We start from the raw sequence: 108,502 nt of genomic DNA on the forward strand, positions 1-108,502 counted from the left end.
GTCTTCTCATCCCAGCAGTGTCCAAGTTTCACAGAACAACTCCCTTTTTGCACAGCCGTTTCAGACCTCATGCCTTGTCTTGAGCCAGCACTTATTTTGACCTGGGTTCTTAGTCTACAGCAGTAAATAGGATGTCTCGTGTCAGCATCACTCCTTTTCTTTACTCGTTGGGCCACATGCTTATGTTGCATTTCATAATGAACTTCATTCCTTATGCCTGCTTCTACAGGCAAGAAGTCCATGTGCACCAGCTAATTCTGCTGACTTTCTCCAGATGCCCAGCTCTATTTGGTAACTTTTCACTTTTGCTGTGCTAAGTACGTGTCTCGTTTCCTTTCAGCATTCCTGCAAGTTGTGGCCATTTGGGGCAGCCAGGCCTCCTCCAGAAACATTCCTCTCAGTCACTTTGCAGGGCTCTTCTGGTTGATGTGCTGGCAGCCGGGAAGGGGTTGATCTTCTAAGCCTCCCTCCATTGTTTCCACCTCTGTTTGAAAGGTCTGCTCTTTCTCAGTGCAGCTATCTATTCATCATTGGTTGTTTAGCCCATTCTCCCTACAGTGGTTTAGCCCCAGAGTAGACAGAATAATCTCATTTGGGTTTGAGCCTGTCTTCCGTAAAGAAAATGTTACAGACATCGCTGTTTTGCACTGGGATTCCTGCCAGTTAGCTGCATCGATAATAAGGATTGATTCTTTGGAAGATCTTTTGCTGAAGCTAAGGAAACACTTCTGGGGAGAAAAGGTTTTAAAGGACACTTCAAAAAGAGGCCAATTGCATTTTAAATTAAAAATCTTTCTTGGCTTGCCCACTGGAAGCTCAGCTATCCTTGGAGCTCTCGGCTGCTGGATAAAGCACCACTGTTTGTAACACTTTCCCCCAATACTGAACTGGCCACTGGTAAATGCACACTACCCTGTCCTGCGGCGTTTGAGCTGGCATTCGTCAGTGGTGGCCCATCGCTGTCTGGAACAGCGGGACAGCGCGAGTGGCCCCGGCTCTTCGCAGGTAGCCCTACATAGTCAAGGAGGTGACGTGCAGGCTGGAGCCCGGGCCGGGCTCCTCGCTCCATCACCTCGAGGTGCTGCACCGCTTCCAGGCCTCCACGCACGTTGCACCCAGGTCATCCATACTGTGCCAGAACCGCGCCAGGCAGGTCGTTGTTTTCTAATGGAGCGTTGTGCATATTTTGTCAAAAAACATCCCCTGGCGCCAAGACATTTTTTTCCGTGGCAGATTGTGGCTTTCCCTTTCCTTGCCACAAGGCAACATGGTGTATAGTCGGGCAAGCCGGTGTCTCTGTGGTGGCGGCGTACACCTGCACGAGGCAGGTGGCTGTCGGGCAGGGCCCCCGGACGCAGCCCACTCCCGTAGCATCCCGCTCCCGCCAGCGTCGCCTTCCCGCGCAACGCGCATCCCTCCGCGCGTGCTCCCTGGGAAGCAGCGGCTGGCCGAGGATGGGCGGGGGGAGAGGGAGCCTCCCCACGCCCCTGGTGCCGAAGGCGCTCGGATGTTTCCGTCGCTTTCCGGCGGCGCCGCCACCGCCTTTCCCCGCCCTCTCGCCGCTTGCCTGGGCGCCCGCACGCCCGGCGGCGCGGCGGGAGGAGGAGGCGGCAGCGGCAGCGGCGGCGGCGGAGGAGGAGGAGGAGGAGGAGGAGGAGGAGGAGGAGGAGGAGGAGGAGGAGGAGGAGGAGGAGGAGGAGGAGGAGGAGGAAGAGGAAGATGGCGGTGGGGATTGGCAGGGAGGCGGCGGCGGCGGCAGCGGTTCTGCGAAGGAGCCCATCGGCAGCCAGCGCCGGCGCGGACCGCGGCTGAGCAAGGAGGCGGCTGGGGCTGCGCCACCACCGCCCTCCCCGGCGCCGGACCCTCCTCCTCCTCCTCCTCTCCTTCCCTCCCTCCCTCCCTCCCTCCCTCTGTCGCCTTCCCCGCCTGCCCCGGCCCTCCGCCCTCGCTCCCGGCCCGGCATGGACGCTGGTGCTCCGCCGTGTCGCTGCCGCCGCCGGCGCTGAGCGGGGCCGCCCGCCCGCCGCTCCCGGGAGCGGGGAAGATGTCGGACACCAAGGTGAAAGTTGCCGTCAGGGTCCGGCCCATGAGCAGGAGAGGTAACCGGGGTCTGGGGGCACCTCGGGGCGGGGGGGGCACCGGGGCGCGGCGTCCCCCCGCGTTCTGCCCGGGCTGGCGGGAGGACGAGCCCCCTCGCCTGTCCCCTCGCTCCTGGGGGAGCCGGGGGGGGCCGAGCTGCCCCGGCGGGCCGGGAGAAGGGGGGTGCGCTCGTTCGCCTTGGCTACAGCCCCCCGCCGTGTCGCCTTGCAGAGCTGGACCTGAATACCAAGTGCATCGTGGAGATGGAAGGGAACCAGACTGTGCTTCACCCGCCGCCTTCCAACGCCAAGCAGGGAGAAAGGTAAAACCCCGAGTCGCCGTGCCCCGAGTGAAAGCCCAGCCCCGGCTCCTCCGCCTCGCTCTCGCAGACGCCTCGCCTGCCTTTGTCAGGGCAGCGATGGGGTCCCCAGGGTGTCGCTCGGTGCTTTTTGGGGCTGCGGTGGGAGGGAGAGGGCGAGAGGCGAGCGCTGAGCGGGGCTGCTGCGTTGGGCTTGCATCCATGGGAAGTAAGGATCGGTTCTTTACCTGGCTTCCTGGGGGAGTCGGAGGTACCCAATGTGGAGACAGAAGATCTCTGTTAGTCTCCCAGGTTCAGAAGTTGATTCTTGATTGACTGCTCAAAAAATAAAGTGTGGAGTAGGTAATGACTTAGACCGTGTGTGCTGTTTTCAGAAATTTCCCTTGAGTGTAGGCTGTTAACAACTTGGTGTAACCTGTGGGGGAAAAAGAAACGGAATCTGATTTTTATGCTAGTGATGGATGGGTTTTTTTATATAACTTTGTTTACTAGTTTTTAACCTATTTGCATTTGAAAAGGCTGTAATTGCTAGATCCTTTATTAATTCAGTGTTGTTCTGTGAAGTAGCCTATGAGAATATGCTAAAATAATTTTGAAATCTGGCATTTAGTTGTGATGCCCCAGTAAAGAATACCCTTGGAAATAATCCAAAATACCAATGCACTAGACTGTAAAAATAGATCAGAACAGGAAAAGATTTCTTTCCTTTGAGGGAGTGTGGGGAAAGATGGGGAGGTGCAAGGGGAATAGTTATGTTGTATTCTTATCTGCTCGGTTACCTGTTGACTGCTCAAGTTCAGTTGACCTATTAAATGCATTTAATGCCAAGGATTGAGAAATCATTTGAATGGGTATGGAGATTTTCAGCCTAGCACCTCTCTAGTACTTAAGTCTTTTTAAAAAATATTTTTGATTCAGTTCGTTAATAATTATGAAAAAAACTTCAGTGTGAGAATATTCTTTTTTTTTTTGCAAAGGCGGAGTGTCATACTTTTATTGCTTTCCAGCAAAAAAAGTTGAGACCTTTTCTATTTTTGCATGTCTAAGGTGTGAAGGTGCTTCCCACGTTAACCCACATACTAGAATATAGGTGTAATCACACCAGTTTATTTTAAATCTAGCTGGCATTGTTTTCAGAACCATTGTTGTGGCTAAAGTGCTGGCCTGCATCTTGAAAGATCTGTGCTTGTTTCCTGCTTCTTTCGTAGATCTTTGTGTGATCTTCTGTAAGTTGTGCTGCATCTCTGTGTCTTAGCATCTCATCTGTGAAATGGAAATTTTGGGGGTTTTAAAAAACTATTCTGTTTTAGAATGTATGGGGGTTTTTATCAATAAACAGGAGTTTATTGAAATGTATATATAGCTTCTATCACAACAGTGCTATAAAAAGAATAACGAACTCTTCAGAGTGAGTGGAATTGACAGGCATGAAACATAAAATACACATAGAGTTTATAAAGCAAAACCAGAATTAAGATTTAAAAATCACTATTTCAATACACTTGAGAGACTAAGGGCCAGGTAGTTTAATGAGGAGCCCGTAATGTGGGAATTTTGCTTATGCACATTTGCCCACAGGTATTCAGTGAGACTGTGCAGTGACTGTCTTTTGAGAGCTTATGTGTCTTGTGTTTATCAGGCTTTAATATCTATAAAATATATAAATTCTCTTGGTGGTAACTGGCTTCTGTTTCTACGTCAAGAGCCTTATGGGTGAGCTGTGACACTTGTGTGCGACCACACCGTCGGCAGCTGTGTTGGCAAGGGATAGCTGTCTTGCTTGCAGCACAGTGTGAGGCTGGAATTTGGCTGGCTGCTAACTTGTGTGTTTGAAACAACTGCCAGATGTGTTATTGGAAAGAACTGTCAGAAATACTGATCAGAAGTAGCTCTCATTAGTGCAAACAGATAGTTGGGGTGCCTGCTTAATGGCAGACCTTGCATGTAATCTGTCAAGATGCCTAATGGGCTTTCTAGCGCCTCATGAACATCCTTACATTTCCTTCAGTGCTAAACTGCTGGTTTATATATTTTACTCAATATAAATAGTTTAATTTCTCATGATGAGAAATGGATTCTGTTCTTCTATGTGTACCCACCATAAAATGTCTGTATAAACTGGCTCTGAACTGCTGAGTAGCTGCTGCTTGTACTTGGATTGATGCCTTGGCAGGGTTAGAGATGTCAAACGGATTTTTGGTTTTCTTTGTGTAGCTTGTTTTTACATAGCTTAACTGGATTTTTCCTTCAGAGCAACCATGTCATTGCAAAAATGATTTAATTTGGTAGGGTGATTAATTGGTCTTTCTCTAGTCTATGCATTATTTTAATACTTTGTTTAATCTTACCTTTCCCTTTTTACATTTTATCTTTTTATATGGAAATTTCCCTTTTTCTGGCTGAATGGAAGTACAAGTTTGTGCTGCATTTTGGAATAAGTAGCCTTCTAAAGCAAATTTGGTTTCCAGGGCTGCTTTTTTAAATTCAGCTGAAGCCAAGAGACTATAGGGTGTAGGGAGTAGAATTCAGGACCATGCTCTTTATTTGCTTTGTTCTCTCAGTTATAGTTTAAAAGGTACTGACAGAATTTTCTGAAGTAAAATTAGGTAACTCTTTAATAATTATAAAATTATAAAATTTGCTCTCGGAATAACATCCAAGGTTAGGAAAATCAGATTTTACTAGCTTTGCCTATGCTGTAAGGAGTTTTTGAATTAAATTTAAATTCAGTTGCATTATTTTAATTAGTCTCTAGGCATTATTAAGTATAGTTCTGAAGGATTTTAGATGGGCAAGTAATGCTAGTTTTACAAGTGATGTAAAAGGCCTAAAATCCCAGACAGTGCTGTCATTTGTCCAACTTTCATTGTTGTATTAGAGGTAAAGTTACAACCATAAATTAGAGCAGGATTCTGACTGCACCTCCTAACTGCTTAGACCACACAGCACTCGCACTGTAACAAACACAGCTACAAAATAGTAATTGTTATTAAATGCAAGTGTTCTGTCTTTTTATAAGCAGCAGGCCTGCTGTTGCCCACAGGCACATGACTTCCAGTGTTCTAAACTAATGAAGGAAGAAAACCAGAACATAGTAAAACTGAACAGTCTGAGTCTGAAAGGCACAGAAAAATCTTTATCAACTGAAATAGTAGGAGACAGTGTTCAAAAAGGAACGGTTTTCATTAGCTGCTATCAGGTATAATCTCTGATGCTGGCAAAGTTTCTGGAAGTTCATTGTTGGACTTCATACCTTTAACCCTTGTTTTGCTTATACTGGTAGCAGTAGTTTCCTTTATATCTGCTGAAGTGTGCTTGTGTGTTCTTTTAGTTACCTCTCCTGTCTCTCAGCCATTTCCTTCCCAAACCAATATAGATTTCCATTTTTTCCCAAGGAGAAAGTTTGTGGGAACTCTGATTTTTTTTTTTTTGTCTTCAACCTGAATTTCCTTTCTCAAAGTACTCTCTCTCTTCGCAGAAAAAAACCCCCGTATTCTAACTTACAGTCTTTCAGAAATAGTTATTGTGTTTCAAAGTCAATTGAATCCTTCTATCCTGCTATAAATGTTTGTATTTGGTTGTTGGCAACAAGGTGCCATATTAAAATGTAACTATAAGATAATTAGAGTATAGAGTCACAGACAATCTTGCAAAATGAATAATTTTTTACAATGGAGATTTCACATCTCTATGTCTACTAAAGACCTGACTTTACATTATGGACGTTATTTTTCAGTAGGACAAATGAGGTCTTGCTGCGTTGGTTCCTCCTCTGTTTCTGATTGTTAAAATATGCTTTCCTTCTTTCCTTCCTTTCCTTTCAGCTACCCTTTTTAACACATAGGATCTGACAAGTTTTATTTTGGCTCCCTGATAACAGTTCTTCATGACATGATTTTTCCTTTAGTAAGCAAAATATTTGTCTTGACAGAAATAAACAAGGAACCATGGATACACTAGAAGTGAAATGCTATTTCATCTGTAGTTTTAACTGAAACACAAATTCATTTATTGGGCAATTCATTCCATTAGAGCATGGTAGCCTGTTGCAAACTTTGCCTTAATAAAAATCTCAGAGCAGAAAATAAGAAAGAAGTCTTCAGATTGTAGCGCTGAACTCAAAATCTCACTTTTTTCTGAAAGTGTCTGTCTTGCCTGTCTTAACTCTTTAAAAAAACCCCAGCATGTTATGACTTGTTTGTTCTGTCCTCTTCCATCCTCATTTTGATAAGACAAGTAGCACCAAATCCCAATTCTACTTAAAAAAACCCTCTTCTTATAGTGCTAAATTATTAAAGATTCCAGAATATACGGGGGCTTTTTTTGTTTTTTGTTTTTTGTTTTTTTGCATAGGTTTAAGCTCTTTAATAAAATAAATAGCTGGGAACAGATGTGTGTGCCTGTCTAGTTTTTGTAGGTCATAATAGTTTCAAAGATTAATATCTGAAGCACAGATTTCATCCCTAGGCAGCTTGTCCTAAAACTCTTGTTTCCAGAAAACAGCTGTTGCTCCTTCTGCTTTGGAGAAAACATAGTTTTGGATGGTCTTTAGTACACGGTCCTTCCCTTGGTGGTTGCGGTACTTCATCAGTTTTGGTACATTGCTTTGAGTAGCATCAGAGATGAGAGAAGAGCACTGTTGGAGGCCTTCGTGATAATGGTAATTTTTTCAAACTGAAACTTCTGGAAGCTGAAACAGGACAGCTGCTAATTAGTTCAGTATCTGAAGGAATGACCGACAAGATCACGTCTTTGATGTGTGAACTTCAAATTATCACCTGTCAGAGGTGGATCATAAAATAGTAGAATGCGGCAACTTTTATCTTTGCAGGAAGTTGTAAAAGTAATCTGACTTTGACCTGTCTAACTTTCCTGTTAGACATCAGTGTTCAGGATGTGAACTGTTAGCTTTGAACCTTGGCAGAGGAGATGGATTTGAATTATGAAATGTGTAATTGGAAAATGTAATTTTGGGAGCTACTTTTGCATTGCTCTAATCCATTCATGCCTCAGATGTGACACTAGATGCAGTTCCTTGAAACTGTTGTTCTAAAATTCCATGTAATTTGGAACACGAGACACGAACTTGTAGTCCAAAATACTGTGTGATAAGGTTCTTGGTTCTTCATGAGGTGACCTGAACTGTGAGTAAATGCAACATCCATTATTTTACCATGCTTACAAAATCCAGACTGCTGTTAGGACCTTGTGATTCGGTCTTTAAATGTGATTGCTAGAGGAAACTACTGTTGGAGGCCGTTGGGATTCTGGGTAAGCAGCCTGTAGTACTTAGCTGGCAAAATTTCAGAACAAAAATAGATAAAATGTTTGAGGAGAAGGAAAACTGTTCTTAGAATGACCATGTTTAGGCAATCATTGCTTTGTAGCCATTCTCTGCTTTTGGACTACTGAGTGTTATGTTCAAATATTTCTGAGTTGAACACAGTCAAATGAGATTTAGCTTCAAACCTGTCCAATTTTTCTGTTTTGCCATGTTGGAAGTACCTAAGTTGTGGGATATGAAAATATGTGTAAAAAGATCAGTAGACCTTTAGATATGCTTAGTTTCTGTGTTTAGAAGGTACAGATACATATGCACATGTTTATTTCTGCAGCCAGGGGTGTTTTTGAGCTCTGGATTACTAGTCAATACACCTTGAATGTGTTGTATATTGAAATGAATTACGAATTTTAAAAAATTGTAGCTCTCTTAAAATGGAGATTGATTTTTTTTTTTTGCTTTTTTTGGGGGATGTCAGGACTAAAGGAAAAGTTTTATTCGCACCTCCTTATCACCTTAGTGTAGAGACAGCTGTCTTGTTTTGAAAACAAGATTCTCTGCTCTGTTGTGCATCTAGTAGGTTTATTAAATGTGCACGTGGTAAGACTTTTAATTTGCTGTTACTTTAATAGTTAAAAAAAGTAGAGTTAAATGATTCTTGTAAACATATTGTGACCCAGGTGTGGGTTAGATTGAAGATACTTCAGGAAGTGCTTTAGAAGTCCTGGTGCTGCAGAACCTGAGCTCAGGGAGCAGCAGTGCACATCAGCTGCCCTTCTGTGCAGGTCTGTGTGCCGAGCAGAGCTGGGGTGTGAATCTTGGCACAAAATTTCAGGGACCAAGCGAATCCATTCTTGGTCTGATCAGGCCTGCAGGGCAGCATGTGCAGGCAGGCAGCTGCTGTTCAGGCATTCAACATGGTGGTACTTCTACTAATAAGATTACAGCTAAATCTTTAAATTGACGAATGCACTTGTTGCTATTGTTTGAGACTTTATCAGATTTGAGCTCCTCTGTTCCTCTGGTGCAGACTGAGTAGTGGTGGCTGCCTCTGGTTGCACTGCCAGTGTTCCCTGCATGGACAGACTGTCCTTAATGATGGGAAAGTAGTGCAGTGCCTTTGCTTATTTGGTCCGCCCTGGGCATGGTTTGAATCTATTAATGGAAACAATTACTGCCCACTGTAGCGAGATGCCAGCTGCTGCAGCAGTGCTGTGCAGATGCTGTTGCTTAACTGAGTAATTTCTCTGGTTGTTTGGTATTTTGGGAGAATGTCTGTTACTGATGGTAGAGTGGAGAAGGCTCTTTAAGGAAGTGTGAAAGTGTTGGCTGGAGACAGTGAGTACAGCCGACAACAAAAAGGCCCATGCTGTGCAATGATGTGCACCACACAGGACTCAACTCTTGAGTTAACTTATGACCCAAAGCACCAAATTAACTAAAACAGTTGTGTCCTTGCCTGGAAGTAGTATTGCTGTGTGTTACCAGAGACAGTACAAGGTCCATAGGCTCGTCTAGCTAGTACCTGACTTTGTAGGTTGATCCAAAATTGGTCATCAGAGTTCAAGGTTGGAGGGAGCTTGGGGTGATTGTATGTGTCTTTGTGGTTCTTATGTGTGAAGCTTGAGATGGGTGTTTGCTGGGGCATGATGGAGGAGCTCAGTTAGTTATCTTAGAATATGAAGGTCAAACAGAAAAATGCCTTGCTGATGGGAGTTGAAAATCAATGACTTGAGCTGAATATATCCATGTTGGTGAAGAGCAGGAGTTACACAAGCTGTTTTCAATGCCAGAGGAGAGTGTCCCTTTCTGTAATTTCTCATTTTGGGTGAAAAGTGAGTAAGTGGCTTTCTAATGCTGTTGTGCTTGGTTAGTGTTATTGTCTGTAATTCTGGCCTTTATTTTTGATAGTTGCCTTCTAATATAAAAATAATGGTTTAAAAACCCAACTGCCAGCCATCAAAACGTTTATAAATTCATAACCATATCCTAAGCTAGTATATTCTTTAGTAATCAGCCATACCCTTAATTTGGCATTCTGTTACATCCTAAATAGAGACATTCTCAAGCACATACATGCTTACCAAATATTCCTACATCACCTTTGGATGATCTGAAGCTAGTGGCTTGTAAGGTGAAACTTTTTCAAGAGGAGGTAATTTGAATGTTCTGTCTCATTTCACTTGGATCACTGTAGGGAAATCTGTGTAGTCCCCTCATGAAGCCCCTCATGAAGTCCCTAATGGCTTATCATCCTGTAGTGACATATTTGTTATTTAAGTGTTATAACTCATGGCAGAAATTTATACTGCAACTACTGTTTTGACAGATTAAGCCATGAATTTGTTTTGGTGCTTATTAATGATACAGTGCTTATTTTGAGGTACATCAGTCAGCACAGCAGAAGAAAGGTGTGCCTGAAACATTTCTGGGTGCTTGTTTTAGTGCATGGTAACTAGCATGGTTAATGATGATGCTGCATATGGGTGCAGAGAGGCTCACTGTGGACTAGCAACAGGTCCTGCACTTACCTGTTTCTCAAAAACTAGTCTCTACTAAGCCTATGCTGCTGCCTCTTCATGTTCAGTAACAGCATAGACAGCAGGCTAGTACTGACTGTCTTGGAGATTCACGGTGTCACTGCATCTTCTTTTTGCACTGTGTATGTATATTCCAAGAATTTTAAGCATTTCATAAACATGAATCAAAGCAGCTGCTGTGTCTGGAATGGCATGCTTATCTCTGCATGTACTTAGGAAGTACAGTTCCATATGTTTAAAAAAGTGCCAGGGTGCATTGTGAACTGTAAACTTTCTATAAAGTAACTTGATGCTTTGTTTTAAAAACACTTTGCTGAAAATGTCAACACTTGAATATTTTCCTCTGAAATTTTTTTGTATTAGAGAATATTTTAGGCTTACAAATGCAATGAAAAAAATACACATCATATTTTATTTATTGAGCTTACATTTTCTTAATTTATTCCACAGTCTCTTTTTAAACATGTGTCAATCCCAAGTAAATAGTGTACAAAAGCCTCTAGTCAAGAATAAATTTTCTTCTAGTGTAAGGCTTCAAAATTCTGAATCTGTCTGTTGAGCTTCTGCAATAATTTTTCTAGTGTTAAATGCTAGTATGTGGAGCTGTCTGTTTTGCTTAATAATTCTTAAGTGATGACAAGGAACAGCAGATCTTAGATAATAAACTGGAGGATTTGATACTTCTTCTCATGTGGTTTCCACTTTCTGCCTGACTTAATGATTAAAATCATGTCCAGTGTAGCTGAGGTGTCCTTTCACAAACTTGATTCTTTCAGAGTTGAAGCAAAAAGGATCATGTGAGGTGGAAGGGGTAATTTATCTGCCAAACAAATTGACTTGTATGGTTACTGGCACTTCAGAGTTCTTATTCTTGTTGAATATTTACTTTAAGTTCAGTTTTACTTTTTGATTCAAAAGCCCAGGCTTGTTTTACAGTTGATAAGCTTTAGCAAAAGGTAAATCAACAGAGCATTCCCATGGAGGCACAGAGCTGGTGGAAGTATTCTTGTGGTGAAGCTGCTTTATAGCCCTGAATGAGAGGCATGTCCTGGTCTGGTTTGGAAAGTTTCTTTGTCAGCATCTGTCAGTGTGAGTTTTTTAGATATGCAGTGGGATGTGAGTGCAGTGCTCCAGACTTGTTTTGGCTCAGTAGTGCCACCTCCCTGAATGATGCAAGTTCTAAACATTTTGATGAGTTTTGGTGTTTTTTTCCTTCCTGTCATACTGTGTTGTCATTCCCTATTTTGAGATACTTCTCAGTTTCTTTTAGACTTCAAATATGTTCTCAGAGAATTTTATCTAGCGAAACCAGACTGAAATAAAATTGGCCATTTGGTAAAACAGACAAATGTTCATTTTTTCACTGTATGTAGCTGAAGACATTAATACATTACTTACGTATCCTCTGAATGCTCAGCAACAAGTAGTTGACTTTGAATATATTTTCTTCAAAGAGAACCGTGCAGCTATGTGAGGGAGTAAGAGCAGAATGTATTTGCAGACCTCCTGCACTTTGCTGTTTTGTTACATTGAGACAAAAATGGGGTTCTGGAAGTTTTGTTCTAAGTGTGTAATGGAACAGCATCCCAGCAGTCATGTTTTGCTGTTTTGGAGCTTCTTCCTGGGTCACGGCAGATATGCTATTCTGAAACAAGCTCTCTGGAAGGCAAGCTAATACTTTCCATAGTGGCCGTTACATTTAAAAAGAAGGAACTTTTGAATAGTTCTAATTCTTCCTTAGTTCTCTAATAGTTCTAAATCTAATCCTTGTACCTGCATTTTTGATAGGAGTGCCCTTGAGAAATGCTGCTTCAGTGTCTGCAGAGAAACTGACACATAAGGTAACCCAAGAGATGGCTTGTTAATGGATTTGCTGCTGATGTGGTAGAATATAGGGAAAGGATACTTGGGAACCAGGGCAGTGAAAGGCAAAAGAGAGGTGAAGAAATGTTCACCCAACAACGTGATGACTCTCCTTAAAGTATATGTTGGAGAAAATCAACCTCTCCCACATCCCCCCCCTCCCCCTCCCCAAAAAAAGCTTCTTTTCATCCTCCTGAAAAACTGGCATTCTCTGGGATGCTACTAGTCTTCATGGGTGTTCTGGTTGAGATCCAAGTTGAAAACAAAAAGGAAAATCAGTTACTGTAAACAGACCATTGAACACTGGACAGCTTGCTCTGTAGCTTCCTTCTCGAGAGCTTCCAAGTCCTTAGAATGTTTATTGTTTGAGGTGTTTATAACATTGTAGCTAAGTTCATGGCATGTTTTATAGCATGGTGGTAACCCATATTTTAACACTGAATTTTTACTGTTTATTACATTAAATGTCATGAATGAGAACCTTTGTAAATTGACTGTGAAATAATCTAGTGGGAAACAACTTGTGTGTCCATCAAAAGGATGATGAAAGTGTGTTTGAAGATGGAGCATTTAAGTGTTCTCCTAAGGTCCCTTTCAGTGGAACAGTAACTTGAATCTTTTACTAAATCTAGTAGATGTTCTGTGTCTCTTAGCATTGCAGTTCCATGATTGAACTCTTCTTCGCTGTCAGAATTGCTGGGTACTGAAGGAGGGAGATGTTTGTCTTCCCCATGGTGAAGGTTAGAAGTTAGCTCTTGTCAGTTCTATTTAAAAGTTCTCAGCAGGGTGTGGTGGACGAGTACTGAACCTGGATAGACATCAGTCTAATCTCTCCTCCCTTATTTACTCCTTGGGGCCAGCTGCATCCTCTCAAGTAGTTTTTGAAGTTTCAGCTTTGCAGACGTGAATGTGACAGCAGCACTCTTTTTGTCAGAAATGCTAATGATGTGCAAGCTTTCTGTCATTGTTACCATCTACCCTCACAGATAAAAGTTTTGTGTGTACTCCAAGGAATGCATTGTACCTCTGTTCGGACTTTCAGGGTGTCCTCTTGCAACTTTGGGCTAGTTTAAACCCAGAAATGCAGCTTGGCAATGTTGAGTGGGCTGAATGCCCTTAGTGTTTTGCAACACGTGTGTTTTCTGAGTTATGGTTCTTCTGGTGTGCGGTCTGACCTGTACTGTTGGTTACTATTTCCGAATTTCTTACCTAAATGAGGAACAAATCCATGGCTCCTGTGCAAGATAGATCAAACAGACTTTGAAAACATTCTTGTACACGCATGACCAAGGTGTAAAACTAGTTTTATTAAAATCTTGCCAAGCCAAATTGATCTTAATTTGTCATCCTTTGTCAAGAAGGTTGTTGCAGAATGACTTCTGAAGGATCTCATGGTTCAAATGTTTTTCTCAAGGTATTGGCATCTTCATCATGGTTCAAAAAAGAGAGACAAGTGAGCTTGCCTTTGCTCAGATGGAAAAGGGAAAGTAAATGCTGGGTCTTTGTGGACTTTGAAATGGGATGTTATAAAATGGAATTGCAGAACTGAATTTTGAGTGAGGAATTTTTCATTAGCAGTGTGTACCAAGGGATGGAAATAGAAATACTGACAACAAGCAGTTGTTGTGTAGGAAAAGAAAACTAAAACCAGCTAACTTCATTAATTTCAAGAAACATTTGGATGTGGTAAGAGTCTGACAGTCTGTTGACTAGTAGACGTAAGGAACAATGTCAGAGTTCAGCGAGCTCAAAGTGTTTGATTTGACTAGGAAACTTGCATTTTTTTCCAAGTCATGGTGGAAATACTTTGTATTTGAAATACTTTTGCAATTATTGTTCTACTTTGCGTTCAAAATAGAAGAAAAGTTATAGATTCCCTGCAGAACTTTTCCTCTTAACAGAAGAAGCAAAGGCTGCTTTGTGTTGGTGTCCCGTGGCATTTTTGGTTGGGATGGGTTTTTTTGTAGTTTTTTCTCCTAAAGTACTGTTAATCTAATAGTATTTGAAATGGGATATCTGCCCTAGCTGCAGCTTCTCTTGTAGCATGCTCTTTTAGTTTCATGTCTCAGTTTGCAGGTGTAGTAGATGACAATAAATTAAGCTGGTGTGGAATTAATAATCAAACAACATGTCTTAGCCTTTTTTTTTGAGTAGAATGGCTATTTAGGCAAAAAAAGGAAACAGCTGACTCCTTATTACATTGAAAATTGAGAACTGAGGGTTGCTCTGACTTAAAATATTAGTGATGATGGTCGAAATGGGAAAGCTACACTGAAGAATCAGTGTGATAAACTTTTAAAATAATTTTAGAATTAATGCTGTATTTGTCAAACCTGAGTTTTGTTTGCAGTATTGCTCCTCACCTACTTTGCTCCTTCACATTCTTATCTTAGTGTTACTAACCCAGAACTGTTGACCTCATTAATGCTGCTCCCTAATTAATGTAATGCTTATCAGTTCAGAACCTGTGTGCCTTTTCATATGACTTTTCAGGGTGTTTCAGACCAACCTACTTGCTCAGAGTCTTTCTTGTTCCTTAATATATGGCTTCTCATTCTCTTCTAAGGATTTTTGTCAACTTTTTGAGAGACCATATGTAATTCTGCTTTAGTTCTTCTTGTTTTGTGTAATGCTATTCACTATGCAGGCAGATCCCTGGGGAGATCATTTAGGCCGTGGGTTATTTATGGCAGAGATAATTAGCTGAGTTGCAGCTCCTGAAACAGAAGAATTGCAGCTTGGTGTCATGGAAGCTGATAAGCTTTGTGAGGCCTCACGTCCTCCCGTGCAGAGTCAGATCGAGAGACTGAGTGCTGGACTCCCACAGTCTGTGTGTCTAGCAAAGCTTCATTAGCCTGTGCTGCCCATGCTGTTCTGGTGTTTGTGGCAGTGTTGGAGTCAAGAGCAGTGCCAGGGACAGGAAAGGGCAACAGGTAGGTGGGTGTAGGCCTCCACTACTGCTCTTCTAGTTCACATGCAGTGCAGGATGAGCATGTGTTCAGGTAATGAGGCAAAGCTGATGGGGGTCCCTAAAACTCAGGTGTGAGGACTGGCTATATAGAGATAACTAATGGACACCATGGTGTTGATTCGGTGTTTGGGAATACCTGCCACATGTTTCTGAGGGTACACTCTGTTATCTGAGATTTTTCTGTTGTCCATAGTGGTTCAGCCTACTCCCATCTTGAGTAATAGAACTGATTGTCATTGCAACACAGATGGTACTAAGTGGAACTATAAAGCTGTGTCTTAAGTAATATTTAAAGTATTCTGTTGAATACTAGAATCTGAGTAGTTGAAATACTTTGCCAAAAAGTGGGGTAACACTCATAGATTGATTTAAATATACCCGTTGACCTTACTGATTGATATGAATGTTAAGTTTAAAGCGCAGTTATTTGCAGGACCAGGAAAAAAATAATCATCAGGAAGGAATACATTTTTCACTGTTCTCTCTTTCTATGAAAGAGACTTTCCATTGTGTAACTGTGGTACAGCATCACTTGTGAACACTCCATATCCCAGTGCAGAATCCCAGAGCTCCCTTCTTAACTGCCTCTGAGTGGATGCCAGCACAGGCCACAGACTCTCTGCAGTCTTTGGGTCAGCATGCAGGGGGCTGGGCCCAGGAGCCAGGCCTGACTTATCATCCTACAGGCTCTTTAAATATGCATTGCTAATCTGAGTACTAAACCTCATAATTTCTGTGCAAGCAGATCCATAGATAAGGTTTATGCCTTTCTCTGTTCTTCTTAAGTTTAACTTCCTTCTTCTTCTACCCCTTATTCTCCTGACCTTCTACCTGCATTCTTCCATGCTCTTTAAAGATACCATGTAAAGTGTTATCTCCAGAAATGATGGTGCTTCAGAAGAGAGTTTGAATGCTGTTAGCAACTCCCAGAAGCAGTCTGCGGCCTGCTCTAAGTTGGAAGCTTTGATTACATTTAGTAGTCTGCAGTTGTTATGGTTGTGTGTGTGTGTGTGTTCATGCCTCAGCTTTTTTGTCTGCTTTCTGGCTCCCAGTCCTCTCAGTAACTTCCCTTATAGTAAGTACTCGCTGACAGGGATTGGGATCTTTTTATCCTATTATTAACTGCTTTGTATTTATGTTTTTTGTGTGCTAATTGGTAAATATCGTTCTCCTGTTCTGAAACATGTCAGGGCTGACAGCTTGATTTGATTTTAAGACGTCTAATTTAGAGTTTGGTTGTTTTTTGTTTTGTTTGGGTTTTTTTCTGCTGCAGTAAGGCAAATCTTATAATGGAATAACTTTTTTCATAATGCAGCTGTGCTTAGTATGCTGCTGCTGAATGGAAAGGCCTCAGTGAATTTCTGCAGGGTGGTACAGACTCTCATGTTCTCAAACTCTCCTTCTCTTAACCCAGAGTGCTTCTTTGCTCATGGTATCCATGCTGGGGCTGTGCTCTTTTTTGGTACCTAATCAGGTGTTCTCCGCTGCATGAAAGTGTCCATGCACCTTCTCTATTTTTAGGCATTGACTTGTCTCTTTGCCACTTTTTTGCTTTGTTTTATGCCCTGAGTTAAAAAAACCTGGCTGGACTCAGTGTTTGGGGTTTTTTTTCTGCACAATAAATCTTCAACATGGATAAAATTCTCACAGGTAATGGCAGTGGGAAGACATTTCAAAAAACTTCTACCTTTCAGTATGATAATACAGTAGTGTTCCACTCTTTGTAAACAAATGTTCATAAAAAGATAAACCTGTCTCTGCAGTCTGAGATCGCAGCTCGAAAAACATTTTGATGGGATATTGTTAGCTGCAAGCTGATGAGTAGGAGTTAAAGAAGAATGAGCAAGTTTTTAAGAAAGAAGGATTATCATATCTTTAAAATATTTGAGCTGTATATAGACTTTGGGCTGTTTGAGTAAAATTCCATTGAAAATACTGCATGTTGTTTAAATATGTGTTTTTAAATGTCAAAGTGTGTGTAGAGAGAAACAAATTGTTTAAGGAAAAAAGTATTTTCTGCCAGCAGCACACTGTGCAGACTGCCAGTCAGAGTTCCTGTGATGATGTCTGTTATCAATGAATGTGAGAGTTGCATAGTGTAGGAAATCAGTTTGGGAAGGTGATTATGATGACTGTCAATCTTTGAGTAAACCATGTCAAGAACTAGGTAGCAAAGTTGTTGACTTTATCAATATGGTCTTTATTATAGGACCTGAAAAGATGCAAAATTAAATTTTTGTTAATGATTATAGCCCTGTGGAATTTTAGAGGCTAGATTCTTTACCATCCTATTTCCTGTTGTCAGTTGATTGTGTCTGTACTGTCCATCGCTGTATCTCTTGGAGGTTAACACCAGTTGCTGTGTTGGAAAGGAGTAGATGTATCCATCTTTCTTGTAGTGGCTTTGAATATGAGAAGAGTAATTTTGCCACCCAAGTCAGTGTGCCACTGCAAATTCACTGGGCAAGTTCTGTGGAGAGAGAAGTTGTTGATCCCAGGTAGACATTTTTCAGAGCAAAACCCGCTAGGACTTGTTTCAAGAACATTGCAGTGTTTATGTGGAGAGCAACATGTGGAATAAATTCATGATCAGAAGTTTGGTGAAGCATGTGATAGGAGTTACAGAAGTAGTTGGCCTGGGCGTGCTTGTATGAAATGCTGGGGTTTTGGGGAATGGGACAGGCTTGAATTCAAAATTAAAATAGATTTTTAATAGTTACATTTGAACTGGGTTTTGTTTTGTTTGGGGTTTTTTTTGTAACAAGGGCTGCAAAAACTTGAATACTTCTTTTCAGAGTTTTAAAGTTTACAAGTGAAAAACCAGAAGAAGAATACAGATACTTTAGTAAGTAAATCTCTGCAGGTTGTATACAAGTTTTGGTTTTAAAAGATTGTAAAACAGTATATTACTGGTTTTAGTTTGGTTTTAGGGTTTTTTTACATGATATTTGGTATAATGATACAATGTTTTTAAAGTAGACATCAGATAGCTCCTATTTTCCATCCCTTTGCCAGAATTGCCTTTTCTGAGCACTTAATTCTCTGGGAGCTCAAAGACAGGTGAGGATTAATCAGTTCTGAGCATGTTCTTGCTGTCAGAAGGTTATTTTTCATCATGTTCCAAATTTTCCTGAACAAAGTGTTCCAGCTGTCTTCATTCAGTAGAGATACCATCAATTACAAGTAATTAACAGGTCAAATCAGATTATGATCTGTGGGTTTTCTTTTTGAGAGGTAAAATGATTAAAATGTCTGTTGTAATCTAATAATTCTGCATATGGCAGATCCAACCTGAAGTAGTTTCCGAAGAAGAAAAATGTATTGTGGATGGTTTTTCATATTGAGCACTAAGAGTTTAAAAGGTCAAGATATGAATGAGTGCTGAAATTCAACAAGTTTATGAGAGGCCAGATTACTTTGGCTTAGTAGTTAAATCTCTCCCATGCACCTTCTTACTTGTGGCTTTCTGAAATGAAGTGCTGCATAACTTACTGCTGAAAGTTCCAGGGCTTTTCCACAGAAAAGTGAGTGGAACTGTAGACCATTAACTTGGACTGGATGAACAACTGACCTTGAACTCAAGAGTGTGATCAGGTAGTGCCTTGCACATAAGGTGAGGTGACGTCCAAAGTTACTACCCTTCAGCTGTTTAATACTGTGCCCTGAGAAGTAATGTTAGTGTTACACAGTTCTCTTGACAATAAGGTTCTTTGTATTTCTGTTGATATCAGTTAATTTTTTTCAGCTGTGATCCTTAGGTTTTAAATATTAAAAAATAGCTATTTTGCTATTGCTAATGTTAGATGGATAACTTCATAGATACATCATACGAGGAGCAGAAGGTTTCTTAATGAACTAAAGATTAATAGCTGAAAGCTCAAGTCCAGTGAAGGGTTTGGGGTGGGGGAGGGCAGGCCGGAATTGCAGAGTTACTTAATTATTGGAAGAAGCTGCTAAAGGAAAGAAGGAATATATCTGCTAACTTGAGGAAACAAGATAGGTCTTTCCTTTTGCATTTGATCACCTAGTGCTTCTCCTGTTTCTGGATTGTGTGGTGGGTGAGACAAGTCAGCCTCCTTTCTGAAATGTGGAATACCTTGACCTCCTGCTGCTTGGACAAAGCTGGGATGGTGGCTACCATCTTCTGAGTTTCTGGTATCACAGAAAACAATCTTCAGTCTTCAAGGCCGTCACTAAGAACTACACCTGCAAATTTTTCTTTCTTTAGTGCTGTGTCTCAGGTTGCGGGTGGTGTGGGATATTGGTCAATCATGAGAATTATAGTAAGAAAATCTTTAAAAAGTGAACAGTTTCATCTGAGTCACAGTATGGGATTTCCTAGGTTTGAGAAAAATTATGTGATAATATATTTTGCTAACTATCAAAGGTGGTAATTAACTTCTTTTCATTGCCCATGTCTATCAGCTAGGACCACCTTCTTTTAAAAATAGCTTTTCCTTTGGTATTTGTCTGCCCTGTGTGTTTGGGCTCAGCAGTTTAATGAAGGATACGAATCAGAGATGACTTCTAAGTATGAAAAATTGGAGTCACCTGCAGGCAGAAGGTTGACCACTGAGACAAGTACAGCTTTGGACAGAAGCTGTAGGAGGACAAAGGATAAAAGAATGTTATGCATTATGAGCTGTGTCAAGAGGTTTTCTTAAAAAATGTGTAGATGAGAAAGAAAAGTTTGGGATGAGCATGGTAGAGTCAAAAGATGGTAACAGTTCACAAGAGAATTTCTACTGCATTTGTACATTTAATAAGATAAATTAAACTGTTCAAGTTGTGTTTCATTGGTGTTGGTGCTTACGGATGCCTACAGTAACATTGCTGTGAATTCAAAGAGAAGGGAGAATGAAAAGCCCACTAAAATCGTTGTTAAATTTCATCCTTACTGTCTGCCAGATTGTAGTTCCAAAATTCTGCAATTTGCAAGCAGAGGAGCGTAAAATTCTCCGGTGTGTATTTGAGATGACAGATTGCTTGAGCAATCCAGTAGTTTGTCTCGTCTGTTTAAATTATAAAATGACATGTAAAGTCTGAATCAGTGTGCAATTAAGTGATGGTTGAGTGATAAAAAAACTGTTTCCTGAACACTTGCTTCAGAGATGCTCATTCTTCAACAGCCTCTGATAGCATTAGAGAAGTCTCTGATTTTAGAAATTTATTTCAGATTGTATACAGGAAACAGCATATTGCCTTGATGGAGCAGCTTTTCTTTTTTTTAAAGTAATTTTGGCTCAGTTGATAGACATATTTAAAAAAACACTCCAGCATGTAATTGTGAGGCTTTTTGTGATTGTGATTAAAAACAGGTGCCAAGTAAATAGAGTAATCTTCTTTTTTTAATGGTGAAAAGGTTCATGGAGATGCCTAGTCGTCTCTCTGAGGTAAACAGAAACTTTGCTACGCAAGACTGCTATTAATGGGCTTGACTTTTATTATTGCCAGCTGAACAAGCAGCTCAAAGCAACTAACAGAATTTTATATTAGTCCTATACCAGCTGGAGTCAGCACAGATGGCAGTAAAGTTTCCATCACAGTGCAAAGATAAATGGCTGCTCTGTTGTAAACATGGAGTGTTAAATAGAGATCCCAAGTAATGTATTTGCTAGTATTTATTAAGATGTATTGAGTATCTGTAAGACCAAGTCTTGAGGTGATGTTAAATTTCTCTGAACTTCATTATTATGAACTGCTGTGAAGAAAAGCACCTTTTTAAATAATAATAAACTTACTTCAAAAAGGAAGGGAGGTAACGTATTTGTAAAGAAACAAGGTTTATGGATCAGATAGTGAGTATGTGCAGTTACAGTAAATTAGAATCGTCGATGTCTTGGATTTGGAGGAAAAGGTGGAGACAGAATTGCTGGGAAATGTTTTCTTTTTCCTCAGCTTGTGGCAGAGGTGCAGAACAGAAGCAAGGTTTCACATAGGGGCTGCGGGAGGTTGTAAATAGAATGGTCAGTGTTTAGCACTGGAAGAAAAATCCTGTGATACAAATTGAAGCTTAGATGAGTGATTTAGTTGGAATTGGGTCAGAAGGCACTGCTTGCTATTGGAAAGGGAAAATTGCTGTAAATCCCTTATCACAATTTTCTGAGATTATGGAAGTAATTTACAGTAATGAAGAATAGATGACTTCTAAAAGCTCTTCAGGAATTAGTTTGAAAAAAAAAAAGTTCACAAAAGTAACTTGTCTGTTTTGACTTCCTGTGAATGCAAAAACAGTTGAAACTTGTTCTCTGAAGAAATACATCTGCTTGTATGTTGTTTGGGGTTTTTTTAAAGTTTTTTCCAGACTTAGCTATTCTCTAAGTTATGGCATGAAGGAGAAGAAACCATTAAATAATTGCTTTGACTGTGGAGCTCTTTGCAGGATGTGGGTAAAGCAAACAAATGAGCAAACCTGGAGGGCAGAGGAGGGCTTTTTCATTGTTCCCTGCCAGGATCACCAAGCCTCCCCTTACTGTAGGCAGCAGGCAGAATCTCTAGCATCTCACACAATCCTACAGGTAAAATGAAGTGAGCGTGTCTTTCGGACAGCTTTGAATTACAGTTGTTCACGTAAGTTGGTTAATGGTGTGATATACTGGAAGAATATTTCTAAGGCTGAGGTATTTGAGAATTCTTAGCACTTCTTCCACTGTTAATCTAGTGTTGCTGTTGCCAATGAAAAAAGAGTAAAGGTAGGCTGGGTGTAGGTGTGTCTGCTGCTGTTGGGCACCAGAGAGACATTCAATTGAATTTTGCCATGATGTGCCTCCCTTCCGGAGAAGAGTTACTATCAAGGAATAGAATTTTAACTTTGGTTTTGTGTTTGTGTGCCAGACTGCCAGGTTTTGATATCAAATTAAGATGCGTAAGAACAATAATCTTTCATTCAAGAAAATCTGGGGTATATTTTACTGTGGCGGACAGCTCAGGTCTGACTATGAAAGTACGATCGGCGCGCACGGATTGCTGGAGTATAGTCAGTATATAGTGCGTAGGGTATACTTTTTTTTTTTCCTTTTTCCCCTTTTTCTTCATTTGTGAGGTGTGTTTTTGGACGAGTTGCTATTGAGTGACGAGTTTTTCTGAAGAAAAACTTTTTTGAGACAATCCTTAAAACGGTCCAAGACAAGCTTATTGAGATTTTTACATTTCCAAAATCTAGCTTTAAGCTGCTGAGTTTGTTGGAAACAACCACTTCACCCAGATTTTCCTGTATTATTTTTCCTGCTACTGCCTCCCCCAGTTAAAAAACATGTTTCCAAAATCTCTCTTGGAGTTACTTGCTTATGTGTCCCTCTGAAAGCTTAACTAGGAGATAGCTACTCATACTGCAGTAGCAACAGGTTTACATTGGATGGATTTTTTCCTTTGGAAAACTAGTAGCCAGTTTACCAGGGGTGCTGTTTGTCCATTGCTGTTGTTTGTCCCAAAGCATGAAATAGATAAAATGCAACTTTCAATTAAAGTTCTTGCTGTTTTGGGATCTGATGCAGACACATTTGTGGTCCTGTGGTTTATAGATAGGTGTCTGTGTTGGAAGTACCTTTAGAAGCAGAAATAATGCTGTGTACCTGTACTCATTGTACTATTCAGAACTTAGACCTTTTCCTGAAATTCTCTGTTGTTTGTTTCTCTACCTTTTAAACAGAGAAATTAACAGTCTCTGGGCTTGTTTTTTTCCAGGCCTCTGATTAGCATAGTAAATATTCTTGAGCTGTATCACTTGTTTGTACAGGTTTGCTGCATTTCCACAGAGCTTCCCTTTTACTGTAATTTAGTGTTATGTTTGACTTGAAGTGTCAAACTTATGGGAACAAAAGGTCTGGAAGGATAGTTCAAGGACTGGGTTGCTTTTGAGGCAAGATTCCTGGTTAATTTTCATGCCAATAGTTAGAAAATACCAGTAAGGAAACAATTGCTTTTGTTGGTAATTGTCCCTTCAAATGCTTCTTTAAGGCTGTTCCTTCAGGAGAAAGGCATGCGCTTTGATATTACAACATTTTTACCACTGATTTTCTGAGGAGAATCTTTTGGAAAAATATTAATTATCTACGAAGTATTAATACAGTGTAAGGAGGAAGAGCTCGTCTCCGGTGCCTCACATATTTAAATGATGCTGAGTGTGCAGTTTTGGTGTTGTTTGTGCTGTGGGTTGAGCATTAATATGCAGTATATACACATAACATGCCCCAGGACACAGACACATGAGTTGGTTAATCCATGGCATTTCAAGCACTCTGTTTTGAAAGATTGCAGACACTTCATGAAACCCCTAAAGGTAATTTGTCTATAGAAATATGACTAAGTGTATCTCTGGATGAATTCATGCTGCATTTCTCATGCTGAAGTTCCTGCCTTTCAAGGCACAATCCTCTGTTTCTCATGTTTCTGACAGCGTCTCGTTGGCATATACACCTGACTTGATCTAAGGTTATTACTTGCACCTTACCCTTTCTGCTCTGGATTCATAAAGCATTATTTCTTTAAGTTCTTGGGAAATCTTGTAGCCAAATACTGAAGGGTGATGAGTCTAGCTTGCCATTGGATTATCATTGGCATTATTGCAACAGTAAGTGCCAGGCTACTGCTTTTTTCTGCTTGGTTTTTATATATAATGTATTTTCCCCATGGAACAGATCAGCTGATTTACACATTCTTTTCAGGTATTTAGGGAAAAAAACCCATTCTCTCACCTTGTATTTCTTTAGTGTTGATCCTGTTATATGAAGATATTCTTGCAGAATAGGAATTTCAGAGTGAATTTTGCAGAATGCTGGGTTTCCCACCAAGATCACCGGTGGGTTACAGAGCTCTCCCCACACACCCTTATCTTCTGTTCATCACATCTGACTGGACTGTTGCTTTGGAAACCGTTGTAATGTCGCAAGTGATTTCATTATGATTAAATGAGGGGAAAAAAAATAGAACAAAAGAGCACATTCCTGTTTCAACATGCAACTTGGAAACTGAAACTGTCTCACATACATTCTCTGTATTTCAGAGCACTTTTTGGTAATGGCACAGATCTGTCCTGCTAGTCAGGAATAAAATCTCTACTTTGAAATTCCTATTATTTATTTCCTTTAATTAGAGTCAGTAATCAGCTGATGTAGTTACAAGGATAACTGGCTTATACTCTGTTAAAAGCTGTGCATAGTTCTGTCACAAAAGAAGCATTTAGTGTTTACATTTCTTTGTCCATCACAGAGACTTAATTAGTTTTCTTTAACACTGAGAATGCTGTAGTTTCCTATTCTATCTGGGAGTATTTTCTATTTATTCCTAGTATCTGTATAAATATTCGGGGTTCCGAAGCAGGTCTGTAACTGCATCTAAACAGAAGATTATAAAAATGTGCCAGGATGCTGCAAAATTTTTTGGCACTGTCTCAGCATTGTTACTGATCTAAAGAGATTTCCATGTTTTTTGTGGTTATGTTGGAGTTTTTTTCTCAGTTTACACTTAATAACTTGTCTAGTAAATTTAAATTTTCAATGTTATGTGGTAAATAAATGAAACTTACTTCTGACTGAAGAATGGGAAACCAGTGTTATGGTTTCTTACACCTGCCCCCCCGTCTTTTTTTCTCCTTAATGCTCTAGAAGCTGTTTGCTGAGGGTTGCGTCTAGTTTTCTAAACAGTAAACTCTTCTGCCTGTGCAGCTTGCATTCAAAACCATAGAATGGTCAGGAGCCAGATCAGTGATTGCTGCTTGGAGGTGAGAGAGATACGAACAGGAGGAGACTCTGTAGGAGTTCCCACACTCCTTGGCACTGTGGCACATGTGCAGTGCTGGTTGGATGTCTCGCTGGTTAACTCTGGTCCTCAGCTCTGGGTCTGGGTCACTCCCTGGAGTCTGTAGCAGCTCAGTGTGTTGCTGCTCAGGTGATGGTGTTTTGCTGGGAATCTCTCCAGAGCAGGTTTCTGAGCCACCAGCCAGGCCTTGCTCTGGGCCTTACAGGGAAGGGGGCTGGCAGTCAGAGCACTCCTTGCTATGCCTGCTTCTGTGCCAAGCCCAGATCACTAACAGGTCTGCGGAAGTTTAAAGTGCTTGGCGTGGACAGCTTGATAAGTGCCGCAACAAGCGAAGATAGTTTGGGATGTGTTTAAATCCAATTTTTTTTTCATTCTTCTTCATTCGACTTTATTGTCACTGGTTTGTTACAGTGAATGAAGTGTTTGATGTGTGAGCTAATGTTACAAAAGCTGGTGAGGTATAGAGAATAAGGGGGGTGTGAGACATGCTGCAGAGACGCTAGACCAGTATTTTTTCTTCAACTATATCCATATGAACTCTTAAAATTGACATTTACAGCCATTGATAAACTTTTAAGTCATTATTGCTTTCAGGTAAATTGTCATTTTCTTCCCTAAGTGTCCAACACCTTCCTTTTTTGGCAAAGCAAAATGAATAAGCCTATCCTGAGTAATACATGAATTATCTTTTCCATTATCTCTCAGGAAGTTCTGATTGTTTCTGAAACGCTGCGTACTACTGATCTGCTACCTGAGGAATGTGTCCACTCCCTCTATTGTATAAGTGCGTGGTGTAACCATTAATATGAATCTGTTGTGCTCTTGTTCTTTCTGGAAAAATAATTAACGATATTAAAATAGTATGTTTTTTGTACAAAAAAATAATTTTTTCTGGATGTATATTTGTGTAATCTGTTTAGGTTAGATGCAGATGAGCATCTTATCCCTAAGAATCTCTGCATAATACCATGTCTTTTTGCTTTGTGGCTGGAATGCTAAATTAATTACTGAATCATAAACTCTAATCTTGTTGTTGCTCAAGACAGCCTCTTAGTCATGGTATTTCTGTACTATCAAGGAAAGTATTGATTTATCCAAAAATACATGCATATTCCTGGATAAATCAAATGCTGATAACACTCACATACAAAGTGTACACTTGTTCAGTCAGAAGTCTATCAGAGTAGTCGATCATGAATTATCATCAGTTAAATAAAAGAGATAGGATGTGTAAATAGGTATTTAATTCACAAAATTCAGACGGACTTGTGTTACTGAACATATTTGGTATTTTTAGCAGATACACATTGAACTGAGGCACTATATTTGTGGGAGGCAGTTCTTTCTGAATTCTATTTATAGGCTGGCCTGGAATGCTCACATGATTATATTGTTTGTAATCTTGGGTATTTTTATTCCCAGTGATGCTATGGCAAAGAGCTTCTCAGTATTTCCATTATACAATTTTATTTCCAAGCTGTATACCTAGTGCCTAACATAAAGTTTGGCTTGGAGGTTGAGGATGTGACTCCTCTGCAACGGAATAAATCCTGTCTTTGTATTTTTGGAAGAGTTATGTGATTACAGTGACTTGTATACATTTCATTATCATGTTGCTACAACAAGTATTAAAACACGTGGGAGTTAAAACAAGATCTGAAAAGTATCCATGGAAAAATGGCCAAAGAATAGACAGAAAACTGAAACTGTGAGGCTGCAGTTTGTGAGTTTGCTCTGGTACAGTGGAGTTTAATCCAAAATGTCCAAGGCATTAATGATTTTTAGCTCAGTTAGTGAGATTCTGTTGAGAATATGGGCCAGAATTAATGTTGGCAGTATTTCAGATTTTTTGTTTCAGTCTTCTTCGGTTTTATTAGGTTTACTCCAGTTCATTAGCACAGTGTTTAAAAAAAACCAACCAACCAAAAAAACCCAAAAAAACAACCACCCCAAAACAACCAAACAATTTCATTTGAGGAGAGTAGAAAAGGAGGAGCAGAAAATAATCGAAAATAATCAAACTGTCAGGTAAATAATACCACTTATCTGTAGTTGTAATAAAATAAGTCAAGGTGAAAAGGAGAAAAACAATTTTTTTGTTTTAATTGTTTGGGGGTTTTTTGTCAGCTGCCTAAAGGAATATTTCTTTCTTCTACCTGACGAAAACTGATCATAATTTTCTTCTATAAGGGGAAAAGAATCTTTCTTTTCCATTTGCCTGCCTTCACTCCCTCTTTCCTTCCCTCCTTTCCTCCTGGGTAGAACTTGATAATGTTGCCTTTTCTTGACAAGCTGGGTTGCATTTGATTTAATGTATACAATGTTATTTTCCTGAGGATTTTTTTTTTTCAGTGAGACAGGATTTAGAAAACTCGTGATACTTTCTGCAGCACTGCACAGAAATTGTATCTATTTGTAACTGCCCAAGAGTCAAGAGTTAGATTCTCAGAGTAACTAATTACCTTAAATATCTTTTGCAGATTAGTCTAAAAAAGTGCCATTTGGAAAAGCTAGGCTTCTATTAAAAGGTTACCAATTTTATATATCATTATGTTGTGCAGTTAACTTTTTTGTCTGAGCTTGACAGTAATTTTTATACAACTGATGCATAACTAAAGAAAATGTTGTATTGAGCCTTTGAGGTTTGGTTCTGTTTGTTCAGGGTCGGTTTCATTGCCTACAAAGAGGTTGTTTAGACACACTAAATATGAAATAATTGCATTTCTGCGTTTCTGTTGACTAGTTAGCTACAGGTGTTGCACAGAGAAGAAGATACACGCGTGTTCAGTAGGGCAAGCAAAGAACATCCATTTTTGTCAGAGATAGCACAACGTACATTAAATAAAAACCAATTGCAATCCCAGAATGTAGCCACTCAGTTTATACTATAATAACAGATGTGGAAAGCTGTATGTGAAGGAAGCTTTTGTGTGTTTCGCTTATCTTGATCCTCAGTATTTGGAAGGTGAGGGGTAGAAAAGCTGAGATGTTTGTATGATTTTCCATTGCAACCTGTTGAGAAGAAAATTGCAAACAAAGCTAATATTTTTAGTCCCTTAAATGTGCTGTCTCTAACCTTGCTTTTTTTTTCTGGAGTACTGTTTCTTGGATGCAGCTTTTGAATTGGATGATGCCACATAATTTATTTGTAATATTTTTGAAGTAAAAAAAAAAGAGTACTGAATATTGCTTCATGTCCCAAGCTTTAGATTTGGTTGTGCATACAGGACCTAAGGTAGAAGGATAATTTGCTTTTGAAGGATATGTCAAACCTCAGTACTGTCATTTTGATTCTGGACTTTTGTGTCATTTTCTTTTATAATTGCTGCATTCTTTTAATCTGTATCTTTTTCTTCTGAAACAACAGTAAATGGTATGCTAGTAATGGCATCATCATTTCAGATAATTGGGAGAAGCTAACCAAGAATAGTTAACTTATCAACACTTAGTTCAAAAAACTAGTGTCTAGCAAAAATATTTATAACATTTTTAAGACTCAGACTTATTTTGTACATTTCATTTCAGCAATTCCTATATGAATGGTATTGGGTGTATAGTTTAGCCAAGGTTTTGCACACGATTTTGTTCCCTTTGGAAGGGACATGCTCTTCCTGCAAGTTTCCTTAGCCTGTTTTTATAAAGACTTCTGGAAGTTTCAATACTGAAAATAATTTTACAGTTCCAGTGAGTTATTTTATGCTATCAAGGCACCTGATATTCGTGCTTCAAGTGTTTTGGAGGAAAAGAAGCCAGCCACAACACATGGACTTGTGAGTTTTAGCTTCTCCCACTTAATAGAAGTAACAGACTCAGTAGGCATGAGCCACTTGTCCAGCCAAAATCCTTTCTTTCACCCCCAAACATCTTGTGTGGAGTCCTGAAGTGGTCTCTGCTTGCTCTGGTATTTCTTCTTTTGTAAATGAACGGGAGAAGGCATGAATATGGCTGTGATGGAATATATTGGCAAGACGGTGTTGCTGCGGCTGCTGCTGGAGTGTGGCAGCCACAGAAAGCTGTGGGAGGACCTTCAGGTGGGTTGTGGCTGAATGATAAAAGGGTACATGAAACTCATTGTGAAACACAAAGCTCTTCTGACCTTATGTACTCAGCCATGGTTTCTGGGCTCCCTGTTGCCAGGTGAATCACTTTGGAGTTGTGCATATTCAAGGGAAACCTCAGCTCAGTGCTCAGCAAGTGGGTGAAAAACGGCAAGAGACTGTCGTGACCTACGGGGAAAGCATGTCAGGAAAGAGCAGGGAATGAGGGAGGAAGTTTCATGTCTCTGTACAGCTGCAAAGTGCTCTTGACTGTTATGTTTTATTCTGGCCCTCCTGTCTCAAAAAGGTCTGCTGGAACTAGGAAGAGATAAAGGCAGTAAGGGTGGTGAGCTTACAGACCACTTCTACATGAGGAACTAGTAATAAAGCAAGAAGTCTTTAGTCTAGAAGAAGACAGCTGGGGAGGGAAAAGGGATATGTTTTGAGATCTGTACATCCATGAACAGCAGGAGGAAGGATTTACTGCCCATTGCCTTACAAGAACTATGAGATTTAAATTATCAGGAGGTGGATTCAGAGCAAGTACAAAGATAAGTCTGTAATTAAAGTGAGACTTTGCCACAGGATGTCAGCTTTTAAAATTCTGATTAAAATTTTGTCAGGTAAATTAATATATAAAAACCCAGCCACTGAAGGCCATTAAGGTTAAACCAGTCAATTCCATCTGTAGCTTCTCACCGTCCATGGCTGGTTAGAACACCTGTCTTCTGCGGCTGCACTAGGCTGCTGCTGAGTTTTTTCTGCTGTGTTCATCAGGTGGCTTGATTGAAGGACCTGATGGCTGTCCAAGGCAGGATCTGCCCCTTCTGAGATATGGCAGTGGTCTAGCAGTCAGTACAGCTTCACCCTTCTTTCCCCAGGTTCATGTTCCCAATTACGCATTGATGTTTGCTGCATACATTCCCTGCATTGGGACAGCTGGTTTCTGGTTCTGTAAAACTAAGATAGTTTTTCAAATAAAGAATGATCAAAGCAAAGTAATGTTCCCCCCAACCCTCCCATTGCCTTGCATTTTTCTGGCAGAAGCATAGCTGAATGTGAGAGGCTGTGGCATGGAGCTAGGAACAAGGAGTCCAAGAAGAGCAGAAACTTCTTAAACTGGCTTTGCCTCTTACAATTACAGGGAGGTATTCTTAGAGCAGCTGTTGCCAGTGTCTTAGTCTGAAGCTTACTCATTCTGCCTCAGACCTGAAACAGCATACGCACTTAAAACATTACCTGTTTTTTCTCCTCCCCCATCTCCTGCAGAGATAAAACTATCTCACCTGCAGCCTAATTAAAGACACAATCTCTGCTTTCAAAGTTTTCCTTTATCTGAGATATTCTCAGAAAGAATTTGCTAGCTAAAGTAGTTCTTCAGGTTTTGAAAATAAAGCAATTTCTATGGTTCTCTGTTGGGGTCCCTCCCCTGCCATGGGGCCCTGGGGAGGGAGACACGGGGTCTCCCTGCCCCGGTCAGCTTCATTCCCCATTGGTTGGTTTGGGTTCCCTGATAACGCCAAGGACCCTGGGGTCCCGTGACTGCGGACAATTCCTGAGCTGAGCCCCGGCCATGCGGCTGGAGAAATAAAGACCTCTGAAACATCTACCACGAATCTGTCCATATGTACTTCGGTTTCCACGGGACTCCTGGTTTGAAATATGCTTGTTGCAGTAATCCCTGCTGCAACAGTTCTCACCTCCTTTCTGGTCTCTAATGTGTCATGATTCTTCCTTTGCAATTCACAGGAGAGTTAGGCAATAGTTCTTCAAGAGTACTGAAGGAATATAGCAGGGGCTGGAAAGAGTTAAGCTTTCTGTGCAGAAAGATTTTTTCTTTCCATATTTTCCAAATTTTTAAAATGCAGCTGTTCCTTCATAAACAGCTCAGTATGAATGCAGCATAGGAACTATGCCCTTCTAAGAGACTCTTGGTAGTATTGGACTTGGTAATGTCTCGGACTTTTGTTGTATTCTCTATATTTCAGATTCACTATGCTTAAGAAATATGAATTCAAACTGATTTGAAGAGGACAAGAACTGCAAAACCTCCCTATGTTGACGTGTGTTTAGAGCTGCAAGGGAAGTGCAACGTATGAGAGCACATGTAGAAAGCCAAGTTCGACTGAAGGGTTAAATTACAGGACAGTGTTGGTACAAGAACAAAATTAATGAGATTAAATTTATTCACTATCAAAATATGGGAAAGCTTTCTGGACAGCAGGAGAATGAGTCAGAATAATTCAAAGTCAATGCTGTTCTGCCTCATGAGAGGCAACTCAATCTCAAAAGACTTTACAGCATTGCTGCCTGTGACAATTACAGACCGTATGACCTGGAGATTCTTGCTCTCTGTTTTATTGCTTTGTTCAACCAGCTAATGTGTATCGGCAGATGTAAACTCACTCTTTAACTGTAAGAATAGACATAAATAATTTTTTGGTTTCTGTCTTTTCAGGAAATACTGAAAATCCATTTTTGTTCTTAATTAACTGGTCACATTAATGACTTGTGTACCATTATATTGTGACCTCTTTCTAGACTTTCTAAAAGCCATCAATGTCTGTAAGGTCTGAGATGGCTTCTGTTTCTCTTCCACTATCTTGTAAACTGCATTCTTGCTGTGCTTGTGGTCCTGTGAGTTCACATTTACTCTTTGAAATCACTATTTTTTTATATTGAAAACTGCTTGTAATACTTAATCAGGAATTTTACTCTTGACCTATGCTGTAGTAGTGCTGTTTGTTTTCAAATGATTTGAAATTTTTATGGGACAAAGGCCAACTCTTTTGCGTGTTGTAAAAATGAAGTCTATTGTAACAAAACAAATTATGCTGCTCTTCTGTTTTTGAATTAAGCACTACAAATGCTTGCATAGAGCTATGGACTCATTCTCCGCTGAGGCACTTCAAAGCTATAACTGTCTTCCCTCTATAGTAGAGTCTCTATGTGAAGTCAGCAGTAAATCAGCTTTGACTGTTTTACCCGTTTACATTGCTGACTTGCACATGCAAATCTTCTTAAGTTTTATTCAAATTTGTACCTCATCCCTTCTCAGTCTTGTTGAGTATTTTTTCAGAGTTTGTCTTTAGGCATTTCGTTTCCACTGCAGCTGCCACCATCACTTTCTTAGAAATGACTGTGACCATCTGCTTGGAACTAGAGAATTTGCTACAGTGATGTTGAGTAGTACTGTCCCAGCTTGTTCCCTGAAAATCAAGAGGTGAAACCTGAATGCCCAGCCTTGCCTGGCATCATTCAGTTGATGAGCACAGTGAATAATAGTCTTCACTGAAGACTGCCTGTATTTTTTGGAGATGTGGAAAATATTTGGTCATAAAAGCCAGCTATGAAACCCCAGTGAAGGTTGCTGAGCTGCCGCAAATTTTATATTATACTGGATTTATTTTATCTGTGAAGCTACTGTATATGGGTTGGTGTGGGAGCACATGATCTAAGGATTTTTAGAGGTGTTTTTTTTTTTTAATTGACTTTTTAAAAATTGACACAAGTCTGGGATTATAGTAATTGTTAAAAGTTCCTGAGTCTCAAGCCTTGCAGATCATATTTTATACATTTTTATGTTAATATATTTTTTATATTTATATTTGTAATGTTCATGCCACTGCTGTGTACCACAACGTCTTTAAAAAGTGATTTTAGCTTTTTCCGCAAGAGTGTTGAGGTTGGAGGCCATCTGGTTCAACCCCCCTGCTCAAGCAGGGCCACCTAGAGCAATATGAGCAGGACTGTGTCCAGACAACTTTTGAGTATTTCTAAGAAGGGGAGTCTACAACCTCCGTGGTCAACCTGTGCCAGCACTCAGTCACATTCACTGTGAAAAAATGGAATCTCCTTTGTTTCAGTGTGTGCTCATTGCCTCTGGTCCTGTCACTGGGCACCACTGAAAAGAGCCTGGCTCCCTCCTCTTTGCACCCTCCCTCAGGTATTTATATACCTTGATGAGATTCCCCTCGAGCCTTCTCTTCTCCAGCCTGAACAGTGCCAGCTTTCTCAACCTCTCCTCACAGGAAAAATACTTCAGTTCCTAGTATTTAAATCTTTTTTTCTTGTGATTTGATTATTCTCCAACATATCAAGCCAGACTTCTTAAAGAACATGAATTCAACCATTTAGAATTCAATTAGATCTAGCAAAAGAATTTGCTTAATATTGGATTCAAATATCATTTGGGTCTTCTAATTTGTTATCTGTTAATATATTTCAGTCATAAGACGATCCTTGTTTTCTTAGCCCTTCAAGGATATTAGACTTGTATTGTTGCTACAAGTTGAAATATTTCCTTTTTTTGTTGTATAAAAGCAGTGTGTACTTCATTTTTCAGTCTAGGAAGACTTAGGGGTCTTGGCTTTTTTTTCCACAGTGCTCGTTGTAGTGGTGTGTCTGTCACTCCTGTAATTTGTGATTTGCCATGTGGCACCTGGCAAGGAGGTGGTTGTCATTTCCACCAAGTACATGTTACATACATCACATAATGCCTGGTAGAGGGGTCTGGCCTGCAAGCTTTGCTGTAAAAAAAGGAAATGCTTGTGGCTCAAAGTAACATAGTATTTATACGAATTGTCACAAATTCACGGCTCACTGGAGAAGGGGAGCCTGTTAAATACTTTTTTTCTCACATCTCTTGTCGTGTAGAATGTTCTCTTTTACCTTTCTGGTATATACTAGAAAGACATCTAATCTCTGTCAGAGGTCCTCAGATGAAAAAAAAAAAACCTTTGAGTGCCATAGCAATTGCCACCCATCTCTGCTGGGAATGATCTATTCTCAGATTGTAGAAATGCATTCAGGTTCTACCTTTCCTTGATAGATTCAGTAACTTAGTGCTTGATGTCACCTCTCTGTGGAGGTGGTTACCTGCCTGTTTTGTTAACTGATAAACTTGGAGCACACACCATCAAGAATTTTTCTAGCCTTTGGATGACTTGTGGGGTTCATTTCATGGCACATGCTGGGTTGATTCCTAAGCTTTGCAGAGCTCTGTGGAGGGATTTCTAGAGATGTCACTTGCATGAGTGCTATATAAGAATAAAATCTCCTCAGTACTTTAGATGTCGGTCCTGCAACAGCTCAGGAGATCTTATTCACTATTTATGTAGAGTTGATTTGAGTTCACATTCTTGGTATATTGTTCCACACAATAAACTTTATTTATCCCGTGAATCACCATCATCATCTTTCTCTGCATTATGTCCGCTTTCTGATAAATGGTAGCAGTTGTTAATGCTGTCTGTTAAAGCAAATAATTTCATCTCAAAGTTACCAAAACAGCTGGTGTTGCAGCCAGCTGAGATAGACTTTTTTTGTAAAATGGCTTTGGTGAATTTGCTATGCTAAAGTGTATCATCAAGCCTAAGTTTTAATTTTGATTACAAATTAATGAATGGCATTTTCCGTCTGATAAGTTCATTTAATAGTCATGTCAATAAAAACACATGGTAGGATGAAACAAAAACCAGTAATTTGTGAGTTTTGCTGAATCTCAGACAACTTTTTCATACTGCAGTTGTTTGAAGAGTGCTAACATAGGTTTGCAGAGCTGTGTGAAAGGATGAAGTGTCAAACCCAGTTAGCATCTCTCTTGAAATCTCATTAGTAAAATAAAGTAGATGACAATTGAATGATAGTTTTCCCTGTTATGATAAAGGAATGTGACAGTGAAACCTGGCAGTTATTGTCTGTAGTCCAGTCAGAATACATGGTCAGGACTGGTGCACATGCAGTAACTTTTGAAAAATATCCTTGTCCTGATTGAGTATGAAAAATATGCTTATCTTGCAGCAAAAATAGTGGGGTTTTTTTCCTTTTTTTCCATTTGTTGAGGAAAGTAAGGTGTTACAACCAAAGTTCAGATCCAGTTACTTGATTTACACCTATGCTTTAGTTCTTTCTGGTACACAGTCTTTCCACTGACAAGAGATCTTCTGTCTTCAGCCTTGTCAGTGAAGCTGTTAATGGCTCTGTTTATGTCCTTTCAGCAAATTGTAATGCCTGAGTTTTGAACCAGCAAACTAACAAAGTTAAATTTAATTTATGAAATGCTGTGTTGCTTATCAAATTTCCTTCACATGCCCTTGGAAGTGATCTATCTTGGATTAAATACTGTATATAGTGATAAAATAGCAGTATATTTTTCCAAAGCTTGGAGCACTACCTCTACAAGGGGTGTGTATCTTCCCTGGTGTTTTGATGGTTCTTACAAGCAGCATTTCTGAAGTAATGTTAAAGGAGTAGTAGTGTTGAAAGGGAACATTTTCCATTGACGTGGGAAACTTAGGATGTAGTTAATAGCTGTGAGTAGCTAACTCCAGTGATGGGCTGGGTGTTAGAGTCCCCATAGAGTTTGTGCAGAGTTGAAATGCCGGTTAATACTTGGGGTGTTTTCTCCTCAAGGGCACTGATAATAAATGCAACAGGATAAGAATAATAGATGCCTAATAAATGCCACTGCAATTTTATTAACACTCCTAGAATGTTTTTCCACATACTTTCCAGAACTATAACATGTTTGCTCTGACAGCAGTTTCATCACATTCAGGCTGAGAATCATTCACTGGAGACTACCCTTAAGGGCTAATAGATCTTGGGTTCTGAGATCAGATCTTTTTCCCCCTCCCTCATTTCCTTGATTACTTAAAGCTGATTAGGTGGTAAAAATCTACTCGTTTAGATTCTTGCACATTCCATTTTTTGAAAAGGAGGGGAAAAGAATTGGTTTTAAAAGGTACAGGACTACTTGCTAATGCACCTGGGAATATTAGGTAGACTTTCATTCCTTTGCATTTTTGTCATGAGGCTATAGCTGGATGTTAGAAAGAGCAAGCTTGATATCCTTGTGATTGTAGTTATGCTATACTTGTAATTGGTGTAGCAGGTTTTCATTACGATAACTAGAGTCTTGGATAAGTTTTGAATTAGTATGATTAAAGACTTGGGGAAAACAGATCATTTAACTTGGGGTCTAGATGGGGTCTCAGCAGGATTGCATTAAAGCTCTTGACTCTCAGAGCAGAGTGAAATTTTAGATAGTGTTTGCCTTTTCAGTAAAGCTAAAATTAACTGAAATGGGTTTTAAAAACCCCGGTTTACTTTATGTGGAAGAGTATTCAGGTTTTAGTTTTTTAGTGAGTTTTCTAGCAGAGTAATAAATTAATCTTTCTGCTGATGGATGGTGACTGCTCTCCTAAGCCAGTTGCTGTGTGTGAAGTGCTGTTGCATGTAGGGCAGGTATCAGTCCTCTTTCGGGCTGTCAGCAGAAGTTGTTTTTACATGACATCAAGGCTTCTGTGTAAAAATTAGAAACACTTGAACTTCACATCAACAAATTGTTGGCATTGGAATAATAATGCCTTGGGCAGTAAAAATACTCAGAATTTGGGAGTGAAGGTAAATTAGCAACATGATGTTCCTGGACAGCTGTCACTTTGTCTTCCATCTTGTAAATGTCAGAATAGGATGCCTTTCACTTACTTTAATGAGCTTGGGTTGGTTTCATAACCTGGTTGATTTCATTGCTGTAGTGACTGAACTTCAGTGGACCCCTGTTATGGTGAAATAGCCAGGCGTCTTTGTTTCTTTAGTGCCATGGAAGTCACTGCTACTGTAATGTCTGTTTTGTTTAACTTGCACTGCAGTATTTGTCATTCTGATTTCAGTGTCTGACTTTTCTCTCTTTGCATGTGGTAGGTTTCCGTAAAGTGTGTGAGAACAACTTATTACTAGAGTATGCATCTGTTTCTCATGGTGCTTCTGATTATGATCAGCTACCACCTTATTATGCAGGCACTTGCTCAAATTGCTTTACTTGTTAAAATGTTTGGGGTTTTTTGCTGTTCTTCAAAGGATTATTTTGTCTATAGAACAGGCTTTTGCTGGGTAGGAGGATTAATCAGGGCATGTGCTGCTCACCTTATGCAAGAATATAAAATAACTAATTATTTCTATTTGGGTATGTATGTGTGCTCACACAGTATGTAAAGTAACTCTTCCAAGAATCCCAGTATTGAATCATGATGCCAGCTTCATTAATCAGCTGTACAGGAGATACCCCAGACAAGCACAGAGGTGGAATGTTATTCCCTTTAAGGGCATTGTCCCTGCCATTTACTCTATTCTGTGTTTAGAAAATTCATGGGAGAAATGGGCAAATAAATGTCCTTTTTCTGTGTTCTTTCTAGAGAAAGTGGTCTACTACCAGCAGCTTGCAGTGTATAATCACCTGAAACTGCTGCTGTGGCAGACTGTGATCTTTATCTAGGTAGTTTAGTACAGTGTCCATCAGTAATATAAAGCCAGGCTTTTTAAGGTGCTTGGTATCAAGCCTGCAGGTAACAGCCTGCAGTGATAAACCAGGAGCCAAGGAAGGGTCTTAGAGCTGCATGACCTTACTGTGAAAGATAGGAGAAACACCATCTCTCTGCTTCTACATAATTTACGCTGTTTGCAGTTAGGAGTGCTGAGTGCTTGCTGTCTCTGCTGTTGCCACTCTGGAAGCTGCACACACGTGGATAAACAAACAGTGCAGTTACTTCTGTCCTGGATAGCGAGGCACGCTCCGTATGATGGTCCTTCCACAGGTCTGCTCCCTTGTGCTCTGCCTTTGAGTGAGGCAAGTGCATGCTGCTGGTGACATGCTCAGCCTGAGCTGTAAGGCAGCTGGATTTTAAAAAACTAAACCAAATTTAAACCCACTCAAATACTGTAATATTTGTTTTGAACAGCTGGTCTTTAGAATCCAGAGATGCTGGAGCAGTGAAATTTAAGAAATATTATTTTTATCAGGATGATCTTTGCAATTTGACCATCTTTATGCTTACAGAGGAAAGACTGTTTTAGCTGATGAGTTGAAAAAAACCTGAAAGCTTTTCTCCATTTTCTTGTATATTAATAGTTGCTTGTAATAATTCTTTTGACCAGTGACCCTGAAGAGTACATCAATGACTATGTAACCACTGAATGTAAGCAATTAAATATTTGGGAAGTCAGTGAGTACCATGAATTTGCTGTGGTTGCACATGTGATGAGAGCAAAAAGTTTTTTCAAACTCAATGTGTTAGACCTTGACTTTCGGTGTAGTCAGCTTACAAGAGCTGCAGAGTCATCTGGTTCATTCATTCATAGATACTATGTGTGGTTATTTAAAATAGCTGGTTATGGTTGCTTCATCTTGATTAACTAATGTGAGAAAAAAAGAAAAGAAAAAGAAAGAGAAAAAACGCCCAAATACTTTCCAAAAAGTGAAATAATTATAGTATAATTGTGACCTACTTGGCTGCTTACAACAGTTGAATTGGAGATAAATTGGGCTGTGTGGATGTTCCAAAGAATCTAAGACCTATTTCTCAGAGACACTTTGTTCCTCTGTCTCCTTTAATGTGGAGTACCTGGTTTTACACCTACCTTCTCATTTTAAAATGTACCTTGTCCCTACTGAGGGTGACTTTCTTAACTGGGGGTTGGGGGTGGGTGGGGTGATGAAGCTTCATTATATGAAATGGAGGGAAAAAAATAATTCTTTCAAGGTTTTTTTGATGTATTTCCTTCTGGTGGGAGCAACATTTGGTTGGGAATACTGACAACACTCACTAAGGAACAAAAAAGGTCTTGTTTTGAAAGTTACCAAGTCTTTAAGGTGACAATATAGCATATTTCTGGATGCTCGTAGTGCAAGGGTGTCTTCTGTTGCTTCCTGTTGCATGGGACTAGTTTTCTAATCAGAATATGCGATGTCATCTTGTATCAACTTTTTGTGTGACAAAAGGAGACTCCTACGAGAGAATGTAGGTAGTTAAAAAAAATGAAAGAACCTTTGCTGCTGTTAAATTACTAGCAAAATGCACTTCTCTCATGGTGTGCTGTCACAGGCAATGGGTTGAGGTGTTAGAGAGAAAATATGAGTGCAGTCAGGAAGACTTCTCATTCATGTGCTGACACAGAGCATGAGAACTGACATTTTGTGAGTCACTTCTCTGGGCAAATGTGGGAAAGATTGAGTTCAGTTTCAGCAAGAGATAACAGAAAAAAGAATTGACATTAGCACAAACCTTTCTGTAACCTATCTTTCTTTATCTAGCTTAAAGTTTGAGGTAGCTAAGCACTCTGAGATCTTGATGTGTGTTAGCCAAGCAGGGCAGGAGAGGCTTAGTACTGTTGTGAAACAAAAAGCCTGAGTAGATACCCACAGCAGACACACTGTTCAGTAAAGTTAAAAAATCATTCTAGCGATACTTTACTAAAGTCATGATGGCTTAAGGACAAAGGCAGGAGGAAATCCAGAAATTCAGTGGGCTTTGTGGTCATGAAATTCATACTTTTCCTCTGAGCTGTGAGAATATTTTTCAGACTCTTGGAGGTATGTGCTTGGGTTTTGAATTCCAGGCATGTGAGAAAGTCAGTCTTCTGTCTGATTATACAGATTGAAGATGCCCATCAGGTTAAACCAAAATCCACTATTGTGCAGATAAATTTCAAGGTTAGGTAACTTTGATAATTTCCTGAAGTGTATGCCAGCTGTCTGCTTTAGAGGAGGTTTTGTTGTCACTCAAAAGGCATACCTGTATCTTGTCATTGACACCATGCATGACTCGACCTGGAATTAAAAATACCTGGAAATAAACCTTTTAGATGTTGTATCTTTGATCTGTTGTCCATATGTGTGTTGTGTGTGTGTGTGTCCTTGCCTCTCCAGCCCCAGCTGTGACACTGAATGACCACATCTGTATGGTCACTGTTTGCTAAAAATTGAGACAACTTCAATTATCTATGAAGCTGAAGACTGCTGGTTTCTGGAAAAGCAAAGAAGCAAGAAAGCATGTATTAAAAAAAAGGCAGCAAAGCAAACAAAAAAAAAGTATGTAAAATTTGGTTAGGCTAATGCAGGCTTTTATAGCACATCTTTAAGCTGCCACAGATGTGATTTCTGGTAAACTGTAAACAGTTCTTTAGTTATTAGTTTGAGTTCTTTGATTGAAGTATTTTGGAGTGTTTCCATCTGAATCACTGCCAGAATGATGGTTACACTGAGTTGATTAGCTGGAATATCCAAATAGCTTCAAAATCTATCCTGTGAGTTAATATAGCTGACTTATTCCAGAGGCCTTTGATCATATTGCTGTTGGTGATGCGGGGAGTTACTGGGAGTTGCTGAAGTTGGTATTAAGAGTTTGGAGCAGTTGGATGTGACATATGGTAGGAAGCTGCAGCTCCTTGTGCTTTGAAATCCCAGAGATCAGTGATGCTGCTGGGAAGCTCTGCCATCCACCAGGGGTTTAAACAGTGACTATTACACTTTTCTTGAAACAGACATCAAAGTAAAGTTAGAGGAGACTTCCAGAAGGTAGTGGCTTACACTGCTTAAGTAAATGTCTTAAGAATTATGTGTCAAACCATTTTTTTACTTCAGTGGCGTTCTGTACCTTTTCCATTTAGGGCTTATAAGAACAATCTCAGGAAGAAAACACAGTTGATAAGCTTTCTGTTGGACTTTACTTCCAACTAAACTGTTTAGGACTTCTGCTGAACCTGTACAGCAGTCTCTCAGGAATTCTCTAGTAAAGCTGATATAATCCTGAATTATTTTTCAAGGTATGAGTGTATTTAAAAGCTTTCCAAAAAAACTTGGATGACTTCTTTCAATAGGAACTTCTCTTGGAAGTTTAGAGGTGGTGCTGGGACTCTGTCTAGACAAGCTGATAATTGTAATTGCATCGCATCTGAAAATGGATTAAAATGGTAATATTTAGGGTAGAGCTAAATGTATTTTTCAATTAGATAAGTGCATTCTGCACAAGTTCAGAACCACCTGTTCATGAGCTAGCCATGGACGGAGCTGTGTAGTCACCACTAATGAAAGGGTAAAGCTGCAGTGAGTGGTTTGGCTGGGAGGCAAATGATGTTTGCATTACACCAGTCCTGTGTCCCAGCTCTATAACTTCTGTTTCAGGCAGATGTGTCATCTGAGGTCCGAACTGAGAGTAGGCAGAAAAGATTGCATAAGATGTGTTTGTGGATTCGCATCCCTTCAGAATTTTTTGCTGAGCCCTTGTATTGTGGGTTGCTAAGAAAACTGCTCAGTGTTCTGTGTCTTCCCTGCCCTTCTCCCAAGTTGGTGGGGTTGGTGTGTACACGCTGGTGAATGAAAGCATGGCTTGGTCCCAGGTGTTTCTGCTCTGAGAGTGTAGCCTCTTTATATCTTTGAATTTTGTGTAGTGCATGTATTGCTAAACTTTTCATCCATATCTTATCTTACATACCGTACTGCATTCTCTGCTTGTGTTGTTTGTCTGTAGACCTTTCTCGTTGTGTTTTTCCTCTTCATCCATGTTTTCTTTCTTTCCTTCATCCATGCTTTTTTTCCCTTGATGTGAAGAGTGAGTGGAAATTTCTTATTTCAATACATAATTTAAACACATGCCTAAGGTTGTAGCTTTGAGGAATGGCCTAAGTCAGTCTAGTTCTGCACTGTATGTTCACCTCCTCTCTTGCTTTGGCATCAGTGTGCACAGGGCTGCATAGTGAGACAGGGCAGCTATCTCACTTGAAACCAATCCCACCAGAAAAACCCAAGTTGATTTAATTTATAATGTGGCCATATGCCTCCCAGCAAAAGCATAAAAGCATTTAAGGACAATTTGAAGTACTCAGAGCTAGTGTCTTTAGACTGGGGGTTTGTCATCCCTGTACTATTTCTGATAGCACTTGTTGGAGTTTGGTGTGAAGGGTGATGGTGTTTTTGCATTGGTTTCTTATGTGCTGTGTGGGCTTTCTGTGGCTGGGGAGAACACAGCCTACACAGGTTTCTTTTTCTTCCTTCTATAATCTCTGCAAGAAACATTTGCTTGACTCTTACCTTGGACATGCTTGTGTAGCACTGCTGAAGTCAATGGGGCTTCATCCTGGCACCTTGGTCTGCCAGTTTGCAGGCTTGGTTTATTAGCCACCAGAGATGGGCTGTGTTTCGTCTTTCATGATAAAACAGATACTTGTCTTCCTTCTGTTATGAAGTTCTGTTAGATTTTTATAAAGAATCTGACGCTTTCCTTTTCGTGTGGTACTGTATTAGTAATTAAATAATTATTGGTTAAAAATATGTGGTGTGTTATTTAAATATCTTCTGATATGATTACTCTTAAATACATTATGAATTTAAAAAGAAGTTCAGATTATAGTAATGACATACACTGACTTTATTTCTTTTTTTTTTTTAATTTGCTCCCTTCTCTTTATGTGAATGGTGTATTCATGCTTCTCATCACCATTGCTGGGTTTTTTTGCCAAACATCCAGAAAACCACCTAAGGTAAGTATTTTGTCTCTTTTTACATTTTTATCTGCTTGAAAATATTGACCAGTGCAGCAGTATTGGGCATATTGCTGTAGTATGTGATCAAAACAGCTTGGATAAAGGAAAACATATTAAAAAAAAAAAAAAAAATCTGTTCTTCAGACTTCCAAGTTAAAAGCTTCATAATTTCAGAAGAATGTATTTTAATCCAACTGACATGCAGGCAAGGCAGATGGCTTGTTAAAGCTGTGACCAGGACAAGCCGAAATTTTAATGCAGTCGTAAAACCATTTGGAAGACTGAATAAGTGTTGTGTGTAAAACATTTCATTACAACAGTTCTGCTTAAAAGCTAAAACACTGTTTTTAAAAGGCGACAAAAAACACCTAGTAATAAATAAACCATTTTTGTTTGCACTTGACGTTAGCCAGGAATTACTAATTAGTGTAATAGTTGCCAAAGTGCACCAGAATTCACTTGGTAAAGACTGTCTCTGTTTGTAGTGCAGAGGAAGGGTGGGAGACCAAGTGATATCTACCTATTGGGACATTTAATGTCTTCTGTCAGTTGATATACTTAATAAAAGAGAGTTTGATCGTTGTCAAACATTTTTGTAAAAGGAGGAAAACCCTCCTTCCTTCTGTTGTTGTAATTCCACCAAAAAAAAATGTTTTTACAAGAACCCTCATTTCCTGTAGTACCTCATTTGTGTCCATTATAGGCAGATAAAGATATTCTGGGCATTATGTAAAAGCTTACGTATGGCCTTTATTTCCTTGATAAAACCAGAACAGCTGCACTCTTGTGCGTAAATGTCACATTATTGTTAGGTATAGTTGGATGGTCATTAATATCCTTAAGCTATAGTGCTGAAATTTATGATGTTATGTGAAATGTTTATCAGATTGAGACAGAAGAAGATTAGTACCATCGGTGGAAAATAGGCATTGCTGGGTTTGTAAAGATGTGATATGACATTTCTTGATTTGCACAGTTTTTAGGGTACTGCACACAGTTGATTTTCGAATTAAAAATTCTTAAATAAAGTTTGTAAATATTGGAAGTCTCTTTATCTTTAGTATGCTAGTTTATCATCAGTCATGGATAAATTGTTTTCCCAGTTCAACTTGGTAGCTCAGAAGCTGTGATAGGAAGATTTGTATAAGGATATTAGGGTTCTATTTTGCTATCTACAAACATTTAAGCATTTAAGTGCAATTTTGTGACAAGGTAAAACCGTTGTTCTGAGCTGAGATCTGTGAGCTGTGTCCCCAGGTCCCTTTGGATTTTTTCTCCCCACTTCTTCAGCCCTGTCGTAGGTCTTGTGTTTGTCATACAGTGACCAATTTTTTTTTTTTTTCAATTCTTTAGTTGCTTCCACTTACATTAAACTTACTGTGTAGACTCTGTCTGCCAGTTCCTTGTGTATGTCCTTTATTACTTATCTCCATCAGCAGTTGTAAGAGGGATGTAGGAACAGCTGCCTGGTGAATGAAAGCTTCTCCTCCTCAGTTCTTCCTTCCTTTTCTTTTTAGCAACCAGGTAGCCCCATAAGTCACCCAACCTGTCAGACTGACTGCTTCTCAATGAAAGCAAATTGTGGTTAATTGGCCATCTCTTGATCAGATGGAAATGGCTATTAAACATTGGCCATACATTTGCAACATTTTATAGCTGCACAGACAATGTCTTAGGGATTATGTTCAATCTGGGTAATGCATGCTAAATGCTGGAAGCCCCAGATTCTGCCTGGCTTATACTGAGGATTAGACTTCAGAAGAATAATGAATGTGAAATTAAACTGCTTTTTAAACTAATTATGTAATTTGGCTTGAACTGGCAAGCAGTTAATATTGGATATGGTACTCATTACCTGTAACTTGAATGCATAAACCCTTAAAATTATTAATTCTTCAAGCCACTGATTAGGAACCTTAATGAAAACAAGTTCTGCAGAATGCTGTTTTGCCTTTTTAAGATGTGAACACCCCTTTGGCTGTCTTTTCAGATTCTGTGAGATACTACTGCAGCAGCAGGCACAATGGCTCCTATAGTTTAAAACCTAATTAAAATCTGCAATTTCATTTTAAAGCCACAGGTACAGATGAATTGGAGACAAAACTCCAGATTTTTCACTGACATAAGAGATGGATGCATGGGCCTGCATCCCAGTTTGCCTTGTTGAAGAAGCCATAACCTCCAGTTGTCTCCTTAGCAGAATAACCAGCTGCTCTCTTAAACTGCTGCAGGTGTTTGCTGAAGCAATCAAAGCCTAGTATCTTTTGTTTTTCTTAAATGTTGTGGTTACCAGAACAAATATTTTGTACAATTTCTAATAGTTGCTAACACTCCCAAGTATAGTTCCCTGTAACCTAGAAATGGCCTACTTGACATTTTGTAATGTGCACACTTACAATGACTCTGGATACAGTAGTACCAGGATCCAACAGTTCCCAGCTAGTTCTTTCTCATTAATTTCCATTTTTATGTAATTGTCCTGAACGTACCCAGTTCATCCCTTCATTCAAAATCTTTGGTTTATAACCTTCTACCTTACTGTGGCAGGTTTCTGGCAGCTTCCTTTTATCTAGCTTTTTCTTTTAGATGCTAGGATGAGTATGAGATACAGAATCTTGCAGAAAATAAGAAAATTTTAAGGCTTGTTTAATTCCCTCTCTTGTTTAAAAGCCCAGAACATTATTAATGAGAGTAAAGAATACTATTGCACACCTTCCAAAATGTAGTTAAAAACTAAGTCACATAGGATGCTTGAAGTTTAAAAAGTTGTGTTTGTGTCACAGATATCTCTGTTCAAATACATTTCAGTAGTTTTGATATAGTTGGTAGATACAGCTTTGGTACAAGTTGGTAAAGATTTTTGCTCAAAAGGCATTTTCAGTGCCTGGTAATGCCCAGTTTGAATATTGGCCATTGAGTTTGAGACTTGAGCATTAACAGAACTTCTCATGGCTTTGATAGTCATATTTACAGGGGTTAATACCTTCTTCAGAAAAATGGATTCTGGGGAGAAAAAATTAATAAGAAAAAATAATTGTTCTGTACACTTCTCTCAGAAAAAAATGTAATACCCACCACTTCCATTTTAAGGAATAATAATCAGTGAAGAGAGGAGAAAGAAGAGGGAGCACATTAGATAATAGTTAGAATACTTAGTTTTGTCTTCATGGCATAGGTTCTGTGTCTTGACCCCAAGTATGCTTCCATGCTCAATTTGGGATTGCTTGTCCTGCCGTTCCTGCACTGGGCATCAGAAAAATATAAAATAGTTATCTTTTTTGTCATCTTTTCTGTACAAGGGTTACTCTTTCGGTAGGATACTGGCCTACAGATATTACCCATAAAATGCCTTCCTGATGTACATGTTGAAGAGCCTTGCTGATTGGGACCGTGTATCTTGCTCCTGTGTGCCTTATTTTTACCCAGTTAATTCCTGCGTTTGCAATCTGTTTTCCCAAAGGTCTCAGTTGTCCATACAATTGTTTTGCTTGGGTGAATCCTTAAAGTATGGTGGCTGGGAGTGTTCAAGGTTGCTGTTTTGTCATCACTAATCAAAGTAACGTTTAAGTGTTCACCTGCCTGTTCTAATGGAAAGGGGAGTTTTGCTGCAGCTGCTCTGCATGTTTTGCAGGTAGTGCATGCCCCAGCAATTTCTGCCTTTTTGCCTGACACTCTCTTTTTAAAGTAATCTTGTTACTTCTGTTAGAAGGATTTGGCAATTTTCCAGACCAGATTTTATAAATAGACCAAGTCCATGCTCTGGCTTTTTATGTTTAGTATGAAAACAAACGAAAATGCTATATTTACATTTGTTTTATCTTGAGACAGAATTTTTCTCTTCCTATTGCATAATCATTTTTGACCTTTTGAAAACCAGTCTGACCAATTTTTACCATTTTAAAAATATCCCAATAAAATCTGCTTTTCTAAGAGAAACACTTGGCTGCAAGCACATATTTTAGTTTTAAGAGTGTCTTTGCAAGATCAGTGTTTAAATTAGAAGTCATTAAATGATCGTGTCATCATTTTCTGTGTTAACCAAGGGGAAAAAGTGTAGGACAATAGATTAAATTGGCCTACAGTACTGCTGTATTGACATTTAAGTCATTATGCATGAGCAGGTATAGCTGGGTAACCTTTTTAAATGGTCTGTGTGATCCACTGCAGATAACACTTAGTTTTATGGGGGAGAGAATGGGCAGTTTTGGATCCTTACAGAAGGGTATGGGGATTTTTCTTGTCATTTAATTGCTTGCCATTGGAGCGTTGGAGAGACTAGGTATTGTTACCAAGTCCCCTGAGGAAAATCTCCATACAATTGGAATATGAGAAGAGAAACTGTAGTTCTTGGACTACAGAAGTTAGGAAAAGGGTTAGTGTTCTTACTGATGACATGGTTTTATGCCTATATTTGATGATCAAATGCACAAAAAGTAACTTAAAATGCTCCCTGCTTGTGTGAATGTCTGAAGACAAGGTGAAGTAACTGCTGCATTTTACTTGCAGTTTAGTGGCCAAACGACATCTTTGACTCAGTCACATCAGGGAACATCCTGATTCATGATAATGTCTGATGCTATTTGTGCTGCAGTGACTCAGGCCTCCCTGTTAAATTATTATTATGAGTTTGTTTTTTCTTCAGAAGGGAATTCCAGAACTCCTCAGTCTTACGGACTAAGTGTTGTCTCTGTATTAAGTCTTCTCTCAGGCCATTTCATGTGTTTTGCATTAAGCTGGAGGAAAGGGCAGGAAGTAAGGTTACTGTCCTAACCTGATGTTACCTTCTGGAATATTTGCAGCAATAGACATCTTGGGAAGGGTTAGATTACAACATATCAGTAGATTACATTGTGTAGCAACTCTGAATAGGAGGGACTTCAAGATGTTCTTCATCCCCAAAAGCCAAAAGAAAATGATCCATCTTCTTCCTCACCTCAGGATTTGTCTCTAGGCAATTTACATGTTTTGGCTATCAGAGCCTGTGGCTCTTGCCCTACACTGACATGCATGTTTTGTCTCACAAAGGAGATTACCTGTTGGATGACCAGGCAAAGAAAATCTTGACCCAGGCAAAGTTTTATTAAAAAGGTGGTTTGAGATTTTCCCCACCTCTTGTGCTCCCCCCAGAAAACCCAAACCAAATAACAAAACCAGAATCTATACTGTTAACTAATCCAGAGTCAGTTTATTATGGCAAAATGTGGAAAATACACTGCAGCTTAAGCTGTGTTTGTAGCAATCTAAAGCTGTACAAAACCAATGTTAAATATCTCAAATGTGCAGGAAAAGAAACTTGGATCAAATCTCAATGTGTTAAGTGGTTTTACAGGACACTGTTCCAGGTTTGCAAGCCCTCTGAGCACAATATTGAATCTCGTTCAATTTCTACCTCACTGGAACTCTTGACTGAAGTGATATTAAATCTTTTCATTAAGAGCAAGCTCTGATAGCTTGTTTCTCTAATAGGACTGTGTCTTCTATTTGTAGTTTCGAAGCTTCCTATACTGAGATGCAGTACTGTGCTCTTAGTTTAGGCAGGTAGTCTAATACTATTTATTTGCTCCTTAAGGCAAATGTGGACAGTAGATAGTAATGCTCTTCATTGAGTATCAGAAGTCCATCCCATGTGGATGGACTTTTCTGTGCGTTTGTGCTGATGTCTGCTAAATAGTCATCTGACCCAATTCTGTATACTGAGTCCTTGGGGTGCTGTTTTGTTACTGTTGGCAGAAACATTTGTCAGTGCCTAGAGAAGTGTGGAGTTAATTACTAGGTTTTGTCTGTGTTTTGAAATCTGTATTAGGGCATAGAGTAAGGAGTAATCTGTATAGTGTGTCATACAGATAGAACAGAAGTATTGAGCTTTGTAACTCTCAGGATTACACAAAAGTGTTCCTGCTGATGAAGCCTTTTTACAGTCTTGATTTAGGATCTGCAGAAATAGTAGAGCCTAGATGCAATTACACTGTCATGGATATGTACTGCTTTAAAAGAAATGTCTTGTAGCTAGAGTTCCTAATTTGTCTTTTTATGTGCTTCTACAGGTGTTTGCCTTTGATCACTGCTTCTGGTCCATGGATGAATCAAACACCACAAAATATGCAGGTAAACTATTTTCTATACATTGGACAGTATAAATAATTTGAGAACTTATGGAAGTTTGGGCCTTTGTTTTGTGGAGTTGGTTTGGGGTTGGTTTTTTTTTTTTTTTTGCACTGTGATGCTCAAGTGACTTCTTCACAGAGGCAGACTTACACTTTTACAGGGATTGAGTCATCTGAGTGCCAGCCCCTCAGCTGAGAAGGAATGCAGTTTTAGGGTGCCTGGGGCACTGTTCAGGAGGGATGCTTTTACATCTAAGCCGTAGTGTTCCTTTTTTTATTACCTGGAAGAGCCTTTTGTGATTGTTGCTGTCACTTAAAATTTCATTTCTGCAGCAGCAATTACTTCTGACTGATGCTAGTGATGAACATGTGTGTTTTTAGTGCTCTGCATCTCTGTGCATGAAAGGGGAATAAAGCCTGTTCTCCTCAGACGGTGTGGTTATCTCAGGTCTTTCAAGTGATTTATAGTCTGACTGTTCAGATCCCTAATGTATTTTGAGCGATCAGCTTTGTGACTCCTTCCTCCCAAAAGCTGGATAATCCACACAAGAGTGTAATCCTAGCAGTTTTCTCATAACTGGATTTGTCTATTAGTATATTGATATTTTATAAGAGGACTTGTTTTGGTAGAGAGAGCTCTGAACACTGGGATTTCATGACTGTGGTCCATGGAAAGGAAAAAACCCCAAGCATTCAGTTTAGATATTCATATTACGAAGTTTTATGGCCCATAAGAAATCTTGAAGGATAATAGGGTTCATTACCTCAAAGTTTGAGATCAGTGATCTCATAAATGAACTTGCCATATACATGTGTTAAAATATATCCCTGACTACTGTAGCCTCTGGTATGAAATGCCAAACCTTGAGGATTGCACTTGGTTATAGACTCTGCTGTATTTCTTAATTGCCTGAGCAAAGAGAGGCTACTTCAGGAAAAAAGTTTTTCACTGGTTGAGCTTTCAAGAGCTGCGTTTGCACTGAACAGATGCGCTGCACAGTATTTTTAGTTCAGTCTGGGAGAGCCTTTGGAACCCACAGCACCTTGTTTTGTGCCTGCACAGCCCTGTTTCCTTTAAAAGGAAGGAGATGATGGTGTGCACCCATATCTTCACCCTGTGTGCCTCCAGTGTGCACGTGGGAGTTACGCCTGTTGGGTACAGTGTGGCACTAACCCACTGGCAGAGAAGGGATAGATCTGAGAAACACTCCTAACCTGTTAAACTTGTTTTTGTCTCAGTTGTACCCACCTCCAGGTGAATTCAGTGGGGCTCTAGATGTATTTATTTTTCATTTGAGTCAAAGCTAGATCTCCCTAGCATGTTTCAGAAGTTGTAATTGGATTTGTCTTATCTGAGAACTGAAGTTTTATTATCTGTTGTTGGATTGGTTTCTAGAAAACTGTGCCTTGCATCTCTTCCATTTTCTTACTGGCCAGAAAGTTATGATGTGTTTTTTTGCCTGTTACAGTTAATATTCCTGCCTGGGAAAAAAGAAAATCAAAACTGTTCTTTATGTTGGCTTTGGGTTTTTTTGTTGTTTTGCTGCGGGGCGGGGGGGAGTGGGGGTGGGGGGTGGGGAAGGTTGTGTTGTTTGCTGGGGTTTTTTTTCTTGGTGGAAGGCTGTGTGGGAGGCTTTGGTGGTGGTTTTTTTTTCTTTTCAGAAATATGCTAAGAATGTGAGCTTAAAGAGTTGCATACAAAAAACAATGGTTTCACTGATTTTGTTGTTGTGTTTGTTGTATGGTCTTGAAGCTGTCCTGTGGCTGCCAGCCCTTATGTTTTAGAACATAATGAATTTGACACAATATCAAAATAAAAGTAATTGAAAACCAAACCCAAAGTGTTTCAGGCTTAAGTTACTGGGTTGTTGGCTTGTTCACCTGCTTGTGCATGAGCTGGTGCTTCCTATGCAATGGTAGCATTTCTTGGTTTAGGTCTGACAAACCAAATGCTGATATGGCAATATTTCATTTTTTATGTATTATTAATATTAAGACTCCTCAAGTCTGTTTCACAGCTTGGCCTCAATGACTGTGCTTTTTTGTTAAGAAAAAAAAAAATTATGTTAACTGGATTTGGCTGGGATTTCTGATAGCTTCTTTGCCTCATGGAACAAACCTCCATTGTCCTAGGCACCTTGCAAATATACATCTTGTCTTACATCCAGAGACTGTTAATTCTGTAACAGTCTTTGGTATAATCGTAGAGTCCAAACAAGCCATCTGGCCACCTGACCTTTTGAGCTACACTGGTATTTTGTGGATGCTGGACTACAGAAGGAATCCTGATCTGGAAGCTAGGTGCATTAAACACTCCTTGCCCAAAGTATCTCTCTGTGGATGTGTAAGTTTAATGTCACTGGCAAGAGCAGGGATTAGTTGCAGAATTAAAAGGAAACACGTGTAAAGCTCGAAAGCTAAGTCCAGAGTGCTCGAAAATGTAAGCTGTGTATGAGCTTTAAGCTGAAGTAAAATTCTTAAAAAGGCATGTGTGACAAATTTAGTTTCTTGAAAAACCCTTTTACCTGTATCACAGAAATACAGTGGAAGATGATACAGTGAAAGGTTTAACAAGTACTAGGTTACCCTATCAGTCATTGCTCTCTGTGCAAAATCAAAATGTGCTCATCTGGCATTGTGTTGAATAAATATATAGTTGTGTATATCACACTGTATTAAAGATTTTGCTGATTGATGGATGGGACATGAGAACACACAGAATGGTGTGCACCACAGGCAACATATGTGGATAACTCTTCCTTGTTGTTTTTTTAAATGCCCACAAACCCAAAGTTTGTCTACTCCTGGAAATGCACATTTGTTACAGGCTCTTTAAAACTACCACACATGGTCAGACTGCCTTTATTTCTCACTTCATTGATTAATCTATGGTACTACCATCACTTACTAATACTGTTCACTGAAGAGCAAGATTCCTGTTTGGATAAACTTAATTCTCAGGCTCTGGGGATGCAGGGCTGACCCTGAAACGGTATTTAGCCATCTCTTTCTGTTGTGAGAGATCTTCAGCTTATCTGGCTGAACATCAAGGCTTATTTTCTTCATACTAATTTTCTTTCTGTGCTCAAGTTCAGGAAGTACCTACCTTATCTTTCCAGGACTTGAAAACCTAGGTATACTGTTGCTGTTGGCAGCAGAATTGCTTTTTTAGCAATTTTTTTTCTGTTGAAATGGAAACTGCATTCTAAAACTCTAAATGATCCAGTGATATCACCAACAGAAATAGTTAAGGAAACCTTTGTGTGACAAAAAACTTCTAGAGGGCATCTTTGAAGCTGTCCTTGCAAGACTATCTCATAAAGACAGCAGGATGTCTGGAGTACAGAAGAGAAGTAAACTCTTCACAAGACTTTGTGGAACTGGTGCTCTGATCTCTGTCCCCCAAGATGAGGGGGCTCTTAACAACTTGATATCCTGTGTTAGAGAGACCCCGTCCAACCTGTCCTGGAACACTTCCAGGAATGGGGCCTCCACAGCTTCTCTGGGCCACCTGTGCCAGCGCCTCGTCACGCTCATAGTAAATAATTTTTTCCATGTATCCCATCTAAGCCTACACTCTTTCAGTGTGGGAGGCTTTTTGTTTGTTTGTTATTTTGCACTGAATATTGATGCTGTGCATTTCTGAACAGTTTGTGTCTGTGTCATTCCAAGCAAGGAATGGTTTATGCTGATCATCACATGCTAACTTCTGCAGCTTTTTTCTGATGATTTTTTTTTTTTTTGAAAGACATAGTTGAGTGTTTGGTGAAAATATGGATCTCTTATTGGAAAGGGGTGGAAGAGAAGTCAATGAAGTAGTTTTTGAGGAATGAGGGGAATTTGGTTGTAGGACGGAATGAGTTTGCCTTGATCTGAAAGAGGGATGAGCTTTGTCTATAGGCTGCAGTAGAGGTGTTTTGAGAATAAGCAAAACAGCTTATTACCATCTCTTCTTGACTTGAATGGGTGAAGAGTCAGTTCATGGAAAAAGGACACACCTGCTTGCCTTGAAAAGCTCACAGAGACAAATAACTGCTCAGCATTTTGGTGAAGAGGAGGATATTGAGAAATTCTCAAGGGGGAGAACAAAGAATTCTTTTTACAAGCCTGGACAACAGTAAGAGCCTATTGAAGTGGATTTTTAAAAGGAAGAGAAGAAACCCTTCAGTTTGGGAAGGACTCAAGAGATGGCATAAATAACTACTGCAGCACTTAAGCAGGTCCATTCCTGGGACCCCAGACTGTATCAACTTGCCTGTGGATTTTTCATAAACTCCCTAACCTGCATCATGTTTGGCCTGAAATCTCAGTTGTGTGTTTCTACAGCCTGTGTTGTCCTGAAAGGCCATACACCTGACTTTGAGCTAAGCTGTAATTTTATAGGAAATATGTATGCTGACTGCAGCACTTTATTTTTTAAAAGGAAGCAAACCAGGCAATTGGCTTAAAGTACTCTGCCCTTCAACCCTCATGAGAGATAGTGGGTTGTGGATTTTGAGCAGACACAGGTGTCTTGTCTATTTGTAATTTTGACTTAACATTGAAGCTGTTCCTGGTCTGCAAGAAGAATTCACCAGACTTTGCTTCCCTTTCCTCAAAAGGATGAGCAGGGGGGAGATCCTGGCCTGTGAGAACTGGCAGCTCATTTACTTACCTGTGGCACCCTGGCAGCCTTGGGCATGCTGTCCCCAGCTTGCCCCTGTTCTGAGCAGAAGGTGGGAGAGAGGATGGATGTTTCTGGCCTTTAATTGCCTCTGTAAGATGCTGTGTTGTCTTAGCCAGCTGGAAGATTGAGAATTCCAATCTTAATGACAATAAGGGTTAGTGTAGGGGAAATCCTCCTGTTAAGCAATTTTTTTTTTTTTTTTTTAATTTCTCCCTTTTGATGAAAATTAAGTAATAAGTTAAAACCCCTGATTACCTCTTTAAATGCCAGCCATCTGTGGAAGAAAAGAAAAAGTATGAATTGCAGGCAGTACAGATTTATTTAGCAAAACAGAAATGCAGCAGTGTAGGCACTGGATCTGCATTATTTCTTTTGACTGTAAGTGCATATGGACATAATTCTGTATAATACAGAGTTTGTAATCAGTTTGCAGACCCACTAATAAAATTCATGGGGGAAGCAGTGAGGTTTCTTAATGAAAAATAGAAAAATATCATGGATGATATACTGCTACCCTCAGTGCCCTGCATTTGCAAATTAATAAAATATCCGTTATTGAAGTTCAACATTTTGTGTTCTTTTCTGTGAGTGCACTTAAAACGAAATCTTACTTTATCCCATGATCATTTAACTGATTACTATAAACAACACTCTTTAATGACCCATTTGTCTATGTTGGTATTGCTGAGCTCTTGAAATATGTAATAAAAATATCATTTTAGAGTTATATATCAGTGTCTGATTGATTTTCTGTTTGTGATGACAGTTTGAAAATTATGTATTTCCTGAAAAATAAAACCGACTTTGCTGGTGAGATTTAAAGTGGATTCATTCCTTGATATTTAGCAGTAAAAGAAGCTGTAGGTCCTCCTATGGTCATTATGACCATGCACAGTTCTAAAACACTTTGGTACTTGCTTTTTTTTCCTTATGAAACATGGAGGAGGTTACTGGTTTATTGCTTGTCAGAAGTGGGTTTTTTCCTCTTCTGACAAATGGTTTTATCCTATGCTCAAAATCACTGTGTAATGTATATATATTATAATACTTATACTCATCTTCAGTCTTTTCTTGTTTTTATGTTCATGCTCAGCAAGCAAGATAGTAAGTGGCTCCCTCAGGAGCTGGTTAGAAAGCAAATTTTTGTTTATTTTAGATTCTTGGTAAAATCTTCTGCTGATATATTTCATTCATCAGTAGTTGAACATTCTCTGTTTCCAGCTTGTTGAACAGTGGTCTCTCAGCATAGCTACTATAAAATGGCCAAATGACCCCTCATTGAATGAGAAGTGACTGAATGTGCATGGTGAAGGAAATAGAGTTACTCCAGAATACAGCAGATTTTCCTCTGGTTTTAATTCCTATGTTTAGCATTTCTGAGCTGTGTTAATCCAAGTCCAGTTTAGAAATTCAGCTAGAAAGATACACAAAGACCATTTGATAGTGCATCACTGCAGTTCTTTTTTCCTTACAGGAGAGAAGAAATTAGGTTCTAATTAAAGGAAAATAAAAGTAATGTACTTTTTTGTCCTGTTTACATGCCTCTAAAACATTCTCCAGTCATTCCAGAGGTGGTTCTGCAGGAATTTTCTGGGCTTCAGAATGTAGATGTTCTCATAAATAATTGTGTAGCTAGAATATTTTTGATGCTAGTATATTCCATTTTGAGACTACAGAAATCACTGCTGCATCCAGTGTAAGAAATAATTTCTCCTAACTGACAATTGCTGAAACTCCCATACCAAGATGAGAGAGGCAGCTGATCACAGCTGTTCAGAAAGTCACCAGGCAGAGAATGTAAGTTTAAAACCATACACAAGGTGTACAAATCCTGTCCTTAGCTCAGCTCTTTTTGTTTTGGGTGTACATACAGCTGGTGTAATTGTCTGATCAGAACTCAAAGCATACAACACATTGACCCTCTTCGTGGTGTACAAATTCTGGGCTTTCCTATTTTGAAAACAAAACAAAATCAACTACTATGACTATTTTCATCTGCTGCATCTGAAAGATTGAAGTGCATCTAAAATCTGCCTGCTCAGGGAGACAATTTTCAGACTACCAAATTCTGTGTCTGACATTTCAAATTTTATGGATTTGGCAGCATGTGTCCTCAAACAGCTCTGTTGAAGTCTCACAGCCTCCTAATATGCATTTTCTCCCTGAATGTCATTGGAATGCTTTTATCTTGGATCCAACATCACCTTGCCACAGGGTGAATTGTAATAGCTAATGGTGAAACTTGAGGCCAGTTCCCAAGAGAACGACTACTTGTATTCCTGTGTGCCCCTAATGTCCCAGTCACCAATGGGTTTAATTGAAATTTTGTTACAGAATTCTTTTGGGTATAGGTTGTGATTAAATAATGCATATTAATTGCAGAAACTACACTGAAATAATAAAAAATTTAGACATCCATGTTATTTTCTAAGCATTCAACTTATATGACAATTTCTGAAGAACTGCTCCCTTCACAAGATAGTCAGCAATATATTTAAACACAGGCAGTTGTTACACTACAATCGGGCAATAGTTTTAATCTTAACACTGTTGTACATGATGAATGTGCTCATTCATCAGTGCTCTCATTAGTAAAAAATAATGTGCAAGCCTTTTTTATTCTTGTTTTCAGTCAGTTTTATTATGTTATACAATTTAAAATAAACAAAACGAATTACTTTCTAGGTCAAGAAGTGGTGTTCAAGTGCCTTGGAGAAGGAATTCTTGAAAAGGCCTTTCAGGGATATAACGCTTGTATTTTTGCTTATGGACAGACAGGTGAGTGCCCTAAAGGGGAAGAACGCTTTGTGCACATGGGAAGTAAGAACAACAAAACATAAATATTAAGGTAGATAACACTTAAAAATTGTATTTTGAAATATCATTATATTACCTATACATTTAGCATAGCCAGTGACAAGTGAATTTCTTAAAAGGAGCTCTGTCAGTATGATCGTGGTTGCTACCTGTTGGGGCCTCTTTCAAAGCCTGAAAGGAGTAGTTCCTACAGAAGGCTCATTCAGTTTCTAGTGTTTAAGTGTGTTCCAAGGGGTCCCAAGTAATGTCCCAGCTGAAAGAAACCTTCTGGATAATTTCTCTTTTTGTTTACCTCTACTGTGTCCAAAGAATAAGCCATCTGTCTGGAATAGCATGTCATGTTTTTCTGATACATGCTTCTGGAGCAATAAAAAGAGAATTAAAATGTGCTTTTTAAACAAATGAGTAATTCAGAAAATATATTCTAAAGCATCTTCTCCTTTTTTTCCTTTAGGTTCAGGAAAATCCTTTTCCATGATGGGCAATGCAGAGCAACTGGGTCTGATCCCACGGCTCTGTTGTGCTTTATTTCAGAGAATCTCTGTAGAAGAAAATGAATCTCATACTTTTAAAGTTGAAGTGTCCTATATGGAAATCTACAATGAGAAAGTCAGAGATCTACTTGACCCAAAAGGGTGAGTAGCTTCACTTTCCCTCACAGCTTTCTGAATTTTTGTCTAAAACTCTAAAAATGTGGAAGTTCCTGAGAAGGTTTTTTCGAAATGTGTGTTTGTATTACTTCCTTAGAGAGAATTAGGTATCAAACACCAGAAAAAAAAGAGAATATTCATATGAAGTTTGTATATGAAATAGTAACTGGTGTGATCAATTTAAACATTAGGATACCATCCTACTGATGCAAACAAATACTGTATGAAGTACTTTACCACCAGAAAGCAAGACCACATACAAGTAAATTCTGGGATGTTTTAGCCAGGTGATCCAGGCAGTATTTGTGTAGGAATTTTCATCAGCTAGAAGAAATTTGTAGCTTATTTACACCTTGGTCCTTATGATTTAGATGTTGAACTTTTTGAATGTGGAAGGCTGACACCTTAGAATATACTTAGGAATTCTTTCTCCTGTTTTGTCTACACAGAAATATTGGTTAGGTGCTCTGGCTTGGAGATGTGTATACAGAAAATAGTTTGATAGGACTTTTCCAGCTGAGCATTGATAAATGTGGCTTATATTTCAATTCTTGAACATAACTGCAGAAGGTGAATAAGTAGGCAAGTTAGTAAAAAAGGTAGATTTGAGACTGGGTATGTGTCAATAAAGTGTAATGTGAGAAGAATTGAAGATTTAGCAAATTGCAGGGGGGGACGATTTTTAGTTTCCTATTTTTAAATGCTGAGCATTCTTTCTGCCAGTTAAGACATTTCAGGTTTTGTTCCAGCCACAAATACAGGGGTGGGAGGATGCATTAAAAATAATTGATGTATATAGATCAAAACTGGTTCAATTGGTTTGAGTCTTTATGGTTTGAGTTATGAATTCTGGAATACTTTCTTCTTCCTGTTAATATTTAAAAATACATAAATTGACTTCTGCTATATAAAAGGTACTTTATTTCATATTACAGTAATTTTTGGATATCGGTGCTAATTAGTAGATTGTGCATACAGTGTACTTTATTCCATAGGAGTCGGCAGTCCCTCAAGGTTCGAGAGCACAAGGTGCTGGGTCCATATGTCGATGGCCTGTCTCAGCTGGCTGTTACAAACTTTGAGGTAAATCTAAACCGGAGACAAGTTTATAAATAAAACCTATTTACACAAGCAGTAGGAATCTCAGAAGAGGTAAACTAATGTCTATCCAGATATTTTGGTTCTTGAGTGATTATGGTCTCTGGCACTTGCAAGGATCCTCTCTAATTCTTCAGGAATATTTATTTCATGTGGAAGCACTAGTTTTGCCTTTATGTTAGTTACAACTATACTAATGGTATCTCATTAATTTGCAGTTTTCACTGTATGTGCTATATGCCATGAACACAATGTTTGCGTAACACAGGAAATACAAGGATTCTAAAATAAGGATATTAGTCTTCCAGCGTGAATTTGACTTTGTTGTTGAATACTGCATTCTATTTATATAGGTGTGTATATAGGTGATTCATAACTTAAATCACAACAGCATCTAAGCCCACTTGATTTACCAAAACACATTCAACTAAATTAGTATTGTGGAAGCCAATGAACCACTACAGGCACCATGGAAATAATTAAAGCAGTGCAGTTTTATGAATCATGTAGGACTTCTTTTTATGAGGAAATTGATTTGAAAGTGATTTTTTAAAAAATATTAATTCTTTGTTTAGTGTTATGTTTTGCTTTTTTATGGGGTTTTTTATTTTTCTGCAGCATCTGTGTATATTATACAGTTATAAAAACTACTTTTGCAGCCTTTATGGTAAATTGCTTACTTTGAGAGCACAACTCCTTTGTGCAACTTCTAGTAAGTCTTGTTCATGCTTAAGCTTTGGCTGATGACTTCTGAAATTGTTTTGGAAGACTCAGCAAGCACATATATCAGGCTCTGCATAGTCATCTTTGTTCTACACATGTGGGAAGGTAGAGGTTGAAGTGAGGTAGCTTTTTGAGCCAGTTAAGTGAAGATAGCATTAGTGCAGTTCGGTAAAGAGATGCCCTGTGTTCACTTGTGTAAATGAATCTGTGCTGGCCGGATTCCTGGCATTAAACAAAATGATTTGTAATGTGGATGTCACCAACATATTTCAGCAAGAGATAAGGAGAAGGTGCATTGACTGTAGTTGCTGGGCTTTTAAGTGCAGCCCTTAAAACAGAGATGTGATTTAACATTGTTCTGTAGACTCACATGCCCTCTGTACCAATACATCTCAAAATGTGCAAAGAATTTTCTCATTACTTCTACCTTCCCTTGTTCCTCTCTCCCACACGTACACACCCTTCCACCTATACAGGGATTTTGTTCAGCAAGCACAATACTTTACTTTTATCCTAGCATTACTTTTTACTCTTTTTGCTCTAGGATATTGAGTCACTGATGTCAGAGGGAAACAAATCACGAACAGTTGCTGCAACCAACATGAATGAAGAAAGCAGCCGCTCTCATGCTGTGTTCAACATTATAGTGACTCAGACACTCTATGACCTGCATTCTGGTGTATGTGTTTCTGTTGATTAATTTATGAAGTCGTGGTGGATTCTTCTTCTTCCTTCCTCTTCCACATACATGCTTTGTTTAGCTGTGCTTTGACTTTTGATGCCATGGGGTCTAGTAATCAAGATTAAGAGAACCCTGGAAGAGTGAGGAAGCACACCAGATAAACAGTTGGATCACTTTTTAAGATTATATTGGCACCGTGAAACCTTCTTAGGTCTTAACAGTTGCTGGAGTTAATGTGTTTTAATGGCCTACTCTGCCATAAGGTGATTGATGTTACCACGTGGCTGATTCTAGTTCCTCAGTGCTTCAGGCCTTTACCAGAAAATAGATGGGTGACTTTTAAAGAACTATAAGACCTCTGACAATTCCTTCTTCTCTCATGTCTTGAATGTGGTACTTTAACCCACATTATTACGAAGAACAGTGTTTTGTGGTTGCCAGTGTCAGGCATGTTGGTGCTTCATGCCAGTGTTCCTTAGCTGTTGTTCTCCCATGTCCCATCTGTGCAGAATTCTGGAGAGAAGGTCAGCAAGGTCAGCCTGGTGGATTTGGCTGGGAGCGAGAGAGTGTCCAAAACGGGAGCTGCAGGAGAGCGCCTGAAGGAAGGCAGCAACATAAACAAGTAAGACATTGGCGTACGCAGGCTGTAAAGCCTAATCTTGAAGGAATCACTGTTGGTTCCCTGGCCTCCTCTTGGTGTGCTTGTCACAAGTCAGCTCAAATGAGCTTCATCAGAAGCAGTTCAATACGGCTCTTTCAGCTGCTCTGTGCTGAGCAGCATGTGTTTCCTGACATTGGGATAGGGATCCTGATTCATACTTGACTCAGATGAGGGCTATATGAATTTTATCTGGAAAAAGTGACAGCAGTGCTCTTTAATTAAGCATATACCTTTTGTGATTCATGTATACACCCTGTCCCCAGGCTCATGTGTTTGTCTCATCATCTGCTCAAGGAAGAATGCAAAGTTGCAGAGTTGAATGGCTTTGTTCCAACATGAATTAAAATATGTAAGGGTATAATGCACAGTTTAAGAAAATCGGTTCAGAATGAGGCTGTGTTGGTTTAGCATTGCCTTGGGCATTTGTGCTCAAGCAGTGACAAGTTTCAAAGCACGTTTTTAGCCATAATTACTGTGTCGTTGTCCAAAAGCAAGAATTTAGCACACTATTACCGTCTCAAATATACTAATTTTTTGGGAAAGAAAGAGTCTAACTGTTACATTAAAAGCGACTGCTTTTCTCATTTATTTTAAAATGTTACAAAATGTTTTGGTATTTTAAGTTAACAATGACAGCACAATATGTGTATGAACAGCATACATACTTACAGTGATTTAAATTTACCTCTTAGTGATTTGAACATGTTTGCTCTTTCTAGCTTAGTTTCTAGTCTACTTTGTGTTTAATGCATCACATTGGTACCCACATTGGCATAGTTCTTATGAAACAAAATGATGTGGCTGTCTTTACCTAATGGCAGATACTGTAACCTTACCCCGCAGGTTCCTAGTTAAATTCAGATTGGTTTTACTAGAAACTGTATTTGTGTTTTGCATAAAAAAAGGTGAAATTAAATGTTTCTTTCTATTTTTTGGGAAAGAATTCAAATTCCAACTCTCCCAACAGCTATTAACAAATTGCAAATGTAACTATAGATACGAAAAGACTTCAGTTTTTTTTTTCTTTTAGGATATTTATTCAGTGTTAAACTGGTATGGTATCAATGCAGTAGGAAAGGGTTGTTTTGTCCATGCTGAACCTCTTTGACAATACAGAACTTCAAATAAAAACACCAAACATTTCTGTAAAAGGTATTTTAAAAAGAAAACTGGACAGCTCTACATTTTCCATTCAATTAAATTCTTATATGATATAACTCTGTATTACTTAGTCCATTTATTTAACATTCTCTATTTGGAATCTCTTTTGGAACTGATAGGCGAAAGAGAATTCTTAGTGCTGTGCTTGGTGTCTTCTCTTAGAGTTTTGCTGTTGGAGCTTTAATGAAGTCTGACTTTTTTAAGCCTCAAAATTGATGGTACATGTTTAATCAGACTAATTCTTCGGAGAATACTGTGTGCAATCTTCTTTTAGGGTGCAATGCAACTGACTCCTTAGGGAAAGGTAATGATTTTTTCTGGAGTGATACAGTATATTTAAACCATATACCTTACTATGTCCTCTCTTTTTCTTATTATATTTCTTTTATAAAAAACCCCAGTAACATGTATTGGTAGAATGCGTTAAATTTAATGAGATAAAAAATGGAGCTGCTGGCAAGTAAACTTGCTGCTTGTTTTATGTTTTATTGCTTGAAGAAGAATGTGGAAATAATGTGCCTGTTTCGTGTCTGTACCATTTATTTCTGATGAAAACTGGCTAGAGCTGTGGTAGATGCCACCTTGGTCCCACAACTTTTCCTGTTGAAAAGATTCTTTATTGTCTTGGGGACAGCATGTTGCAGTGGGGGGCTGCTCTCCCACTTACTGAAGCAAATGAGAGTTGTGTCATTTTGTGTCAACATCTTCCTCACGTTGTAATGGAGATGGCTTCTGTTTTTTTTTCTCAGAGATGATGTAGATTTGCCGTGGTAAAGGAGGTTTTTGGGAGACTTGCCATACCTCATAGGAAAACTGGATGTGCTTGTTCCTTCCCAGAATGGGCTAGTTCCCATACCTACTGTAGAAAAGGAGGTGCTTAACAACTCTTTGTGGTGTAGTCAAAGAACTTCTAGAACACAGTAGTAGGAGGAAGCAGAATAAACAATCTGTCAATTAGTGGGTACAAAAAAAAATACTTTCTATGAGCAGTCTGCAATTTTATCCCTGATTAGTAAAATCATAGCTGTTGTCATTTTAACTTTGGAATGCAAAAAGAAGATGTAGGCAGGGGCAAGGAGTCGGTTGGGACAGGTCTGGCTCCAAGCTGATTTGAAGGAGGGTTTTAGTATTCAGAGTTAACTAATAGAAAAGTGAGTTTTGCTCACTGAAGAATTTGGTTCTAAATTGTACAGAAGTGGCTTGAATGAGTGTCACTTAGGGACAGAGTTGTTTCCGTGTGATGGGGAAGCACCATTCCCTTTCAAGTGCTGCTGGCTCAGGCCCATGGTGGGAGTGTGCAAGCTTCCCGCTGCCCACTAGCAAGGACAACCTGGTCGTGCCTGAGGAACAGGGACAAGGGGAACAGACAGCATGCAGAAATGGCATTTTTCTGGAATCTTGCAGCAAGTCCACTCTGCTGCTTCTGGACTGACTCAGTCTGCTGTGTGCTGCGGGCTTAGGCCTTCTGGTTGATTCATTATATAAGTACCGTGAGATAGGATCAGAGTAATGACAGATCTCTGATGCGTCATTCAGCATAAAGCAAAGCAGCTGATGAGTCCTGTAATTTTGTTGGGCAGCCATTTCTTTTGCTGCTTCCCTTAAAGTCTTTAAACAGCTTTGTATTATGAAATCTCAAGCAAACTACATACATGATTCCAGTTGGCTTTTATTGCAGATGTTAACAGTTACTCTTAAAATAAGATCAGTATTTATAAGGAGCAGTAATATTATCACATTTTTAATCCCATGTTAATAAACTGTACCTTATCATTTCCTTTTCATTAAAATGCAGTACCCATAACTGAAATTGGTTATTCCCCAGTTGGGAAATAGTTTCCAATCACAGGTCTTTTTGAATCTCTGTTCTTCCTACTTTCCTTCTGACTGTCCATTTCTTCCCTCTCCCTCAGGGTTTGGCTTTGGTTTTTACACTTCCCCTCATTTAAAGAGGGAAAGAGGAATCAGAGGAAAGTAGTCCAGGGTAGTTTTTTAGCTTTATGCTCCTTGGACTCCATTGGTAGTATGCTGGTGGTGCTTTTCAGTTGTGCTGGAGGAGGTTGCTATAGAGCAGCATGGAGCATCCTACTGTTTGCTCTTGCATGTTTAGCATGCTGTCATCTCTCTCTGTGGAGGTCAGAGACTGGAAGCAAGAACTAGTTCTCCTTTTTCTATCCTCCCCTCACAAACATTCAGAAGTTATTAGGCTTTTCTTAGGCCACAAAACTAAAGTTAACTTTCTATTTTTTGCTCTGAATTTTTTGGAGGTGAATTAGAAAGGTGTCCTACAGGCAAATTTACAAAATAGAGTGCTCTCTTGGGAGTTCAGGTTACCTATCCTCTCCTTAAATTTCTTTTAATTTTGCTCCGAGGTCTGTGCTATCTGTGTATGCAATATGGGACACCTTTTGCAGCACACATAATGGTTCTTGTTAACTTATCCTAGGATATCTTCTGCAACATTTTGTCATTTTCTAAGTGTTATTTCTGAACCTGTGGTGGTTTCAAGCAGCACTGAGGCTCTGTTATAAATACTGTGCAAATGCTGCCTATAAACCACAATAGTATTACTTCTTTGAAAAGAAAACACTAGAGGGTGGAGTGGAACAGTACAATTAAAGATTTATTTGACTATCTAATTGCAGTGCTGCTGAAGCTTTTTCCTTGGTACTTATAGAGAGTAGATGGATATTTGAGCATGAGTGTGATAGACGCAGAATTCTCTTGGGCTTCAGCAATGTCTGTTTTAAAACCCTTTAGGCATCTGTTTAATGTTCTTGGGCTCCTCAACAAGTTCGTTATCTTAAACATACTCACCCCAAGAGCCCTGATGTCACTTAAAATTTGCACAGGGTTGTATAAGAATTGCATAATATAGTGCATATATACTTTGCATGGATTGCTGACACAGTTACCCCTGTTGGTAGAAGTTGTACATGTACCAAAATGAACAAGTTGGCTATTTTCTTCACAGTTTTTGAGTGTTGTTTGGGATGCAGGTGTCTGCTAAGCACTTTGGGGGCTTTTCTCTTTCATACTTGGGCAGCACTTTTGTAACTGGGAGATTGTTTGGTCTGTGCCCCCAGAAGAAGCTGCTGAGGCTCTACCTCAATTATAACCCAGCCCATTTGTCAAGGGACCTCCTAATCTGCCTCTTCTGATCAGCAGCCTTCTATGGCTTTGTGATGGCTGGCTGGTCACTGGTTCACCAGGCAGATGAGTTCTCCTGGGCCATAGCTGGATTTGTTCTGAGGATGCCTCCTTATGGCTGGAGAACTGTTCTGTTTTAGCTGGCATTTGAGTCAGCATTCTTAAAACATCGTTCCCAGAGACAGGGGTTCTTTCCATGCTGCCAATACTGACTTGCAACACTGTCATGATAAGGTGTCCAAATCAGGAAGATTTTTATCCTCTGAGAAAAGGTAGATGTCTAATCAAGGACAGTGATTTTTCATATACTGAAGCAGTCTATTTTACATTTTTCAAGCTATTCTAAGTATTTCAATATAGTCTTTCTGAAATATGGTCTTAGTACCAACTGAGATGAAACACTGTTGATACCAATTTTTTTCCTCCAAATGTATAAGTTTAAAGAAACACACTGATTGTTTGGAGCAGGGCAATGGGCTAGCTGATCTCTGGCGGTCATTTCCAGCTTAAATTATTCTATGGTATTTTCAAAATTGGATGTGAATCTCTGCAAAGCAATCTCTTTTTCTGTGTTTTACTAAATCTGCATTTGGAATATGTGTTTAAGCTGTTCGGCTGTTTTGCATTTATAGATCACTGTCAACATTGGGCTTGGTTATATCATCACTTGCTGACCAAGCAGCAGGGAAGGGGAAAAACAAGTTTGTGCCTTACAGAGACTCTGTACTCACTTGGCTTCTCAAGGTAATTTATGTTTTCTATTCACTATGTTCACAAGATGTCAGCTTTTTTGTCATTTGTAGCATCACTGTAGTATGCCTCTGTGTACATGGACGTCTCATCTTTCTTTAAAGAGATGAGTGAAGGAACTCTTGTAGCTATGGTATTCCAAGTACTATGGACAGCTAAGTGTATCTTGTGTTAATTCTTTGTAAAATCCTGCTTGACTATTTTCAGTTGTAGTGGAATCAAATGTGGTAGAGGTAGCTAGAAATGTTTATGAAATATACAGATTAGTTTATATCCGGAGTACATTTCAGTGCCTAAATAGTACTTTCAGTGCCTTTAGTAAGTATTTTAAGTCTCTTTGTGAAGACACTCTGTAGTCTCAGAACAATTTTTAACCCTCGAACTTTCGGTGGCTGCACTACAGGACAACTTGGGAGGAAACAGCCAAACCGCCATGATAGCCACAATTAGCCCAGCAGCAGACAACTACGAAGAAACACTCTCAACTCTGAGATATGCAGACAGAGCCAAAAGGATAGTTAATCATGCTGTGGTGAATGAAGATCCAAATGCTAGGGTCATCAGAGAATTACGTGAAGAAGTTGAAAAACTGAAAGAACAGCTCTCACAAGCTGAGGTAACCTTATTCACAGTACAATGTAAAATGAGTTTCCCAAGGAAATACCATGTTCTGTGTGGAAGACTAGCTTTTTTACAAAATGTGGAAAGGAAGAGTCTCCCTCCCTCCCTCCCTCCCTCCCTTCCTTCCTTCCTTCCTTCCTTCCTACCTACCTACCTACCTACCTACCTAAAAAAAATTACCCTTTTTTCCTGAATCCAAATGCTTATCTTTAACAATTTTGAAGTGAGGACAACATAGTACTGATGGTGACCCTTGTCAATTCTTGAGGAACTTCAGGCCAAGCAATAATTGATACAGCACAGATAAGGGCTAGATTACATCTTCATTGTGTAGACCCACTTATTAGTTAGAATAACTAATTAGTTACAATATTAGCAGAATTTTTTTTTTTTGCATTGATGGACTATATTAATGTCAAATGGAAAAATGTGAGAAGTCATAAATCTGTTATTGGACAACAAAATTTAGGGGACATTTCTCTCTGACATTTGAGAAAATCTATTAAAAATTGTCAAAAATGCAACACTGAAAACCATCAACAATTTGCTTCACTGCCTTCCTAGATGTCACTGTGTGATTGATGCTTATATTAGATTTATACTTCTAATTGAAGAATAAAGTATTCAGGTAGGATAGTTTATTTGGTATCCACGATATCTGGACAAATCAGGCACTTAACAAATAGGAAAATATTTTTGATCTTTTCAGGCAAGACACAAAATACTGGTAGAAAAGGAACAGGACTGTGTTTGAGGGTAAATTTGTGTGGTGTTTAAATTTCATCTCCATTTAAGGTACAGTGTTACTCATATGAACACTTCCTTATAGACTGAAATGGGAAAATCTTCTTTAAGGAAAAGAAGCCACTGACTTTTTTCATAAATAAAAACCTGTTCTAAGCCCTTATTTTAATTCGGAAAATATTATTATAGCTTGTTGATAATTGTGTTGGCAGGCTGTGGCTGAACACAATCAGTAGGAAGGTGTCCAAAGTCTTACTAATTATTTTGTTAAGTGTTTTTTCTTCTACCTTCTGTTAAAAACAGTTATATAGGGTTATAGGCCAGCCTATTAAATTGTTACTTGGCACTGGACATATTTAAGGCCTTGCTTTTATTTCCTGTTGTGAAATGAGAAGCCTGTGTTAGCTCCAGAACATGCCTTCCTTTGAATATAATCAACAGGGTCCATCTGAAAGCTTTAATGCAACTCTAGGAACACTTACAAAATAGAATAGAAGAACAAGAACAAGATAGAACGGAAGCTTAAATGTCTAGAGGAATCTGTGTTTGAAACTACTGGGAAGCTTAAATGTCTAGAGGAATCTGTGTTTGAAACTACTGTTGGAAAAAAGAATGTGCACTTGAACTTCAGACAGATAGGAATTAAAAGTTTTAAAATACTGACATATTTTTATACAGACAGTGAAGTTTGAGTGGTCAGGCCCAGAGGTTTTTCTTCTTTCCATTAGCTCTGGAGCTATGTCAGTCTTCAGCTATTTCAGATCTGGACCATTTATATGTTGTTCTTCCTCTTCCTTTGCAAGCAACCTATTTCTTCAACTTCTACCATAAAAAACCTGGAGATAAAGTATAAATCTATACTTGTTGCATTTGATATTATGTTGATGTGTTCAATTTCCTTGTGCAAGCCGTGGTAAGAATAGCTGAGGGTTTTTGTTAATTTCTACCTTTTAGGCCATGAAGGCACCAGAACTGAAGGAAAAATTGGAAGAATCTGAAAAACTAATAAAAGAGCTGACAGTCACCTGGGAAGAAAAGCTAAGGAAAACAGAAGAAATTGCACAGGTACTTCAGAAATTTTCAGGAGGAAGGCCAGATACTCATGTAGTACTAGTCAGCTGAACTTCATGAGCTTTAGTGAACTATGCTGTTTTCCCCACCACCTGTTTGAAATGTCTCTGAATTTTTGTCTTTTCCCCTTGTTTCTGTTTTTGGGGTGGGTTTGTGTGTTTGTGTGTTTGTTTCTTGGAGTTTTTTTTAAAGTCTAAATTTTATTAGCATAAGTCTAGCTGTGTCATGATATCATTGATAAAAGCTAATATTTTGTTTTAAAATAAAGTATCAAAATATCAAAATAAAGCTCATTTATTTATAAGACCACAATGGGACCTTGAACATGCTTCCTTTGAAGTAACTAAGAAAGTGAAGAATTACAAAAAAATCAGAATTGTGGGTGGTATTTTTTGCTTTTGCTTTTAATGTTTTCTAACCAAAAAAGGAAAATGTGTACATGTAGTCACTAGTGTTCTATTATTATTATTATTATTATTTTACTTAAAAAAAAAAAAAAAAAAAAAAAAGGCAAGGGGAAAACCTGAACCTAACCAGCCAAACAAAAAACCCCAACACCCAAACTGTAGCAAAAAAAAGACACACGGGATCAAGTAAGTGCTTTATCTGAATTAATAACAAAACTGCAAAAGAATAAGCATAAACTGTGGCCTGCTATTTTCTAAATCAACTATGACTATGATTATCTTTGAAGTAATTGGAACTGACATTCAGTTTTTGCTAACATAAAGACTCAAAGCCACGTTGTGTTACTTACAAGTTGGTTTAATAAACTCAACAGAGCTGTGTTGGTAAGTTTAATAAATTTAATAGGACGGCATAAGTAAGCTCCACTTTGGGGAGGCAGGTGTTTGAGAATTACTAACTTTTATGGCTGGTGTGTAAAATTAAATTCTTCTGACCCTATGGTACCTGACCAGTGTCTGGTGGTGATACACAGAATGCGTACTCAGCATGTACATCTTCAGCTGTAGTTCCTCTGTGTTTGTCCCTACATATTGCAGCAGGCAGGATTAACCTATTTTTGTGCTTGCAGGAGAGGCAAAGACAGCTGGAGAGCATGGGAATCTCCCTTGAGTCGTCAGGTATCAAGGTTGGGGATGACAAGTGTTACCTGGTGAACCTGAATGCGGACCCTGCACTCAACGAGCTTCTGGTTTACTATTTAAAGGTAAGGCTGTGAAGTGGATATTTACACAGAACAGAAGGACCCTTGGTTTGAATTTCTTGCTCTAATTTGTTACTCAGAGGGGATGAAGTTTTTTTTTGCAGCAGCAAAATAGGATAGGCCTCCTCTTACTGTTTAGGCTTTTGCACCCTTGGCAGTTCAGCTTCACTGTTTTCCAAATTGATCTTGTGATTGCCAACAGTGGGAGAAATGCTCAGTGTGTACCAGTGTTGAGATCAGTTCTAGCTTTTCCAGGCAGGATGTCCATAGGGTTGCATTCTGGCCTGAACTTCAAGCAAGAGCTTCATGTTAGATGCTTCTTTTTGTTAGGGAGCTGGGGATTGCTTTAAATATGCAAAGAGTTAATCATAAAGAGATGATGTTTAGTCGTAATCAGTAAGAGTAACATAGTCTTCAGTGACAAGGAAGCTTATGAGAGAGGAGGTTAAGAGAAGCACTGTTAAAAATTTACAGAAATGTATTTTCCCAGTGTTGTTAGCTTTTGTACCATTCTGTTTAGCATTTCCCATGTCAGAGTGAAGTCGGGTCAAATACAAACCTCGTAAGTTTGCGGGAAAACGTGTACTGCTTGTCAATAATACATGAAAGACAATTCTGTCTATTTTTATAGCTACTCTTCCGCTTTGGTAGCTGAAGGAGGGCTTCTGCATTTGAACAGTAGCAAATAAAACACAGCCTCTCAAACACTAACAAAATAAACTATTTCAGCAGAACTTAAAATATGACTTGGAATTATGTAGAGAATAGTACATTTAGTTGAGCTGCTGTATAGCTGTTTTCTGAAAAGCAGAGAACTCTGCACCTTGTTTTACTATCCATGCTGCTCTCTTAATTATGCCTATATGACATGGCTGGTTTTCTTCTGGTGTTTGTGTTTAATGCATGTATGCAGGCATAAATACTTTTATATTAGAATTTGTGTGTCAACTGCTTAATTTTGCTTTAGCTAAAACTATGAAGATGAAGTTCAGGGCAGAACAACAGTTTGTGTGTGACTGTTGCAGTTTTCAGATCTGCTGTGGCACCATTTCTGCTCGACAGACACACAAACTGTGCAGTCTCAGCACTTCAGCTAATATTTTCTTAGTTATATAAACAGTGGTAGTTTGCTTGTCTCTTAGTAACAGCTTCTTTTCTAGGATCACACAAGAGTTGGTGCAGATACCTCTCAGGATATACAGCTCTTTGGTATAGGAATCCAACCAGAACACTGTGAGATTGATATTGCTTTAGATGGAGAAGTTACACTCACAGCAAAAGAAAATGCCAGGTAAGGAAGATCAGCAGCACTTTCCATTGAAATGAAAATTTGCTTTCCTTTGGCAGAAGATGACTTTCATACCTTTTTATTTTACACAGACAGAAGTCTCTTATGTTCTCATCAATGAGTATTTTCAATACAGTTGACTTAAACAGATACTTAGAGGGAAATTCAGTGTTTCAAACTAAGATTTCCCTGCACATGTGAACACCCACCCACTCGCCCTGCAGGGCAACAGGCTGTCAGTGGTTTGGCTTGGAATAAGCCATCTAAAGAAGGTGTTTGGTAGGAGTGAGGAGCCATTGCCTGTCTGGATCTTGGGTAGTAACAAGATCCCTGAGGTGCCGCTGGCTGTCCTGGCCTGTGTGATGGGATAGTAGCCTGAGTCTTGATGGCAGAGAATAAATGGTGCCTCGTGAGTAGTTCCTGTTGTAAAGTTCAATAATTTGTGAGGAAGAGGTGCTTTAAAGATCTGAATTCTTTTCTAAATCCTTGATTACTGTTGTGTCTAGTTAATATGCAGTGTAAAGTCATGCTTCACCTTTTGTTTCTACTTCCATATTTTAATTATTTTTCATTCCAGGGGCACTGTGGCTCCTTGGGTGGAATTGTAAATGTCTTTGTCATTTGATCTCCAATGGCGTGTGATAAGCAGTACCTTTGTCCTTGTTAATAGTCATGCTGCTAGTCCGAAACTTGAGTATCTAAATAGTATAATTAGTATCAGAATGAGAAACTAAAGTTTGAGAGACACTTAAAAAATCCTATTTCTTCTATTCTTCCTTTAGTAAAATGCATTTGTATTTTTCTTCTGCAGCCTACAGTACAAAATTTCAAACAGATGGGATTCAGGCTTTTGGAGATAGTGTTACAGTACTGGAAATCAGTCATTTTGACTGGCAGGAACAAGGGCACATGTCAGTGGAAAAAACATATTTTGTTTTACTCATGCCTGATCTGCAATGCTTAAGTAACTGTTTTTAAGATAATAGTATCAACAGAAATTTAACTACCAGAATTTCATTGAAAAAAGTTAAATAAAGATCTGATTTAAAATGAAATGCTTATATGTTTGTATTGACTTATGTAAGAGAGACAGCTGAAATGAGAACACTGCATCTAAAAAGGCCTTTTTCATTTTACTGAAGTTTTTTCCCCTTTCAAATAAAATGGTCTGCTTTGTGACTCACACATGCAGAAGTTCAACAGCTCAATTTTTCCCATTTTGTGATTGAAACTTAAATACAAGGAAACCTACAAAGAAATACAGCAGTATACCAGATGTTCACAAAAATAGACCCTTGTTAATAATACAGACTTCATTTGTTGAAAAAATAAAACTTGGATCTAAGAATCTTTTCTTGCACTTGAATGCTGAATATGTTAACAGCGTGTTTTACAACTGTGTTGACCAAGTTGTGTCTTGGAGAGCTCTATCTATGTAGGATTTGCATACAGTCAAGTTTAGAATGTTTATAAGAAACAAGCAGTGACCCCTGTTTGAGAAACAGGCATTTGAAGAAAACTTTGCAACCAAATCACCCTTGTCTGTATGTTTACTGAAGAGTTTTACTAGCCAGAAGCAGAGGGGAAAGGTGCTAATTCTGACAATAGAAATCAGACCAGTAACTTTCCATTGTTCCTTTCATGAGAACCTAGCAAGTTTATTACCGTATGATACAAATGACTGCCAGTAGATGGGAGAAATAGCAGCTCTTCAGTCTTTTATTTTCAGGATTTCACTGGAGTTGTATTTTCTTCTTTCAGATCCTGTGTAAATGGTGCACTGGTATGTTCTGTGACTCAGTTATGGCATGGAGATAGAATATTATGGGGAAACAACCACTTCTTTAGGTAATAGTTGATGTTTATATTCCACCCATTTTACATTCAGCCTATTTTTTTTATAAGCTTTTTGTATAAACTGAATTTCCATTTTTACTCAGAATCAATTTACCAAAGAGGAAACGTCGAGATTGGCTGAAAGACCTTGAGAAAGAAACTTCCTTAGGAGAGCATGATCTGGATGCAGCTAGTGAAGCTTCTTCAGAACCAGACTACAACTACGAGTTTGCACAAATGGAAGTTATTATGAAGACACTGAATAGTAATGGTAAGGCAACCACCAGATGAAAATGTTCCTTTGGATTGTGTAACAAATTCAGCCTGGAGCTCAATGGTTGGGTAAAACAAGCAGTACTTGTTCAAGGGGCCTTTGGAGGATTTTCAGGATAAGATATTTTACAGAAAAAATGTTAAGTTGTGCATATATGGATATGAAACATATATAACTCTATATATAAATATATATATGTAAAAAAATATGTGCACCTAAGTATAAATAGACACACACAATTAGTAGTTGGTTTGTGCCCTGACACACAATTTTATCGATATGTCTGCTCTCCTTTATAGTGCAGCTGAATTGTAACCATAAGCCTGTCAAATCATCATTTACTAAGTTCTTGGTTTTGCAAGTTACTGCAGAAAAAAAGGGTGCACCATGTATGGCTCAGTTAGCTTCATCCTTCTTTTTGTATCAAATATTACTGACACCATTTTAACCTTATTAGAAAAACATTGAAATGATAGCAAATCAAAAGCAAATGCCAGCTTGTTTTTCAGTAATTGATCACTCTCAATATTTCATTTCATCTTTGTTAAAACAAATTGTGATGCTTTTTTGGAACAACACAGTAAGATATAATATAGATAAAATAATGGTATGATGTATATGAAGCAATATGGCTTTTTCATGATTTCCAGAAGGCAGGTCATAGTTCATATGATACAGTAGCATGTGAAGAAATGCTGAAAAACTTGGTAAACTACTGAATGCTTTGTACAGGTGTTTTAATGCACAGAATCTGAGAGGCAGATACCTTGGGGTTTGGTCCCTGACCATGAAGAAACATTAGATGGCGTTTCATTGCTTTCTGTTCTCCTTTCTTCATATCTTCATAGTATTTCCATTGTTTGCTGTGGTTTGCATGTTGAAATACAGCATTTACTTTTTATTTCATCTCTTCTTATTCTTTTACTTTGTCTGTTTTGCCATTGTACAATGTACAGCATGATGGTTTCATACGTTCAATGCAGCAATGCTTTGCAGATTTTTTACTGTTTTATTTTTAATGAAATTGCTTGTGTGAGTTACAGGGTCAGGTCACTTAAATTGGTATGACATTGCTGTTTGATAACAGAAATATTCTCATTATGGTTCACTCATTCATACCAGGAGATGAATTTCAGATGAATCTGCCATCCTGGTGGTCTTCAGTGTTGTCATCCCTTGTGAAGATTGTGTTGCCCATTTTAAGGCCTCAAACCATCCAATATCTGTGCCAAAACTGGGACAAAGGTTTTGAACTCAATTGGCTCGTGCATGAGGCTGCTGGAAAAGTCTGAAAGCATTAATTGATGCTTGATCTGCTTGTTACTAACTGGAGATTTGACAGAACTGTATCAGTCTACAATGAGTCAGTGTTCTTTGAACAGGGGGTCGCATTTTTTGGTTTTCCATGTGTTGTTATCCAGCTGATTGAAACAATTCTTCACAACATTCCAGTGTCTTTACATTTTAGTTCAGCAAGCCTTTCTGATTGTGGTCCAGGCCAGTTTTTGTTTTGGCTGGTTGCTTTCTGTGTCTTGGTGAAGAGCAGTTCAGACCTTGCTGTTCCTTAAAGCTCTTTCTTCCCTACTGCAGAACAAACGTTTGCAGTCATACACATCACACAGTTGCAGAAGTGTCATATCCCAATTTGTGCTGCTTCTGCTCACTCCCACATAGGTGTTGCTTAACTAAATTGGAGTAGTAAGTGATAATAAAATGCTGACAAAACAAGTGACTGTGAGGATCATAGCCTGGTCTTTTGATTTGAAGTTAGATGAACAGAACCTAGCAGCACTTTCTCAATGGTATAGCTAAAGTACCTTTTTTCTGACAGGCTTCCAGTTTGTTGTGTAAGAAGTAAAGCAGCTTTGTTACAGTACCATTTATTTATTCTTCCTTAAAATGAAAAATAAATATGAGTAAGGAAGAAGAAATAACTAAAAGACTGAAGACTGTTGATTCTATTATACATATTCTCTGGAGAAGCCCTAAGGGGGGAATGAACAGGTATTTAAAAAATTTGATTAGATAATTGTTTTATAAGCTTGCATAGATACAGCCCAAAGCAAGAGGGTTTGGTTTTCCTTTGTTTTGGCTTTTGGGTTCCCCCCTCCCCTGGATTTGTTTGAGAATTATAATCCTCTTTAAATAAATAGCCTGGCTTCTGGTGCAAACACATTTGTTTTTATGGCATGTAACCAGTACAACAGTGTCGCAGACTCCATCCGGCTCCAAAGAAGCTCTGAGGAAAATGTGTGACTTTGAAAACTGCTGTAAAGAAAACATCCAGATTCTTTCCTTCCTTCAGTGTGTTAACTTTCTTTGTGGGATTCTGTCAGATCAGCTTTGTACTGCTTTTTTGTGATGCTGGTCAAACACAGAATGCATCAAAGAAGTTTACTTTATTCCTGTATACTGTGCAGTGGTTAAATAAACAATGTGATTAGGTCAGGCAGCTCCTCATTTTAGCAAACAAAATTGTTACAGCTCAGGGAGAGGATTTTCATAAAACTTAGCAAAAGCAGCCTCTGTCATAACCCTCTTCCAGCTTGCTTAGAAAAATATACTCGCAAGAAATATTAGGGAATTTATTCAGCATCAGTGTGACTGGATTAACAGATTCCAGATGTGAATTAAGTGACATTGTAGCAAGGTAATAAATGCTGTTCATCCTATGAAGAAAATACATCTTTTTGCTCAGTGTTAATAGTCTATGATTTTGCAGGAGATTAACTGCATATGAATATTTTTTTCAGGGTCATTGAACTCTTGTCACATAAATGTGTAAAGGACTGGGACTTGCAACTTTTAACACTGTATGGAATTTGCTGTGTATTTGGCAGGCACTGAGTAGAATCTTTCTTAATTTATTTGACTTTGCATGAGGAAGCTAAAATTTTAGAACACAGAGCTTTAATTTAAACACTATTGTAGTTCTTTTGAATTGTAAAAAATCTTGTCTGTTTATTTCTTCAAATTCTACCTAGATAGTTTATAACTCACACCGTATTTTACTTTTTTCCTGTGACAGGTTTAGGGTTTTCTTTGTAAACTCTTTCAAAAGCTGAATTAAAAAGTTTTTTAAAACTGTGAATTTGCGTTTTGCATTACAGTACAAGTATAACCCACCTTTTTTTCTTTTTTTTTTCCCAAGCAGTACAGGATTATGTTGCAATTGGAAAGTTTTATACTAGGTTCTTGCATCTTGTTCCAAATATTTATCGTGGTGTAATTTGATCCTGTGATGGTTGTGATCCTGTAAATCTAGGTGGCTGAGAAGATCACTTTTGTTAAAAGAAATCTGCTCCTTGAACTCACAGCTGTTCTTTGAGCAGTTTAGGAAAGTCTCATCTTAATGAGTCAGCCTTAGATTCATTTCCTGTGTTTGCAAACACAATGGAGGGATTTTAATTTCTTCCATGTCTCTTCTCTATCATCTGCATGATACTTGATTTTCTCAAACATTCTTATCTATAACTAAAATCGGTTTGGGGATTATGCAGCAAAGCCTATGTATTTTAAGATAGTTCTGGTATTATCTGGAGGAGTTAGGAGGATAATGATGGTGGAGATGAAGATGAATAACTTGGTTTGCAGTCCAGAATTTTAGAATTTGGTTCAGTCAGGGGTTTTTGTTGCACTGTCTGTTTAAAAGCTAATAATAGCTAACTTCTTTCTGAGAATGTAATGTACTAAAAAGTGATATTTCTGGTTATTTTAAGACTCTCTTATGCATCACTAGTTTGCTATTTGGTTGCTATTTATACTGACTGGTTTTTAACTTTATGCTTTATAATTACCATTGTGATGGTATTTATGATGCCTTTGTGTGAAGCCAGTGATTTCTTCCATGAATAAGGCCAGGCCCACAGAAGCAACTTGCTGAAGTGTTTGCAGAAAGCAAGGGAAGATGGTTTATGACTAAATCACACAGATTCGGTTTTTTGGTTTTGTGAGTTTTTTTGAGTGGCACACCTCTAGTTCCAAAGTGGAACAGTGTAATTAAATCTAGGTTTATTTTTCTCCCTCCTTTGTGACAGACTGGCATCCGTAAAAGTTGTAGAAGCACTTTTTACTTTTTTTTTTTTTTTTTTTTTAGTATATTAATGAAATGGACGAGATATCACAAACAGTTATTTTAGAGCTGACATTTTTTGCATTTGAAAATCCTGGCGTGTCCTAGAGCTGCAGTACTGCTTCCCCTAACAGTCCACCACTCCAACTTTGGAACTCCTCTCCCTTCCTCTTTTGGTGTACAGAATCATCAGTCGGTGCTGTGGTGTGCTCTCACTCAGTCATCTAGATTGGTCTTCTTGCAAACCACTTTTTTTGCTGTATTTGAGCTTTTAGAGATGTGTTCATGAAGCAGGTATATATAGTGGTAATACATAGAGCTTACTCTATTAAATGGCTCTTTCAGAGGCACAGGCTGGCATTGGACCTAACCCCAGCAACAGACAGAGTAATGTTTCATTAATTTGAATGCACTTCAGATTTATCCCTAGCTGGTTGACCCAAGCAGTTTTGTCAGGATAGAATATCCAAGCGGATATTTGTTCTGTGTTGATACCGAGATGAAAAGTGGTTTGTAAAGCTAAATGCAGAAGTCCCCCCCCCCAGGACATATTTTGTCTGTCTCAGTGATGTGCAACACATTAGTGCAGTGTGATGTGTGACCAGTCAGGCCATTTGTTTGTCTCGGTTTTCATCTGCAGCTCTCCAACATGTTTCATTCTCTGCCAAAACAGAGAAAGTAAATTGCTTTTTACTTCCTTAAGTCGTTTCCTCCTCTGGTTAACATCATCTTCCCTTGTGTTTTGCTTTGTTTTCTTATTAATTAGTTTCCTTTTCCATCTATTCTTTTTTTCCTACTGGGATTCTGGAATATATTATAACTATACAGCACATAAATACACAATGGACGAGGGTCTTAACCATTGTTCTAGCCTTTTGCATGCCATTTGGGTTTTGGTTTGGTTTTTTTTTTTTGATTTATCTATTTAATGCAATATTTAATAATTTGGCTTTTGTTTTGGGGTGCAATTTGTGTTTGCAATGACTCTGGGGTATGTTGATTGCTGTTAACAACTAAATAATGGGTGTTCTGTAATGTTGAAATGGTGTTTTCACACATTTCCTGGATTTTTTTTTTTCCCCCCCTTCTTTTTAGACCCAGTACAAAATGTGGTCCAGATCTTGGAGAAGCAGTACTTGGAGGAGAAGCGGAGCGCTCTGGAGGAGCAGCGGGTGATGTATGAACGCGAGCTGGAGCTGCTGCGGCAGCAGCTCTCCCCAGAAAGGCAGCACCAGCACGGCAGTGACAGGCTCTCCTACACTGCTCAGGCTGCACAGCAGAAAGTGAATCTCTGGACAGAGGAGAGGTGAGAATACTGGAGTTAAAACAAACAGTAAGAATTACAAAGGGTGGAAGATGGGGCTTGAACCTGCCATCCAGAACCATTAATACTTTTTGTGGAGTTGATGTGCAGAACAAGATCTGCGCTTCCACCAAAGTGTTAACGTTTTGTTTAGGGTTGAGTTCTGATGTGTAACGTGTGCAAGATTTAACTCACAAAAGACATAAAAATTTAGCGCTTTTTTTGAGCAGTATTATAGGTCGGTTTTTGGTGGGGTTTTTTATTTTTTTCTTTTTTGTTTTTAAATTTGAAAACTGCTTATGAAATGTGTGGTTTAGCAATTACTGTTTTAGTTCTTGGAAAAAAGGAAAGAATAGTGCAGAAAGGTAAATTTTTCAACTAAGACTAAGGAGTCCAGTAAGGACTATTGTGTTTTGCAAGTATACAATGAGAGCATCACATTTTGCAATAAAAAACCATAAAAAATAGAGAGAATGGGGATCCGTATATGTTATATGTATGTATTTCTAATTGTAAGCCCTGCTTTAGAAGAGAATTGCTCTGGCTGAGCTGCTTAGGAAGTTAAAGGCTTGCCATGAGGTAAACTGGCCTCTTTGCAAAGGAATAGCATGGCACCTGACTGCAGCCTTGGTGGAAGACCATCTTGAGGTTTGCAGGAAGAGTTAAAATCTAGGAAGATGTGAGCAGAGTGTTTGCATTTTGACAATGAGAGAAGCTTGCTCTTGGTATCATTGAGGAGAGAAGGATGCCAGCTTCGTGGAGAAAAGTTTAAGGGGCAGCAACCAAGATGATTTAAGTTTTATGAATACCAGTGAGTATTCTGTCATGGGTCTAATTCAGCAGGAAGAATGCTTAGATGGTCTAACAGGTTTCTTGTAAATTTCTTTCATCTGTTTCCTTTAAAACAGAAGCTTCCTTATTCACTCAGTGATTTTTTCTATATGTAGTGAGTTTGAGTGCTCTTTTCTATGTAATTATTTTTGCTTTATTCTTCACCATTAAAAAACCAAATCCGTTTACAAGAGGGATCTAAACCAAGATAGTCAAGATTGTTTTGCAGCTTTCAAGTTGGGAGTGTTAGAACAGAACAGATCTTGGTTTAGTTTTTGTGCAAGATTTTGTTTTGTAATTTCTGCCCAGTTTAGCCTGGGAAAAAAACCTAAACAAATAGCTAACTGTTGACCAGCAATGACTAGAATGTTTTTCATGGCAAGTGTAGGGAGAAGTAGTTCTATGATTCAACATTAATTAAAATAATTGTTTGCCCCTGTAAAAGCTAAAACCAGAATCATTTGGAACTGAATGTAAAAATGTTGCAGAGTCGTGGCTGGGATTTGCAGGTTCTTTTAGAGCTGCACAAGAAGTGCAGAGTGAGAAACATGTTAGCTGGAGCTCTTTCTATTCCGAACTGCTTTGAGCACAGCAAAGCCATCAAGAAATCATTGATAATGCACTGAAGTAGCAGAGAAGAGAATGGGGCTTACTGGCAAGGGAGGCAGTACCTCTAAAAAGATGCAGCAGAAGGGAAAAGGAAGGAGCCAAAAGCATGCCTGTCCTTGAGAGCTGAGAAGAAAAAATGGTAATTGATTTGCTTAAAATTAACCCCCGTCACCATGTAATAATGTAAAAAAAGAGAATCTGGAGTGATACCAAGGCTAAGTGTTCTGTCAGCTTTTACTTCTCAGTCGTTCTTAGATGTTTCTGAGGAAAAGCTGTGCTTTGAACAAGAAGTTTTGCCTCTTAATTCCATGGGTGAATGCTTTACTCTGTATAATATAACTGTTGAACTGCTTGAAGCCTGTATTTTGCTGCATTGTAAAAAAGAGGAGAATGGTTTCTCTTTGGAGTGATCCGTGAGGTGTCTGATAATGTTTTAGTGGAACTGCCATTAAATAAGCAGTTTTCTAGAAGAACTCATTATCAGTTTCCTGTCCTCCAGAAGATTCTCTTAGGTATACTTTGTATTTATTTATAGTTCTAGAAGAGGTTTTGGCTGCTGAAAGAAGAGGAAAAAAAAAGAATCTTCTTAAATAAGAAACCAGAAAAAAAAAAATCTTTGAGTGGTTTCTGCTGTAAAAGCATGGCAACATGTTGCTGAGAGGATGTTTACCAGCCAGCTGGCCAGAGGGCAAGAAATCCAGGGAAGAATGGGAAGACTGGATGTGAAAAATGTGCAAAAGTTCCAAGAGTCTGGATTGCAGGGGATTTGATTGGTGCAGTTTTAGCTGTCTCTCTGTTGCCATTGCAAATGAAGCTGAGCTCTACTGGATCAGCCAGCAAAATTAATTTGATAGGTATCAGATGTGGGCACGTATCTGTCAGATCAGCTGGAACACATTGCACAGAGGTTATTCCAGCTTTCTGCTGACTGTGGAAGGACAGATGATACCTGGCCTGGTGTTAAATCCTGTTGGCATAAAGTTAACCCATTGTAACTTTGAACAAATTTTATTTGTTGTGGTGGTGGTGTACTGGACCAGGGGTTTAGCCCAGCATATCCTGTGTCTGGCATTGGGAACCCCGCAGACTTGCAATGATACCTTGTGAGTGTCAGTTGTTTCTCCTTGTCTGGCTTAAATGATTGTTTCAGGATTTCATGTTCAGTGAGTATTTGCTCAAGTTAATACCCTACTGGAGCTTGTCATATGTTTCATGTAGTAAGAACTAATAAATCCTATCTGAAATTTTTTTTTTGTTTAACTTTCTGGAAGGGTTCTGGCACAGCTGTATCTGGAAAAACACAACTGTTGTAAGAACTGCCCATAATAAATGGTTGAGTTACTTTTAAGTTCTTCTTACAGTCTTAAAACATTCCTTTCTCAAGAATCTAGCTAAGATTGGTGTGGGAGACTCCCAGAAAGCATTCCAGTTGTTGGTGTCCCAGATTAAGGAAGCGGCTGGCTGTAGCTGGATCCAATGGCTCTTACAGCACTTATATGCAGATCAAAGCTGCCTTCTGTTTCTCAAGTTAGGCAGTTGTCTTGCAGTGGCTGTAGGTGTAGTGCACTCTCAGTATCAAATACTTTTCTTTTGATTAATTCTTGACTACCTTAATTTTCTGTGTGAGTCCAAAATTATAGCTGTCTGTGGAATGTGTCACTTGCATGGTCTGGAATTGCTTATTTAATTTTGATAGCCTGGATAACAGAAGCAAGAGGCAGAGGGAAAGGATTTTTCCATCTAATTCTAGGAGAAGATATGGAGGAAGTTACTAAAAATCCATTGGTAGTAGCAGCTATTTAAGATCCAATAAAACCCACCACTGTTGCAAACCTAGGCTGGATATGGGAGAGAGGGAGAAAGCTGCATGTTTTAGCATGTTGAAGGCACCAAAATTCAGCTTGCTAACACTGCTGGTTGTTTACAGCTGTGGTCGTGGTATCAGAGGACTGTCAGAGTGCAATTTGAATTAGCCATTCTTTGGGATTTTTTGGAAAAAGATAACCACTCAAATGGAATTCTGTTGGTGACTGAGAGGCATGTTAGCAGCAGGCAGACTTTGACTGTATTCATAGGAAAGCCCTTGTTCCTCCTACAACTGTGTATAATGTAAGGTGTTTTGTAGAAATGAGAAGTGTATGTGCTCAACATGTACCATATTTCAGTAGGACTTTGCATGGAGAGGCTAAAAACATCATACAGGGGAGAGCTGGTGACTGAAATATCTGAAGTTTGATGATGAGTTTTATAAAGGTGATGAGACACAGTAAATTCTGTTGGATTACAAAGAAAGGCAGAATGAGCTTTGCTCAGAGGATAATCGTGATAATTTTAAAAGGTAACTGAAAAATGAGAATCTCAGGTGAGGACATATCCTAGTACACAGGTGTATGTATAGTATGTGTCATAGCAGGTTTGCCAGGTGTTACATTAGAGTAGATTTGCTCAGACAGGCCTGAGAAACTTCTTTGGAATTTGTCCAGAAACTGAGTGCACAGGCTTTAACCTGTGCTCATTCATCTGTTACTTAAAAGATACCTTGGGTAAATAGGATTTAAGGTTTTTTTATTTCTATTTTTTTCATGTGTATGCTTGAGTAAGTGGAGGGTGGTCTGTGGTCTGTAACACTGCAAAGCCCTTGGTGTGATACAAAGCTGTGGCCTGCAGTGACTGCAGGTTCTAACATCACGATCGCAGGAAGAGCAGGTTTTATCAAGATGAAGTCTCACATGTTGGGACTGGTAGATTCTGTGGAACAGGACTCCAGATTAAAGACAAAACCAGCTGCAATTATTTCATTTCTTGAAAATGCGAAATGCCCTCGGGGCTTTAAAGAAATCATCACTTTACCAGCTCCCATATTACTGTGTCCTTCTATTTGGACATCACCGTACTAGACGTGCCTCAACAGTAATTTGTTTGTTTAATATGTGATCACTGCTTTTCCTCAATAAAATTGTCTGAGTGTTCTGTGTTCCTTGACACAGTGCTACGCAGCATGTCCTCTTAAACTTGTTTCAGAAAAGTCTTTGTTAGCACCTCTATTTGCAGCTTTCCAATAATAGAAATAGGTTTCTGTGTATTTTTCATGTTACCTACTGCACCACAGGGATGAATTGTTTCGACAGAGCCTGGCTAAACTTCGAGAGCAAATAGTAAAGGCAAATACTCTGGTGAGAGAAGCAAACTTCTTAGCAGAAGAAATGAGTAAACTAACAGATTATCAAGTAACACTTCAGATCCCTGCTGAAAACCTCAGTGCCAACAAAAAGGTAATGATAACAAAGAATGCTGGAAAATGTAGCTTTGTGACTAAACTATGTAGCATTCATCCAGCTTGAGCCCATAAAATGTTACTTTTGTTAGATTATGCCTAGGCAAAATAGAAGTACTACCTGACTAATATATTGAAAGTGAGTAATTAAGTAAAAATGGCAGAGCATTAAGTATGCCTCATGCTGTTTTCAAGTGTATGATCACCATATGTGCGTGCAGATTATGAACAGACATTTGTTCTGTTGCTGCAGAACCTGCATTTTAGTTATGTGTGCAGAAATTAATGGGTTTTGTTACAGTTTCCTACAATTTCATGTCTTAAAGGGTTTTACAGTGCTGCTGTAAATATAATAGCAATTAGGATAATATGCTTGTCCTAAGGGCTTTGATTGAGTGTGTTAATGTTCCTGTGGGAATGGTCACTGTTTGAGAAGGATGAAGGGATCTGGATCCTCAGAGATGTTTAGGCCATGCATTTTCTGAGGACGGAAGCAGCATGACTGCCATGCAAAGAGAAGCTGCATGTTCTGTATTTTATTCCTTTCTAGGAATGCAATTTGAGTGAAGAGTTAAACCACTTAAATGCACCTTTCCTACACTGATGGTTTTTTTCTTCTGATTTAGAGGGGTGCAATAGTAAGCGAGCCTGCAATTCAAGTGAGAAGAAAAGGAAAAGGTACTCAGGTGTGGACTATTGAGAAACTAGAGAACAAATTGATTGACATGAGAGACCTGTATCAAGAATGGAAGGAGAAAGTTCCTGAGGTATCTTACATATTTTCAAAATGGATCAAAGATTGAGTTTTTCTTTAAACCCCTTTTAATATATTGTAGAGAACAAGTGCAATGACTTTGTATATGAAAGGTTAGGGTACTGTGTTTTACTTTTAAAAACCAAAACGAACAAACTAAAACCCAGAACAAAACCAGTATGACTAATACTAAATATTCAAAATGCCCATGCATAATAAAACACAGGTATGTCCTATCTCACTTGTGTTCTCAGATGTTAAGTGTGCTGAGGTCAGATATAATTGTGCTGAGGCAGTGACTCAGAGTGCCACTAAGAGCACATGTTTACCTGGCATGCAGATGACCACCAGCTCTGAATGGAAGCAGCAAGCTGCATTAGAAATAAAATTATTAAATTGCAGTCAGTGTTAAAGCTAACCAGGATGCTGCTTAGATGCACTTACGGCACAGAACATATTAGTGGGATAAAACTTGATTTTAAACTATGAAATATTCTTTAATTGCATTTGTATATTCTCTAGCCTTGAACCAGTGAAGAAATCAATTGAAGATACTTAGTCTACCTCAGTATTTCCATCAAAACCAAGTGGTGTTTTGTGAGAATTTAAGTAGCACATTAGCCTTGGCACATAAGCATGAGATTTGTCAAAAACTTGCTTGTTTACTGGAAAGAGACGTGACATTTGGTGTTCCAGAAGACACCATCTAAGTATGCAGGTAGAAGTGCATAGGAAGTATATCTTACTGTCTTGCGGCTGATAGGAAGCGCCTAAATTACTTGTATCCAGAATCATTCTCAAATATGTTTGAACAACTCTTGTACCTTTGTTACATGCTTTGGACTGGACAATGGGAATCTCTAAAATCATAACACAGGGGGAGGTCAAGCACTTCATCTGTGCCCGTTGAAGACAACGATGATTTTGCTGCTGACTTTAGTAAGAACTGACAGCACATATTTGAATACATTATGTCTGCCTGAGCCAGGATCATCCTTTCCATGACCTATGTTGTCCATAATGCATGTGTTCTATGTGCTACATAGAAACACGTAGGTCAAATGCATGTGTTGGAAGACAAAAGAGAAGAAGTGGTGAAGGAACTGACAAATTCACTGAGGAGTGCCTATCATGCTAGGAATCTGCATGAATTATTTGTGGCTGTATGGGGAATGCTGCAGGTGTGATCTCAGTTCTATGGGAGTCATAAGAACACTTGTAGGCTTAAGTAGGAGTCATCCTGCACCTTCCCTTTGCCCTTGTAGTGGTAGTCAGCAGCCAGACCAGCACAACCTGAGGATGGTTTGACCTCTTGTTTAAGAAGTATAAACAGAGCAGAAAACATGAAACATCTTGAAATCAATGGCTCCTGTGATTGCTCACAGTAAAGTCTGCTTTGCCTTGACATTGCTGAAATATGCAGGTCATCATATTATTATATCCCTTAGTAAAGAAAGGATTGTATAATGTCTCATCTCAAAGATTTTATTTCAAATTTGTACTATGATTCCAGTCTCTTTCTGCTTGTGTAACAGGAAGGAACAGAAAAGATGGGTAGTGAAGTCATTTTTGTGCCATGATCTTTTAATCCTGTGAGGTTATTTGATCTCCTGTTCCCATGCTGATGGTTTTGTGACATCTCTTTCAATATCTCTAAAACAGATAAGGAAGCTGATTGGCAAGAGAGGTGATCCTTTCTATGAAGCACAGGAGAACCACAACTTGATCGGCGTTGCCAATGTGTTTCTGGAGTGCCTTTTCTACGATGTGAAGCTGCAGTACGCCGTGCCCATCATCAGCCAGCAGGGCGAGGTAGGGCCGGGCTGGGAACACTGAGCACTCCTGCAGGGCTCCTTGTGCTGGAAGGAGCCCTGTGCACCAGGGGTTTAACAAGCAAATGGTGCCTGCTGTTTCCCAGTGAATTTCAAACTGCCATGTATGTTCTCTTTGTAATTGCCTTCAGGTTGCAGGGCGGCTGCATGTTGAAGTAATGCGTGTCACTGGCTCTGTCCCAGAACGTGTGGTAGAAGGAGATGACTCGTCTGAGAACTCCAGTGAGAGTGGGAGTCTAGAAGTCATGGATAACAACGGAGAAATTATTCACAGAGCGAAAAAGCTCTCCTGCAGGGTGAGTGAGAACACCTGATGAAGTTTATGGTTTCAGGCCTCTGTAACTATGTAGTCAGCCTGATATAAAGTACTAGGCTATGTAGACTATGGCTTGCTGAAAAGTCTCCAAAAGGAGAGACTTCTCTTGTTCCAGCTCAGGGTAGGCCAGACAGTGGTTGTCAGCGGCTGATTTAATTTGTATTAGTTTCTAGTAGATGTACATCTGCATCATAAGTACTGGTGTTACAAGGACTATTTGCAGACACAGAAGGGGAAACAGTTCCCTGTAACTATACCCTGTAGTTTGATCGCCCAGTGTAGTATCTATGGGTGGTGTATGGATTCAATTTCTTCTGTGATAAAACATTTCGTTCTCCACTCGAGCTTATCAGCTTCGTCAAACGAAACATGTACATGGGTGAGGTCCTTACATCTACATTTATATATATGCAAAATAAGATTTCCTAAATGGGAATGTCCTTGCTGCCCTTTAAATTTCTTCTTGGCTGTTGGTCTTTAATTTTCAGTTGAAGAAGAAACAGTCATATTCGTGACAACATCTGTTTTTGTCTCCTCAGGTAAAAATAAAAGAAGCAACCGGACTGCCACCTAATCTCTCCAACTTTGTCTTTTGTCAATACACATTTTGGGATCAGTGCGAGTCAACAGTAGCAGCACCAGTGGTAGATCCAGATGTGCCTTCACCTCAGAGCAAAGATGCTCGTTTTACAGTGACCTTCTCTCACTGTAAGGTAAGTATTTTTATTTTGAAATAGTGTTACCAGGAGGATCATACGTTTGAGAGAAACTGTTCAGAGTTTGAGCCTTATTTTGCTGGGGGAAGAAGAAGGAGAGAGTTAAGTCATATAACTAATGACTTTTGACTATGCTTAAGAATACCATAATATTTCAGTTCATCACTTCTTCAAAATGTAGCAAAAGGAGAAGATCTTTTAATTAGTGGTCTTTTAAATTCAGATGTCATCTTTAATGTGTGGAGAAAGATATTGTTTATATAATGACTGATTACATACTTGTTTGGCAAGCTCAGTAGCTTAAAAGAGATCACTGGAGCTGTGACATCACTTATGCAGAAGCATGAATTACTGAGATGATGAGGTTTTACAACTTTCTTGTCCAGAGTCCAGCTTTGTGATGCATACTGTATGATTTTATCAGGCAGGAAGTTTAGTTGTTTGGTGTGTCCTTACAAGCAAGTTGAGGAGGTGCACTTATTTAATATGGTTGAATGTGATTGTTTTTTCTCATTGCCAGGACTACGTGGTGAATGTCACAGAGGAGTTTTTGGAGTTCATTTCAGAAGGAGCTCTTGCTATTGAGGTGTGGGGTCACAGATGTACTGGCAATGGCAACTCTGTTTGGGAAGTTGATTCTCTTCATGCAAAAACTAGGACACTGAGAGACAGGTACAAATAAATTACAAATGAACCCATCCATCAACTTTCTAAAAGATTTTTAATACCTGTGCTGCACAAAATACTTTGAGGCAACCATGAGTTTTTATGGGGATGTCTTTTTAGATGGAATGAAGTAACTCGAAGAATAGAAATGTGGATTTCCATACAAGAATTGAATGAGATGGGTGAATACACTGCAGTTGAACTCCATCAGGCAAAAGATGTAAACACGGGGGGAATTTTCCAGCTTAGGCAGGTACATATCTTTTGCTTGCCATCTTATTCATGCTTAAATTGATTTTTAAATTTTATTCTTAGTTTCTCTCTACCTCAATTTCCTGCTTAGGGTCATTCTCGCAGAGTTCAGGTGACAGTGAAACCTGTGCAGCATTCGGGAACGTTGCCTCTCATGGTAGAAGCAATTCTTTCAGTCTCTGTAGGGGGGGTGACTGCCAGATCAACCAAACTGCAAAGGGGCTTGGACAGCTACCAGGTAAGGCAGTAATTTCTCATTTTGATGTGGTTCTGCTGTTCTAGACCCAGCCTGACATAATTCCAAAAGGGACCTTAGCACACTGGTACGTGATTTGCAGTTTTACATGTGTTTGAGGTTAATACATGTAACGTGAGCACGTGGTACTAAATCTGCTTCTTTTTTTGCTTATAACTCAATGGATGAGTGAGAAAGTACCAAGTGCGGCAGGACAGAAGGAATATGGAAATTGTTTTTACTTTTGTGTGTAGAGGGGATTAATACTAGATTCCTAGTGTATTAGTTTCTCTACCTTCTAGGGATGGTGAAAGTTGAGGAGGGAAAAAACAGAAAAAAAAGAAATTTAGTAGAGAAAATGTAGTGAGATACTATTTAGCTTTTCAAAAACCACCAAGTTGTTATTTGATAAGAATCAAAAACAGTCATCACTGAATTTGAAAGGGGTATTCCACATATTCAATATAGTCCTTAAGAAGCATAAATTATTTCAGCTGATACCACATAAATTCATATTGGAAATAAAGCATGATTTTAACAGTGATGGCAAAGAACAAGTGGAATGGGCCACCCAGGGAAGCAAGGTGCCTTTTGTCAGAATTTTTGCATTCGGTTCCACAAATAATTCTATACTTGGATACAGATGAAACTGTAAAACTTGAGATTAGTGATCTGCTTGCTCAGTTGTTTTTCTGGCACTGGATTCTGGGGGGTTTTAAATTATCTTTATTTTTTTTAATAAACCAATTCACTAATACACAAATCATGGCTGAGCTGCTAGAGTCTGTAATGAAAAAAAAAATCTTTCTACCTATTAATAAGACTAGTTATTTGAGTGTTGTGATTTTAACATTTTACAAGTTTGTGGCAGAAATATTTGTATTCATGCTTTGGATTATTTTTGTGAATTTCTGTTGAGCTAAATGCATGGGTTTTTGTGTTTTACAAAATGTATTTTCTCCTACCAGAAGGAGGAGGATGATGGTGGTGATATGGATAGTTACCAGGTATTGCTGCTGTTGCTGTCAATCCTGCGGCATGGGGCACAGCTAATGCTAATGGCCAGCAACTCTCAAATGAACAAGCAAAAGCGGCTTTGAAATACACACGTGCTGTGCATTTTAGAGGCTACCTGGGCTATAAAACACTGCTATTTCAGTTTACCTTGTGACTTCATACTCTTACAGTGTCCTCTCTTCTCTAGTACTCTGCAGTCAGCTCTCCTAACTGGCTACATGAATTGCTATGGGAATAAAAGCTTTGAAACTTTAATTTAGAATGAAAGCAGTTTCCTATGAATATCACAGGGAAAAGAGCCAGCAGCTGCAGGCATCCTTTCCAGGCAAATTATGCAGCATAGGATATTTTGTTTGTTTTCTAAAGAAAATATCATAACCTTTTAAGTTGTGCAGTTTCCTGAAATGCTTGAGTGAGAGAGAGTGGAGGATGTGAATGGGGGGGTAGATACAGAAGCTTCAGTGAAGCAATTTTGTTTTATTTGCACAAAACCCAGCTTTGACCCTGTTTTTCTGTGTGATAAGTCGCAATTTAGGCAGTATAACAGAAGACTCATTTTAAAAGGTGACAAAGAGCAGAAGAGGAAATCCCCCCCAAAGTAAAATAAATTTCAGATTTCTACATAGAAGACTTCTTTCTAATAGGCAGTCTTACAGAAGTAAAACCAGTTAGGTGAGAATGCTGACATCCCTTAAAATGATGTGTTAGGTTTCCTATCAATCTCAAAAATATAATTTAAAGGTACTAACTTCTTGCGGGCTGTTTATGCGCTTCCTGACATATCACAGAGAAGAACCAACCAGATTTTCTGTGATACCACAAAGCATGATTGCATGATGGGTTTTGTTTGCATGAGAAATCTTTTAATTGCACTGATAGCAGCTGCTAGCAATGGAATTTTGTGCAGGTTTGAGGGTGTACTGACCTGTCTAATCTTCAGGAGAACTTACGATCAACTGATGATACCGGGTTTTCCTCTTTCATATGCTATTCAAAAGTTTGATTGCCACTTCTGTGAGTAATTAGCTCATGGTGTGTAATCTGTTCAGCAGCAGAGGCAGTCACATTTTCTTTTCTCCTGTTGGAATCTGAGACCTGAAAGCAAATAAACTTCCATTCATGGGTGATGAGGTACTTAATCAGTGTGCATGTCATTTGGGGGAAAAAAGTTTTCTGCATCGTGCAAGCCATTTAATATAAATTCTGATTAAATTACCACAAAATTCACTGCCCTTTATTCTTACCCACATAGTCTAGTGACTTTCTTCTCTGTTTCCATGTTAGGAAGAAGATTTAAACTGTGTGCGAGAAAGGTGGTCTGATGCATTAATAAAACGCAGAGAATACTTAGATGAGCAGATCCAAAAGATCAGCAACAAACAAGGTTTGCTTGAAGTCTCTGTCATAAGAACTTCATGCCCTATACCACAAAAAGTGTGTCTCGTGTGTAATCCTAATCTCTTCCACTGTAGAAAAATCTGAGGATGATATAGAACGGGAAGCCCGGCTGGTGGAGCAGTGGGTAGGGCTGACAGAAGAGAGGAATGCAGTGTTTGTTCCAGCACCAGGCAGTGGAATTCCCGGTGCCCCCGCAAATTGGTACGTTCAGAAAAGCCACTGGAGTTGTCAGCTTTTTGTCCATAAACTTTGTATGCTGAAAGGTACAAATCTAAGGATATTTTGGACTTTCCTGTATTTTCCTGTAATACTACAAACTGCTTTCAGCTGGGAGAAGGTTTAGAAAGTCAGGTGCTGTTCTGAATGTAAGAAAGATTTGCTTAGCAAAGATATTACATAGAGTAGCTTTGAAATAGCTTTCAAGGTTTGAAAATCACCTTTGAATATAATATAGTAGTTTACAACTTTATACAACTGAGAAGATTATCCAGTAGTTTGATTCCTTTCATAAAAGGAGTGATTGAAAGACGGATGGTAGAAAACATGATAATGTCATTGATAAAGGGTGGAGAGGGAAGAAACTCTGATTTCAAAGGATGTTCTCTGTTTCATCTGAATTTGCAATATATTTCTCTGTAGCTTCATTTAAATCTGTGTTTTAACTATGATCTTTGGAGCTGACATGCAAAAATGAGGAATGCAATGTGTTGGGGTTTGGGAAAGTATGGACAAGAAATACTTCTCTAATTAAGAGTACACTAATGTCTCCAATAGTATTTGGGGAATAATGTAGCAATACTCTTTTCTCACCATTTTTCCCCTTACCCACCTGAAGCGTGCTGTGATCATATAGCTATAAGTGTGTTTATGGATATAAAGACTGACAGTAGTTACATATCCAGTTGTTTGAAGGGTTGCTGACCTTTATATATGAGATGACTACAACCAGTTAACTTCACAAGGAACAGAACAGGATGTTTAAAACTCTGGTCCTCACAGCAACTGCCACGTGCTGTGTGGTGTGAATTGAGTTTTGGCAAAGCTCTACATTTAGCTCTGTGTGTAGATAAACAAAATGCTGTCTGTGCCACACAGGCATTCAGAGGAGCCATCAAAATGCTGCCAGCTTTAGCCATTGGTTACAATTAATGAATATTGTAAGAAGATCTGTTTGCCCAAATAAGCTTAGGTATGAATTTGCCTTCTTTGTTGCCAGCAGTTTGTTTTGTTTCAGGATTCCACCTGCGGGAATGGAAACACATATACCTGTCCTCTTCCTTGATCTGAATGGTATGTTGTAAAAACAGATTAAGAAACTTGTGGACGGGGAAATAGGGGATTAGTTTGGGTCAATAAATTGTTAAATGGAAGAATGAACCTGAAAGGTGTAAGAAATAAACAAGTCCTGGCAATGACACTGTCTGATATGGCTTGTAAAGTGCTTTTTCTTCTGGTTGTGTATGTTGGCATAATTAAGCACAACTATTTTAGAATAAAGATAAAAGTCAGGGAACACAAGAGTACGGTGATAGGCTGTACAACAGCAAATAGCGTAAGAAAGCAAGCTTAGTTTGAATCAAACAGCAGATGAGGAAATCCTGTAAGCATTTTGATGTACAAATTCACATGTCATTAAAACACTGATGGAGAATCTCCCAGTGTTTTCAGAGCTCCTTCCACTGACATATCTCTAGAGTCTTAAACAGCTGATTTAATGAAGACTGTATTAGGGCTGTAATGAGCATTTTTTAGAGAATCTAAGTGTTCTCCCTTTGAAGGCATTTAGTTGTAAATATGAGAAGAGTATCGATATATATATTCTTAAGACACAGATACACAGTGTAAGTAACAAGAGAAGAGGTAGCTCCACATTTAAGGACTGTTTAGGAAGCAAGTCTAATTATAAACCTGAACATAGAGCAGAAGAGGATCCACAGTCCGTATCACATCCAGCAGTGAAGTGAGCTACTACACATATTTATATAGGCAATGCATCAATACCTGCTTTAGTGTATGCTTTTGGAAAATGCAATACCCTCCTCCTTCATCTGTGCTCACAAGGAATGTTTTTATCTTGGTTGGTTTTTTTTTACTATCAGTAGAGATTAGCCGGCAAAAGATCAAATAGGATATTTAAACAGGTTGACTGTGTCATTGCACACCTTTTCTTTGTTTTTTTGTTTAGCTAAAAGCCTTATGTAGCCAGAACTGCTATTCTCAATTTCTTTTGTATGCTGAAATAATCTTCAAAATGCTGCATAGTAATACGATAAAGTAGGATTAAATGTATTATGAATTATGGCTAGGCCTTTATTAGGACTTTGCATTACAACTTTGCCTCTGTATATTCATACCCTTTGATATAAAACTATGTCATTCTTTGTACATTTGTTTCATTAGCTGATGACCTCAGTGCCAGTGAACAACTTATAGGTCCCCATGCCTCAGGAGTTAACTCAATACTACCAAAGGAGCATGGGAGCCCATTCTTTTATCTACCGATCATAAAACACAGTGATGATGAGGTAAATTTTTAGCAAGCCTCCTTCTTGACAACTGCAGCTTGTGTTAATGCTTTCTTCTTATGTTTTATTTCCTACTTCTATGTATTTAATTATTATTATTACTATCCTTTTGTCTTAGAAGTACCATCTGTATCTAGTGCTGCCTTTATTTTCCGGTCTATTTATTTAGAATTGAAGAGAATATAACTTGTTAGCTCTTTTGCCTTAATTCAGAGATGACAAGTCTTAGCTCTTGGCAAAAGAATAATTCAACTGTCTGACTAAAAATCCCTTTTCCTGCTTTCCTCACACCTTCATCATTCCTCTTGCAGACTCTTAGTTCTTCAGAAAAAACTACTTGATTTATTGTGCACACTAGGCAAAGCTTAATACTTAAATAAAACTTTATTTTTTTTGTAGCACAAAATTACTGTTTTTTAAATATATGGCTTGGGAATTGTTGGAAATTAATGGTTCTGAATCCATTTTGGAATTTCTTAACTGACTCCTTCCATGTTCTGTGCCTATGTGCCTACTCAGGCCATTGTTTGAGGCGTTTCCAGAATAAATGGGACAGCAGAGTTGGGGAGAAGGGAAACGGAAGGAAAAAAACCCCATTCTCCAGAACAGATGGAGGTTTATTCTGTTGGGAGCTGTTATAACCTAATCCAACATAGATGGAAGATTTTACATTGAAATTAATATACTTTTAATATAGTAGCAGTAGGATTTGTATTGCTTTATCCAGTCTTGCTTCTGCTTTCCTTTCTGTCTCCAGCCGTGTGAAGACTTTTTTTTTGGGTGGCAGGGTTTGCACAGTGCAGGGATTGTGGTCATGATTGTTTGCCCCAGTATCTTAACACCTCTTTTTTGCTTCTTCTGATAAATTCCTTGTTACGAAAAGGAGGTTTGACTCCACTTTGTTCAATGATGCTGATTTTTCTCTCATTAAGGAATTGTTTTACTTCAGGTTAAATCATTGCAAATGATACGTGTTGTTAGACTAATAAAATCTTTGATTTCCCTTTCCTTCCTCCACTTAATTTGTCTGCATAGGTTTCAGCCACTGCTGCCTGGGACTCTTCTGTCCATGATTCAGTGCACCTGAATAGGGTAACTCCTCAAAATGAGAGAATTTACTTAATTGTGAAGACTACTGTGCAGCTCAGTCACCCTGCTGCAATGGAACTGGTATTACGCAAAAGGATTGCAGCCAACATTTATAACAAGCAGGTAGAAAGTCCATATATATTCTTTTATTCCTTGTTTTGTTTCATATTCTTAATTTAATGAATGTGCTTTCTTAGCTGCTTGCTTAATTTTATGAGTCTTACAAGAGGTAAATGAAAACTAGGTTTTTATAGGTTGCAGTGAAGCTGTGTACTGGTATATTTCTTTGAGCTGTCCATTTTTCAACTGATTGAACTTAGTAGTGTTGTATATCAAGCACAGTGCTGTAAAGAGTGCTTAAAATGTCATAAATACTAGAAAAAGTAACTTAATAAATTATGATTCTGATTGCCTTTGTAATCAGATTTGGCATTGCACCTTTTTATTTCTTAGGATGTCATAAATAATAATTATCAAAACAGTAACTGAAAATTACTTTGTTTCTAGAGTTTTACCCAGAGCCTGAAAAGGAGAATATCCTTGAAAAATATATATTATGCCTGTGGAGTGACATATGAAATAGTATCCAATATACCAAAGGTAAATTATACTGTGTTTCTCTGGCAAATTCACAGAAACCAATGGAATTGACCTACTGCAATGGGTGATACTGATTAGAAAGTAAATGTCGTGCTTTGCTGATATGAGGCAGCTTGCCAAAGTTGGATATACTGAAGTTCAGTGTGAGATCATGTTTATCTTTAAACAGTTGAAAACTGTGGGGATTTATTTTCTCTTCCACTGTGTTTAACTGAGTTTTTGTAGCAGTTATTTTTGAAAGCCCATTAGTGTCTACAGGGAAAATATAGGGGGTACTCCGAGGAATGTTCAGGTCTGTGAAACAGAATAGCTGGGAAGTTGAGTTCACAGGAATATAAATTACTTTTTATAGAAAAAACTCATACAAGTTGTAAATGTACTATAAGATTTATTTTAAAGGTAAACAAACTGGACAAATGAAAACATAAATAGTCTTGTCACCATGTAATTGTCACCTTGTTGCAGTACTACTTAAATTTTAAACTCTAGGGAAATCACAGAATATTTTAAGATTTGGGAAGGAAATTATATTTCCTTGCCTAGGAAGTTGTCATTAGTTGAGCCTTAACATACACAGTTTCAGGTTATATATGCATTATTTCTGGAAGTGCATTTACTACAGCAAATGCTCAAAACTTCTCCTAAGCTTGATCTCTTCAGCATCATTTGCATCTCTATTGAAAAGCCCTGCATCATTGTAATTAGGTTTGCTGCTAAGTTTGAGATGCCCAATTCAAGTTAATTTCTGGATTGAACTGGTCTGAAAAAGTGAACTAACACAATTGGCTTTACTTTTTGAAACCTTCAATGGTGTAACTTGTACTTTAGGCTACAGAAGAAATTGAGGATCGTGAGACCTTAGCACTGATGGCTGCAAGGAGTGAGAACGAGGGCACATCGGATGGCGAAACCTACATTGAGAAATACACACGTGGTGTGCTGCAAGTGGAGAACATTCTGAGCCTTGAACGACTAAGACAGGCAAGGAAAAAGCATTTCTTGCAGCCTTTGTGCTAGATTATGAGAATTCAAGAAGAGATGATTGATCTTTTAAAAATACTGTGTTACTTTTTTTTTTTAGTTGGGGTTTTTATTTTTGAGATCGTTGGACAGATAAATGTAAGACTAAGTTACTTCTGTGAAATGGAAATTCCCAGTGGCAGTGGATGTAGTAACTAAAGCTGGCAATGCTGTAGTACTCAGAACCTGAACAGGCAAAGGGCAAAGGATGAATTGCAGACAGAAGCTTTGGTGGTTGTGTGTGCAAGTTAAGATTTGTGAATGCAGGCCCTGATTGCTGCTGTTAGCTCCACTGAAAAACAGTCCCTATCCTGCTAGCTCAGTTCTCCTGAGGAGACCATGGCATTGCTGTTAGTGTTTTGTTCTCTTTACACAGGCAGTCACCGTCAAAGAGGCTCTCTCCACCAAAGCCAGGAACATCCGCAGGAGCATCAGCACTCCGAATGTGCACAACGTAAGGACCCTTCATCATCCAATGCATTAGCCCTGATGGGGCAGGGGGCTGCTCTCTGTGTGCTGATGTAATGCTTGCACAACGAGATACGGTGATGATTACTCTGTGCTGGGACTAACCAGCCTATGGAAAGCGGTCATGAAGTGAAACCCCTCCCCACCATCCTAGGAGATAACAAAATTAACAGGGAAATGGGAGGGTTGGTTGAAACTCTTCTCCTTTTATGAGGATATCCATTTAGGAAGTAGTTCACAATGACAACTGCCCTGAGTCAGATTACTATTATCTTCAAGTCCCTTTTAACTTTTTTCACAGTGTAAAGGGGTAGTTTCCATTTTGTGTGCATTTTATGTGATCTACTCTCACCCACTCATACAGCAGAAATGTAGATGTCTTTTTACATAGTCTGGTCTGAAAAGAGGGAACAAAAGACTTATTAGAACTAAATGATCACAGTGTTTCCTCAAGGTATTGTATTTCATAAATAAAAGGCAGGCATTTTGTCATTCTATCTGTTGGTGTTCCATAGGTGTCCTGTAGCCGGCTGGATCTTTCTGCCTGCGATGAAGATGACAAGGTATGGAAACATAGCAGCAAACAGCTCACATTCCCAGATTTCCCACCCCCACCAGAAGCAAGATGTGTTTGAGAATTGAGGGGGGGGGGGGGGGGGAAATGGAAAATAGAAATATTTTTCCCTTTAATAGTATTTAAAGCAGTTGATTTACATAATATATCTTCAAAGTTCTGCACTAATTACATAAAATTTTGCATTAAACCTTATTGTCCTTCTCTGCTTTTCATATTGGAATTATATAAACTGATATTTAAGAAAGAGAGCAAAATTTTAAATACTTACTTACCAGCTAATTAGCTTTTAAACAATCCATTTTTGTGCAACAGGAAAATTGTCTGAAGTCAGTGATTGACATACCTTTGGTTTGTGGGGTTTGGTTGACTTTTAAAAAAAACAAACACCTAAGTTTAGCTATTATTTTTTCCACATTTGCCTGCATCATCACGCAGATGTATGTATTTTTGGTTTTTTAGGGTTGGTCTGAAAGTCACCTAGATATATCTGACTGTTGTTCCAGTTATCAAGACGTATCATGCTATGGTACTTTACCCAGGGAGTCACCTCGCAAGAGCAAAGATGGCAGTGGTGAGACTTCATATATGTAATGACAGTGCTGGTGGATTTTTATTTACTGCATTAAATTGAAAATTAAGTTCCCAATGCTCTTTTCCTACAAAATGCATTATCCAGCTTCTACTTCAGGAGCTAAATGTAATCCGGAAATAGGGGAGAAAGGGAGAAATGCATAAGACATCCAGGAAAGGGTGTAAAGTTGAGGGTATCCAAAAAACCAAGAGGAGGGCAGAAGGATGTGCTAAATATAAATCAAAACTGTAGAGGAAAAAAAAAGAAAAAAACCCCCCCAAAACAAAACAAAAAATGACAGTCACACAAAAGAACAAACGGCAGCTGCTGTTATTTTATGAATTTTAAAATAAAGGTGTTTTTTTTTAAAGTGGGAAGTGTCCTTAGACAGGTTCTTTATATGACATGTGGATATTGGCTGTGCCTCTGTGTCGGTGTGTCACAGGTGCCTTATTTCCTTTAGGTCACATTGCAGCATGCTCTTCTTGACCAGGTGGTGCAGGTAGAAATACCACTGCAGTAAAGTGGGACTGAGGGCTTATTCATCACTTCCTTGCTTATAATTTCCTTTTGATCATCCTGGCTGTGCAGGATGGCTGGCTTGGTTACAGGGCAGATTTGCAGTGTTGTGGGCAGAGGTCAGGTGAGGCACAGGAAAAAAAGAGCTTGTCAGTACCAGTTTCAAGGATACTTCCCACTGTTTTTATGACCAAGATGAAAAGGAGAAATGTTGGAGCCTCAGAATGGAGGGGGCAGATACTGCTGTTTTCTGCTTTCCTTCTATTTCCAGACTTCTCTGAGGATCTCACTGAACTCTGCATTATTTCATGCCTGGGCCAGTGGTTAAATACTAAAACATGGACATTTTTCTGTAGCCAGCAAGTTATTTTGAAATATGCTTTTGCAGTCAGGATATGAAGAACTGAAATACACTATTTTTGCTTTTTACCTAGGTGTTGTAGCAGAGAATTCCCATGCTTTAATGGCCAGCCCTTTTAAAGCATTTTCTCCCCAGCCACCAAAGTTTTTCAAGCCCTTAATGCCAGTGAAAGAGGAACATAAAAGGAAGACCCCACTTGAAAGCCGACCTCTGCTTAGTCAAGAGGTAATCTTTGAAAACCACCTGCTTTTTTAAAGGCGATGGAGTGATTTTGTGTACTTGGCAAATCATTTGCATCTGTTGCAACAGAATTTTGTAATTCTCTGGTAAAATTATTCAGGCCACTCCTTATATGTGGTGGAGTTTTGCTGTTTGCTTTTTACCTGAATACTGGGTTTGTGGGTTTTGGGGTTTTTTTACTTCTTGGTAAGTATTCTCCTCTACAGGATACTTCTGTTCTAAAGTAGCAGTAACCTTTTTTTTTTTTCATTCTTCAGTAAGATGTTGGTGTGGTTTTTTTCATAGATCAAACATAATTCTGTGAAACTATTCTGGGGTGGTTATAATTCTGGCCTTTATTCCTCACCCTCAAACTCTCTGAGGAGCGCATGAGTTTCCCTACCCATTAACTTGAATTTTGATGCCTGTGTGGCCAGCATGGGTGTTTCACCTTCATCTCGTCTCACACCTTTCTAACTTGGCACCCATTTAGCACTGTGGTCAGAGCTGTGGTTTGTGTGATGTGTTGTGTGTCTCGACCTTTGCAGAGCATGCCTCCATCTCAGGTGCACTGTGCTGGCTGTTCTGTGCCTGCAGGAAGCAGTGCCAGCAGCATGCCTGAGGAGAAGATTGTAAGTTTTGTACCAGTGTCTGTCTTGAGGCCTGGTGGTGGGCTCAGAGCCATTTGGTGGTGGGCTTGAGGCACTCATGCTACTGCAGCAGGAAAAAGAAGTCATGATGTGGATATAACCACTTGTGAGTGATTGTAGGTTATGGTTAAAACAGTGGCTTGTCTGGCTTGCAAATGCACTCTGTCATTGGAACTAACTCCACTGGGGTTTTGTGTTTTGTTTTTGTTTTGTTTTGGGTTTTAATGTTTATATGTCATTTGTCTTGTGGGGTGGGGGGGAGAGGGGAGGCTGTAGTGTTTACAGGGCACAAATGATCAAGTAAAGGATTGGTTAGTGAGCCATGCTGTTGTCACTCTAATATACCTTGTATGTTACCTAGATTTTGTGACTATACCCCAGAGTAAATGGAATGATCCCATTTGGTGTAAGTAACTGTGCATTTAGGTGTGGGTACACTTTAAAAAGCTTATAATTGCCTGGCGTGGAAGTAATATGACTAAAATAAGACTGCCGCTCTTAATTAACCTGCAGCCTGTCTTCATCATAATTCAGGTGGAAATTGAGGTGGAGGGATTTTGTTTTAATCTTCATCTGCTAAATCCTTTTCTCACTGCTGCTTCAACAAAAGTGCATCATCATTTCTGCTGTATGATGATTTTGGTTTTGGGGCTGTGGAACATGGCTGCAAATACTTGCTTTAATCAGAGCTATAGATTTAAAATTCAGAACCTTCAAATTATTTCCTGTAAGTGTTATAGGCCACCTTTCCACAAAATGCCAGTGATGGATTCTTCCTATTCAAAAGTTATTTTCATTCCTACCATATAGCCAAGCCATTAAAAAACTGTTCTGGATTTCTAATGCTATTTTGTAGGTTGTTAGACCAAGGTATCCCGAGTGCTGTGTATATTTGAAGCTTGGCTCCTGGGTTTGGGTGGCAGCTGTTTTACTCTTGATCATGTTAATTTTCCGTAAGGTAGCTGACGTGCTGACTCGCACTGAGTCACTGATACAAATAGCATGAAGGTATTTGGAAGAAAAAATCTAGTGGGTTGAAAAAACATCCCTTGGAAAGTAAGTTGTTACAAAACTTTCCATGGCAACTTGAGGGCAGTTTAAATCCCTTGAGTGAAAACAAAGTCCCACCCCATGCATGCCCTGAATTAACCCAGGCACTTGCCCGTGCTGCTTTCCACAGATACGCAGAAGCTTTCTGAGCTAGAAAAGGGCAATATCCTGCCACCAAGCTTTCCAACTAGAAGGGAGCTAATTCACTGAACACTGTAAACCTGCTGTAGCCAACCATGGAAAGAGCAGTTCTTTCAGTTCTCCGCTGCTTGCTCCTGCTAGCTTCTCCCTTGTATCAACACAACTTTTTGTTTGGTTGCATAGGAAGTCAGATCAAGGGAACTGATCCACCCAGTTAATGGCTTGACTACCATGGAGTTATAGTTCATTTGGATCTACTCCTCTCTCTGATGACCTTTTAGACCCTTGAGTGGGTCCTGGGGAGACAGGCAAGAAGTAGCAGCCGCTAGTGGGGAGGAGGTTGACGTGCCTACTTTGCAGAGTCCTGCCAGCCTGTGGTGTTGTGTTTAGCAAATGGTGCTTCTGGAGCGTTTTATCACTTTAGGAAAGAAGCCTTTGTAGGATGTAGGCCTCCCAGACTACCCCATTTTTCAGAGCTGCAGTGAGTCTTATGTTTTAACTAGGCTGGAGTGTTCCAATATTCAAAACACATCTGTCAAAGGAAGGGGGGGAAGAAAAAAGCAGTTAACAAAAAATATTTTTATTCAGTTGGCCTGAAATAGAGCATTCAACCTGAAATTTCAGAGAGTACTTACATGTGCTTGATAATGCAGCTATATCAAAACAGCATGATATAGGGGCCTGTTCTATATAATACAGGAGTACAGTGGCTTATGTTAAGGTCAGATTGAATGTTTTCATATTAAGTGTATTTAAATACTGCCAGTAATTAACATGTCCAAGGTGGGGTTGGCTAAGAGGAAAGCCTCCTAGCATGCAATAAAAATTGAGGCACCAGTGATGCAACCACTAGGTAAGTATTACTGATTTTTAAATTAGTAAAATGGGAACTAAGTTGTTAAGGTTACTTGAGAGGTGTAATTTAGGGATTTGAAAGCTCGGATGCTTTAACTTTTAGTGACACAGTATCTTTGTTACAAAGCAGGTGTAGGGAAGCTGCTCTGTGCTCTTGCTTATTTTGCTTCTTTACTGCTAGGACTTGATGTATAGTCTTGTCTCCTTAGTTCTTGCTGTCATGGCCTTTCTGTTACCAGTTCTTAAATCTGCTTTTCATTATAGTCATTCTGTTACATCCCAGGGAAGTTGCTGAAGTTTCTTGAGCAGTTTTGCAAAGATTTTATCTTTATTTATACCAATAGCCTGAGCTGTACAAAGGCACCTTCTTCCTTTTTTTCCCCAACATCTCACATCCACAGAAATTTGAAGAACTCTGAAATTGCTTTGTTTCTGGAATTTCCCAATCAGGAAACTTAAAGAGGAGCTCTGAAAGGAAGTATGTCTTGTCCCCACCAGGGGCATCTTTTGTCTGTCACAAGGTGGTGTCTCAGAACCTATTCGCAGCATTCTTCATAGCCCATGTCCTAGTAAGAAGATTGGTTCTCTGTACCTTAGCTTTTTTACTTGTGATGACAGATAACCCTGAAATGGCACATGACCAACACTGTGGTTACTTGTTTGACCTTTCCTAATCAAGTCACCAATGTCAGTGTGTCTGCACAGCCGTTTCTCAGTTACAGCCTCTTAACCAGTCTGATTCTGAACAGGGACACCACCAATGTGGGTTTTTTTCAGTCAAATGAGGAATCCTGCAAGTTTCAAAGGAGACACAAAAAACTCTGTTATAAAAATACCTTTTGGTCACAAGGGGACATTTAGCTAGTATCGACTAGAAATACTTCCTTCATTAAATGTTTATTAATTTGGAGTTCATATATAATCTTCAACTTGAAAAAGTATATTTGATAAAATCTTAGTATTTTTTAAAAAAAACCCAAACTATAGGGTTCTGCATAGAACAAAACTTTGTTTTGCATAAGTAAAAAGGGCAAAAGGAAAGAAATATGCAGAATGATTAAGAACACATCCCTCAGAGATGTGCAACTGGTATCCTGCAATATGCAAAAAAGATGCTTTGCATAAGGCTTTAGTGCTTGGAAGGGTATTCTTAGTCTCAGGAAAGCAGGTATTAATTTTTTCCTTTACTTCTAAAGGAACTGTGGATTTCAGATGTAAGTAGCAAGACTTTCAGTAATATAAATAATACTCAATAATGACATTTCTAACACTGTTGCTCCTCTTCAGAGAAATAAATAATTGCAGACTAAAGCCTTCATCCAAATTCTGTATGAGAAATACCTCTGAAACCATGCTGTAAAAATTAGTCAGCAAAGGATGCCAAGCCTTTACTTGAGCAAGTATTAATAATCTGAAATGTGGTTGGATTTGTCAGATATACTTAGACAAGTAGAGACATCCTGTTCAGATACTGATAGCTGTGCCAACAAAAAATTAATATTATTGATAATCTTGAGTCATCTTAAGAGGCAACTCTGTGTGGGTGATACTGAATTCTGTTTTTATTCATGAGTTTGAACATGATAGGAACAGAAATGAGACCTTGTGACAGATAAGGGCTGTCTGACCTATGGGGAGAGGCTGGAATATCTGGAGCTGTTTGGTTTTAAGGAGACCAGTCACAGGGGCATCTTACCAACGTATAAAAACACCTGATGGGCCAAGGCAGACTTTTCAGCAGTGCCCAGTGACAGAACATGAAGCAAATCAAAACACCTGAGATTATTCCATCTAATCACAAGATGGAACAAGAAAACATTTTGTCTACTGTGAGGGGAGTCAAACACTGGAATGAGTTGTGCAGGAAGGTTACAGAGATCTCAAAACCCGCCCAACTGGACACTGTCTTGGACAGCCTGCCCTGGCTGACCTGGCTTGAGCAGAGGGCGATTGGGCTAATTGATCTCAAGGAGTGCTTTCCAATCCAAACAATTTTGTGGTTATTCTGACATGGGCAAACTGAGCAAATCTGTTTCCTGTCTGGGCTTTTGAAGTTTTGTTACACAGTTATTTGAGCAGTCTTGGCTGTTATGAAGTGTAGGAAACACTTTGAAGAGGATGCTTATCCTGATGTGTTGGCACTCCATGGTCATCTGGTTAACTGTTCTGCTTTTCCTTTGACATTGGTGAATTAAGGTGTCTGAAAGCATCCAGCTACTTCAGATACCACACAGATCTGCCTTGATTAGTATTTGAAATCTGTGATGCAGATAAGGAAACTGAGAAATAATAGGTGCTTAAGTTTCTTTAAAATACTTCAGCAGTTTTCATTTTTCCTAAAATACAATTATTTCTAGTAGAAATTTGCTGTAAACTAACCATTCTTAATATATATGTCTGCATATACATATGTTTATACCCACATATATATGTATAAATGAAGACATATATGTATATAAAAAAGGAAGTACTTAAAAAAGCATCCATATGGAGTCCTGCCTGCAGTATTTTATCTTGGGGGAGCAGCCCTACCATGTTGCTGGATTCTTTCTCAGATGCACCTTTACAGACTGAAGTCCTAAGCTTCAGATGGACTCTGTGAAAGCCACATCTATGGTCTGGTCATGGTGCATCCCCAATCATCACCAAGAGGAAATTCAGGGAGGCACCTCCAAATTCTGCCAGGTTGATTAGTATCACTTATTTCCCTTCAAACATGTACATGTATGGGTACAAATGCTTCCTTGAAGGTTCACTGTAATACTTGATCTTTCTGCTTGCATATTCAAACATCCTGAACATGTTCAGGTGGGATAGCCAGGGGTAAGCAAAATTATTTAGCCTCACTGGTATCAGGTTAACAGAAAATCCCATTGTGCAAAGTTTTTAACAGTCCCAAAGTTTTTAATAATCTATATTGTAGCAGGGACTCTGTAAGGCCTTTTTCCATTCAAATTTATGTTTATCTTGTTAGCTGGTGAATTAGCTCTATACAGTACCTTCAGTAGGTTTAATTAGTCTAAATCATGGCAGAAAAAAAGTTGGTGGATGGAAACATACAACTTTCCTTTTATTGCTTTATATTTTCTGAACTGTTTAGAATTTATTTTCTCAAAATTGAATAGCTCAGTGTAGATAGGATATGTTCCCAGCAACTCTTTTCCATGGTGTCTTCCATTCTTCAGTTAAAGAATATTAAAGGTATATATTTCTCCATGCTCAGAAAGGAAGAAAATCAAGGATGGTTAGTTTATTTTGAAAACCTTGCTGTCACAGGTTCCTAATCCTAATTCCTCTCTTCATTTGCAGGACTCTGAGGAGGAAGACAGTGAGTTGGAGGCCATTAATAAGAAACTGATAAGTCCACAAAGTTTTCAAAATTTCCGGCCTTATGTACCGGAGGAGTTTGCTGACTTCAGTATTTACAATGCTAGCCTGGAGAACAGGGAGTGGTTTTCCTCTAAATCAGACTTCATGAGCTCACGTGTTCTTGAGAAAGAGGTATCCCGCAGCCCCACCACTAGCAGCATCACTAGTGGCTACTTTTCCCACAGTGCCTCTAACGCCACCCTGTCTGACATGCTTGTTCCCTGTAGTGATAGCACAGACCAGCTAGCCAGTCACACCAAGGAGCTGGACTCTAGTGATCCCTCAGGATCATCCCTTGCACATGATTTAAGATCTTCTTCGAACAAGGAATGTCGAGAGTCAGAGAAGGAGTTAGCGAGAGAGAAGTTACCTGTGTTACCACTGAAAGAAAACAGTGCCTTAACGGAGCAAGTACCACTGTCGTTCAGTGCCACTGACAGAGACTCTCAGCAGTTACCCAGAGCTGGATCCCTCTCAGCTCTGAGTTCCTTGGATGGCAAAAACACCATTGAATTTTCAGCACGTGAGGTGACAGTTGAGCACACGACGGATGTTCTGGAAGATCACTCCTTTACTGAGTTCATGGGCGTTGAAGATGGGAAGGACTTTGACCATTCAGCAGCTCCACAGTCGTGTTCTCTTCTGTCCTCTAATGGAGTGAGCGCCTTGGAGTCACCCCGAGGCCCTAGCAAGGGGCAGAGCACGTGCACAGGCCAGCAGAGCTCTGCAGCAGCAGCAGGTGACCGGCTTGCGGATGCTGTGGAAAGCCCTTTTGGTTCTGGACTGGTGAAAGACACTTCAGACCCTGAGACTTACCCCGATGCTTCCGTGGAGGATTATATTACGAAGGACCACTTGGATGGTTCCGATTGTGAAGAAGGTGCTCCTGCAGATCAAGGCCATGTCTTGCCGAGCTGGGTGGCCGTGGGTGAGCAAGTCTGTGTTGGAAGTAATAAGATGGGCACAGTAAGATACGTTGGAACGGTGGATTTTTCAGCTGGAATCTGGGTTGGAGTTGAACTCAGTGTTCAGCTGGGTAAGACTAAATCTGTTCTGGGTTATCTATGCAGCTAGTGTGACCAATTTTTAAAGTCTCAGTACAATCATTCCTTCCCATTCAGTCCTTCACGAAGCTTGGTGTCTGGTACACCCAGTTCTCATCTTCTTGGTTATAGGGATGCTCTTATTCCTTTTTAACTGTCTGAAAGCCCTGCTTTTGCATGTTGTGGTAGTTCCCCATTGGTACCCATCTGTTTTTACAGATCAGAGAAACAGGCAAAGCCTAAAATTGGCAGATTTTTTTAAAATCAGTGTGCGCACATTCATGAACAGTGCTAACAGTATGCATCACTTGTCAGACAGGTTTGCTGTCCGTGGCTTTTAGAGATTTATTATTGTTTTCCACTGGGGAAAGATGAATTCCAGAGCACAGGTTTTCTTTATCTTCACTTTGGAGGGGTCAGAAAAAGTCAGTACTCTGCAAGCGTTAAGAGACTTCTATAGAAATGCTGTTTCTAAGACGTTTTTAGTAGTTTAATAGATAATATCACTTATGCCAGAAGTTTGTCTCCAGCTAAAATTTAAGCTTTGCAAGCAATTTGTTTTGAGGACAGTTTATTTTGCAAAATGAACACGTGCTTGACTTTTTAAACTGTTAGTTAACAAAGCAATATTTTAGAAAATAATCTTTTCGATCTCATTTCAAGCCCTTCTTTCCAGGTTTTGTTCTCCCTAGTGTATGGTGAGCATCTGGCTCCTCACTCAGCAGGAACAATCTTGACTATTTGACAGATAATCAAAGCTATTCACACTTCAGGGCCTCAATTGTATGTGCTCATGGCAGTACCAGCATTTAATCCTGTGCATTTCTTTCCCTTGAAGGGAAGCACGATGGAATTGTGAAAGGCAGAGAGTACTTCCACTGCAAACCTCGACACGGTGTTTTCGTCCGTCCAGGGCGCCTCAGCAAAGCACCAGCTCCTGCAAGGAAATCAAGTAGCACTTCCCGGTCTCAGGCATCTTCCACTTCAGAGAAACGGAAGAGTTCTGTGCTTCAAAGCTCATCAGTCACTCCCAAGACAGGAGGAGACGTCCTCTGCCATTCAGGAGATGCAGCAGCTTCTGCTTTTTCTAGGAAACAGGAAAACAGGAAATCTTGGATTAACTAAACTGCAGTATTTTTGCACTTACTACACGCATCACTGTGTAGAAAACTTTACGGATTTTTGAAGCTATTGTACATTTTAACCTGTCCATATGGAATGTGTATTCTCTAGAGTCCTTGACTTAATGCTCTAATTTTTTATAAATAATATATATATTATATATATATGAATGTGTACCTATAGTTTGTCTGCCAGTGGGCAGATACGGCTGCACACTAAAACACAGTTAAAGCTGATCTGTAGATAACTGAGGTACTGGACTATTTGTTACGCAACAACTTGGGAGATCTATTTTAAACAACAAAAGATATTTTATTGAGGAAAAACCAGGATGTAAATCCGTATTTGGAAAAAAAAAACCCAACCGCTACGGTTTGCTGTTCTTAATTACCAAAGAACTTGTTTTAGACTGACATATTTGCTGTTTATATCTTTCTATTGTAAATGTTTTAACTGGTAACTTGGTGCCATGTTTCTTTCAGTCACTGGGCACCGTGCAGCCTTATGTTCCATGTTTAAGCACACTGAAATATCCAACTGCTTCGTATGTTTTGTCTTCCTAGAGGCCTGCCACTGTGCTGACTTGGCATTGGAATGACTGACGATGCCTGAAGCTATCAGTCTGGCATTTCACATGTTAGCGTGAGCCAGCTGGGCAGTTTGACTGCAGAAACAGTATTACTGCAAGGATGTGAGAGGACAACATTTTTGGTTTTTTAGAGGGTTTTGGGTTATTTGGGTGTGGGGATGGGGAGAGAAATGGGAAATAAAGAAGCAGTAAATGGATCATGACTGCAAACTTTGCACTTGTTACTTGTTGGTTATTATCAAGATGAAATAGAACCTGCTTAAGTAATTTTAATCTGTAAAGTTTATTTTAATAATGGGAATGATGGAGGGATTTATGTCTGGTGCTCATGAATTCCTAAGAAGGTTGTTCCACATGTAGATACTGTAGATGCCTGTACAAGCATTCTGGATATTTGTAAAGCAACATGGTAAAAAATGAGTGAAGTGAATGGCCTGCTGTATCTTTTCTTTGTTCCTTAGCAAGTGAATGAATGATTGAGATACCTGGGACCTTACTGAAAAGCTGCTGTTCTTTCTTTGATTGTTGTGTACAGTAAGCGGACTCTCGTATTTTACTATTTACTGTAAAGAACTGTAATTTATATACTGCCATACTGTATTTAATTGGTGCAGACCTATTGTGTGTTAGAATACAGACTGTTTACTTGGGATTTAAGAAAAAAATGTTTTGCTTGTGTTTGGTACAATTAGGCTTCACGCTCAAAGAGAGAGCTGTTTCTAGCTGGTGCTGCTCAGATGCAAAGGACTTGGTAAAAATGCTGAAGGACAGTGTGGCTGGAGTGGAAGACCAGATGGTATTAACCCATGTTACCACTGAGCCTCAGAGGAGAATAGAATAGCAGCCCCCCGCTGTGGATGCATGTTCCTCACCTTCTGCTTTCCCCGTCCCTCCCAGGAGGAGGAGCGGAGCCGGGGAATGCCTGCCAGAGAAGAGCGTCATGTGGGTCAAGGGGAGATGGGACAAGTTCCTGGAAGACAGACAAGAGAGGATCATTGCTAAATATGTAAAGGCCTCAGCTGCCTGCAGCATGGTTGGCAGCTGGGAGGGCAATGTGCTGGGGGGAGGCAATGAAAGGAGGGGCTGTGAAGTGCAGTGCACTTGCCCTTGCCATGGTTTTTGTCTCTTCTAAGACAGGATTCTTATGTGCAAATTGATTTTGGTGAAATGCATATCTTTACAGAACAGTTCATGCTTCTGGTGTCCACCTAGAGTTGCTCTCACTGCATTAATGACACTGCTGCTGGAGGACACTACTGTGACAGAAAAAAAATGATACAGAATTATTTTATCAGGCACAGATGATTGTAGAACACTGCCAGATATCAACACCAAACACCCCACTGTCTTGAAGTTAAGTTTAGACGTCACTTTAATTTTAATCTTTTTATAAACCTTTTAGCAAATCCACTTACACATTTGTATTAACATACTTGTCCAGGGCCACTACAAACAATTTTGAAAATCAATGTGGGCATTTTCTTATGGCAAACATTCAGTATTTACACCAGGTTAGCATCAGCCAGCATCAGCTGGGCTCTTCATTGTTTCAGACCACTGAGAATATGCATGGTTGATTGCTTCAGAAACACTGGGATAATTGTGCTGTTGGAGTAGGCAAGTTGTACGTGCCAAAGAGACCAAAGCAAGCCAGCCTCGTGTCCTGCACCCGTTTCACATAACCTGTGCTACCGTGAGTTCCCTTGTTATTAAAAAACTCTACTTTAGCAAACCTTGCATGTTAACATGCCCTGCCCTGGGTTGATGTAATGTTAGAAGGAGCACATGTAACGAGTCCAATGATGTGATAGGAAAATGAAAGCTCTTTGGTTGATGTGCTCCTCAAAACTCTAGTACATAAACAGAATATTTTTTTCCTGTTAGCAAGGTTAGACTAGGAATTTGCTGTCTTGAACTTTGGATTCAAAGTGGAAGAAAATCATGGTGATAGTGCAACTGCGAATTCCTTTTTTTGTTGTTTTTAATATTAACTAGCAGCTAAAATACACTGCCTAGTAAGCACGGTATACAGTCCATAGCAAGATCTCAATTTAAAAAAACCAAACAGACATCAATCATGATACTGAATAACAGTATGCAAAGCCAATCCCTCCATCAACAAACCTGCCATCCTGTTTGTTTCCTCAGTCCTCACAGAATTACTGGATTTTGACCATCAGGGTGGTAGGAATGCTAAGATCACGCTGGCCTTCACCTTGTTTTCTGAGTTTATAATGTGCTGTTTTTCCGAGCATGCAAGCCTGTATGGAGGCACGGAGTGCTCAGGGAGCAGCTGGCACAGCCCAGCAAGCACCAGCACAAGCGTTTAGTCAGCACCACTCACTGTCTCAAGGTTCCCCCACCAAAGGCTTCCTTCGAGTTTGCAGCTGGAGGCAGAGTACAAAATGCTGGTACTCTGTAAACAATAACAAGTGCCATGGAGCAGTGTAATGAGAGAAACGTCGGCTGCCAGCCTCTGGGTGTTCCCTCTCCTGCCCTCAGGTGAACTCGCTCAGGTAACGCGTCCTGTGCCATCAGGAGCGGGAGACGGGAGCTGCCCCCGGGGCAGGACAGGCTGCTGGTGGGCTTGAAAGAGCACGGTGGGACTTGCCTTTCAGCCTTTCCCCTCTGCGGATACATGTTTTGGGGGCCTCTTCATCTGCCTAGCTGGTAATTTACAGAATCCAGAGGGAGGGAGAAAAGTGTCAAAATCTCTGACTGAAAAGGACCGTAACGATTTAGGGTTATTGGGGAAGGGTGCAGAAGAGGTGGCTGGATGAAAGCAAGCGCTGCCTTCTTTCTGCAGCAAAACATGCTAAAAGCAGCTTT

The 108,502-nt window shown here is 39.2% G+C and overlaps 1 protein-coding gene across 2 annotated transcripts; it reads left to right on the plus strand.

Moving 5' to 3' along the window:
* Window positions 1-1,687: 1,687 nt before the first annotated feature.
* Window positions 1,688-106,252, plus strand: KIF13A (kinesin family member 13A). Of its 2 annotated transcripts, XM_082302479.1 has the most exons (40): window positions 1,688-2,099; window positions 2,311-2,401; window positions 42,151-42,163; window positions 48,211-48,271; window positions 55,622-55,714; window positions 56,208-56,388; window positions 57,399-57,486; window positions 58,769-58,903; window positions 59,416-59,528; window positions 64,511-64,622; window positions 65,032-65,244; window positions 66,948-67,058; window positions 68,101-68,235; window positions 69,393-69,523; window positions 71,282-71,368; window positions 71,461-71,627; window positions 72,753-72,875; window positions 76,798-77,008; window positions 81,555-81,717; window positions 82,346-82,486; window positions 84,136-84,285; window positions 84,437-84,601; window positions 85,161-85,334; window positions 85,858-86,009; window positions 86,124-86,256; window positions 86,347-86,493; window positions 87,459-87,497; window positions 88,792-88,891; window positions 88,980-89,106; window positions 90,140-90,195; window positions 91,306-91,430; window positions 92,466-92,642; window positions 93,027-93,119; window positions 93,948-94,100; window positions 94,516-94,593; window positions 95,123-95,170; window positions 95,644-95,755; window positions 96,709-96,860; window positions 102,860-103,955; window positions 104,801-106,252. In XM_082302479.1, the coding sequence occupies exons 1-40, from the start codon at window positions 2,045-2,047 to the stop codon at window positions 105,085-105,087; spliced, it is 5,988 nt and encodes a 1,995-aa protein (XP_082158605.1). In that variant the 5' UTR covers window positions 1,688-2,044; the 3' UTR covers window positions 105,088-106,252. The 2 variants fall into 2 exon arrangements, with proteins under 2 accessions (XP_082158605.1, XP_082158606.1); XM_082302480.1 differs by lacking the exon at window positions 72,753-72,875.
* Window positions 106,253-108,502: the final 2,250 nt, after the last annotated feature.

This window comes from Coloeus monedula (assembly GCF_965178545.1).
Source record: "Coloeus monedula genome assembly, chromosome: 1".
In the NCBI taxonomy this organism is placed as follows: domain Eukaryota; kingdom Metazoa; phylum Chordata; class Aves; order Passeriformes; family Corvidae; genus Coloeus; species Coloeus monedula.

Excerpts from the sequence above, each read along its gene's own strand:
- KIF13A (XM_082302479.1), top strand. The coding sequence starts at position 2,045 with ATGTCGGACACCAAGGTGAAAGTTGCCGTCAGGGTCCGGCCCATGAGC. Across the intron at positions 67,059-68,100 it reads AAACAGAAGAAATTGCACAG|GAGAGGCAAAGACAGCTGGA; the intron begins GTACTTCAGAAA and ends TTGTGCTTGCAG. Across the intron at positions 86,010-86,123 it reads ACTAGGACACTGAGAGACAG|ATGGAATGAAGTAACTCGAA; the intron begins GTACAAATAAAT and ends ATGTCTTTTTAG.